Source organism: Chenopodium album, chromosome 20 (genome assembly GCF_948465745.1).
Source record: "Chenopodium album chromosome 20, dcCheAlbu1.1, whole genome shotgun sequence".
In the NCBI taxonomy this organism is placed as follows: Eukaryota; Viridiplantae; Streptophyta; class Magnoliopsida; order Caryophyllales; family Amaranthaceae; genus Chenopodium; species Chenopodium album.
The window spans coordinates 16,811,073-16,955,251 of NC_137853.1; the positions used below are offsets into that span (position 1 = coordinate 16,811,073).

At 37.2% G+C, this 144,179-nt stretch overlaps 3 protein-coding genes and 1 pseudogene across 13 annotated transcripts; 1 reads left to right on the forward strand and 3 right to left on the reverse strand.

Moving 5' to 3' along the window:
* Positions 1–7,222: 7,222 nt before the first annotated feature.
* Positions 7,223–7,321, forward strand: LOC145599900 (small nucleolar RNA R71; annotated as a pseudogene).
* A 32,256-nt stretch (positions 7,322–39,577) lies between these two features.
* On the reverse strand, positions 39,578–45,198 carry LOC145599029 (uncharacterized). Of its 2 annotated transcripts, XM_081655442.1 has the most exons (4): positions 44,893–45,198; positions 42,996–44,172; positions 41,445–41,597; positions 39,578–40,641 (listed from the first exon to the last, which is right to left on the reverse strand). In XM_081655442.1, exons 1-2 carry the CDS (start codon positions 45,100–45,102, stop codon positions 43,132–43,134), a joined length of 1,251 nt encoding a protein of 416 aa, XP_081511568.1. In that variant the 5' UTR covers positions 45,103–45,198; the 3' UTR covers positions 39,578–40,641; positions 41,445–41,597; positions 42,996–43,131. The 2 variants fall into 2 exon arrangements, with proteins under 2 accessions (XP_081511568.1, XP_081511566.1); XM_081655440.1 differs by lacking the exon at positions 41,445–41,597.
* Positions 45,199–56,552: 11,354 nt separating this feature from the next.
* Positions 56,553–65,910, reverse strand: LOC145598527 (peptidyl-prolyl cis-trans isomerase FKBP15-2-like). Of its 6 annotated transcripts, XM_081654898.1 has the most exons (11): positions 65,781–65,910; positions 65,084–65,199; positions 64,111–64,166; positions 63,191–63,253; positions 62,931–63,019; positions 61,811–61,915; positions 60,583–60,781; positions 60,419–60,492; positions 59,826–59,999; positions 57,005–57,108; positions 56,553–56,905 (listed from the first exon to the last, which is right to left on the reverse strand). In XM_081654898.1, the coding sequence occupies exons 2-7, from the start codon at positions 65,126–65,128 to the stop codon at positions 60,756–60,758; spliced, it is 384 nt and encodes a 127-aa protein (XP_081511024.1). In that variant the 5' UTR covers positions 65,129–65,199; positions 65,781–65,910; the 3' UTR covers positions 56,553–56,905; positions 57,005–57,108; positions 59,826–59,999; positions 60,419–60,492; positions 60,583–60,755. The 6 variants fall into 6 exon arrangements, with proteins under 6 accessions (XP_081511024.1, XP_081511023.1, XP_081511027.1 ...); XM_081654897.1 differs by lacking the exon at positions 60,583–60,781; XM_081654901.1 differs by lacking the exons at positions 60,419–60,492; positions 60,583–60,781 and adding an exon at positions 64,838–64,908 and having other exon boundaries at positions 65,084–65,144; positions 65,781–65,858.
* Positions 65,911–68,741: 2,831 nt separating this feature from the next.
* Positions 68,742–105,268, reverse strand: LOC145598324 (vacuolar sorting protein 18-like). Of its 5 annotated transcripts, none has more exons than XM_081654667.1 (24): positions 105,020–105,268; positions 104,708–104,897; positions 104,146–104,358; positions 102,649–102,788; positions 101,088–101,183; positions 92,741–92,808; positions 92,090–92,191; positions 91,707–91,851; positions 88,257–88,400; positions 88,034–88,153; positions 87,824–87,880; positions 86,151–86,210; positions 85,156–85,263; positions 82,586–82,725; positions 81,157–81,235; positions 80,020–80,082; positions 79,587–79,717; positions 78,836–78,941; positions 77,805–77,993; positions 74,729–74,956; positions 74,494–74,649; positions 73,956–74,117; positions 70,151–70,270; positions 68,742–69,206 (listed from the first exon to the last, which is right to left on the reverse strand). In XM_081654667.1, the coding sequence occupies exons 2-24, from the start codon at positions 104,868–104,870 to the stop codon at positions 69,033–69,035; spliced, it is 2,964 nt and encodes a 987-aa protein (XP_081510793.1). In that variant the 5' UTR covers positions 104,871–104,897; positions 105,020–105,268; the 3' UTR covers positions 68,742–69,032. The 5 variants fall into 5 exon arrangements, with proteins under 5 accessions (XP_081510793.1, XP_081510789.1, XP_081510791.1 ...); XM_081654663.1 differs by having other exon boundaries at positions 104,708–104,902; XM_081654665.1 differs by having other exon boundaries at positions 104,708–104,921.
* Between the last annotated feature and the right edge of the window lie 38,911 nt (positions 105,269–144,179).

Genomic DNA, 144,179 nt, shown 5'->3' on the forward strand with positions numbered 1-144,179 from the left:
GCCTTTTGCTAAATTCTGACGGCTTTTTCTATAATGCAATTTATTAGTCCATGCCTTTTATGATTAAGGACGGCTTTTACTCAAACACTTGCCATTATTCACAAAGAAAACTTAATCACAAACTTGCACTCATAAAAACCAAATATCCAACTTATCCACCACAAACTCCATCATACATGATCAATTTGCTTCACAAAAACCAAGAATAGAAAGAAAATGAAACAAAAGGCCAAAGAACTAAAGATGTGGCTTGAAAAGAAGGTAATAGGCTCAAATGGTTGCAAGAAGGCAAATGTAAACCCAAAAATAAAAATGATACAAACTATTCTAAAAATGAAAAATACCACCCCAAAAAATGTGCCTTTGTCCTCCCTAGATAGCTCGGTCTCGGGTTTAAGAATCATACATCAAGCTTTATAGATTCGGTTTGCATAGGCAAGGATCCACGCCGCTCATACAAGTAGGTTGAAGGCTTGAAAAACAATGAACCTCACATGGATGTAGCAAAAACTCACTAGAGGTGTCAAATTGACTATAGGGAGCAACTACCAAGCATGCCACAAACAAGTAGAATCTGGCTTCATGATCCTTCTAGTTCAAACTAACTACCCTAGCATACACATATCCTAGAGTCAACCAAACATAGTCTTAAACCGTGCATACCTTTACTACCTAGGAAGAAAATCATGCAAAAGACAAAGTCCAATGTATAAAGTCCAATTCATAAAGAAATAAGAATGAAAAATAAGCCTCATAATCATACCACAAACAAGAAAGAAAATAAAAGAAAATAAAGGAAAAGAAAAACAAAAGAAAAGAAAAGGAAAGAAAAGGAAAGGAAACATTGAAAAAGGAAAATAGGAGAAAAAGAAGAAAAGGTTTAGAAAGCAAGTTAAACACATATAAATTCCAATCGACAAACAAGTGATCGAATGACATCATCGTCATCGATCCCAAACACATTACAAGTTAACAAGCATTCATCCTTGAACCATTCAACTTCTCCTAAACTAATCCTAGTCTATGCAACCAAAGAAAAATAAAGAGAAAAATTAGAAAGGTCTCACTGGGCTATCCATGCTTAGAAAAATAAACGAGGGCAAAAAGGAACCACCTTCATTGCATTCCAAGACGAAAAGCATCTTCAAGAAGCCAAGTGAGAAAAAGAAAAATAAAAGAAGCTATATAACAAAGAAAAAGGTTAGTAACTTCAAAACAAAGAAAAGAAAATAACAAATAAAAGGAAACTAAAATAAGCAAAAACTATAAACAACTAAGCAAAACAAGAACTAAACTATCAAAGAGTATAAGAAAAAAAAGAAAGAAAATCTAAGAAAACAATAAAACAACTATCAAACTAGAAAACTAAAGTAAACTACAAGATTTGGAATTTAGGGATTTGGATCAAAGGGTTTTGGATCAAAGGGATTTGGATACAAGGGAGCAATCACAACAACAAAATCATAGTCAAATCATCACAACAACAACATGAAACCAAGCATATCGGGCAAACAATCATGCATCAAGAGGAATAAAGATCAAGAAAACGAAGCAAACCAAACAAGAAAAGCATAAAAATCAAACAAGCAAACAAAGTATGCATACAACAACAAGTATTGGCTACCGAGTCAAGAATTAGTTCCCCCAAGCTAGATAAAGATACATCTAAACTTCCCAACAATACAAAGCAAGCACCAAAAACATAAGGGATGGAGGCAAAAAGCACAAAAAGCAAGGGAACTAATGACTAAGCTACTACCATCACCACTACTACCACTAGGCCCGGCCCCATTAGGGTCATTGTTGCCCATGTGGTCATCGAAAGTTGGATGTGGATAAGGCTCCTAACCTCCGGTGAACCCATCGGGCCACCCATAATGCCCCTTAAAGTTATCTTGTTGCCAAGGGGAAAGAGGGGTGAAGTTATCGGGCAAAGCTAGCTCGTAGGGGTGGTTAGGATCCACATAGGGGTAGTTAGGATCACCCATATAGTCGCATCCACCGGGAGCCTTGTAATCGTAATTACCATGCTCATCCGGATAGAAGCGACGCTCGGTATCGGGGACGGAAGGTCCCTGCTAATACGGATGCCCATATGAAAGTATTGGACCTTGCTGGGGCGGAAAGTAAGGATAGTTGACCGGGGGAACAGTGTTCCCGCGGTCAACTTCCGCATCATAAAGTTGTTGTTGTTGTATGAACATACCTTGTAGCATCTCCGAGATAACTCTCATTTGGTTGTAGATTGCCTCGATGTCTTGATCATACATCCCCTCCAAGCGGATTCTCAAGCCGCTCATTTGCTCACTAAGTGCCTCCAAGTCGGCACTAGCATAAGAATGTTGCCCTTGTTGTTGTTGTTTTGGAATTTGTTGTTGTTGTTGACGTTGTTGTCGTTGTTGTTGTTGATTTTGTTGTTCTTCTTCTTCATCATCATCATCCTCCTCATCATCCTCGGAGTCATAGTTGGGGCGGCGATAGGACTTGGGAACGTGCCACACGTTCTCGGTGTTGATCCGGTGCAAGGAGGTCAACCCGGGGTTAGGCAAATAGCACCAATGCTCATTATTCCTCAACCACTCATACTTTCCATCCTCATAGTGCTTAGAGATGAATTGCACTTGACCCAATTGCTTCAAATCAAGGAAAATAGTAGTGCCATCTCTAACTTCCTTGCAATATGGCAAGTAATGGTCAAGGCGAAGGTGAGTCAAGAGCCTAGTAACCATTCCCCCACATGGTATTTCCCCGGTGCTCTGGCCCCTCAATGAAAGGCAATAGGTGGCAAACACATACCCCAAGTTCAAACGGCCACGATACTCGGGACGGGTAGCCAACCACAAAATCTTGAGCTCCAGCTTGCTCATTTTCCCCAACTCTTGCTTGGGAAATACAACATAGCCCGAGAGACGGTGCACTACTCGAAGACAAGGTTGGTACACCATAGAAATCTTGGCGGCACTTGTAAATTACCCCCCGAAATATCATCCATCAAGAATGTTGATCATACTCCGGAATGATATACGACTCTAGATCAAAGATATCACCATGAGGATCAAAATCCAAAGCCGCATTGAATTCCTCCAAGGAGTGGTCAAAGAACTCGTTGAAGATTTGAAATCGCACCCTATATTGCCCACCCACGGGCACAAGATCCAAGGTAGCCAAGAATTCCAAGGTTGGCTCCTTGTAGGTGCAGTTTGAATCATTGATGAAAGTACCCATTCTCAAGTTTAGGAGCAACTCCCGAACTTCCTCATCTATCCCCAAACTAGTCATGTCACATTGGAGATAGTGGAAGGTTGGTTTGAGGGTTCTCTCATCTTTGAGCTTTTGGTAGATGATCTTTTTGTCAGGGTTAAGGTTTTTTCGTTTTGGAAGTGGTGTTGGAGGTCGTTTTTGTGAAGATGAAGATGATGTGCTTGGTCTAGGTTCTTCAATGGAGACATTAGTTTTTCTCTTTTTGGTGAACTTTTTGATTAGGCTAGACATTTTTGTGGCTAGTTTGTTCACCAAATTCAATCAATTCAAGTTCAACACCAAGACTCCAAGAATCATCAAATCAAGAACCAACACTTCCTTCAATATACAAGTTCAATCCAATTCAACCAAAATCACCAAACAACCAAGAAAAACCTTCACCAACAATCCAATACACAATCAATCAACCAAATATCAATGTGGGCACCTTACTACCAAAATAGCCAAATTTCAATCTCAACAAGTTTTAACCAAAAATGATGACAAAGGCTACAAAATCAACAAACAAGACAATGTTATGCAAAATCAATTAACAAACATCACAAAATTTCATCGAAAATCAATATCAATCATCAAAATCCACAAAAACCATACTACCACTATTCATGCTCATACGAAAATTCCAAACATGCATATATATGATAAAATTAATCAAATTGAAGTTATAGAAGATGATTATACCATATAAGAAGCAAGTTTGAACAAGTTTGAGCTACCAATTTCGATCATGCACAAAAGCCCCAAATTATACCCAACTATGGAGGAGAGAGATTAGGTGTTTGTTTGGGTGAATTTGTGTGATTTTTGATGAGTAGAATTGAATTTGAGTAGATTTTAATGAAATTGGAGTGAATTTTGTGAAGAAATTATGAAGATTTGATGGAGAATAGAGAGGGTTTGGTGCGCACAAGTAAGGGTTTGGGGTTGATGAGCAACGTGAGGAGAGAGAGTGGAAAATGAGGGAATGAAGGAAGAAAGAAAGAAGAAGAACAAATAAGGCTCCGGAGCTAGTGTGCGGCCGCACACACCTATTGTGCGCCCGCACCAGGCATGTGTGCGGCCGCACATCTATCTGGTGCGCCCGCACAGCTCCCATACTTCTTCTCTTTTTTTTTTTCTTCTTTGATGCTTGATGGCATCTTGGGTGCGTACATGAATCATGATGGTGATAAACACCAACATAGGCAGTAGCAAAATACATTTTTAGTGAGCTCAAAATTTGAGATTCATGAACCCACCACAAGAACTCACTAGGCATCAACCTCCTTCAACTTTAAAAGCATGAATTTCCTAACTTACCTCACTAAGATTCTTACCCCTTTACCTCAAATTTCGATTAGAATCGAACATAATCATGACAAATACCACAAACACCTTCCATTCAACATGCTTGCTTGGAGAAATCCAATCCCGAAAAGTTCATCCTACAAATCCAAACAAGTAGAAAAGTGAAAGAAAAGAAAAGGAAATAAAAGAGGGAAAACAAGAAAAATTCAAAAATCAAAAGCAAAGGTTAGAAAATCCGGGTTGCCTCCCGAGAAGCGCTTGCTTAAGGTCCTAAGCTCGACCCTTCCTCGAAATCATGTAGGGTCAAAGAACACCACTTTTTTCAAGGTAGTAGAAAGAGCAAAATCTTCTTCATTTTTAAGCAACCTTCCTTCGTTGCTTGATGAAACTTCCGTGAAATACTTCTCAATACCACATTTTCCTTTTCTCAACTTCTTCCTTTTTCTCAACTTCTTTGAATCACGAGCCTTCTTCTTTGGCTTGTTGTTCGATGTAGATGAAGCTTCAACATCCACAATCATAGAAACCTCCCCTTCATCTTGAGGAATAAGCTCAAACCAACTTGGAATCTCAACTTCCTCCTCGTCCATGAGCTTGGGAATCATCATTTTCTCTTCACTAACCTTCATGCTATCAAAACTTGCAAGAACAGCATCAAAATTCTCAAGGGCATCGTTAGTAGAAGAGTCAATCATAAATACATTATCAATAGAACGAGAGGAATTTGCACACATCATTTCTTGCACAAAGACAAAGATTCATGCATTGGTTTCAACTTAAAACTCTCCTCTTGCTTACCACATCTCAAAGTAATGTGGCCTCCTTTCACATCTATCAAAGCTCCCGAGGTGGCTAAGAAAGGTCTCCCTAAGATGATAGGAATGTGTTCATCTTCCTCAATTTCTAACACCACAAAATCTACGGGAAAAACAAACTCCTCAATCTTAAGTAGTGGGACATCCTCAACTTTCCCCTTAGGAATCTTGATAGATCGATCGGCCAATTGAAGGGTTATATTGTATGGTAGAAGCTCACCTAAATTGAGTCTTTTGAAAACCGAATAAGGCATAATACTCACACTAGCTCCTAAATCACAAAGAGCATTCTCAAACATCATTTTCTTGATCTTGCAAGGGATAGAAAAATTCCCCAGATCCTCCATTTTCTCCAGTAGTTCCCCATGGATAAGAGCACTAAAACATTTCCCTCCTTCCACCGAGTTAACCTCATTACAATCCTTCTTCCCTTCTAGAATCTCCTTAAGAAACTTGGAGTACCTAGGCATTTGGGGAATTGACTTGGTAAAAGGGGTGGAAACATGAACTTCTTTAAGCATTTCAAGGAACTTCCTGAATTGCTCATCCATTTTATACCTCAAGAACTTTTGAGGGTAGGGTAGATTGGGAAATCTCTCCTCCTCACACATCTTCTCACCAACTTTCTCTTTCTTTTGCTCCTCTTCACAATAGACATCCTTGGACACACCCCTCTCAACTTCATTCTTCAAAGCACTCCTCTCCTATTCCTCCTCGATAAAACAAGAAACACCCTCACTAAAGACTCTCCCACAACTAGTGGTAACGGAATACACGGGTTTATTTGGTTCAACACCTTGAGAAGGCAAAGAAGAAGGACTAGCATAGTCCTTGAGAGTGTTTGATAATTGGGTTATTTGTGTCTCAAGCATCTTATTGTGAGTCATCATCTCATTGAACTTCTTATCACTAACCGCCATATAAGTGTTAATGATCTTAGTTTGATTGTCAATCAGTTCTTCCAAATTTGTCTTAAAAGATGATGGTTGGGAATAAGAACTTTCACCATTGGATTGAGACTTTGGAGCAAAACCGGGAAGGGGTCCCCTTTTATTGTTATTTAGAAAATTTCCCCTATTTTGGTTGTTGTTCCAACTTCCTCTTCCTTGACTATTGCCATTGTTTTGGTAATGGTTACTAAAACCTTGAGATTGGTTTTGATTGCCATACCCATGGCTTGTGTTTTGATTATTATAACCTTGGTGGTTATAGTTACCTCGGAAACCTTGGTTTCCTTGGTTCCTATATCCTCCATTGTTATAATTATCGAAACCACCTCCTTGAGGGTGAGAATTCCTATTACCAAAGTTCTTAGGTCCTTCAAACCTTTGACCACCATTGGCATTAGACACAGAGTTCACATGTTCACATTCATTATTTTCAACATCATCACATCCATCAACAAAAGCTTGTGAACACATGGAAGAATCATGATCATAAGAACCACATAAATCACAAAACACACAACCACTTGGCATGTTATTAGAAGTAGAAGGAGAAGAGTTACAGATTGTACCTCTCCCTTTGGTTTGGGAGGGAAGACTTAAAGAATTCACGGACACACTCTCAAGCTTTGCTTTGATTGATGTCATCTCTTTCCCTAGATTTGAAATTTGGGATGACAAGTTGTTGATTGCATTGAGGTGATCCACCGAATAGATCGTTGAGCCACTCTTGCTTGTAAACTTTCTCTCTCTCCTTCTTGCCAATCTCTATAGTATCTCACAACATCCTCAATTATGTCTACTACTTCTTCCTCCATCATATTCATTTTAGGACCACCGGCTCCTCCATCTAGGCATGACTTGCCTTGAGCACTCAAACTTCCATAGAAAATTTGGATCACTTGATAAGTAGGAATCCCATGATGTGGACATTCTCTTTGGTACTCCTTGTACCTCTCCCATGCCTCATAGAGACTCTCATTAGGCCTTTGCTTGAATCCTTGGACTAATGCTCTAGCCTCTGCCGTCTTCTTTTGTGGGTAAAAGCGAGACAAGAAAGCTCTAGTAACATCATTCTATGTTCTAAGCGAATTAGGCTTAACCTCTTTATCCAACCACTCTAAGACACGACCACTGAGAGAAAAGGGAAACAACTTTAGTCGAATGAACTCTTGAGAAATGCCGTTCACCTTGATGGTATTGCAATACTTCTCAAACTCCTTGAGGAAATTCAACGGACTCTCACTCTTAGCTCCACTAAATTGCCTCCTCTCTATTAAGGTAATCATGGCCGGTCTTATCTCAAAATCATTCGCCGGTGTTGTAGGCGGAGCAATCCCACTATCGAACCTATAAGCGCCGGGAATACCTAATTCCTTCAAGGCTACCCTTGGATTCTCTCCCATTCCTCCTTCTTGCATCTCTTCTTCAAACTCCTCTTCACTTGAAGAACTATATTACAAAGATCTATTTGCTATTCTTCTCCTTGAGAGTGTTCTCTCAATTTCCGGATCAAAAGGCACAATAGATCGATCACGAGAACTATGCATGCAAAATCTCAAAGAAATTGTTAGAAACACGGCTACAAGTGTAGCCTAAAAGAAAGAAATAAAATCTTCTTGTGTTTTTTTCAAATAAATAGAACAGACTCAACAACAATACACAATCAAGACACCATTCCCGGTGTTTCATGTTTCATGTTTAAAGGGAATATGTAATTGAATATCACGACTAATAAGATAATTTGGACAACCGGTTTAGGTTTCTTTTTAATCTTGTTGTTTAATCAAGTGATCACCAATATTTTAGAATAATGTGTTGCATTAATATTCAACCAATTTAGCATAATAATAGTTTGGAGCAAATTGAATCTTTGTTTGCATGCCTTTGAGATCACAGGAATACTTTTCATAATAAGAATCGAGTATAGGCCAATACGGGCGAATGTGACTCCATGACTCACTTCGTACCATCATCCCCGATCCTCCTTTCGTGGTTCCGAACCATATGGAGTTAGTAATCTCATGGATTATGAATGGGGTGTAACCTTCACGGGTCAATAGTTGTTGCCTTTCGTTGTCCCTTAATCGTGGTTGCCTTTTATGATCCGTGAAAGGTTTATAAGTTCCTTAAAAACTTGTTGGCGGCTCCCTACTTTTCTTGTCCCTAATCGCGTCCCTAATCGTATATGTCAATTCCCACTTCCTATGAGTGCCAAGCATATTCACCACTATACTTTAACGTAGACGCACTTCGAACAACGCCTACAATTACTAGCTCCACTTGCCTTCAACTTTTTACGAGAAACTCCTTTTCCAATTAGACGAACATATCCATTATGGTCTTCTTTCATTACTACATCAAATGGATCCTTTTTAGAATCATCACTTACATGTACTTGGGATGCTTCCAAATGCCTCATTGCTTCCTCTATCATTATAAAAACCAGTAGGAAAATATTCATTTAAGGTTTAGTTGATGAAGAAGGACCTATAAGACATCTTCTGACGATACACAAAAGAAAATTGTGGGTACTTTTGTAATTTTATTCATCAACTAAACCTTAAATGAATATTTTCCTACTGGTTTTTATAATGATAGAGGAAGCAATGAGGCGTTTGGAAGCATCCCAAGTACATGTAAGTGATGATTCTAAAAAGGATCCATTTGATGTAGTAATGAAAGAAGACCATAATGGATATGTTCGTCTAATTGGAAATGGAGTTTCTCGTAAAACGTTGAAGGCAAGTGGAGCTAGTAATTGTAGGCGTCGTTCAAAGTGCGCCTACGTTAAAGCATAGTGGTGAATATGCTTGGCACTCATAGGAAGTGGGAATAGACATATACGATTAGGGACGCGATTAGGGACAAGAAAAGTAGGGAGCCGCCAACAAGTTTTTAAGGAACTTGTAAACCGTTCACGGATCATAAAAGGCAACCACGATTAAGGGACAACGAAAGGCAACAACGATTGACCCGTGAAGGTTACACCCCATTCATAATCCATGAGATTACTAACTCCATATGGTTCGGAACCACGAAAGGAGGATCGGGGATGATGGTACAAAGTGAGTCATGGATTCACATTCGCCCGTATTGGCCTCTACTCGATTCTTATTATGAAAAGTATTCCTGTGATCTCAAAGGCATGCAAACAAAGATTCAATTTGCTCCAAACTATTATTATGCTAAATTGGTTGAATATTAATGCAACACATTATTCTAAAATATTGGTGATCACTTGATTAAACAACAAGATTAAAAAAAAAACTTAAACCGGTTGTCCAAATTATCTTATTAGTCGTGATATTCAGTTACATATTCCCTTTAAACATGAAATATGGTGATCATAAATAATAGAATAAATAAACATTAATATTGGAAGCAATTCAACAATAATAGCGTTAGTTAAATCAAATAATAATAATAATCATGATATTAGCAATATAAAATAATATAAGTAATTAAATTAATTACTCACACTCCGCGCGTTCCTTTAAATTGCTACATCATGAATAAATTGTTAGTAACTTCAATAAAAATAAATCAAATTGAAATTAAATTAAATAAAAAGTAGAGTTGAATTGGTCCAAACCCTCAGTTAATTCTACCTTTCACGCCTTGGTTTAAGTATAGAACTTCGGGTATCGCATGGACTCCTTAGAGTGCTTAAGGGATATAAAATGAGAGAATAGGGTAGCTAGAGTTTAGGCTAGAGCAAGAGAGAGAGGAGATAATATTTTTTGTGTAGGGAGGGAGGATGATTTTTGGTGTAGAACAGAGGAAGAGAGAATGATTTGGTGTAGAAGAGAGGAAGAGAGAATGATTTGATGATCAAGCTTGTTGATGATTGAAAAAGGGGAGATATGACCTCTATTTATAGGGAAAAAAGAGGGGTCGAATCAAGAAAAGATAAGAATTCGAATTGGATAAAACTATTGCGATAGACAACAGTTTTTACGGTTTTTGTTTTTATCATATCTTTTGATCCAGAAATTGGAATAAGATGAATAAGATATAGTTAGAAAGCTATTGAAGTCTAATTTCTAACCCAGTTGGAATCAGATTAAAATATTGTGTAGAATAAAAGATATGGCCGAAATAGTGGGACGATGTCAGTTTTAGATAGAGTTTGGTATTTCGCTCATATCTTTTTCGTTATAGCTCAGAATTAATATTATAATATATCATTGGAACGATAATTTCAAGAGCTATCCAACCATATAAGAATTAGATAAAAACTATGAAGCACGAAAATAATTTCTGACTATCTTTGAACGTCTTTCAATTCGAATCGAATTACTAGAGGAGTTTTATTCTATTTCAAACTCCTTAATCTTATCTTTTCAAAAAGGATAATTAGGATCTTTTAGAAACTTATAGAACCTTCCAATTAATTCTAATTGGATTAGGAGTGGGATTAAATCCTTTGGACCTTCCACATGATCATTGGGTCGTAGGTAAGGTGGGCTTAGGTTCGGTTTGGACTTAGTTTAGTATTTTAGCCATAACTTATTCGTTATAACTCGGATTTGGGCTTATAATATATCGTTGGAAAGCTATTTTAAATCCCCATCCAAATATTCAACAATTGGACCCAGATTATGGACCAAAATAAACTTATCTAAACGTTTTTATAAAAAGGACACGAAATGAATGATTTTAAAGGACACGAAATGAATTATTTTAAAGGACCCGAAATGAATTATTTTGGGTTTAAAGGCACGAAAAGAGAAAATTAAGTTATGATTTGGAGAAATGGGCAAGGAATTGGGTTGGTTTATGAAATGTATCGGGATTGAATATGGATTTAAGCACTCCAAAGATTAAATATTTAACCCGACCAATAATGGCGGTGAAAGGTTATTCATCACTGGGTTTGGTTTTGGGGAGACTTTTTTAGGTGTCTGCAGAAGCCCCCACTTTGACTGAGTTTGTAGAAACGTCAGTTTCAAAAACGATAGTCAAAGTAGTCGATAGGGACGGAGAATGATTTAAGACGTTCTGCGATCCTAAATCACTCTGTATACGCCAATACCTGTAGAAGAATGTTAGTTCCACAGATAAAAGAGTAAAGGGATAAAATGCATATCTGACACCAGTGTATCGGTGACAAATGAATTTGGTAGCTTCCTATGCTTGAAGGAATCCAGCGGATGATACTTTCCATGCTTGAGGAAAGTCGACAGATGATGTTTGGTAGTTTTCTATGCTTGAAGAAACCCACCGGTTGAGATACTTTCCATGCTTGAGGAAAGTCGAGAGATGACAATTTTCCATGCTTGAGGAAAAACTTGTCTGATGATGAAATTGCAAGTCTATGTGTATCGAGAACCTTGCGCCGTGAATCGTCTTCGCTTGGGAGATGATTACTAAAATGATGATGGTTCTATTGTCCCCGAACGTGGGCTGTAGTTGGTTCGCTTGTCCCCGAACATGGGCTGTAGTTGGTTCGCTTGTCCCCGAACGTGGGATGTAATTGGTTCGCTTGTCCCCGAACGTAGGATGTAATTGGTTCGCTTGTCCCCGAACGTGGGCTGTAGATGATCCGCTTGTCCCCGGACGTGGGCTGTAGATGGTCCGCTTGTCCCCGGACGTGGGTTGTAGATGGTCCGCTTGTCCCCGGACGTGGGCTGTGATTGAGACTTGCAAAATAAACTCTGCCAAGGGACTCGTGTAGACTATGATTGACTTGACCAAGTTTGACTTGATACGACTTGACATGAGATGTGTATGACTTATGATTGTGTGTGTATAAGCATGATTAAATGTATGAGCAAACACAAGCAATCAACAATGCAAAAAGCAAAAATTTTCCGTCATTTTCGTCATGAGATGAGTAGAGGGTACCGACTTTCTCCCGAAAAATAAAGACGTGAAAAAATAAAGTTTATTTTCAAACTTCCCTCGAAAAAGAAATTTGAAAAAGTTTTTTTTAACTTCCTCAAAAGAAAATAATAAAAAAGGGGAAGAATTTTTGAACTTCCTCCTTAAGCAAGACGAAATGAATCATATGAATTGAATTGCTTGTCTTGAAAACAGTTTATGCATGATGTATGCTCTTTGGCCAGGAGGCTAAGGACAATTACATCATGTGACACGATAGATGAATGAACATAGGTTATGGAGCTAAGCATCATATATGGTGTAAGAAACGATCTTGAACGTCACTTAGGTCTTGAAGCTAAGCACGTATATAGATGAAGTGATCGATGAGTGTTGCATAATGAATGTTGCTTAGGTCAAGGAGCTAAGCACGATATGCTTTGTATGATTAAAAATCACAGATATATTTATATAACTCAGCACATTATGTGATGCATGAAACAATTAATATTGCTCAGGTCAGGAAGCTAAGCAAGTATACAATTTTTTAATGAATGTTTTCTTGAAACAAGATTTCATGATAAGGGGTTCCTAAGGGAAGGTGAAATGGATATGTATGTGTGAGTGAAGTGTGTGAGAGTGATACTAAGGCTGGTTGCAAAGTCTATGGTGATAGAAATAGATGAGAGAAGAGTCGAGATGGTGACTCTTTTAGGCTGGGTAGGCTAACTGATGTGGGTTCAAGCCCCCAAGTCTAGCTCTATATGGGTAGGGATAAGCATTGGATATTCTTTGACTCGATCATGCATAGATATGAATATGAATGTGGCCGCACCTCAATGTGAGGTTGCCTACGTATCCGTTAGGAATCCGGCCGAACGTAGCTCTAACCGAACTTTGCACAAGTGTATGTACACCTCAAAGAGGTCTTTCAAGGGTTGTAATGTGGTTAAGCTGATGGTTTAAGGAAGAAAGGGGTAAAAGGCTCAAGACCCGAGAGAAACCCCCCGAGATGTGTAATCGTGTATTTGAAAACTTTGCAAGTTTTATTTTTCACATAATTTTTTTGCTTTGAACTTCTTCTTTTTTTTGTTTTTTTTTTGGTCATTTGAATCAATGTAGGCAATCCCGGATCATGCGGTTCATCAATCACTTAGCATTCATGTTTCTCAGGCACGGTACCAAGCACTCGATGAGAGACGCAATTCGAGACGTGTTCATATCAAAGACATTGGAACACTTGCCTTTAGACATTTTTTTTTTATATTACTTATTCTTTTTTTTTATTTGAACTTGCTTTTTGAATAATGTTACACAAATTGCACACCTTCCCATCCCAGGTTATGTGAATGTGGGTTGAAGAAATAAAGGCCAAACGTTAGACGAGGCTCAAAGTGGTTGATGAAGAAATGGATATGTGATTGAAATGGTTTAAGGGGAATGACAGGGTTGCAAAGGTGCCTCAAATCATTGGTGTACCTTGTGTTTAGTTCGGCAATTTTTTTTTCTTTTTTTCTTTTTTTTTTCTTTTTTTTTTTTTTTTTTTTTTTTTTTTTGCGAATGACATGATCGAATGCAAAGGAAAGAAATGCTTATTGATGGAACATGGCATAGAGACATAAGGATAAGGAGAACCTATGCTAGACTTATTAGGGAAAAAGGGTTGGAACGAAAGAAGAAAAAAAACATGAAATCTTGTATGGAAACTTGTCTTGTGCTTCGTCTTCAAAGATGCTTATGAATTACTTGTTACCGCCAAGAGGGACAAGAAATTTGTTATTACTGATGCTTTGATTAGAAGAAAAGAAGGAAGGAATGGCGTTCCCCTTATTCTTCCAACTCTTGCCTAATGATTCTTGAACTCGAGTACTATATACGGAACAAAATGAGCTCACTTAATGCATTGACTCAATACTCGGATTGGAAAGGAAGAGTGTATGAAAAATTTTTCAAAATCAATGTGAAATACTCTACTCATTCCTATTACGACGGAAAACGACGCATGCATGGTCCTAGTATACGATCATAAGCAATATAGTGCATTGCTCGAAGACAAAGTATGTGCAACGACTCAACATGTGTTGTTAGGTGAATTTATAAGACTCGTGGTATGATCGCATGGCTAGACATGAGGACGTTATGAAAAACAAAGGACCCAAGGACCAAATAGCACGGAAGACTAAAAGACAAACTAACTTGATTAATTTTGTTCAATTTTAATGTTTATGCTATTTACTAGGTGAAAACGGTCCATTGGCAATCGTTAGTCATAAATAAGATCAACCATAACCAAAGACAAAGGTTAGCACAATAATCACAAGAAACTAGGAAGACAAGTGGAATTCTAGAAGAGTTAGGACTCATGGGTATAAATAAATAAATAAAAATAAAATTCTATAATCCTATGTTATATGAGTTGACACGGATTAAAGGACTTGGCTAAGACTAGCTTGACACGAAAAGAAAAAATAAAAATAAGAGGTTGCACACTAAAAAAAAAGACACCTAAATTGGACAGGCTGTAGTATATCGGTTATAACTTTTGTTCTGTGACTCTGATTCTGGCGAAACAAACTCCAAATAAAAGATAAAACTCGGGGATACAGATCCATAGGTAGCACGACACGTAACTCTTTCTAGAACTCCGGCTATGACCAAAACAAGTTGGCTCTTATGCAGGATACGGGAATAAAAATCCGGGTTGACTCAAGATAAATTTAAAAAAAATCTATGACTCGACTCTAACAATAAAAAAAGGTTTGATAAGAGAAAAATAAATAAATAAATAAAAAGAGATAAAAAATAAAATAAACATATGCAGACATAAGCACATTGTCACGAATGATGCAATGAAGTTCGCAACCTAAAGTCAAGATCTATGTTCCACTATGGTCAAGCTTATTTGGGTGTCAAAGGGTACCATGGTTAAGAGTTTGGACGCGTTAGCAAGGCAGCCTCCCTTGAGGGTGTATGCCAACGGGCAGCACCGCGAGTTCGTGATGAAATCGAACTCGACTCCATGGTTTGGGTGGATTTAAAAACTCGGATGAACCCTTATTGTCCTGAACGTTTTTGGGTTGATAGAGCTTAAATCCCCCAGGCTAGCCACGTACGTAGAACACGTACTATTGTGGAAAAATAGGTAACCTAATATGCATATGCATATGTGACAATGCCAATTAAATCGCAGGATAACAATTCAAGAATCTTTCAAGTCTCATCCACTCATCTCAATTAAATACCGATCACTCAAATCGATAAATAACCAAGAATCCTCCCCATTGGAGTCGCCAAATTGTAGGCGTCGTTCGAAGTGCGCCTACGTTAAAGCATAGTGGTGAATATGCTTGGCACTCATAGGAAGTGGGAATTGACATATACGATTAGGGACGCGATTAGGGACAAGAAAAGTAGGGAGCCGCCAACAAGTTTTTAAGGAACTTGTAAACCGTTCACGGATCATAAAAGGCAACCACGATTAAGGGACAACGAAAGGCAACAACGATTGACCCGTGAAGGTTACACCTCATTCATAATCCATGAGATTACTAACTCCATATGGTTCGGAACCACGAAAGGAGGATCGGGGATGATGGTACGACGAAGTGAGTCATGGAGTCACATTCGCCCGTATTGGCCTCTACTCGATTCTTATTATGAAAAGTATTCCTGTGATCTCAAAGGCATGCAAACAAAGATTCAATTTGCTCCAAACTATTATTATGCTAAATTGGTTGAATATTAATGCAACACATTATTCTAAAATATTGGTGATCACTTGATTAAACAACAAGATTAAAAAAAAAACTTAAACCGGTTGTCCAAATTATCTTATTAGTCGTGATATTCAGTTACATATTCCCTTTAAACATGAAATATGGTGATCATAAATAATAGAATAAATAAACATTAATATTGGAAGCAATTCAACAATAATAGCGTTAGTTAAATCAAATAATAATAATAATCATGATATTAGCAATATAAAATAATATAAGTAATTAAATTACTTACTCACACTCCGCGCGTTCCTTTAAATTGCTACATCATGAATAAATTGTTAGTAACTTCAATAAAAATAAATCAAATTGAAATTAAATTAAATAAAAAGTAGAGTTGAATTGGTCCAAACCCTCAGTTAATTCTACCTTTCACGCCTTGGTTTAAGTATAGAACTTCGGGTATCGCATGGACTCCTTAGAGTTCTTAAGGGATATAAAATGAGAGAATAGGGTAGCTAGAGTTTAGGCTAGAGCAAGAGAGAGAGGAGATAATATTTTTTGTGTAGGGAGGGAGGATGATTTTTGGTGTAGAAGAGAGGAAGAGAGAATGATTTGGTGTAGAAGAGAGGAAGAGATAATGATTTGATGATCAAGCTTGTTGATGATTGAAAAAGGGGAGATATGACCTCTATTTATAGGGAAAAAAGAGGGGTCGAATCAAGAAAAGATAAGAATTCGAATTGGATAAAACTATTGCGATAGACAACAGTTTTTACGGTTTTTGTTTTTATCATATCTTTTGATCCAGAAATTGGAATAAGATGAATAAGATATAGTTAGAAAGCTATTGAAGTCTAATTTCTAACCCAATTGGAATCAGATTAAAATATTGTGTAGAATAAAAGATATGGCCGAAATAGTGGGACGATGTCAGTTTTAGATAGAGTTTGGTATTTCGCTCATATCTTTTTCGTTATAGCTCAGAATTATAATATATCATTGGAACGATAATTTCAAGAGCTATCCAACCATATAAGAATTAGATAAAAACTATGAAGCACGAAAATAATTTCTGACTATCTTTGAACGTCTTTCAATTCGAATCGAATTACTAGAGGAGTTTTATTCTATTTCAAACTCCTTAATCTTATCTTTTCAAAAAGGATAATTAGGATCTTTTAGAAACTTATAGAACCTTCCAATTAATTCTAATTGGATTAGGAGTGGGATTAAATCCTTTGGACCCTCCACATGATCATTGGGTCGTAGGTAAGGTGGGCTTAGGTTCGGTTTGGACTTAGTTTAGTATTTTAGCCATAACTTATTCGTTATAACTCGGATTTGGGCTTATAATATATCGTTGGAAAGCTATTTTAAATCCCCATCCAAATATTCAACAATTGGACCCAGATTATGGACCAAAATAAACTTATCTAAACGTTTTTATAAAAAGGACACGAAATGAATGATTTTAAAGGACACGAAATGAATTATTTTAAAGGACCCGAAATGAATTATTTTGGGTTTAAAGGCACGAAAAGAGAAAATTAAGTTATGATTTGGAGAAATGGGCAAGGAATTGGGTTGGTTTATGAAATGTATCGGGATTGAATATGGATTTAAGCACTCCAAAGATTAAATATTTAACCCGACCAATAATGGCGGTGAAAGGTTATTCATCACCGGGTTTGGTTTTGGGGAGACTTTTTTAGGTGTCTACAGTAATGAACTGATTTTTCCAACTAAGGTTATGGAGACCATTAAAGCTAGTGTGCAAAAGGATATACTTGCTGAAAAAGAAGAACTAGATAAGGAAAAGGAAACACATGCTGCCAAAGTAGCTGAATTCACTGAGATGCAAAAAATTATGAAGCTCAAAAGGAGAGTCTGGCACATGAAGTGGTATCCTTAGTACTTGCTCAACTTGTATCTACTACTGGTGATGGTGCAAAATCAGGTATGTTCCCTTTTTCATAAAAATATACCCTCCCCCTCCAATCTCTCTGCCCCCCCTCCCTCCAATCCCCATTTCTCTTTCTTTATCTTTTGAGATGTCCTATTGTGGTATGTGAACTTTGTTATTGTTATTGAATCTTGGTATGAAACACCCCTAAATTTTGGGTAGTCCAATTTATAGGGGAAACTCTGCTGAATTTTATACTTGAATTGGTTATTCATCTCTCTTTCTTTATCGTATGAATTGTCATATTCCGATTTGGGAACTTGGTTTTATTGTATTTGAATCTAGATTTGAAACACTCCTATTTTCTGTATTGTCCAATTTATAGAGGAAACTCTGCCGAATTTTCCACTTGAATTATTAATTTTAATTCCTAGCATATTTTCTATCATTGATTTTGTTTTGTTTATGTGTACATAAATTTTTGCAGGATATTTATATATGGAACATTGGAGCATACAACTTTTTGTAAATTGAAGTATCAAGCCCGTTAGTACTAGGCGACAAATTGAAATTAGATTTGATTCACATTTTGGTATATATGCAAGTTTTTGGACATGTCAGAAGCCTTGGTAGAATATATGTATGCAAGTTTTTGTACTTGTAATTAAGAAGGCTTAGTAGGATATATATGTATGCAAGTTTTTGGACATGTAAGAAGCCTTGGTAGTATATGGGTTAATGTAATTGATTGATATATATTACCCATATGATGTATGCACGTTTAAAACATATTAAGCCAATTTATCTATGAATCTTATGTATTAAATTACAAAATACTAGGATTATCTAATTGGGTACAGTTAATTTAATTTGCAAAAAATATAACCGTTGTGCTAGATACTTGAGTTGGTTGCCAAAAGTTCTCGTAACACACTGTTTACAGCAAGAAAACCGTTGGTATAGGTAGTGGCTAATTGTTGCAAATCAAATATAAGAGTTGGCTAAAATTCAAAGATAACCGTTGTTTTAGATAGATAAGCGTTGCATTAGAAAACCATGGCCATAGGAAATTAAAGGCAACGGTTTGACAATTTCGTTGCCATAAATATCAAAAGTATTGCCTAATACCTAAGGCTGCGCCACCCTAATGCGACGGTAGCAAAACCGTTGCCAAAGGCCTACTGCAACAGTTTTTAAATCTATGGCAACCATTTCAGGCTGTTGCCTAAGCCCTTTTTCCTTGTAGTGGCATATTTTTTTTGTCTAAATGCGCATTTTGTTGCAGCATGAAATGTGAATCATTGGATGCGATTGAACGGTCAAGATTCCTTCTCATTCTTCTCATTTTAAGATCCTTCTCATTGGATCCCAACATTTTTATACTTGTTTTGTTAATTGGTGCATACATGTAATCATTTGTCTTTTGTCAATGCATCAAATTCATTAATTATATTGGAGTAAACGATTGAAAAATAGTGCCTTCATTTCTAGGCCATGTTTTAAAATAAGTGCAGATAAGTTCAATTTAGAGTTGATAAGTTCAAATAAAATAAGTTCAAAAAAAATGAATTCAGATAAGTTGTGATAATGGTTAAACAGGGCTACCCAAGTTCAATTTATAACTAAAATAAGATCTGATAAGGGCTAATAAATTCAGATAAGTTCAGACAAGTTCAAATAAGATCAGATAAGTTCAAATAAGATCAGATAAGTTCAGATAATTAAAAATCAGGTGAATAAAATGCACCCTATTTTTTTACAGAGATTACTATTCTTAAGGTCAATTCGAGAATGTTGACGTGTTGATGAAGTAAGAAAGAGATTATTTAATATGAATGGGTTTACTAATCCACCAAGAATTATAAAAGGGATAATTTAAAACACATTGATTGAAAAATTGTAAATTTCATGAGATAAAGGGCATAAATGCATAATAGTTAATGAGATTTGCTTAAAATTGAAGGGTAATGCTATACACAGCCCTTAAGGTAATATAAACCTTAAATTATTTATGAAAATTGTATAAAACTAGGAATTCATCACAAAGCACGCACTAGTGGGAAAATTGCTATTAGCAGCACCCTATCAGCAACTGACGTTATATGTGTTAGTTATTAAAACACTAATTGCAGCTGGCCAAAATAATGTCAGTTACAAATATTATGTCATTAGCAACTGGTGTAGTAATGAGCGCTGCTAATATTTGAATTAAAAAGTAAAAATTAATATTAGCAACTAACGTATTTGATGTTATTAGCTGCTAAAACTATAGCATTTGCAACTGACGTAACAATGCCCGATACTAATAATAATATTATAAAAAAATAAATTATTTTTTTTCGCAACTAACCTTTTAAATCCCACTACGAATACTTGGTCAACTGAATTTGACAAATTAGTTGTAGCTTAGGCAAGTTGCTAAAAGCTTTTTATTTTTTTTTATTATTTTTTTTTTTGAACGGGAGCTGCTAAAAGCTTAAAGTAAGGAACGAAGTTCAAAATTTGACCTAGACGTCTTCTCTCAATCACTCTCATCACAACCCGCTTTCTGTCATTCCCGCTAAACTTCACTTAATCAGCCCTCTTCTATGGTTGCTCCAACTCCAGTCAGCCCTCGCCTCCATTTTCCCTAAACTTTACTCAGCCATAGTGGTTTTTTCCTAATATATATTATCAATTACTACCACTGTAATGGGGTTTTTTAAATTTATGTTGTTGACAAACTCACGAATTAAGGTTCTTATTTTTGTAAATACTAGATTTGTTTGTGGTTGAATCCAAATTTCATTACTTTCAAGTTGATAGACTTTATAATTTGATAACTACAATCTTACACTTCGAATTTTGCCTTTGGATTTGGTAGTGTAGACACCCATTTGTGTCTCCCCAAAACCAAACCCAGTGATGAATACCTTTGGCTTCAAACCATAATCGAATGAAGTGAAAGTGTGAAAAGTCTAGTGTTGCGGTTAGTTTTTATTAAAAATCTTTCTATCTGTTTTCGAAAACCCACTTTGATTTATGAAAACGTCCAATCCAGTTTAGTTTAGTCCATGATAAGGGTCCGATAATAGTGTAGTTGGATGGAGCTTGAAGAGACCTTTCCAACGATATATTATAAGCCCAATTCCGATGAATAATGAGGAATTATGGCCAAAATACTAAATTGGGCCCAAACCGGATTTTACCTACGACCCAATGATCATGTGGAGGGTCAAAAGGTATAATCATATTCCTAAACTAATTAGGATTGATTAGAACCTTCTATGAGTTTCTAAAATATCTTAATTATTCTTTTTTGAAAAGATAAGATCATAGAGTTTGAATTAAATAAAAACTTTCCTTTTATAAAACTTTCCTTTTTTAAATTCCTAATTTTATTCGGATTTAAAGATGTTCAAAGACAATCAGATTTTAATTTCTTGCCTCATAATCTTTATCCAAATTTTATATGGTTAGATAGATATTGAAATTATATTTCAAATGATATATTATAATATTAAATCCGAGCTATAACGAAAAAGATATGAAAGAAATACGAAATTCTATCCAAAACTGACACTCTTCCACTATTTTGGACATATCATTTTATCTACAAAATATTTGAATCTGATTCTAATTGCATTGGAAAGTAGACTTCAAGAGCTTTCAAACGACATATTATATGCCTTATTTGGACTTCTAGATCCAAAGATATGAAAAAAACAAAATTCTCAAAAACTATTGTCTACGAGTTTTATTTCGATTCGAATTCGGATTCTTTTCTATATTTTTCGACTCTCTTTTTCCTATAAATAGCGGTCATATCTCCCATTTTTCAATCATCAATTCTCATCAAGGATTTCTTGATTTTCTCTCTCTTTCTAAACCAATCCTTTTACTAAACACAATACCGCACTCACAAGATCTAGACACACCTAGCCAAGTTCAAAGTTGTCTTCGCCCCAGACGTGAAAGAAAGAGGTATGAGGCTTCGAAGTAAGTAATTATCTTACTCCCTATTTATTTCAATGTTGAAAGCATGCTTAGATTTGATTAATTCCTAATATCATGTTAGGATGTTATTTAATGCTTCTAGAATCATGTTTAGGGTGCCTTTTATTCTTTCTAATAGCATGTTAGTGTCATGTTAGGTTTAAAGCTTTGATCTTTATTGTTTATTGACATACTAGGATTTGTTATTAATAATGTTAGTATCATGCCTAGGATCTTGCTATTATATTCAAGCTTTATTATGCCTTATTATGATTATTATGGTAATTATGATGATTATTGTTATTGTTGTTATTATGTTGCTTGATGTTTTTTATTATTGTTATTGCTTAATCACCCCTTTTATGCATGTTTAAAGGGAATTTGTACTTGAAATCATGCTTAATAAGATAATTAATAATTTGATTTGGGCTAATATGGTTTTAATTCAAGTGATCATCAATAATAGTTTTATTTGTGCATTAATATTCAACCAACATAGATTAAACAGGTTTAGGATTAACCTAATGATTGCATGTTAGTCAGAAAGCGCACATGAATACGAGTAGAATAAGGTAGATGCCTATTTTATAGGGCGAATTCCTTCTTTTGTAGATTGGATTCGTACCCTCATCCCCGAACCCTATTTATTTCAAGACCTTATGGAGTTGACGATCTCATGGATCGATAAGGGGTGTAACCTTCATCTCACGAACGGTTTACAAGTTCCTAAAACTTGTTGGCGACTCTTTTGTTCTCTTTTCTTTCCCTTTGACGCCACCATACTTAATTGTATGATCACAGTGGGGTTCAAGCTTAGGGTTAGTGCTTGAAATATTCCGTACAGTTTTTGGCGCCTCCACTGGGGAGGATTTCTATTTTAATTCCTAAAATTTATTTTGGCAATGATTTAGAATGAGCGGATGAGACTCGAAAAGGTCTAAGTTTTCATGTGCGTAATTTTGATTAACGTTATTATCATATGCATAAAAAAGGTCCTCATTGGATAGACCATCTAAAATGAGTCAAAAACATAAGATTTTTACACGTAGGAAATTTGAGATTTATCTTTCACAACTAGAATTGAAATAATACCGCGAAATTTGGAAAATTCTAAGAACGTAGATACCTGTTGAGGCATGTAGGAACTAGCGCCTAGAAAATAGTGCCTGTCGCCTGTAAAGAGCTTCTGTCGCCTGGCGACAGGGGCTCTTTTGTGGCGATAGTCCCTGTAGTCTGGCGCCAAATTCTTCCAATACCGAGCCAGAACTCTGCCTTCTTGTTTCGACCATTTCTAGCACTGTTGGCTCGATTCGACCCTCTTTGACTAACCCATATCCTTGAACTTTAGAGAACTAGAGCCATGGTTAGGTTACAAACAAATTGCACAATATTGTGACTACTTGACTACTTGTGCATTATTTGTTTGTGCATACTTATTATGTGGCTAAACTAACCGTTTGGTTTGACTTATGTTCGTAAATAAGTCTTAAATAAACTAACCAATGACCGGACTTTGTTTAATTAGTTAATTAATTAATTTGAACTAATAAATATGTCTTAAATCGAGTCATAACTCCTTTAAGTCAACCCGGATTTTTATTCCCGTATACTGCACAAGCGTCAACTTGTTTTGGTCATAGCTGGAGTTCTAGGAAGAACTACGAGTCGTATAACCTATGGATCTGTAGCCCTGAGCTTTATCTTTAATTTGGCGTTGATTTCGTCCCAATCAGAGTCACAGATCAAAAGGTATGACTAAAATACCACAGCCTATCCAGTTTAATGCATATATGTGAGGTCTTAACTTAGTCTTTGCTTGAGTCTAGTCACATAGCCTAGCCACATGGTCATTACACAAGTCTCAACATGACACCTACAATCACTAGTCGTAGCACACACTTTGTAAATATGTCACCATGACCATGTCTTAGGTTCATACATGAGTCGATTTCCGTCATTTGAATTGGGGGGTTCATTCTATTTCTAATTTCCTCCATATTTCTCCATCTACATCATCTTCCACTCTCCACATACTTTCTCCACACATATCATTCCCTTCATTCTTTCATGATCTCTTCCCATCTATGCATGTTGAATCGAGTTTGAGTCATGTGATTGACAATAAAAAGGTAATGATGAGACAAAATACAAGGCAAGCTTGTCTCCAAGATTTCATGCTTTCTTCTTCTTTCTTCAAACCTTTCCTTAGATTTATTTCATAGGGTTTTTTTTTTATTTTGTTCTGCTTTAATAAAATGAGCATTTCTTCCCTTGCATGTGATCATTGCATTGAATAAAAAAATGCCGAATTAAGCACAAGGTATACCCATGATTAGAGGCACCCCTTGTAACCTATCATATTATCTTCACCTTTAAAAATACAATCAATCTTTTGCTACACCACTTTGAGCCTCGTCTAATGATAGACCTTTCTTTTTTCAAACTACATCTACCTAACCTTGGGATAGGGATGGTGTGCAACTTATGCAAGTTCAAAAAACAAAATCTTGAGTAATTCAAAAAAATTAAAGATGGCAAAATATAAAAAAATACAAAAATTGTACAAAAGGGCAAGTGTTCCAATGTCTTTGATATGAAAATATCTTTGATAAGAACACGTCTTAGATTGCGTCTCTTATTGAGTGCTCGGTACCGTGCCTGAGAAACATGAATGTCAAGTGAGTGATAGACCGCATGACCGAGATTGCCCACACTTACAAAAAAGATTAAATAAAAATGCAAAAGCAAAAAAAAAAAAAAAAAAAAAAAAAAAAAAAAAAAAAGAAAAGCAAAAAAATGGAGAAAGCAAAAAATAAGAAAAAGAGAGAGCTAAAAAAAAAAGAGTTAAAAGCCTCAAGCATAAAAATATAAAGATTCAAAAGCAAGGTTGCACACCTTGGGGGCTTATCTAGGGTCTTGAGCCTTTATCCCCTTCTTCTCTAACCTTTAGCCTAACCACTTTACAACCCTTAAAAAGACCTTTTTGAGGTATACACACACTTGTGCGAGGTTCGGCTAGAGCCACGTTCGGCCTGATTCCTAACGGATACGTAGGCAACCTCACATTGAGGTGTGGCCGTAATAAAATGCATTCATATTCACATTCACACACCCACGCTATGATCATGTCAAGAGATCTCCAATGCTCATCCCTATTCACTTAGAGCTAGACTTGGGGGCTTGATCCATACATCATTAGCCTACATAGCCTAAGAGTCATCGTTATCTCACTCTTTTCAAATAATACTTTTCCACACCGTTAGCCTTTGCAGCCTAACTTTATTGTCACTTTCAGACACTGCACAGATACATGACCAATAGATACTTCCTTTAGAAACCCTTTGTCATGAAATCTTAACACAACGTTGAAGCATGCCTTGATATAACAAAATCACTCATCACTCATAATCATCAGGAAGTATGAAGTGCTTAGCCTCTGTGCCTAAGTTACCTAAATACTTTCATAATCGAGTCAACTAAGACAGTTTAGGATGAATTAATCCTTGAACTTTGAGAGATAGTATCAAATGCATATATGTGTTTAAGCTCATTGAACATGCACCATCAAACACTTCGATTTTTTTTTCGAGTCATGTACACATCGAGTCGCGTGAATCAGCACTTTGCACACACGAGTCACATGTAGTGAGTCATCATTAAATCAAGTTTACACTTTGAGTCATGTCAAGCCACATGTGTCAAACGCTTTGAGTCGAGTTATAGCAATGCAATGAGTCGAGAACCACTAAGCCTTAGGTCAACCCTAAGATAACTAAAGAGATAAGCAAAGTCCTATAGTCCAAAATATAAAGGCGAGTACATTCCAGCAAGCAAGAACTCCAGCGCCAGACGACAAAATCTGTCGCTTGGCGACAGAATGAGAACGCGACGACAATATGATCTGGCGTGCGCCAGTGCAGCGACGAGATACGTGGCCCCCATATTAAATTATGCGGACCTCATACAACAATTTCTGGTTCCTTGGTACGCCTATTAGCCACTATAAGCAAATTGACATGATTAATATTCGGATCGATTACAATCGTAGTAAGTGATTGACTGACAAAATTAAAGATCGTCTCACTTAGCTTAACGAGCCTAAGTATTGGCTCATCACAAGCACCAAAGCATCGGTTCAAAAGAAAGCGCATCACTTATACGACAAATGTTCCAAGATTAGATTGTCATCCCCAACTGACAATATTTTCAAATGTGAATTGTCACGTATCTTCTTCAGCGACAATTTTTCCAAGATTGGATTGTCACCTCTGGCAAAGTTTCCAAGTATGGATTGTCGTGCTCCTTCTCTGTTTGGAAAATTTTTCCAAGTTCGGACTGCCATATATTCATCAAAACCTTGGCAATTTTTCCGAGATTGGATTGTCACATACCTAGTTCCCTATGGCAAAAATTCCTAAAAGATTGTCGTAGGCCTCTCTTCATCATAAATTTCGGCAAAGGTTCCTCAACGTGGATTGTCATTCATTTCAGTAGGTGGAAAATTTTCCCGAAGTGGATTGTCGATCAGCTCTTCTTTGCAAATGTTCCAAGACGCGGATTATCAATAGTGGCAATATTTTCCTAAGAGGATTGTCGCATAGCATTGGAAAATTTCCAAGGTGGATTGCTTTCGAGAGTTATGTTCCAAGATGTGGATTGTCGATTGTAGCAAGGTTCTTATGACAGATTGTTACGAAACATTGGCAACTTTTCCCCAAAATTGGATTTTGGCAAATTTTCCGAGATACGGATTGTCGCTTCATCGTGGCAACATTTCCAAGGATGGATTGTTACGTGGCATTGACAACTTTCCCTAAATCGGATTGTTATACATCATTCAAGAGTTGTGTTGACAACCGTTCCTGAAGAAAAGAGGATTGTCATCACCTAAAGTATCGCGGCAGCAGAATTCAAGCATAAGAAGCTCCATTGTTTAGAGACGAGTGAACATCAACAACAGCAAGATGGCGTTCTCTAGCTTGTGGAAGATTGTCACAACAAAAAAAAGGTTACTCCAGAGACGTGTGCTCGACGGTGCAAGATACACGTTTCTTAACTCTTTTATCTGTTTAAACTAACGCTAGTTTGCAGGCCTCTAGGACCAAAGTTCCTAGAGGCTGAGAAATTCTCCTCCTCCTAACACTTGCGATTCTTCACATTTTTTGATAAATTTCCAACAAAATTCCTTATTAACTATTAAAAACAAGCTAATTTAGAAAATTCTTAAAATATCTAGTTAATAGATTTAAGATATCTTTTGCAAATGTTCTAGAAAATGCTTAAGAAATTATCTAGAATAAATATTTAGCCAAATATAAAGTCTTAGATAATTATTAACTAGAATATCCTAGAGTGGAGTAAATTGATGTAGTAGAGCTATGTAGCAGTACTATGTCGGTGGAAGCAAGAATCGACACACACACTACTATAAATACTAGGAGTTGCCATGCAAATGTAAGCAATTTCCCATTCAATAATACTTATAATTTCAACCCACCACTACTTGTACTAACCTATAATCTAACATTTGGTATCATAGCCCAAACTCCCAAAGCCTTCATATAATATCATACACATTATCCCAAACACAACATAATATATAATAACCAATAACAATGTAAGTTTTTCCAATCCAATTTTTGGGGGAGAAAATTATGATTTTTGGAAATCAAAATGAAGACAACGCTAAGATCATATGGGCTATGGAATTAAGCCAACAAAGGCTATAAGGAATATGAAGATGATAGTAGCATAAGTGATGCTCAAAGAAGAGACTTGAGGATAAAAGATGAAGGATGCAAAGGCATTATATCTCATACAAAATGCGGTGAAGGATACAATTTTTCCAAGAATTATGAGGGGTAATACAACAAAGGAGGCATGCGAGATCCTACAACAAGAGTTCCAGGGAGATATCAAGGTGAGAAGTATTAAACTTCAATCTTTATGAAGAGATTTTGAAAATTTAATGATGAAAGATAATGAGTTGGTTAATTAAAGATTATTTTTCAAAAATTGTTGAGGTTGTAAATCAAATGAAATCATATGGAGAAAAAATTCAGATGAAAAGTTGTGAAGAAAATTTTAGTATCCGTGAATGACAAATATGATAATATAGTTACAATAATTGAAGAAACAAAAGATTTACCAATTTAACTATTGAACAACTTATGGGATCTCTAGAGTTCCATGAACAAAGAAAAAATCGTCAAAATAATGATGAAGATATGATGGAGACCGCGCTTGCAACAAAATTTTGTCTTAAACCAGTAAAATTCAAGAGAAATGGGTCTATAAAGAAGGTCGAGGGTGAAGATGAAGAAGATTCACCAATATACAAAGGTACAGAGAATAAATTCTTTTATAAAATTTGTAAGAGGACTAACCATGATAGTGCAGATTGCTACTCCAAAGGGAAAGCACAATGTTAGATATGTGTGGGGAAAAATTACAAGTTCAAGAAAGCTGATGTGGAAATTGCTAATTTTGGCAAGAAAGATAATGAAGAATGCTTGTTTTGAAGCAGAAAATTAGGAGGTTGCTAATAACAACGTTTATTAGCAGCAATATTTGGTGACATGAGCACCAAAATTAGAAGAAAAAAGGAGATAGATCCTAGAGGAAGAATTTGGAAGATACCTGGTGACACGAGCATTAGTTCGAAAGATGGTAACATTTTACGATTCTACGATTCAAATTTACTAAACGACTTAACTCGGTGATAAAATGGCTATCCTAAAAAATCGGCCATAGAATCGTGTAGAATCGGTAGAATCGCGATTTTTCTACGATTCCAACGATTCTGACTTAAGCATTGAATTGGACTCTTAAATGAGTTTTACACCATATTGGGCCAGCCCATATGAGATGCTAAGAATTGGTGTTGAATTCTGATCTTGAATTCTTTGTTTTCCTTTTTCTTTTTTAACAAAAACTTTCTACTACCTCTGTTACATATTAGTTGCAACTTTGGAATATTTTATCTCTCACAAATATTGCCCAAAGTTGCAACTAATATATAACGGAGGTAGTAGATTCTTTCACTCTAATTCTTTACTCTCCAACTTTACTCTTTTTTCCTCCTTTACTCTTTCCACTTTCATTTTTGCTATTTCTTTTTCTCAATTGAATTTTCATCCTTGTCCATTGTTGCTGGCTTGCTGCTCAAATTCTAGGTTCGATTTGCTCATAAGTTCATTAAAGTGCTGCCTCCTTGATTATCAGGTTTGTTTCTTTTTTTTTCGTTCAACTTCAGTATTTCATTCAAATGTATGTATTTTATTTTCGTTAGACTTCATTTGCTTGGCCATAGCTTCAGACCTTTAGTAGTTCGGTAATTTAGTATCTCCATAATAATTAGGACGATAAGTAGATGATTGATTTTTATTTTTTGGGTTGATCATATATTTCTTTTAACTTCCCCTAACTGTTAAAATAAAAAATTTGAGACAAGTAAGTTTGACGGTCGATTATTTTTATTGGAATTTCTGACGCCTAATTTTATTTTTTCTGTTGGTTTTAATTTACTTTCATGAATTTGTAATTTTATACCCTTTATTTAATGTGATATTCTCTTCAATTACTGGCTCAACCTCTGCAAAGAAGAGAAAAAATGTTGTCGGTAGTAGATCAGACCCTGGATGGGAGCATGGTTTCCAGGTTAATAATGATACTAAAAAGGTACGGTGCAAATATTGTTCAGTAGTGCGTTTTGGTGGTATATTTAGATATAAGCATCACCTTGCTGGAACTGGTTGTAATGTGGAAGCTTGCTTGCAAGTCCCTGATGATGTAAAACAAAAATTTAAAGCAATATTACAATCTAATGCTGAGCAGTCCAGTAGAAAAAAGAAAAAATTGAATGATATTGGTGAGGAAGAAGAGTGTATTGGATATCAGTTAGGTCATAATCAATGGGGTAAAATGGATTCTTTTGTTTATAGAAAACCAAGACAACAAACAACACTTAACCAAAAATTTAAGAAGGAAGAAAGAGAAGAGGTTTTTCAACAAATAGGTCGTTTTTTTCTACACTAGTGCCATTCCCTTTAATGCTGTAAATAATCTTGAATTTCCAATCATGGTTGAAAAAATTGCTAAGTATGGGATTGGAGTTAAACCTCCAAGATTCCATGAAATTAGAGTTAAACTTTTAAACAAAGAAGTGACGAATGTTATAAATATGCTTGAGTAGTTTAAGAAACCATGGAAAAAAACAGGTTGCATAGTTATGTCAGATGGGTGGAATGATAGAAAAAGACGATCTATTTGTAAATTTTTGGGTAATAGCCCTAAAGGTTTTGTTTTTTTTCCTCAATCGATACATCAAACATCTCTAAGACAGCTGAAAAGGTCCTTGAGATGTTATATGCTGTTGTAGAACATGTTGGTGAAGAGAATGTGGTGCAAGTAGTCAACGACAATGTTGCGAATTATAAAGCTCCTGGTGAAAAATTGATCGATGGAGATAAAAAGTCAGTTATTTTGGTCACCTTGTGCTGCCCATTGTATTGACTTAATGTTAGAGGATTTAGATAAAAAAAACCAAAGGTTCATAGTGTGACTATTGCAAAGGCTAGGAAGATAACAACATATATATACTCTAGAACCTTAGTCCTCACATGGATGAAAGAGTTTACAAAAGGCAGAGAGCTTATTAGGCCTGGTGTCACTAGATTTGCAACTTCATATCTGACTTTGAGGTGTTTAAATGAACATAAAGGACCATTGTTGGCTTTGTTTGCATCTGATAAGTGGAGATCGAGTAAGTTCGCTACATCAAACGAAGGGAAAAAAATACAAAGAATTGTTTAGGATACTCGAGGGTTTTGGCAAAGCGTTGTAACATGCTTGAAGGATGCCCTGCCACTTGTGAAAGTTTTACGTATGGTTGATTCTGATGAAAAACCGGCGATGGGATTCATCTATGAAGCAATGGCGCAAGCAAAAGATCAAATCAAGGAAAATTTTAAAAATGTGGAAAAAAGTAAGTTTTCTTATTTAGTAATTCATTTTACAAATATTTACAACGAAAATTTCACATTTGCTACCAGGAAAAGCACCCTATTTCACATTTGCTACCTCTTTAATTTTTTATTTTAAATTGCTACCACCTAAATCAGAATTTTTTAAAAATCGCTACCACTTAACGGAATTTGTTAAGGTTCTGTTAAATGGGGCCCAATATTTAATTAAATAATAATTTAATTTATTTTTTTTAAAAAAAAAACTTAAAAATAAAAAATCCCCAGCCACCCCGAAACCACCAAACAGCCACCTTCCCCTCTCCCTTCGCCGGCGAGCCCCTAGACCACCACCACAGACACCACCGTGACCCCTAAACCCGGCAACTCCCCATACCCCACCACGACACCACCCTAACCCCCAAACCCAAACCACCACCACCGAAAGCCCTATACCCAAAACATCACCACCCACAAACCACACCTCCCTTGTCTCACCACCACGCACAACACCACTACGGTAGCAGCAATTCGCGACAGTAGCAAATCGAGGCAGCAGCAAAGCAAATCGAGGCCGTAACAAATCGTGGCAGCAGCGACCAAACGCAACCAACCACCATCACCAAACGCGTCCATTCGCGGCAGCAGTAACGGCAATTGCGACCAATTGCAACAACCATCCTAAAACGGTGGGAAATCAAAGGAAAGAGAGAGTTGTGGGGTCATCTACGGCTTTTAGGGGTGGAAATTGCAGCCAATCGCAACCAACACCACCCTAAAAACGAAAACCTTAAAATATGTCGCGGCGGAAAGGAGCTGGTGGTGGAGTTCGCGGCGAAAAGGGGCTACTGGTGGAGGGACTTCGCGGCTGCCGTGGGTTGTTGGTGGGGTTTGCGGCTGCCGTGGGCTTCTTTGGGCGCCGGCGTTGAAGGGAAATGGAGGTTGAATGGTGGCAATGACGGTGATTGAAGATGGAGTGGTGGCGGTGAGGTGGTTAGGATCCTCTAACGGAAATAGTAACGGCGTCACACAAAAGGTAGTGATATCTAAAATTTTGGTGTTTGTGTGGTAGTAATATAAAATAAAAAATTAAAGGGGTAGCAAATGTGAAATAGGGTGCTTTTTCCTAGTAGTAAATGTGAAATTTTCCTATTTACAATTACAATTTGGTTTGTTCTATACTTCTATACCACTTATGCATCTGTTTTCCCTTTTTTTTTCCGATGTAGCTACCAGCCTATCTTGGATATTGTTAATGAGCGCTGGCTGGATCAAATGCACAGACCATTACAAGCTGCTGCTTATTTTTTAAACCCTTAATTTCAATATAGTCCTAATTTCCAAGCTAATGCAAAAATTAAAATAGGACTATATAGTTGTCTACAAAGAATGGTTCCCGATCCCAATGAAAGAATGATGATTGATTTACAAATGGATGCTTTCAAAAATGCAAGAGGTCTTTTTGGGCTATCTACTGCCATTATGACTAGAACAAAAAAAGCTCCAGGTTGTAATTTGTCAATCATTTTATATTTTAATTCATGAAACTTAATATTTTTCTAACTTACTTATTATATTCAGCTGATTGGTAGCAGTCGTATGGAGATGAATGTCCGGAGCTACAAAGGTTTGCAATAAGAATATTGACTTTAACTTGTAGTTCTTCCGTAATTGGAGTGCATTTGAGATGGTAAAAAGCTCTACAATCTAATGATACATTCATGAATCATATAAACGGGTTTATGTTCTGATTTTTTTATTGATATTTGATAATAACAAGTTCATACAAAGAAGAGAAATCGGTTGCATCAACAAAGAATGAATGATCTTGTTTTTGTGATGTACAATTTGAAGTTAAAGCGTAGACAAGTGACACGAGCAAGCAAATTTGTGATACAACAACCTATAATTTTGGATGAATTCCAATCTGATGATGAATGGATGGAATACTGATATAGAGGAACCTGTTTTTCCGACAGGTGGGAATCCCGATTCTAATAACGTTGGTACCAACAAAATTAACAAAAAGAAAGACAACAAGTTAAGGTTGGTAACATGAGTACTAACACAAAGACAAGAAGAAGAGTCAAGATTAGAAGTTGTCGGTGACAAGAAGAAGAAACAACATCAAAGACCGTCGATGACAAGTGCATCAACAAACACTGAAATAAATTTTTTGAGAAGATGGTTTGAAGTACAAGATTTTTTAGATTAAGGGGGAGTGTTAAAAATAAGCTGATCTAGAAAAATCTCGAAATATCTAGTCAATAGAAGATATCTTATGTAAATATTCTAGAAAATGATTAAGAAAATATCTAGAATAAGTACCTAGCCAAATAGAAAGTCCTAGATAAAATATCACCTAGAATACTCTAGAGTGAAGTAGAAAGATGTATTAGAGCTATGTAGTAGTATGTCGGTGAAAGCAGGATTGACATACACACTACTACAAATACAAGGAGTTGCCATGCAAATGTATGTAATTTCCTATTCAATAATACTCCCTCCGCAAACAGTTATCTGTAACATTTGCCATAAATGGGTGCTTCTATTATCTGCAACAAATTTTTTTATTTCCTTATATAGTAATAATTTAAGTGGTAAAAGACATATGTACCCTTACTTTTTTCTTTGATCATGTTTAACTCTATTTAATTACACACAATTAACACCTAATGATCTACAACACTCTAATTGTTCCCACCAAAAATTAACACCCTCACACTCTCTCACATCAACAACCTTTCATCTCCCAACTGCCTCATTCAATGTTCTTCATTGAATTTCTCTCGATTACGATGCCTCCTTCATCAATTCTGGAGAAATCTCCAGAATTTGAACAAAACCCATCACTTCTCTTTCATTTTCACACTCTCTCTCCTGATCTCTCCCCTTCTCTCTCTCATGCGAAACCCTAACTCCTCAATTTCCTTGCTTCCTCTTCTGAAATGGATCAATATCCAAATCAGTCCCCAACAAAAAACACACCTCCTCGTAGATCTGAAGGATCTACCCTCTACAAGCTTCAACGCGGAACTGGAGAACTAAAACCAGTTCGCCGCTGCACTTCCTACTTTCGGAGATACACTCGAGGCAAGATCAGAGCAAAACTCCGAGAATATGTGTCCAGCGACGAAGAGGAGCAGGAAAAGGAGGCTTCTACGGAGGAGGAGGGGGCAGATCTAGCCGTTGGTGGTGGATCTGGTGGAGAGACGGGTCTCCAGAATGTTGAGGAGGTTGTTGGTGAACCTTCCAACGCTGTAGCTGTGCCTGAAAAGTCTGCTGAGGACTCTGACTGTGTGGAGATTCATGTTGAGCCTCCACCAGTGGAGGTTGTGGTGCTTCCTGACTCTCCTGTTTCCGGGGGGAGGGTCTTACCTGAGTCCCTGAAGTCCACCGCATCTTCCTCCAACTGTGTGGGCAAGAAACGAGTCAGATCTGTCTTCAACCTGGACTACAGCGACTGGGACCCTGCTTATTTGGCCTTCCTTAGGGACAAGTACCCTAATGATTTCCCTCCCAACAACTGATCTGCGCAGCGTAACTATTTCTTAACCCTGATTATGGTTTTGATTGTTCTTGCATATGTTGGTTGCTTTTGAACTTGATTTGTTACGCATATTGAGTCCCTTGGTGTTGGTTTATGTTGTGTTTGTGTTTGAGTATGTGTTGAATTGAGTCCCTTGGTGTTGCTTCTTGCATATGTTTATATTGATTTGATACGCATACTACCTTGTGTTTGTGTTGGATTTGAGTCCCATGCTGTTGGTCAGATGTTGGTTGTTGTGTGATGATGGTGTTTGGTTGCTGGATTCAGATTGGTTGCTATACTGAACTGATGCTATTGTTTTGAGATGTGGGTTTGTTCTATTTTCTTGTGATTCTGGGAATTTGATGTGTGTATGGTTAGTGCCTGTTGAATGACTGTACTTATGGCTAAGGGAATGTCATTTTGATGCATGATGAGGCTGTATTGGTGCCTACCCTGTCCCTGTGCTTATTGATGCATGTTGTTCTTGCAAGTCTGTCCCTAGCCCTTTGAATCTGAGTCCCCTCTGCTGTAGCCTACATGTATGAGTCCCTCAATTATGCATGTGTTCATATTGCAATTCCAAATGATGAAGGGACTCACTTTGAATTGAATGTGTGAGGGGGCTTTGCTCCAACAAGTGTGTTTCACATTTGTTGTTGAGGTATCCTCCTTACATAATTCCAATGACAACAAAGTAATCTATCTGATGGAATATACACAACCTATGCCAATCCAATTTTCATTCATTTCATGACATCATTTTACAGCACAAAAAGATTCAGTCCTTACCCATTCATTACATGACTGCCCTAAAATGTAACAGGATAATTAACAAAATACAGATAACCAAACCAAATTAAGCAAAAACAAAATACAGTTGCTTACATTGTCAAAAAGCATGTTTTGAGCATTTGTTTGGTTATGTGTGGCAGTCATGTCTTAATTGAATGGTCTTCTATGCCCTGTCCCTAATCTGCATCCACTTCAAGCTGAGTATTGTCTTGATTGTTGTGATTAACTTCAATGAAAAGTGTGTTGAGGTAGTCCACTGCTTGTTGAATGAGTCCCCTATCACATTCCAACTGTTCAGGTAGCAACCCCAAGCTGTCCAACCTCTTTTTACCCATATGTGTTGGATTGATTCCTTTTCTAGAATCATCTGCATGACTCCTTGCAATGTGATCCATGTGTACTTGTTGAGGATGGGATCAAACCATTCATAAGCCTCATAGACTTTTTCAATTAACTCCTCAATCTTAGTGGGAAAAGATTGGTATTGTAATGATTGTATGACCTTGAAGAGTCCCAAATCAAGCACATTTAGGTCAGGTGACTGTGCTGGTTGAAATTTCAATTGAATATTGAACCCATCTGAAGTGCATGCTGCTGTGAATTCCTCATCCATAGGAATTTGATGTGGCCTTGCATTGTCCCATTGTATGTTTATGTCTTTTGGCAGACTTGGGTGCCATTGTCTCTAGATTGCTGGTATGACATTGTGCAGCAGCATCTTCCTGATTTCTTCCTTATTCACACTCTCTGTAGCCTTAGTTTCCAATACTCCTGCATCTCTATTCTTGCTTTTTTTCCTGACTCTCCTGTTCATAGATGAAGGGAAAAATACCAAACTTCCCATCATGTAGCATGTTCCCATTGCTGTCATACAATGGTTTGCCTATGACCCCCATGAACATAGCTTTGATTTTGTACCTCTTTGACTGCTGACATCTGTAGGGGTTTTCTTCCTTAGGTAAGAGGTAGAACCTCCTTGTTTCTGGGTTTATGTAGAACCATTTTTCATCAATATGTATGTCCTGTTGCATGTCAACAAAAGTTGGATTCCCAACTGCTGGAATTGGGTGAATGTGTGCTAGTGCCCACTTAATCCTTGCAATTTTGTGATTTGATGTGAGCGCTGGATGGTTTGCTGCAGTATGTGTTCTTAATCTGCCCTTTTTCTTCAGTTTGTGGAGAAATCCATGAGATATTTTTAAAGCAGCTGCATAGCTCCTCTCTGTTGTCCTTTTGTACAAAGGGACAGACTGTAAGAACTCATCTGATATGTCCCTAGGTTTTGGACTTGTTTTGCCCAACTTTCTGCTTCTGACATCAATGACATTCCCTTGAGCTATGATGTCTTTTACAAATTTCCAAACCCTTTGAAATGTGCTTCTGTGTACTCCATATTTTCTTGCAATATTTGACAAAAATCCCCTTGTGAGTTTCCCCCCCCCCCCCATGCATGTTGAGTAAAAAATCATCTACCATTTGCCTTTTAGTTTGGACAGTTAGTTGTTTTCTTCTTGTTGGCTTTGCTGGTGTCAGATTTTGCTGTTCATTGTTGACTGCTTCTTGGTCACTGATTTCTCCTTCACTGTCTCCTTCATCCATGCTTGACTCGCCACTGATATACTCATATGGTCCCTCATTGAGTAGTTGTTCAATATCAAAAATTTCCTGATCTAAATATTCTTTCATGTGTGTGGTCCCCTCTTAATTTTTTTTTTTTGCAGATTGATGATGAAGGTGATGAAGTTTTTTGTGGCTGGAGTTTTTTGGAGAAGACCTCAAAGAAGTGGAACCCTAATGCTGCCCGTAGTTTAGGACTAATCTTAGTTTAGGCAGTGTATATTTTGGACTAATTCTGTTAGGATTTTAGGGGGTTTGTTTTTGAAGAAACTGAATTCTTAATTTTCTAAGCCATGAGGCTTTGGTTCTGAAATTAATGCTCTAACTGTTGGAATGGTGCCCTTTTATATGGCACTTGAATTGCTGAAATGTTGGTGAAAATGTGAATGCATTTGGCAAAAGTTGTGAAAATTTGAAATTTTTAAAAATTTGGGTGGAAAACTAAAATTTTGAAATTTTCACACCAAAAAAATAGAGGGAAAAGCACATTCCCTCTACTTTTGGGTTTCTGATTTCCAGCCAAAAAAAAGAGAGGACCACTTTCTCTCTCCATTTTCCCCCTCAAAAGTACCCACTTGCAAATACCCACCCATGTGATTCCCTTTTCTCTCTCTTCTTTCCCTCCACCACTACACTTAATTAATCCCACCCAAATGTAATTAAACCTCCCTAAAAGTTTTATCTAGGAGTCCGCAAAAAGTACAGTTGTTGCAGATAACTGTTTGCGGAGGGAGTACTTATAATTTTAACCCACCACTACTTCCACTCACCTAATTTCTAACATTAACTCTCGTACATAAATACTCTTTGGACCATACCGCCTGCTACCAAAGAGCCTTGTTTCTAGCCTTCCAGATGAAGTAAACTAAACAAGAAAGAACACCTAAAGCTATCTTTTTCCGAGTAGCGATCTCTTTTATGCTTCTTTTACCAAGTCTTCCAGCGATAACCAAGAGAAACATTTCTTGGATTATGAATGTCTATCATATCAACAACATTAGCATTACAATCTGGACATGAAAAGAAAAGGTGCAAGCAACACTCTCACTAATGCCAAACATTTGAAGTCTTTCTTGAGTGCTTAGGTGTACTATATTTATTTCATTGAATTTCCTCACCACCTTCAATAATTTGTAGAATTGTAGCAAGCAGAAATAGAATATTTCCAGCCTTGGCTACACCAAATGTTTTGAACAAAGCCTGTTTACAGCTCATTATTCATTTTTCACACATTCTTCCACCTCAAGACAGCTTTGGGAGTGTGGTAGCTCCACCAATCAGCATCATGAAGATAGACACTATGCATCCACTTCACTCAAAGAGTGTCACCCTTCATTGCAACCTACCAGACCATTTTACAGGGTCTTGAGTTAGTTTGTTCGTTGATTCTACACCTTTCTTTGTCCCAACTCCATCATAAATTACAGTTTACTCCATTGTGCAAAATCCCACAAGCATTGATCCACGTCAGCCTCTCCCGTATATGCAACAAGCTAATAAATAAAGGAAACAACACACAATGACACTCACCTGCACAATGAACACATGTATCAATATGGCACACATGCTTAAGGACTAGGGAGGTTGCCTCATATGGGATTTGTTTTGCTAGGCATCAGGAAGCACACGACAAGGTCAAATGTGACTATGCATATTGCGATTATCTAAACGTTGCAACTAATACCAAACGGAGGAAGAAGTTTTATTATAAAAGTATCAAAATTTAGAATTTAGTTACGCTACTTTAAAATAAGATAAAAATAAAAACCAATTTTTTTGTTGGGGTACCTTAGAGTTTTATAATTTCCCTTTAAGTTCTCAAAGCTAACAAAAATTGATCTATTTTATTTCTCAACTAACACTGTTAATTACGTTTTGTTTTATATATTTTTTTAATTTTTTGTTTGATTTTGTGACAATATTTGATTTCAATAAAAATTAAAAGGAAAAATTGTGCGAAATAATCCGACCTTTGCCTCATCCGCCCAAAATAATCTCATCTTTCAATTATTTTTTAATAATCCAACCTTTAATGCCAATCTGCTTCAAATGGTCCCAAGTGACATGTCACTGGTTGAATAGGTAAAATATTTTTATTAAGTTTAACTTACACGTGTCACAACATAATTGGTAAAATAAAAAAAAAACTTTTAATTTTTTTTAAGGAAATGATTATTACTCATAATTAACAACTAAAATTAATTAGCATAATAATTAAAACTAACAACTTATATAAAACTAACATTTTTTAAATAATGAAAAAAAAATTAAAATTAAAATTACCACCAGCCCCAGCCACCTCCCGCCCCACCATCAACCTAGACCGGTCGCAAGCCCCATCCACCATCAACCAGATTGGTCGCAAGCCCCATCGCATTTAGACTACCAATCTTATTGCCGAAATAAAGGCTTTGGAAAGGGAGAGGGCCGAAATCGAGGCAAGGGGAAGGGGAGGTGGCCAGAAAAGGGACAGGGGAAGGGAAGAAGCCGATCGGCCGAATACATGGCTGGGGAAGAGGAGGGAGGTCGAGATCGGGACGGGGAAGGATTTTGAGGGTGGTTAGTGGTTCGGGGTGAGGGGAGTACAGTCAGTGGTTCAAGGAGGGGAAGAGCAGTCAACACGGCACGCCGCTCCGGTGCTGGGTCAATCAGAGGTCAGGCTGGTAGGAGTTGGCGGCCGTGGTGGGTGGTTGGGCTAGTGGGGGTGGTTTTTAGCCCAATCAGATGACTACACGTGTTATGTAACTTGCTATAACAAGTTAAATGACCGGTTAGGACTATTTAATGCGGATTGACATTAAAGGTCAAATTATTATAAAATAATCGAAAGTTGGGATTATTTTTTGCGGATGATGCAAAAATCAGATTATTCTGAGCAATTTAATGAGATCGAAATTTAAACCTTATTGAAAAGGCAGTTACACAAAGACGACATTCGTTTGCTAATTGGTGAGCTATTTGAATTTGTTCCCTAACAACTTTCAGGATGTTGCAGCATTGAAAGCACATTCTAAAGTAGAGTGCCATATTACCATGTCTTTGTTGTTGAAGGAGACAGCATGGTAGAATCAATGTAAATTAGGATTCTTGTGTGACTGCAATTCAAGCTCTTAATACTGAGAATCTGAGATACAGGCTAGGGCGTCGAACTCTTCACCTCACCTGCCGAAACTGCAACTGTTTATCCTATTCCATATCTATTGTCCCTTAACGCTTGGAGCCATCCACACATATAGTAAAAGGGGATCCTGTGGTGTTTCCAAAACTAACATCACATATTTTAATCCTATCTTAGCCTGGATTAAATGTCATGATAACTTGAGTGTCCTGATATTGAGTGACCTGATATGACTACGTCACCCTTCAAAGATCCTTTGGTTCCTCGTAATCCATATACTCCACAAAGTTGCTACGGGATATACTTTTGAATCCACTTCTGAAATATTGAAGCCGTAGGGAAGTAATTCCAGGTATACTTAACAAAGGAACATTATAAAAACAAATGTTGAGGATCTCCCACTGCCACTCCACACTAGTTACAATCACGTCCCCTTGTAGACAGACTTGTGAATCCATTTTGTGCTAATTTCCAAAGGAATGTACGCCGTTATGGTGGAATCTCCAAGTGCCAGATCAACTTATAGAAGTCAAACATTTTCTTCCTATGAGGGGTTCCACAGCGGCAGCAGCATCAGCAGAGAAATGCATATCCTGATTGAAAATAATATAGGAAAACCTTTTCGTCATCCCGTCTTAACTCCAAGCTAAGAATAGCTTGAGCACTTTCCCATTCAAAACTCTATCTAATATTTGTAACATTTCAAGACCGTGAATGTTGGTTGATCGATTAAATCCTTTACTTTCCATTTTCTATAGTAACCCAGATTTTGGTCTGAATCAACCATAGGAACCTAGAAATGGACCCATTTGGAGCTACAGGCTAGAACATCTTTCCAAAAACCATTCATCCAAGCAATACTAATACTACTATGTGTGCCATGAAACTGTGAAAAAGAAAAAAAAAATATATTAGTAATGAATAAGAAGATAAAATATACAACTTAACGTACACGAGTCATAGTACTTGTAACAACAAACAAACAAAAAGATATTCCATTATTATTTGCACTTTACTAGACATGATAAATATTAAAGTATTTACAAACAGGAAGTCTATGATGATTATGATTATAATTATGATCAGGTTGATTATCCCAAGAAGAAAAGCTTTCAAAGAATTTGCCTTTGCCACGGTTGCTGCTAATTCCCAGAAATTATTCTGAGATACCATAGTTTGTTATTGGAATGAGCATGGGAATGAGAATATGTAGTTGTTTCTACTATGATATTTCTCCTTCAACTGCCTTTGATAGCTCCATGATCAGATTGTACATTGGTGTACATTTTGGGGATGTACAATAAGTAGTTTTCTGAGTTCGAATCCAGTTGACCAACATGCACCTTAAGTTCTTACTTGCTTGTTTTTACTAGATTTGGTTGAGAAAAAGGTTAATGAGATGGGAACAGGGATGGGGGTGGTGATCGGAGTGGTAAGAAAGATGGGAGCTGTGAAAATTGCAGAAGCAAAATGGAAGAAAAGAATGTTGATACAGAAGGAAAAAGAAAATAAAAGAACAAAAAAGAGAAGAGGGCGTTGGAGTGACTGACAGAAGGCAGTAAAGGAAAAGTGAAGTCAACTTATAGAATAAAGAACACATGTACAAAAGAAAATGATTACTTTATCATATAATTCGCATAACCCCAAACTACAAAGTAACAGACAACAGACCAGCAAAATATATCTAACCTACTAAAAATGTGATGTAGGACTGCAGGTGCAGGGAGGAAGGAAGGTGTGTATTACTAAAAGGCCAGGCTCTCAGTCACAGCAGTAGCTGCAGCATCTCAAACAAAGGACCACCAGAAATCTACCAACCTACTGGGGTATTGAGCTCAAAACCTGAAATGGACAAGAAAATTTCAGGTGTCACCTTGGTTAGGGCATAAAAAGAAAGAACAAGGAGAGGGTAGGGATCTACCTACAGAGCCATTACTACTAGATAAGATGCTCAATCTATGATCTATATTATTATTAAAACTCAAAGGGACAGCATGGTACCGCCATGTGTCACCGTTCCTTCCATATGATTTGGTTCCACATGAGCGCTATGTGTCACATTATGTGTCATCACTCATCACCCTAAAACTATTCATGTGTAACTTTCGTATTTAATTTTCCCATATAATGTAACTCTTTAATAATTGCACAATAATCTAAAATTTAATTTGTAAGATATTAATCAATCACACACTAATGGTTATTGTTTCCTTGGATGCTAATTTTCTAGATTCAATACCAGTCCGGCAATTATACATAGTACAGTAATATTTACATAAGTTTTTATTTTACTATGTAAAGTAAAATGAATAAAAACTAGCACCCGTTAATCTTTAATTTATTATTATATTTTTATTCACTTATAAATATGGTTGAATACACCATCTAAATTTAATTTTGATCAAACTTACAAATTTATAGTGCTCCGGGGTATCTTTCGGGCCAATAACTAGATTATAATTATTTCATAACCACTAGTGACTAGCCATTACCTTACGTATTAGTTTTAACATTAATTTAGCTTAACATATTTCGAGCCTACACGGACAATACAACAACAATTGTTTTCATTTTTCAAAAGTCATGTATGCTGCACAATCTCTTCCTTCAAAACCTTAATTCAGAAATTCATTTTATTTTGCATCTTTAAGAAAAAACAAGTTTTAATAATACACAAGTATGAACATTGAAAAGACCATTAGAAGTTACACCCTTCTGCATTAAGCAGGATTCAAAACCAGCTTGTCATTTTTGTTGAGAGTTTTTGAGATGACAAATAAACAGATATTTAACATAAGATAGGTTTAACAGCAAAGAGCAAAGCAAATCTGCCCAATGGTTTTCCAAGAATCAACTACCTCTCTAACTCTGGCTACTATGGCCACAATTTTGAGGCTGAAAAAAACATAATATATAATTATATCTGTTAGAAGCAAAATTTACTAGAAAACAGCTTAAATTATGCAAATACAATCAGCCCAACAGATTTTGCAGACATGAAGTCATTTAAAGTAAAATTATTTCTGTAAAAAGTTTCTCAATATCTTATCTGCACATAATTTTTTCTACATAAGTATTATACTCTATCAATCTGTTATCTGTCAGCAAGAAATAATATCCATGAAGTCTGCCTGGAGTATGATAATGGTCGGAGTAACAGAAATACATCCAAGAAAAGACAAATGGACAAGAAACATAAAAAGAAATTAGGCAGGTGCATACAAAAAGTTACAAGCTCACCTTTTTCAACATCAATTGCATCCTAATGTTTCTGCAGCTCATCCAACATTCCAACATATCCTTAATGTCAAGCACTAGACCAGGGTTGCGTAACAGAAAAGGTTACTTTGCACTTATGCATACAATTCCATATCCCTCATCTGTTTTTTCTTTTAAAATTCTTTGGACCAACTAGATTTGTCAAGGAAAGATTCATCTCATTCAGAAGCGAAGCTGCAGCATTCATCATCCCCATTTTTTTTAAGTTACAAATTAACGACCTGTATATGTAGATTGAGGGCCGGACTTGCCTACTCTTCATAGCACTAAAAAGTCGCAATGCTTCCTCAACATTACCTGATCGACCAAAGCTCTCAATCAATGCAGTATAAGTTCTCAAATCTGGGAAGAGACCATTCTCATCCACTTCCCTCATATATAATAAACAGAGATCTAATCTTCCCATTTTCTGTAGATGGTTTAACAGAGTATTATATGTGACTATATCTGGAATTATCTTAGCCTCCTTCATGGAAACAAACTCCCGCAGCATGTCATCCACCAGGCCAGCTCGACCTAACAACCCAATAATTGTATTGTAAGTGACCAAGTCCGGCTTGCATTCTAGAACCTTCATATGATCATAAATTTTTAAGGCTTTTTCAATCTGCCTACACTCCGCAAAGGCAAAGATCATTCTGTTTAAAACCAGGGCACCACAATGAGATGTCAGCTGAGATATTTCTCTGACAAAATTGAGTAGCAGGGAGTGATCATCTATGATTGCAAATGCCTTGGCAAGATTGAAATAAGATTTTGAACTCATTCCTTTGGAGGTAACCAACAACTCTTTAAATATTACAATCGAAAGTTCAACATCCCTCCATTCACTAGTAGCAGCCAACAGAATATTATAGGCATCAGGCGCAAGAAAAATATGTTTTTCGTGTAAAAATTGCAACAGTTTAGTAATTGCTGAAATATTACCAGATCTACATAGCCTTTCAATGTCATTATATATTTTCCTATTGCAGATATCAGTATTTTCAATAGTGCAAAGAATATGATTCAGGAGATCATCAGTCCCTTCTAGTTTATCAGGAGAGCTGTTAGTTCCAAGCGGCCTAAGTGGAGCTCTGGAACTGCCAAGGATACGGAAGAATGGCCACATTCGAGTACCGACTGATGCAAAATTTCTCTGAAAAAGGAACATGTTCAATCATCAAATAATTTTCAACTTAATCTTATATATTTGTTAGAAGATGCATACATTGCAATGAACGGCGCATAAGGACAATGAGAACAGACCAACAACTAGGTGCCTTAACTAAGCTTCAATAGACTAACATAACCCCTATATAGTTTAAGTTATTCAAACCTAAGGCTCGTATCTTTGATACATTTGTGAAGAAATTCAACAATGATGCTGTTCTGATACATTCTTATCAGAGATTAAACAAAAAAAAGTAGTAATTCCTCCGTATTAGGCCATAGTTTCATTTTGGTACGTCCCAATATCTTAAAATTACCAATGGTAATTAGCTAACTGTTGTATTTCAAGCCAATATCTTAATTACGACCTTTAATCAAATGTGGCCTATTAAAGTAAGACAGTGGAATAGTCGCAAAGCCAATGGAGCTTTGTGGCACCAATGTTATTTCTGATTACAAGTGCATGACATAAAAATGAAGAAACCACCATACAGTTTATGTTACTCCAAATTTCACATTAAACAAAATTAAACAATCACAAATGACATTCAGAAATTAATTAACAAATTTGATTTGCTAAATGTAATTCAGAACTTTATATGAATGAATAAATAGCAAGAAACAATCAGAAAGGAAAAAAAAAAAAGGCAATAAAATTGAATAGATATAACTGATAACATGATATTGACTGCATTTTCCCACTTACCCCAGATAAATTATTGCCAAAAGCACAAGAATTTGATACGAAATCGTTGTCGTATTTCTTCCAAAACCCATAACTTTTTGCAAGGTGTGATCCACCAATTACAAGTGACAATTTTCCGTCGACATTTGAATTTGCAATTGAAGAAAACAAGAGAAAGGAAATTGTTCCAGTAATCTGGGTTTTTCTAAATGTTCTTGAAGTGAGTAACATGCTAGAAATTTGATGAAATTGGGTTTTTTTTTTATTATTAGTCAAAAAAAACAACGACAATTAGAGATTCGAAAAGGGGTTTAGGGTTTAAGAATGAACAAGCATTCAATGTTTAATGTTCGTTTGTTTAGAGCCTTGAGTTAGGAGCTTCCCCCGGTAAATATGCCATACTAATGAAAATATGATGGCATTTTCGCAATTATTCAAGTACCTTTCAATTATTTAAATATTTTCATGGTTGAAGCTGAGTTGGCAAATAACTTGATAGGCTAAAATCGTATCACCCAATCAAAAGTATTACCAAAAACCACTCGAATTCACAGAGAAACAAGTCTTTCTAATCCTAATTAGTTATTTTAGTATAAATTATTAAGTAACCAAAAGTTGTTGTGATTAAAAGAATATACTACGAAGAATTTGAACAGGGAGAATAAAATAGGAGAAATCAAATATTAAAAGGCCTAGGGCATAGGTTCACTAATAAACAATATTCCAGGGTAAAACATAACAATCAATCATCAATGCATCAATTAATCAGATTATAAAGGGCTTTCACTACGTATTACAATCACATAGTTAATTTACCGGTATTAAATCTCATCTCTCGAATCTCGACCTAACCATTTATAAATTAGTCTGCCTATTAAACTAAGCCTAAACATCAATTCTCATCTCTCGAATCTCGAAGCAATATTGCTAAACTCATACAATTAAACATGGCCAAATCTAATTGCATATCATTAAAACAATCAATATGAAATTAATTAATAAGCATTGACAATCAACAACCATAAATAACCCCTTCATATTATTTATTAGATCCCCATAAACCCTAGAAAGTAAACTATTCTGACATGATTAAAAATAAACTAAACGAAGCAATTAAACAAGTCATAAAGAATTAAAAGAATAAAATTACTGAAATTAATAAAGAATAAATCGTTACCGAATCGACGGAATTACAAAGTGGAGTCAAGAACAAAAGTAAGAGTTGAGAGAAATCTAGAGAGAGAAATAATCTAAGTAGAGTGATAATAAGAAGTAAAGAGTGTGTAAAAGAAGTCTCTAAACTTGTTTAACAAAATTGTATTTATACTAAGCAAGAAAATCCTAAGCTACGTTATATCCGCCCCGGCCGGGCGCGCCTTCGGGCGACGCTCCTTGGCACCGGGCTGTTAACTTTGGGCATCTTTGGACTTCGATTGGGCTCCGATTCTTCGACCTAATCCGGATTTCCTCTTCGGGTCTTGAATACTCGGTCCAAATGCCTCGGAATCTCAAGTATCGAGCCCTTGATCACCGGTTCGATGACTCTAATCGGCTTTGGGCTACGAAGGATGGTCTTGCTCCTCCAATGCTCGTAATCGCTCCACAAAATCCCGGGAAAATGCTCCAAAAGTGCAATTCCCTACAAAAGTCAACCAAAACTACGAAAACACTAGAAAACACCAATTAGTAATAAAAGTGGCTCTAAAAAGCCAAAAACACTACTAATTATGACCAAGGGACGGGGGTAAAATACTATATAAATTAGACACATCATAACTGCGGACATTATTTCATGATTAACAGTCAATTTTTATCCCGTTTTGTCTTCATTTGGGAATCAGAACCTCACCTTGTTGGTGTTGAATCCGGAGAACACGGACAACTCTTGCTCTACTCCTTTTCTACTCCATTCATGTCAAAGTTTGAGCTAGCGAGATACGAATTTGATGTTTGGCGCCCTCAACCCAGATGACGTGAGCGTACTAGATACTTCGTATATAGATTTGGAAATGGACGCATGAAAAGGTCATAATTAGGGAGGATACGACACACTTTCGAAACCCTAGCCGTACATTCCTCAAACGCGGCCCCAAGCTCCACAAAATTGTTTACCGGTATTGTAGTTGCGGCCTCCGCCTCCACCTCATCAACCCTTTATAATCGGTATTGCAATTGGTCTCCTGAACAATTAACTAGTGATATCGCTTCAATTCTTCACCAAGGTACTGCTAGCTACCTCCATTAACAGGAGCTGATGTTGGAAAACGAGGGGGGAATTGTGGAACGTGGTCATAATAATAATGAACGTGGTCGAACATGGCGTTAAGACTTAACGCCGCTACTCTTCGGTTAACTCGCCAATTGTTGTTGACGACTTTGCCCTTACTATAGCTGGCAAAATGACGCGCATCACCCCCATATAAACGCTCCTCGTTAATGTGTCATATTAACGAAGATTTTCTTTAGTACTACTAGAGAGTACTGAACTTTCATAGAAGTTGTAAATGAGGTACTGAACTTTCACTAGAGTACTTAAACAAGTAAACCCTCTAATTGACCTTTTGTAAATGGTTTTTCATTGAATAAAAAAATTTAATATCCGACATAAAAAGAGGAAATTAAATAGGTAAAACTCTCTTTTCTCTTTTCTCTCTCTCTTCTTGCTGATTTGTTCTCATTCTTCTCACGATTTTTCTTAGTCTTACCCTCCTCTTTCTCACTCTTCATCGCACTTGTGACCTTGATAGGTTGCCGTACACCTGTCCAAAAAAAAAAATTCCTAACAAAACCAACTAAGAATGTAGTAGGGTAAGTAGGGTCGAATCTACAGGGAGATGGTATTCAATCTAACCTCTAAGAAATTGGAGAAACTAAATTATGTCACGAAATTGGAATAGAAAAGTAGTCTAAATTAAAATAGAATAAAACAATAGATAAAACGACCTAGGGTTATGGTTCACCATGATTATAGTTTTAAATCTATAAAATATCAATAACAATTCAATCAACCAATTATCTAGAGCAATTGCTAAGCCTACGGTCGGGTCTTAACGCTCTCAATTCAACATATGCAGTACGATCGCTAACACAATCAGAATTGCAAGCCTATAAAAATAAGATCTTTCGATTCAAACTCTTATTAACTTGAATTAATCATACACCCGCCAAACCGAGACCCATCCCTGCCCCAGTGGGGCGGGGATGGGGCGGGTCAAGTAGGTGACCCGCCCCACTGACATCCCTATGGGTGGGTGTTGGTGAAAGTGGTGAGCGGTGATTATTGGTCCGAAAATGGGTTGGTGCTAGTTCAAAAATGGGTGTGTTTCTTTTTCTATGTTTTTTTTTTATTTATTTTCGCTTTGATTTTTGTTTATTTGAGTTTGACTTCATATTTTAGGTTTGATTTTTTTTTTTTGGTTTAATTTCAAATCTTAAGTTTGTTTTAGGTTTGATTTTTTTTTTTCTTTTGAGTTTGATTTTTGTTTGTTTGAATTTAATTTAGAAAGAGTAACCATGTTTTGTAATTTTGAGGTAGATTTATGAGTTTAAATTTGAAAAAAAAGAAAAAAAACACTTCATTTAAACGGTTCTAGGAGGTTGCCACTAGGAAAGTTACCTCCTATCACCAGCATGAGTGGTACCCTTTTTGCTGCTTCCTAAACTTTTTTTACCTAACTTGCAACTTCTTGCAAAGTTTAGTACCCTTTTTTTATGTCAACTCTCGAAGGCTTTATAATAAGTTGACCACTAACTTTTATACTACGACTTTTCAAAAAAATTCATCAAATTTTTAAATAAATTGTTATCAAAATACCTTTACTTAACTTTTTAAATTTAAATTATATTATAGCATTGTATAAAAATATGCTAAGATGTAAATCTAAATTAATTAAATAATGTTTTCCACCCAATTTAATTCAAACCTTCAACTTCTCATCAAGTTCATCAAATTTTCATCTTTTCTAATTAATTCACCAAATCATAAACCCTAAGTCATCAACATCTTCATCCTCTAGTCTTCTTCCTTTTCCCCATACATTTCTCTCTCCTCTTTAAAACAGAATCTATGTCTTCATCGTCTTTCAGGTCTTGTATCTCTCACTCCATTTTCCCACGAAAATGACAATGTTGGAGTGCCTCCAAATTGATACGTTTTTCAATGAGGGCTAGTGGTGCGCTAAATATTTTGTCAAAATCTACCATTTAAATGACCACTTTTGAGAATAACTGCCATATAATTTAATTTTATTTTTTTGGAAAAAAACTACCAAAAAAACCCAAGAACTTTGAGTAGCACTACCATTATGAGTTTTCGGCAAGAATCTCCGATTGAGGATGTCCACTCTATAAATTTTTCCTCCAAAAACTTATATAAAATAACAAAATTATTCCTACATTAACCTTAAATTGAGTAATACAATTTAATTGCCCAAAATCCCCCAATTTTGTAACAAAATTCAATCTTTGAGTCATGAACCCTAATTTAAGATTAAATTGAGAAATTAAATCAACTATAATGCAAAATTAAAGACAATTTACCTATAATTGTGTTCAGCAACTAAATTTCCTTGTTGTCCCTAACTCAAGTGAGCAAAATTTTTTTTCAAAAAAAAAAAATTGAGCGAAATTTAATAAAGTGGGCCCCACCCGCCGAAGATTCTTGCATTGCTAGATGCAAGCTGAGTTGAACTCACTTGAAAAGCAAGAACTTAATGGAAAAATATCCCTTACACTAAAAGGTAGTGGTGTTAAACTAGTTAGATACAAATGGGTATTTGTGAGAAAACGAAATGAGAAAAATGAAATATTTAGATATAAGGCAAGACTATTAGCTAGCCCAAGATTTTTCTCAAATTCTAGGGATTGATTATGGAGAAACATATTCTCTAATAGTTGATGCATCTACATTTAGATTTATGATAAGTTTAACAATCTCAAAAGGACTACATATATGTATGGGTCACTTGATACAAACATTTAGATGGGAGTCCTTGAAAGATTAAGGCTACAAGAAAACACCAAGTCGAGACATTACTTTCCATGAAACTAAAAGGGTCACTTTATGCATTTAAACAGTTTAGGAGGATGTGAACACCTTAAGAGCGAAGGGTTGGAAAAAAAAAATCAAATCAGTCCCAGTGTTTCCATCAAGTGATCATAATTAGGATGCTACTTTTGTAGTTTATGCTTACAATTTGAATATCACTAGAACCCAAATGAACTTGAAAGAAAGGAAAAATACTTGATTAAAGAGTTTGAAATAAAATACCTTGGAAAAACTAAATATTGCATTGGATTGCAAATTGAGCACTTGAGTAATGGTATTTTTTTCCATCAATCAAGCTGTATGAAAGAGTTATGAATCATTTTTTCTTTGACAGAGCATATCCAATTAACTCTGTAATGGTTGTTCGTTCTCTAAATATTTAAAACAACTCATTCAAACCCCAAGAGGAATTGAAGAAATTGTAGTTCTAGAAGTACCATACATAACTTAGTCCAATTGGCACTTTAATGTACTTCACTAATAACACTAGACCATATTTACTCTGGTACCTACAAGGAACACAAAATCTTGGTTTGTTCTCTTAATCAAAACAAGATGTTACCCTCATTGCATATGTCGACGCTAGATACTTATCGGACCCACAAAATACCAAGTCACAAAATGGATATCTGTTCATTTTATGGTGACAATGCAATATCATGAAAATAAACGGCATCAATTCATGAAGAATTAATAGGTCTTTATGAAGCAAGACGAGAATGCGTATGGCTAAAGTCAATGATAGAATATGGAATGAATTTAATAAGAGAAAATTCAACCATCATGTACGAAGACAATACATATATGTATCGCTCAATTGAAGGTTATATTAAGGGAGATAAAACAAAACATCTATTCCCAAAACTATTCTTCACTCATGAACTGCAAAAGGAAGAGAAAATAAATTTCTAGCAAATGCAATCTTGTGAGAATCTCACTAATCTGTTCACCAAATCCCTTCATTTGAAGAAAATTGAACAATTAGTTCATAAAATCGGAGTGCGACATCTTTGTGAACTATGTTGAAATCAGGAGGAGTATTATATCCACTACATTTATTTTTCTTCGATCAACTTTTAAGGTTGTTAATGTGGCTGTATACCAAATCATGTAACATTTTTTCCTAGCTATAATTTTTATCCCATAGGTTTTTACTACCCAGGAAGATTTTTAATGAGGCAACCCATATTCCATTTCATGTGACATTCAAGGGGGAGTGCTAAGAAAAAAAAAATTTAGCTCACATATGGTATTGCTTAGTACAATAATATGCATAAAAGTACAATAATGTGTAATATTTTATTGTAGATTTTTTCCTATGTAATGAGCAACTTCACGCATTAGAATACTTCTACACTCCCCCACCTTCTTTCTTCTGATTAATAACTTTCTATCGATAAATTTTTTTAATATTTTGGTTGTTTATATGTCACTTTTTCTTAGTTCTTAACCCACACTTTTCCATTAGTTTTTACATGAATGTTGAAAATTTCACACTTGCCAATGTACTTTTTCAAAGGAATGGCGTCCTTCGAACAAATGTATTTATTCTGATAAAGGGGTCTGAATGATTTGAAAGCTAATTATTATGTGAAGTCAAGTGATTGGAATGCCTAGCTGGAGGCCACTTTCGATTAGTAATATTAATGCATAATTAATATTACAGCTTAATCTTGACTGAATCCATCTGGTCACACCCAATCGTGTAACCGAACCGAAACGACGAATGGATCCGACGGATTAAATGAGCCATTATAGTATTACGAATATAGACGTCGGATATTGAGCTTAGAGTGTCAAAACTGAGCGTCATAAGTCGAGTCGAATTTAGGAATCAACGAGACGAGAAATCAAGTAAACAACAAGCTAAGTTACATATATAGCCCTAGCCTCGGAATGCCCGAGTCATCGGAGGGCTAGGGAAATATAGCTAGCCAATGTCACTACTACAAGGCAAGGCTCGGTCGCAAGCTCAGCATTCCTAGCATGGCCGAGCATGCCTCACGCGCATCACAAGGCTAGCAGGGCCTTGCAGCTTTCGCAAGCAAGGCACCAGATGCTAGCAAGGCACGCTAGGTCTCGCTAGCAAGAGCAGTGCCCAGCAGCAGCCCGCATGCATGTGTGACATACCTGCTAGGCCCCTCGGACACGCAGCCATGTTGGCAGGCCTAATCGAAGCACCCGGTCGCTAGCTAAGTGTGCCTTGGTGCCCAAGCTCAGGCGCCAGCTGGCGCGTGTTGGTTGTGGCTTGGGGATTGGAGTTCGGTTATTGGGGTTTGCTTTAGGGAGCAAGGGGAGGGCGGTGCCCCCTTGTGGTCCTCACCTGACCTCTTGCTCTCCACTTGTCACTTGTTGTTTGTTTATTCATTTGGCTTTTAATTTGATTTTAGATTTAAATTTTGCCTTTTTACCAACTCTACTCTTTCAAGTTTGAGCTCCTAGTTAGAGCGAAGCACGCTACAAGGGTAATGGTTCTTTCTCTTTCTCTTTCTCTTTGTTAGTCATGTGATGAAGTTTTGATACATTTTTAGTTACTATAATATGTGTGCGGATTTGGGGCGGGTTTCATTTCGTGTGATGTTGGACATCACGAAAGCCAACACCTTTTTATAGATATCACTAAATATATACTTCAACATGTATTATATACAAGTATTAAGTTGGAGAAAATCCAAGTTTATGTTCTTGATAAACTAGTGGTGTGTTGGTAAACTCATGTGGCAAAGTGGAGGTGTATTGGTAAAATCCATGTATAATATGTTACAATAATGGCTTTTGTTTTCACCATTTCACAGAGATTCAAGAAGAGAGATGCATGAATGAAGATGTTGACAAACTCAAAATCTACCACATATGGTTAACCATTCCCTTCATTTATACATTTTAAGGGTTTCTTTGATTTATAGTCGTAGTTTCTCCATTGAAGCACCTTTCTTAGCTTGGTATATCTTCCACTGAAATATTAATCGAATTTCTCCATTGATACGACTTATGAGTTTTCTCTATTTATGGACAAACAATGGCCATGGGAGGGGAGGAGAAAGAAAGAAACAATTACAATTTATCTATTATTGAATTTGATTATGAGCTTTATGAGCTTAGTCCATCGTGAACGAGAGTAGAAGAGGAGAGAGAAAACTCAAAATGTTGTCCATGGGACGAAGAAGAGAGAAAGCTAGGAGGAAGAGGAAGTTAACATTAATAGTGTATTCAAGTAGGGGTGAAAGTTCGGTATTCGAGTTTGGATTTTGACCCAAACCGAATTAATTCGGTTTCAAATTTTTCAAACTGAAATCGAACTGAATTAAATCTTAAACCGAACCAATCCAAACCGAAATTTAATAATCTAATTTGGTTCCGAACCGAAAACCAAATTTTTGAGGTTTTTTCCCTGATTGTTGAAAAACTTAATTTCAAAAAAAAAACCAAATTTATAAATAATAGATCTACAAAAGTATAGTTAAAAAAAGAACACAACTATAATAATTAATAAATTATATGGATTACAACACTAAAATTTACAAGAATATTATAACTTCGGTGAGAGATCATGATAAGCTCGTACTTCCGAATCGACCATAGTCCATGTATATTTCCAATTTTCTTTTCGTTCTAAGCTGCTACTATTATTCTTTACGAAAAGTACCAAAAATTTCCTTTTTCAAATTTAGGTATTGTGGACACCCAATTGTGTCTCCCCAAAACCAAACCTAGTGATGAGTATCTTTCACGTCAAATGATAATCGGATGAAGTGAAAGTGTGAAAGGTCTAGTGTTGCGGTTATTTTTATTAAAAAAAAAAACCTTCTTTATGTTTTTAAAAATTTACTCTATTTATATAACGTCCAGTCCAATTTAATTTAGTCTATGATATGGGTCTCCAATAATAGTGTAGTTGGATGGAGATTGAAAAGACCTTTCCAACGATATATTATAAGCCCAATTCCGATGAATAATGAGGAAGTTATGGCAAAAATACTAAATTGGGCCCGATTTGGTTCTTATATGCTGCCCAATGATCTAGAGGTTGGCCTATTATTAATTATTATTCCTAAAGCAATTAGGATTGATTATAGTCTTCTAGAATTATCTAGAAGGTTCTCTTAAATCCTAATGGAGTTAGGATTGATAATTATATTTTAAGATTTTTACTTCGAATAAAATAAGTGTTTTTATACGATTTTAACTTTAAAACATGGATTTTACAACTTAATCATATTAAGAAGTGGATTCCGCGTGATTTTGTAAAACCGACGCTTGGCGCTGGGGTCCGCCGCTTGGCGCTGGCACTGTCGTCTGGCGACGGGACGTGTTTTATTCTGAATGGAACTCGATCTCTTTTCTATCGGTTTCCGGACTATTTTCTTATAAATTCGGTCCTATACTTCCGTTTTGAAATCACCCAGAATTCTCTAATTCTCTCTTATCTCTCTCTAAGCTAAAGCTTATTCTTTTCTTATTCTTTTTCGAAGCCTACCCTTTTCAAAAACACCATATCGCATTCAAAAGATCTAGACACACCTAGTCAAGTTCGAAGTTGCCTTCGCCCTAGATGTGAAAGGTTAATACTTTTCTGAGGGTTTGGACTCCAAATCCAGTCTAAACGTTTTAAATCTTTCTTTCAATTACTTAATTAATTATTTGGTTTATTACTTTATTGAAGTTTACTGACACGTGTATTTTGTTATTAGAAAGAGATACGAGGCATCAAAGTAAGTAATTTGATTACTTAATTATTCTTTTGATATAGGAATCAGGTTTAGATTATTTTGTTAATTCCTAGTATCATGTTTAGGGTATTAACTAATATTTCTAACATCACGTATGTTCCTAGTATCGTGTTTAGGGTGCTTCCTATTCTTTCTAATATCATGTTAGGGCTAAAGCTTTGATCTTTCATGCTTAGTGACATGCTAGGATTTGTTATTAATCATGTTAGTATCATACCTAGGTTCTTGCTATTATGATTAAGCTTTATTGAGATTATTATTGTAACACCCCCAAAATTCGAGTCTTTTAAAAACAATAAGAGTAACCTTTAACTTTCAAACAGAACCATCGAACCCTGGGAGCGTTACTGCTACACTTATTTTTTGTAGAAAATAAATGCAAAGCAAAATGAATTAATATATAAATAAACTAAGTGGTCTAATTGGTGGAAAATAAAATAGTCATTACATCAAAACTGCAAATTATTTTTGAAAACAATAGTTAAAAGGAAATAATTAAACTCGGAAATAAACTAAATTGTCTTAGCTACGTGATTATTCTAGCGTCTCCTCACACGTAACCGAGTACCCTCTTACCAACCTGGCAAAATAAATCAAAAACAAGAAAAGAGAGAAAACTCCCAAAAATCAGATAAACTGAGTAATTCCAACTCCATCCCGTAAAATAAATAATATTAGTTCAAAAACACTTTATACATAATATAATCTTGTGAACATAATAATAGTCAACCAAGTTCAAATTGTCACATAGCATATTACTTTATTTAAGAAAGGAAAAGAGAACGCCAGTAAGCCGGGACTAGTCTCTGTCAGCAAATATACAATAAACAGAATGTCCCTATAGTGTGCACACCCCTCACTGATACCCAGTGATCAGGAGGAAGACTAACAACAATATACAATAATGTAAACCAACTAGTAGTAACCATAACTACTAGTGGGCAACCTTGTTCTTCACCCTTTCGGGTTTCATTTCTACACAAGTATTGCACAAATCAATTTAATACCACGTATCAATACTTCAATTTCAGTATAATCTGAACATAGTCATCCTACATGAGATATAAACTAACAATCACATATAATCAATCAAACAATTCCCAAGATCTTATTTATTTTCTCAAAACTCATACGATATCAAATAGTCAAATTTTTCGAAAATAGAAAACTAGTAAATAATTTGATTCCATAAGGTCATACGATAGCACACGTCCAGCGTTTATTTTTGTTGCTGTAATTATTGGCTTAATTAGATATAATTAAAGCATGGTCTTAATTTTATTCATTTATACTACGTATTATTTAATAAATATATTTCCTTTTATTGACATGATTGGTGTGATTTTGTAGGCTTTTGATTAATATGCTTAAAGCTTGTTGTAATTATTGCTAAGTTTACGAACTAATACAGCTTAGTTAACATGGTGTTGTCATTTTTAATATTGTTTTATTATTTCATAATAGTGATTTAATATTTTGTGGAGTTAGTATTGTTTAGTCTTAATATCACAAACTAATATTGCTTATAATTATTTAATAAAGATTATCACGTGCGATGGTTATTCTCAAATTTTGGTAAATAAACATGTATTGAAAAAAAGACTTTGAGATTAGGAAAGGAGAGGGGATGGTTTTTTGATAATGGGGTAGAATATCCCCTCCCCTTCTCCCACCTCAAAACTCAGTGAAAATTCAATTTTATCTTGTTTAAAATAAACACCCCTAAAGATTGTATTATTACAAAATAATCAAAATGTTGTATTATTAGAAAAAAATGGAACAAAGGTTGAATTATTTTTAGCAATATTTCAGTATACAAATTGAATCGTGTTTATCACAATCTAATAGAGTTATTATAATTGACATTTGGTTAATAATCATACTGACAAAAGTACCATGCAAACTGCTTTGAAAAAAATGTATTCAGACACATCATAAGTCATAGGAATCGCACAGGGCATTATAAAATTAGAAACCTAATCAAGCATTCTTAAAAGAAGTAAAGGTTACTAATCCTACCTAGTTTACAAATTAATTACATAAACTATTACATATGTGATATGTAATAGTAGTTCTCTAGTTGCAGAATAAATGGCTACAAGTTTTGCCTCTGAATCATCAATATATAGCCATTTGTAGCTAAGTTCTAGAGCAGTTAGCTACATCAACTTTTCTCGTGTCTACTTCTATGCATTCTTGTTCAAGCTCAAGTAACATTTTATCATTATCATAGTTGTTTCTGGCTTGCCAATATCATCTAGATAAAATAGTAGGCATAGAGAACAGAGTTAATCACCGATGATAACAAGATAAAAATAACATCCTAACCTTGAAGAGCAATTAACTTGTATCATACCTGAAGTTCATACAAAAGAGACCCACAAGTAGTTTTTTGCTTCTAAAAGAGGATAATTCTGAACGTAATATTAAGAGATATTTTTAACCACCACATGTATCAACCTGCACAAAAGTAAAGGAACTCCAATTTAGTAATTGTACCAAAACTAAAGTCTAATGTAATGAACCTAGGTGCATAATATACAAGCACCATAATACTATGATTCAGACACTAAATAGTGCAACCAAACCCAACATTAACTACACAAATTCCATAAGAGAAACTACTTCAAAGAGCTCTAAATTTGCTTCAATAAGCTTAAATTACTAAGGCCTGACTACTGATATGAGTCCTGATTTGCCCAATAATGCAATAAGCCTGCACCATGACACCACAACCAATAAAGTAAAACAAATGTACAATAATATAAACTTGAATCTATAAGAGGAATGTAATGCCGTTGATGTATACAAGAAGCTACTCAAACAATGACATCTTTGACAGCATCTATGAACTAATATCAACTATAATTTATCAATCACTTTCTACTTATCTACCGTACCCATCATCATTAGAAATACCCAAGCCAAACCTATCATCACAAATATATATATATATATATATATATATATATATATATATATATATATATATATATATATATATATATATATATATATATATATCAAGCAAATATATATCAAGCAACATATATATATATACTTGTATTAACCAATAAAAAAATTACAAAAAAATAATAATAGAATACTAATTTCAGGTGAGGACGGAAAAACACAAATCTCACAATATTTCTAATCACAAGTAATTTAAAAGAAAGAAATATCATTGTTCTAAGCTTGAAAATGAAAAACATGTTAGTGCACAATTGCACATACACTGACAATTGAATATGCAGATTAGTTTAAAGTCTTATTGATAGAAATAAAAATGTCATGTGACCCTTAGAAAGTTAGAAATCCTTTTAGAACTCTCACTTTCTCTCAGAAATAGTTTCCCCTATAACCAACCTTCCTAACACCAGTCTTAGAAACCAAACTACTCTACATTGTACCATTACCACCGCCTTTTCCTTCTCTCATGCCTTCAAAAAAAAAAAAAAGATACTTTCTACAACAACCTAGCAGCAGCAACCTTAACCTCAATCTAAGCTTTCCTCTCCTCGTTTGTCTTGGTAGCCTCATGAATCTCATTCGGCCTCCTTGGCTCCTTGCTTTCAAATTACCCATCAAAAATTACTTCAAATCTAAAGGCTCATTACTCTCTCTCATATTTGTCCCTCTTTCTTGTCTCATATTCTCTTTCTTATCCCTCCCCCCCCCCCCCCAACCTTATTAATTCCTCTTCTTCCCTCCCTATCACTCTATTTTTACGGTTTGAATGATTTCCCCCAACCTTATTATCCCCTCTTTCTCCCTCCCTAAAACTGTATTTCACTGTTTGAATGATTTTTCCTAACCTTATTGTCCCCTTTCTCTCTCTCCCTATAACTCTATTTTTACGGTTTGAACGATTTTCCCAAAAGCCCCCATTGACCTTCTTTAGTAACTCTTTTGAAGGGTTTTATATTCCTTACCCTAAGCACACTCTTGATATGATCTCTTAAAAGTGATCTTTTTATCTTTTTCCCTCTCCTTTTATAAGCTTGCAAAGTTTACAACATATGAAAGTTCATGCTTGATTCAAGTCATTTGGATAATGCAGATAACACTTTTGAAATGGCTTTACAAAACATAGCAGATATCACTTCATGTTTACCTCTAAAAGCATATGAAAGTTCATGCTAGATTCAACAGTCATGTGGACAATGCATGAATCCCAACAAAATTGATCTAACACTATCAAATGGTGCAAAAATTAATTTACAGCAAATATTAACATAACATGCTACAGTCATTGCCCCAATACTATCAATACCAAACAAAATCACTAATTGATAACTACATTAATCTTATTTAACTTCATTGACCATGCATAGCAAAAAGTCATCATAGTTCAAGTGTGAATCACATCACATAAGATGTTTGAAAGTTCATAAAAGTAGTTTGAAACATTTCCATTAAAGTATACTTGTAGACAGATTCAAACCACGTTGATAAACTAAGTATTACTACTTCCAACTTTATCCATTACACAATTTGAATTAAGCCAATACCATCATGTATATGAGCAAGAAAGTCTTGGTATTTTATATCATATACACGACACCATAAACCATATATTGACAACCATTCCCCTTGAGAAAGAGCAAGAATTTTAAACACCAACATAATATTCTCTTGGAATTTTCATAGCTCCTAAAATTATATACTTTGACCAAATTGGTTGGATAAAATATATACGAAGTATGTGTGAATTTGACAGTTTTTTTTTTTTTTAAAAAAAAACATATCTTGGATGGATGGACGACATGAATAAGGCATATCAAGTTATCAACTGACGTGAACTAAACAAATTTACAGTTGGAGAAAGATTGGCATCAAAATAGGGCTCAAACAACAACACACAATAATTATTAGTACCATACCTTAACTCAACACAAGAAGTATATCAAAATTGAAAGTGTTTCTACGGACAAGTTTCAAGGTAGATTTTACATGGGTTGAGCAAAATGATACTACAGTAGTATGCAACATCCATATCACAGTTGAGCTTAACAATATCAGCCAGCTCAAAAACTAAAGATCACAATGCCTTTAAAAGAAAAATTATTAGAATTACAATGATCAAATTCAGACACTCAATTTCCACACAATTTAAGTGAAATTATTAGCAATATCGATTCAAAAAAACATGAGTAAAGGGGAAACAGAAAGCTAACCAAATCGTTGACAACAAGAGGATATGTCTCAAGAGAATTCCAAAAAACAGGAACAGGGACATCTACTTCCTATCAAAACTTCACCATCCACCTCATCCTTGACAAATTTGTCTCTAATTAGCCTCAACCTTTCTTTTTAGGAATTTTGTTTGGTGAATAGGTATCTTAGCCACCCTAGCAAAGGTAAGAATCAATAAAAAAAATAATTAAAAAAAATAAATTTAAAAATTTTAAAAAATACAAAAAAAATCAGTAGGAACTACACATTATAGCAGCATGATTGGCAATTTAGTAACAAGTAACAACAGATTTGCAAGTTGACCATGGTAAGATATTTAATTTCCAATTGCATTTTACCTTAATATTAGCCAATCTCACTAAGCTCACTCATTTGTACTGATTCAATGGCAATGGTCCTTATCATGTTAGATTTTTAGCATTTTGTCAGTTGCAATTACCTACGTTTATTACACCCTTTGTTATTGTTATTTCTTCCTATCTTTTTTAATTTAAAAGATCATGAAGTAAGTTTAGAAGCACACTAAAGTTTATAAAATAAATATCATTTTTTGAGTAGCAAAGCAAAGGATTACCTCGAATGTTAACCCTAACTTCTAGACTCGTGTGTGTCAAGGATGTACCCGGCTACTTTTGTACACGGATAAAACTGTAGCAGTCGATATTTAAATTAGAGGAACAATTAAAAATTAGTATTTGCTTAAAAAAACAGTTCAATGATGTGATAAGGTAACTATACTTCTCGGGATAAAAAATTGGCTAGTTATCAGGCATCATTTGAGTCTGCAGAGAATAGTTTGCATATTCGACCTCGAAAGTTCAATATCGAGAGCTTTTCCAAATGCCTAGTACAGCGGCCAGAGGAGGTGCGTAAAGCATAGCTTACTGTTGAGGAAGGGAAGACCAGAGTTGCTACAACTCAGTTGTATAAGGGCTAGCTGAAATTCAAGCAACTTTGCTTAAAGGATTTACATGTTATTTGCATATACCTATCCAAAATCCTACAAGTACAACAATCAAATTGATTCAAACTTCACTTATTCATTGACATATATAATTCCCGTTTTGTAAAACACTATCCCCAACCTCAGCTAAACAAGAGATGATAAAACTAATAGCAAATTTTCACCCAAATTTAAACATAGGTCACTAATTGTCAATACTATTGACTATATAAGCAACAAATCTGAACTAACTCAAGCATCACTAACTCTCTCCTATTACAACTATAAATTAGTCATAACACACTAAGCTCATATCTGCCTTAGTTATTTGATTAAATTACGTGCTCTTGGAATTATAATATTTCCTCCTTGTCCCTCCTTTACTCACTTGCCTTTCATAATTATGAGAAAATCAAAAGGATCCTATTAGAGTTAAGTCTCTCTTCCTCGTTCACATTCAAAACGGTCTCTTAAGGTACTTCCCAATTCTCCCTCGTCTCCTCCTAACTCAAGCATCACTACCTCTCTCCTATTATAACTATAAATTAGTCATAACCCCTATTATAACTATAAATTAGTCATAACACACTAAACTCATACCTGCCTTAGTTATTTGTTTAAATTACGTGCTCCTGGAATTATAATATTTCCTCTTTGCCTCTCCTTTACTCACTCGCCTTTCATGGTTATGAGAAGATTAAAAGGATCCTAAAAGAGTTGTCTATCTTCCTCATTTACTTTTAAAATGTTCTCTCAAGGTACTTTCCAATTCTCCCTTAGCTCCTCCTACTCTTTTTCTTACCCCATATTCTCTCCCTCTCACTTTTCCATATTAATGGTGGCAAATTTATTTTATTTACAAGTATAAGTAATACTTGTCTCAAGCCCTTACAAGCTTTTTCTCAAAACTATTACATGAGCTCTTGCTCGTTGTCACTGCACTTCTCATAAGCTATCCTAAACATATCTCTTTCACACCTTGAGTAATTATAACCAATAGTTGAATAATTAAAAGAAGTGTACCTGGAATAGTTGGGGGAGATCCTTGTTCCCCATAACCGAGCTTTGCAGGTATTTTCAATTTCCTCTTCTCGCCCACACACATCCCCAGCAGTCCCTGGTCCCAACCTGCATTAACATAATTGTTAATACCAACTTAATCTTTGGTTCATAAAGAGTCAATATAAAGAACGATATAGCACATGAACACAGAAATAGGCAACAGGTTGACAATAATTTAAAAGTGATAATATTTTAGTTCGAAATTTCTACTGCCTCCTATTCCACAAGCTACAGTGACTGACCTATTTTACTTCTTATGAATAAGATTCAATTAAGCATTCATTAACCAAGAAAAAACAATAGCACAGAGACATAATATACGAAGGACAACCAACACAATATGACAGGAGTATCATGGTGTGGTAGTGTGGTACCATAAGGAATTTACTCCTTACCCATCCCTTTTTTCAAAAAATTGGTAGTGTGCAGACATGTGGATCATCATAACCAGAGAATGAAGAAACAATGAGGTACATGTTTTGACCTGATGCTATTAGCTTCTAGTGCATCTTCTTGTACGGAGTACCTATTTCTAAGTGAATTGCAGATCTAAGAAACAGTCCACAAGAATTATCAGTAGCGCCATATTGATTAGTGCAAATGTGCAAGTGCGTTAAAAGCACACTTCCTTTCATAGTTTACCTTGAATTCCCATTTCAAATAATGGTCACTTGGACTCATGATGTTTCAATTTAGACCACAGGAATACTTTTGAAAGTTGGCAGAAATTAATCTAAATTCTAAAATAACACCCAAGTTAATGCCTTGATGGTGTATTGACTGTATCAGTTTCATACTAATATTATCAACAATTGTATATTAACCACAAGATGTAAGAAGTGAATATTTCATAGAAGATATCAGGGGTATGAACAAAAACTCGGGCTATGTAAATTGTAGAGAGGAAGGCAGGTAGGTGAGCAGGAGCAATATTTTACATATAAACATAATTTAAAACTGTAAAATGGTTCTATCAGTAATAATCATCACATATCTTGGATTACTACAAATCTACAATCACTTTTGTTGTACTAAACAGTTAGAAACAAAACTGACATAAAATTAGCAAGTTTCAGGGTACCTTTGATCACTTGGCCACTACCAAGTTGAAACTCAATGGGGTCACCCCTTTCAAAGCTGGAATCGAAAACAGTCCCGTCTGTCTTGTCCCTGCCAAATGAGGTAACAAACAATAGATAGTGTCAATACACCATTCTTGAAGTTGTTTGTAGCTATCTCTACTTATGTTGTTGTAGTAATCTTCACAGGCTACTTTGAGCAGCAAATTTGATGAACTAATCAAAAATTTACAAATGTATAATAAGCAAGAAGAAGACTAACCCGATAGTGGACCTTGACTTTATCACCTTTGTGAGCCTTGGTCTCACAAGATGCTGGCTTGTACTGTAATAATCAAAGCAGACAGTAAGTTCCTACCCCATATATAAGAGCACATATGCAAGAATCAGAGTATTAGACCATATGGGGCACCAGATCACCAAGGGTTGGTGTATCCGATGCATATGTTGTTCGAGCCTATGAGCAAAAGTTAACAACAACCAATCTTAACAAAACAAAACACATTTGTACTACGACTACTACCTAGTTAAATCCAGCATTTCTAAATATAAATGCTCAAAACATCATCCGAAAACGGAAATAACAGATTAGTATACCAACAAAGCACATTGAACATAGCCTAACAGTCCTACTACTGCAGTAAAATTGAATTTTTTTTTACTGAAAAGAGAGAGAGAAAGACAATGCATACTTTCTGAATCAAAGGTTCAAGACTTGAGCTATTATGATAAACAATATAAAAGGCCAAAACAGCAATAACCCACATCATACAAAAACTTGAAGAAAAAAGGTGCAAAATTTTTAATTAAGCATATGATATTAGTAATCTAAATTCCTAAATGCAGGGAAAAATCCAACTTTGAGCTCCCGGCCTAATTGGCTAAGGTTCTTGCTCTTATCTCTTCTCAACTCCCAAGTAAATCATTCATACACTATCAATTTTAATTATTTATACTCAATAAAAATCAGTTTTATCAATAAAATGGTTATAAATCGTTATAATCAACAAAGATCATTTCATTTCAATCAATTCAATAAGAAGTAACAAACTCAGCATCATATTCCCAATAAAAATCGCAAACCCAACAACAAAATAATTACACCTTCAATTAAAGATCAGAAAATACTATGCATATGAGAATAATATACTCAAAATCAGAAAAACGAAAGAAAGATTATACCTTGACACCGATCTGTAATTCTTTGACATCATCAGACTTTTTAGCATAAGCTGTACCTGTACATTAATGGGGTTTATTGAGAATGTCAGATCTTATTCAATTGTTGTGAATCTAAGAACATACTCGCTCAAGTGAGAATAGATTAATATCCATTTTTTTATGTAAATCTAAAACTATACTACCACTTTTCATTAAGCACATTTATCAAAAATAAACTCCATATCACTTGCTCCCCTTATCGCCTTTTACTTCCCTTCCCCCCTACTGTTTTTATCACTCAAGTCTTTTATGGTTTTGCAAAAAAGTCTTCTAATATTGTTTATTGCTTTCTCATACTATAATTGACCTCCTCCAGTGTCCATAATTCTTGCTCCCATATTTCTCTTGCACCGTCACCATCACATTTTCCCAATCTCTCTAAACCTAAGAAAGAGCTCAAAATAAATCAGTCACTAAACCTAAGAAACAGCTCAAAATCAACTTCATCATTCTTACTCCTCATAAATGAATCTCTGTTATTCAGTTAAATTCTCTCCAACAACCTTAAGGTTCGACAAATTCGATGGCAAATCGGAGAGAGTAAGAGGTCCACTCTCTCTCCTAAACGTATAGTACTACATTCAAACAACAAAAACCACAACAAACCAACAATAGCTTAAACTTTAAATCCGTAAAACACACGCAAAAAAATATTTAAAAAAAAAAGTAAAAATGATTCAAATTAAACCTGAGATTTCAATGCCCAAAACTCAAACTAATGATGAAGCCATGGATCTCAAAACAAAAACCCGATGTATCCTGCCATAAAACCAAAACCCCGTAATCCAACATTTTAAAGAAAGTTATTGCAACTCATGAACTCACCCAATCGGACAAAAAAAAAATGAAAAAACTCAAACCCAAGTGAAATTGAAAATGTACATTAAATTTAAAATATATGATAATAATAATAATAGCAATAGCAGACACTTACCTCAAAGTCGCTTCGATGGAGGAAACCATCTTTGCATCCATTCATTCATGAATCCATTAATCTAAAATCGGAGCAACCATTTTAGCCCCAAAAAATTCAGAACTATAATTTTCGTCCTATAACCCAAAAAAAAAGAAACCAAAGAAATTCAATTAATTGGGATTGACAATCTGAACTCGTCCTAATTTTCGTAATTCAAAGATTGTATAATTCAAGTTTGGGGATAAATTCTTTGATTGTCAGAGCTTTAGTGAGTTTACTGCACAATTTCGATATGTCCATATGAGTTGGACTTCATGTTTCTTTGGGTACTTAATTAATTTGATGGAAGTGCACTTTCTGATAATATACATTAACCGACTACATTATTTAATTCCTAGCAAAAGGATTTTCAATGAATAATTGTCAGAGTATAAGTGCAATTAATTTACAAGGATAAAAATCCCACTACAAGGATGAATTGTTGAGATAAAGTGGCCTAGTATTTTGGTTGCGAGAAATTGAGTTGACTAAACTAAGATAAAGATACTGAACAAATCTAAATATCTACATGTAATATAAAGATGGAGGAAACCATCTTTGCATCCATTCATTCATGAATCCATTAATCTAAAATCGGAGCAACCATTTTAGCCCCAAAAAATTCAGAATTATAATTTTTATATACCCAAAAACAAACCAAATTCAATAACCATACCTCAATTTCAATGGAGGAGAGAAAACTCAGATTATGCTTCAATGGAAAAATCAGATATGAAATGAAAATTAATGGAGTACGCATCTTAATGGAGGAGAAGGGACTGAAAGAGAGGGAGGAGTGAGAAAAGAAAATAAAATGTAAAAGTAGAATGAGTGGAGATGAGGGAAAAGGGGAAAAAGTAATATGCTGACTCATTAAATGAAACCAAATTGCAATGAAATGAGAATTTCAAGCTAGCAAAATTTCATTCAAGGCAATTTTGTCCAATTGTACAGTAAAAATTATGGACTTTAGACTCATATCACTATTCCCCATGATGTTGACCAATTTTTGAAGGTTTCCACTTTTGAATGGGTTAAGATATAGTTACATAAGCACGTAGTTGGCACACATTATTTCAAAATAATTTCTTAACGGGATTCTAAAGATGATGGACATTGAAAATTACCTTGATTGTGCGTAAAAATTCAAGGTAATTAACCTCCGGAATGATCACCTAGTAGCCTCCGTCTACAAATAAACAAATGAATGCCTAAATTAGATAATTGTACGACTAATGGAAAAAAATTGAGAGTAAAATTGATTTGTCACCACCCATAGTCTAATCACCCCAAAAATAGACAACTAGATGAACTAATTGATGAGTTAAACGTGAGATATTATATCATCATCATAATCACCTACCAAACTTTCGAACCCAAGAGCCAGAACATCAAACACAAAGTCTAATTAAGCAGACCAAGGAGAAGATCGGTAAGTAATAAAATAAAGTAGATAGTAATGATCAATTATTAAACCAAACAATGAGGAAAGTGACGAGTTGCTTTCGAAGTCGGTATTTCGGCTTCATTTTTTTTTTTTTTTTTTTTTTTTTTTTTTTGGAAATCGTAATGACAGTAGAGAAATATGAAACATATATTTATAAATCAATCTTGAGAGTCTAGAAGGTTCATGGGATAGGATTAAAATTTAAAAAAATTTTAACTGATGAAATCAGCCTTTATCCACCTTTGCCATTTTTTTTCCAGTATTCAAAATCAGTTTTTGTACATCATCCAAAGTTAATTTTTTTTTTTAATAATAAATCCAAAAATATTAAATAATTAATATATTTAATATATTTAAAATAAATAATAAATTTAAAAGTTTCTGTTAGCAAAGAAAATTTTGGGGTATTACAATTATGATTATGATGATTGTTATGATTATTATTATGTTGCTTGATGTATATTGTTGTTATTGCTTGATCACGCCTTTTATGCAAGTTTAAAAGGAATTTGTACTTGAAATCACGCCTAATAAGATAATTAATAATTTGGTTTAGGCTAATATGATTTTAATTCAAGTGACCGGCAATAATAGATTTGTTTGTGCATTAATAATTATCAAACATAGACTAAACAGGTTTAGGGTTAACCTAATGATTGCATGTTAGTAAGAAAGCGCACATGAATACGAGCAGAATAAAGTAGAGGCCTATTTATAGGGCGAGTTCTTTCTCTTTTAGATTGAATTCGTACCCTCACCCCGAACACCATTCATGGTTTTAGACCTATTGGAGTTGGCGATCTCATGGATCATAAAGAGGTGTAACCTTCACCCTGTGAACGGTTTACATGTTCCTAAAACTTGTTGGCGACTCTTTTGCTCTCGTTTCTTTCCCTTTAGATGCCACTATGCATGCTTAAGTTTATGATCACAGTGGGGTTCAAGTTTGGGATAATGCTTGAAATATTCCTTACAGATATAAATTTTAAAATATTGCAACAGCAAAACAAAAACAATGAATGGGTACCAATAACCCCAGAAAAGTCATTCACAACTAAAACAATTTGGTTGAAATATGAGAAAGGAATGATGATATGAAAGAAAATTATGAAAGAGAATAGCTTGAATGAGAACTCAGAATATTAAATTTGAAAGGACATAAAGACTAGAGAAGAGAGAGAAGGAAGGCATGAAAGAAGGTCGGGTAGGGAGAGAAGCTGAGAAAGAAGGAAGAACGAGAGGAGAGAGTGAAGCGGTGATGAGTGAGAGGGGTGGCAGTTGAAAGGTTTTTAGGATTTAGGGTTTTTATTTTCTATTCATGTATATGGAAGACTAAGGCTGGTGTGCTATAAATTAGGCCTAACTTGTAATTAAATCAAGCCACACATATATCTCAAGCACATTTTGATTTAGTTTTGTTTTCGATTTTGAGAAGCCTAAAGTCGAATCCAAACCGAAAAACATGAAAATTTCAATCCAAACTGCACTAAAATTATAAAAAAAAAAAAAAAAATTCATTAGTTCGATTCGATTTTCAGTTTTTTATCCATTTTACTTTCACCCTTATATTCATTGAACAATAGGTCCAAATTTTCTTTTTCTTTCATTATTTAGTTAAAATTTTTTTTTAATAAGTTGACACATTGAGATAAACATAAAGTGTGTGTCTATGATATCAATAAGGACTGCCTCACAAAATTAATATTTAAAAGATATACTTTATTTTTTTTTACTTGACCCGCTTTGACTTTTATACTATTTACCATCCTTCCTTTGACTATATTTTATGAATTACATGTAAGTAAAAACATATTCATGTGAGATCTTGTTAAATTCGTCTGAATAAGTACTATCATAATATATAACTTTTATGTTAAATTCGTCTGAATAAGTACTATCATAATATATAATTTTTACATGTGAGAAATTAAAGCTATTAGTCGTTAAAGTTTTACATTGAAAAGGAATGTCTAAGACAAGGATTACAAGATCAATTATATTTTTCCCAATAAATCTCAAAATATGGTCAAATAACAAATGAATTATCTTGCAAGTCCTTGAGCCCTTGACAAGACGTTCCCATTTAATTTCCATCCCTTGAAAAAAGCATACATTCACAAAGATAAATTTTTTCTAGACATTCCCGCATAGAGGCTAAATGAAAAAGGTCAAAATTATGGCACTTAATCGAAGATGGAAGTCAAATTTATATACATATTCACAAATCCTCGTATATTAGTATAAACCGTCAAGACACTTAAAGAAGGCAATTTCACTTATACTACTACATTGTCTTCTTGGAGTGACCAAATGAAAGTATACATTTCACACAAATATAACCTTAGAGAGAAGATCAATAAATAACATTTCAAAAATGAAAAAATAAAGCTCAATACCAAGCAAGCATTTAACTTTGAGATTGAAACTTTAAAGCCTGATATTCACATAAACAAAAATTTGTACAAACATCATACATAGTGATTAAACAGACAACGAAATGCTCTTCTGGTTAGTGGGATTAAGCGGTTTTATCTCCCAAGAATTGACCTCATGTTCTTCTTCAGGGAGAATGAATGGCAAAGATATCTCCTGGATCATCAACTCACCACAAAACGGGCATTCGCTTGCAATTTCTTCATCCAATTGGGAGCGAATCTGCCCAAAGATCAATTACACATCAAATGACTGAATTTATAATCTGATAAAGCTCAATCCCGAATGAGTAAACAAAACGAATAACCCTAATATTTCCTTATTTCATAAACATATGAAGTGAAAAGCACAAGGAGACATAGTAGCTAGGATTATCTAGCCAGTAGCCCCAGGTACAAAAAAGAGAGCTAAATAAACTCAGCTCATCTTTCACATTCATGGCTATTTCGTAAAAAGCTTTACTAACCACATGAACAGTTTTGATGATATTTCAACTTCTTTCTAATGGAGCACCATGATCTTTGAACATTCTAGGCTACTTATATAAATTCTTGCTAACCACATAAACATTTTTGTTGCATATTTCAACTTCTTGCTGGAGCAGCATTTCAAATAAAAATACTAGTAATATTGGTAGAATAATAACTTAAGTTACTTAGAGACATGAGAATATGATGGCAAAGGGTAGCAAAATTTTGGTAAGAAACCACAGAAGTGTTACTAATATGAAGCCTGAAGCAGGATACAGTCAAACTATTGGATAGTAACAAAGCCTGGTAGCAGGAAATGCAAGAGGACATTTAGGTAATCCATATAAGTGCATAGAAAATTATACTGGTCAACTTTTTTTATGCATTCTATGCACTCACACATAAAGAAACTCACTAGAGATGGAAAGAAAATCATGAGAAGAAACGGCATCCTCACGATAGAAAGAATATCACAAAAATGCTAAGCATCCCCAAGATCCAATTAAGAATTAATTAAGAACTCCCAATTAAGTCCTCTTCCGAATTTTATTGCCAAAGTTAAACAGGCCTAAGGGCACTTTTAGCTTAAAAGCTAGGATCTGAAAAATCGACAGTTACAATAATGTATTTGAGTGAAGGTTTTAAAAAAAAAATAAAAAAATAATAAAGTAGCATATGTAGAGTGAAGAAATCAACCTTATCTACTTGGTTCATGCTGGCAACAGGTTCATGAACAGTTAGGCTGCCATCAGAATCTCTTCTTGTTTCACCACTCACCAAGGACAATTGCTTTTGTAGATCAAGTATATGCTCTGCCTGCAAATTGTTCCATTCAAGACATGGATATGTTAAATAGAAATAAAAATAACTGAAAAGTGCGGTAAAACAGCTAAACCACGATAAATGTTTGGGTAAACCCTCCAATACATGTTCATAAAGGTTCACATAAAACACTCAACCAGAACCCAAATTTTAACTGGCGAGCAAATGAAAACTCATAACATTCTCCGTTACAAATTTACAATGAGATATTGCCATTGAATTGCATTATGAAAAAGCATCAGCAGCTCAGCACACAGATACTATGTTACTCAAACTTGGCTAGGAATGTCAAACACAGCCATCATAAGAAAATTTTGCATCACTTACGGCAAAAATGTGTCAGAGTGTTGAGTATCATGAGTACTTGATATTTTGTACAAAACTGTTCCAATTGATATCACATACTCCTTCCTTTTAAATATAATCGTTACCACTTTGAATTTTGGTATTATTTACAAACTTCAATGACAATAGTTTGTGGTATATACACAAGGAGAAATAATCATGAGGGGTCTTGATAAATTCATCTGAAATGAATTTTCAAAATATCAACTTTATACTTCCTCCATTTTTAAATGCTCTCAACATAGCTTTGCGGCATGCACTTTGAGGTCAAGATTACATGATGTAAATAACTAAATTAATCAAAACAATTTTTAAGCGTGGTATTCAACCCTTCTGTGAGTGTTAATTGATTTTTTTGAAAAAATCATTCATTTACCTTCACTAATCACCTCCTAAACTGCGTGCTTAAATGTTGTGTTGCAAGTAAAAACAGAGGAAATATAATTTTACATCTAAATAACTAGAGATATTAATGCTCAATGTTTTACATTGACATGCGTGAAATGTTATAGTGTAAATGATATATTGGATAGAGAGAGTATGTGTAAAATAAAGTCAACTAAGAAGAAGTTGAAGAGAGGAAAGGAGATAACAAGAACAAATTGGCTACAAAAGACGGAAGGAAGTCAATATTCAAGATCCAATTCATTTCCAACACTAAGTTATATAAGTAGCGCTGATTATAAGTTAAGATTTCATTTGGATACATATCAATTTACCATGCCACCTCATATCTGTTAAGGGGGCGTTAGGTTTTAAAGAAGGACAGTGGGATAAAATAAAAAGGGATACGAGGGGAAAGGAAAGAAGTCCCAAATCTTTGATGTTTGTGTGAATATAAGGGAAATAGAAACCAAACTAACACAATCATGTTCTTTTATTCCACAACCACCACCACTGATTTCGAAAAAAACTTTGCCACCACCATCCCACACCCTTCAATCTTACCAACACCACCATTACACCATCAAGGGACCATTCCATCCTACCCTCTCTAGCAGCAGTAAACTTCTCTTATAGTCTTTTACTCCATTTTTAAAGTACATCTTTTACTATCTACCTCTCTTACACTAGGAATATTACAGCAATAAGTCTGAAGTGGGTGTTGATAATGGCTGTCTAGGTATTTGTGAGTAGAGGCTTGGCTTTTGAGGTTGTTAAAAGGGTTTTCACATGGATTTTGGAGGCAGTGGCTTGATTTTAATTGATGGTGGGTGCCTTTTTGTTGGATTTTGTTGCTAACGGCTGGTTTTGAGTGGGTCATTTTGAGTGGTGGATAGGTTTTCAAAGTGATAGGGTTGAGATGGGTTTGGTGGTGCTTGGGAGGATTATGTGTGTAGCCAAGGTTGGTAGTGTGAGTGGTTTAATGGTCACCGTTGGTGGTTAGGGCGGGTACATCCGGGTACCCGGTTGATTTCTTAGGAACCGAACCCAGAACCGGTCAAAACCGGTTCCTGAAATTTAGAAATGGAATTAAAACCGTGTTTAACTGGTTTCCAAATTTCTAGAACCGGTCTTCACCGGTTCCGGAAAGGCGGAAACTAGGTATCCGGTTGTTGTTATCTTGATAAATGCTCATATAGAATCGTCAAAAATCTCTTCATACTTGAAGTTTTTGGAGCAAAAACCTAAAGTCGGGTGAATCTAAAGAGGATGGATGCATTAACATTAAAATGACATGAGAAAAATAAAGACCCCTGTTATTCTTCGAACAGAAATTTGCTGCAAAAGTGCTAATGTTCTAAGTTTATGATTATGAAAAAGAAAAAAAAAAAAAAAAAAAAAAAAAAAAAAAAAAAAAAAAAAAAAAAAAAAAAAAAAAAAAAAAAAGGCCAGTTAAAGATCAAGATGGAGTAATGGAAATATCAAAGATTAATTTGAAGATAAAGATGCTGCAAAATAAACAGAATGTTGAGAGTAAAAGATTCTGGGAGATGTTTTAGACAGTGGAGGCATAAGAGACTAAGAGAGAGTGTAGATTCTTGTATTTTTTTAGAGAGATTTTACGGGGTTGGACTTAGAACTAAGTCAGAACTATGCTTTAGTTTTGTTAATAAAATAATTCCAACTTACCCAGTGCCAACCGAGTCCAAAGACTAAGGACCCGAAACCGGAATTGGTTCAAACTGAGTCCTTGTTTATGGAGCCGAAACCGGAATTGGTTCAAACTGAGTCCTTGTTTATGGAGCCGAAAATTCCGGGTCTGAACCCACCGGTTCCAAGCCGGTTCCAATTCCAAAACGGGTACCCTTAGTGAGAAATGGGTGTAGAAGACTTTGAGGGTAAGAAGAGGTTAAGGGTATGAATAAACAGAACTAGCAAATAACAATTAAATATCCAAAAACGCTTCCATAGTAATTTTCCTTCTACTGTGTAGTTTTTCCTCACCTAAGGTACTAATTTTTAGCATCTATCTAAGTTTCTATATTTCTTTTCTATGCCCATGTGATTGATGAGAGGTGATTAACTAAAACAATTAATGCCAGGACTTAGCTTAGGCCTAGCTTTCTTATATAGAATTTGATGCTTAAGAGTTTTATATAGAATTTGATACTTAAGAGTAAGCACTAAGCAAGAAATTCGTTTGACAATGCCAATAATACCCCGTTATTGCCACATTACATTTCCATTGCATATGGAATTCCACAATATCATTATTGACTGAAATATTAACAGAAAGATAATCCAAGGGGAAAGAAGGTCCCGAGGGGGGGTGTTTGGGTGGGTGAGAATCTTATCACAGAATTGACTTTGTAAAGAAAAATGTGGAATCAACAGCCAAGTCAATGCATAACACTCAAATATTATCATGCAAGCGTCCAGGAAATAACATTCTTTTACAAAATTGCCCATTCCAATTGTATGAGCAAAAGATATTTTTCACAATTCCTAATTCTATGTTGTTAATTTTTCCAGCCAAGAAAAAACTGAAATGGCTGTCTCGTAAAAACTCACACCAAAAACTACAACCCCCCCCCCCCCCCCCCCCCCGAGCCTATATTATACTAGCTCAGCACGAATCTCATACAAATTCCAGATTAGCTTCTTATAGAAAAATGTGTAGACCTATGAGCTGCCTATTATATAACGATATATGCCAAGTTCTCGCATCAAACAGCACATTCTATAGCACAAGGAATCACAATGTAATAAACAAACTCCATAAACATGTTTCAGTCCAAAGTCTTCATTTAATAACAGCTACTGCTGGGTTCTATGGGATTAGAGAGATATGAAATAGTAACAATTTCAACTTAACGGTTCAATCACATGCATATTAAGATTATTAACTATATCCACAATATGGAAAATAATTATTGTAAAACATACTTACTTTTTCAGGATCAGTGCACCGAGTGATATGAGCAATCAGGCATTGTGCATGAAAAGAATGACCACATGGAAAAACATAGAAAGGAGCCATAGGCCCAAGAGACGCATAGCCCCTTGAAATACCAAAATCTGCAGCTGTATTTAAGATTCTTCGTTGGCAAACCTAAAACCAAACAAGGTACACATGTATATATTTTTTAGTTAGCAGATGATTTCATAAATTTTCAAGCAGCAAAAACAATAACTATTAAAATGAAATCTAATGTATTCAATAATTTAACAGGTCAAAGATGCACACAAGGACAGATCAGCATCAATATGCAATTTTCACAACCTATTCAAACTGGTAAGAAAATTAACATGGTAAGCAAACCCATCCACCTCTCCTCCCCCCCCCCCCCCCCCCCCCAAACCAGAAAAAAAAATTAAAAAAAAAAAAAATCACCACCTTCATGACACACATTCACCCTTTTGGAAGGGGGCTGTACGGATATATAGTGCTTCTTAGAATATATTCAAATTATCAGAAAGAGATATACCCCACATTCCTCATCACGCTCAATGATTGCATATCTTTGAGCAAGGGCACCGATATCATTTCTAATGTTATCTGCTCCTTGTGTTGCATCATTCATCTCCTCCTTTAGTAGTTCAATTTGTTTATTGTAATCTTCCAGTGATGAGCAAATCGCCTCCTGCAGAACAATAGAGATTCATTTACTGGGTAAAAAAAATTGATCAATGACAGTATAATCAAGAAGCTCAATTGAATACCCTGAAATCATCGATTAAAGCAAAGTCTGGAAAAAAAGGTAATATATCCTCTATCTTCAGGAGGCCATCTGTTTCCTTGAGGAAAGCGATTGCTTTTCGGATATTCTCCCTCTTAGCCCCCTTTTCTTGCCCAACAACATGCTTTGCAATCATGAGCCAGAGTTTCTTCCTTAATTCTTCATCATCTTCAACCTTGTCAGCTTCAGCCATTGCAAGCTCTGGGTCAACCTTCAATACAAAACAATAACAGATTCATGAATATATTAACTCAGTTTTTGTAATAGCTTGGAGGGGCTATGTTTGCTGCTAACTGATATAGGAAATTTCAAACCCATTACTAGATCATGGCTAGCCCCCATCAGTCTTGTAAACTTCAATAAAATAGTAAATTAAATAGAATGAAAAAAAAAATCACAGAATTAATCAGTCATAAAGTTAGAAACCATTCTGTAATGGACTGATTTTCCAGGTTTATATTTCTGATTTAATAATAAAGTAGAAAAAGATTAAAGCTTGAATTTTGATTGATAATGGCAAAAGGTTTACAAAATGATAGGTTTAATAGCTTGAGGCTATCACTCTCAAAATAGCTTGATGCTATCACTATCTAACAATGGCTTGAGGCCATAACTCTCTAGGTTTTCCAACTTAAAATCTGCCTACCTTTTTCTTCCCCTTCCTCTATTTCTACTATGGATTATTAACCTAGTAAACTAATATTACTAGAATACCCATACTACCCCTCCTTAGGTTTGTCTATTACAGCATCCCATGTAAAAGGAGGCCTTTTTAATCCCTCAAATTGGTGGAATTTAGATTGAAAGAAATTATTAACTACAATCCAGTCAATTCATTCCGAATTCCTTAAATTAACGACCAAAATGCAAGCAATTCTTCAAATTAAACAAAAGAAGGAAAATGTGACTTCTCTTGTTTTTGTTTTCATTCATCTTTAAAAACCAAGCACACGATAAGAGCCCCTCATTCCACACCTTCCTACCAAAATGATAAAGTTCATTAATAGTCCAGTAGATCAGCCAGCTTACTTAATTTGACCTCTTCTGATGCAAGAATAATATATAAATAATTAGGGTACCAGACTACCAACAACAAAAAAATAGACATGAAAAATAAGGAATAGAAAAGAAATGCTCCACAATTAGAATTCTAGCAATTATTTCTAAAAATGGGAACTGTAACACATCCGGTTTAGGTTGAGCGCAAATCAAGAACCCTCTTTCACATAAATTGTCTCTCTCTTACCAGTGCTCCTAGATTCAAGGATTTGGGCTTCTTACTATATCTATTAGAAAACAATGTAGGCAAGTGAATGAACTGATACAGAGTTTAAGTGGCACTGTTGGTAGTCGCCAAAACAATCAAGGCAAGGGAAACATCAGAAAGAACAAAAATCAGAGCAATACTATAGTCCACCTAAAATCAATTCCATGGTCATTACATGGGGTTGTTCCTGCCACAATGTAACATGTTCACAGAAATTTAACCTTTTAAAAAGAGTCCCTTTTCAATCATGCAATCAAAGCCTTAATCCCATAAGTGGGTACTAACTTTAATGAGGACATAATATTGAGTAATGAGGGTTTATAAATTAACCAATGTCAAGCACACTAATTTTGGGACAACCTGGAATATATAGATGAGAGACTGAAAAATGTTGGCAGTTGCTAAATATGATTAATGGACAGAATTAAAGCATTCTTCAAAGTAACAGAAACCATTGGAGTTTATAATGCAATGGTGAAAAGTGCAAACACGAGCAAAGATTTACTTGCACTGCAGCGACAAAGAAGTAACCATAACAGAAGTTTTGTCTTACATAATGGGAACTCGCAAGACAATTTTACGAAGACTATATACTTAAATTGAAACATATTGACATAGATTGAAATCAAGCACAAAAGATTTTTAAAAATAATTCATGTCATTGTAGCATAGGGGTCTTTTAGGTTTAAAAAGCCAGGAGAAACTACAGGCATTGGCTTTGTATTGAGGGGCACATTACAGAAGGAACCTGAGCCATCTTATACACTGATGCGAGATAAAGTCGTGAGATTTTATTAGAGGAGAGGAGAAAGAATTAAGACCATAGGTTTCCAGAACACATAGAACGAGAGAAGAATGAAAATTTTGAGAGAGAGAGAGAGAGAGAGAGAAATGTTCCAGAACAGCATAATCGGTGGTCACAGGCAGATCTGGTGCCAGACACTACCCGGAATCAATAAAATAACTTGAGACTAAAAAGAATAACTAGAGACTTGACAAGTTCCATTGCTAACTCGATTTGCAAATTCAGGATTCTTAAAAAACTGAGGGTTTTAATTTATGTTTGAAGTTGATAAATGTTGCCTTCTTTGTTTAATTTGAACTCAGATATACTCTACCACACACAACTCCACCGAAAGTGCCATGATGCACACATCTTGGCTTACGTTTTGGACTGCACCAAGCACTTTTAATGCGATTTTCACTTCGTCCTGACTCACCTTGTAAAAACTAAGTTTAAGCAGCTGTAAAATGGTTCTATTTTGAGGAATGGACTGCAGGGTAAAATGTAAATCCAAACCGAAGTCATTTTAATAGAAAAAAGAGACAAAAGTCGAGAAACTAACAAGGCTACGATTCACAAATTTTCATCATTCGTCATTATTTATTGGATTCTAGGTTTTCTGGTGTTCAATTCACTTTCCATCTTTAATTCGATTTTTTGAATTCACCTTTTACTATCAGCCTCTCTTACTCCAGGAATATTACCTTTTTACTCATACTCTCTTTATTTTCTTCTACCCATCCACCTTTTTACTCCAGGATATTAAATTTTGAATGAGAGAAGGGTAAAAACTCCTGTGACCAAAAAAGAAATATATGCAATCATATACTGTTCTGAAAATGTTAACTTAATAAGATAACAGAGATAGCAGAGACGAGGATGCTGCATCATACATGTGGAAGCAGTAGAACAGATTAAATCAATGCAGAAGCCATACAAGTTGATTTTGAGTGTTACCTATAGAAGAAAAGAAACAGTATTCAGGTAGCACAAGAAAGATGATATTACCTGTAAAGCAAGAGCAACAGCTTCTTCGTGCATGGACATCATACTGTATATATGAACACAGGCACGCATCCTCTTCTCCTTAAGGCAAAGCCTTAAAGCATATTTAGGATCATAGAAGAATTCTGGACTGTTTTCCCTTACTTTGCTGAACTTGGATTGCAGAAAACGTAGGAGAGCACTATCATCCTCCTGAATTTAAATGTCAACAAGCTAATATTAACACTTCTAAAGACATCCTTCTCCACAACTATAATAACTAAATCCATTTTGCTCAGATCCATGATACTACATGAGTATATATGTCAAGATCATTTTCCATATCTTCTTTTATTAGTGGGGGACTGGGAGGAGAGTGTTTTTCATGTTAAACAGGAAAAAAGAACAGAAAGAGTAGCCCAATGCATGAAAAACAATGTCAACTGGCAAAAATCTGTACTCAATGCTTTGCACAATAAATGATCACAACAGTATCAAGAATCAAACACATAGGAGATTACCAAGGCAAAACCCTTTGAAATACATCTTTATCAAAGATGACTTTTAAAAATAAAATTATAAGGATTCACATTGTGAGCAGTGTTTTTCTGATTTAACAAACATCCAAAATAACTGAGTTTGTAGAAGCCTTATATTCAAATAAATCAGCAAGAACCTGTGGGCCTATGACAATTGGCAAGCAATCAAATACTAATGCAACGTTTAAAACTTTGATTTCAAGCTCCTCGATTTCTACCTTTATGTATACATCAGAGTTCAGAATACTTAATGTGTCCCACTAATTAATGACAAGTAAAGAAAGTTGTTTTATGTTAAATAGTAATTAAATAAGAGTTGATGTACACTATTTATTCATTTTACTGTGATTTGTCAAAAAACATTAGTATGAGCTCTGACCATTCTCCATTTGATTTAAGACAGACAAGTACCATGGCACACTGAATGAGTCACTCATGTGTCCTTGATCATAAGCATCTAAATGTAAAGGAACCAAGGTATCAATACAATTCTCAGACAAGTAAAAGTATAGGAACCTGTTTAGCATACAAAGAAAGCAGCAGGTTGTGAATTCCAGGATCCTCATTATTCAAGCTATGAACACAATACTCCAAATATCTGATCACTTGATGCGTCTCATTCCTGCAAGAAGTTCAGCATAAGAAAATACAACTTTGTGCAAATTGAGATGTTTCAAATGATTGTCTGTTAGACATGAATACATTCAAACCTCTGGCTAATTCATAAACAATAAAAGGATCTAACATTTCCAAAGGCAAAGTTAGAATCAAGAATTTTCCACAATTTAAGTGTCTAATAGTACGATAATCGGAAAAAAAAAAAAGAAAAAAAAATTCTTGTACATTCATTTTTTTTTCTTTTTTTTTTTTTTTTTTTTTTTGGAAATCTTCTATTCTTCTTTGATAGGAAAATCAAATGAAATTCAAACTATCCATACAGGCAATACTATGAATCAGGAGTTTTACAGTATGTGGAATACTAGTCTTTAAATATGTGATGTTGTGACCAGCTTCTTTTATGAAAAGTGATTATAGACAATACATCATGATGACCGCGATGGATGAATGAGAATAATTAAAAAAGCACATTTCAACAAAAACCTGTTATGTGATTTACCGGTTATTGTACAGCTAAGCAGCCTATGTTTGGTGGTCACAAAAGCAATGGTATCCACTATATAAGTGGCATACATCATATAACTCATAGCACCCTAACAGCACTCTTAACACTACAATACTCAAGATTGGAGCACCAAGTTAACTTTACTTTGCATGTGGTTCACTTGAATAACGCATCATTGCAGGAATCAACTTCCTTGGATTAAGGTCCTTTCTTATCATCCATGATTCAACAGTTTCATAAGCATCGAGCATGATGAGGTCAGGAGCAAATTTGTACTGCAAAATACCACCAAATGTCTTTTAGAATAAGGTAGGCAGGATAAAGTTGTAGATGTCATGATAGCAATTTATTTTATTTCTTATACCATGTGTGAGGGAAAAAAAAAAAAAAGACCCATTCCTCAATACCCCTTATATGTTTTTGCTCTGTGATCAATTATGGTCTATTGTTAGTGGTGGTCTTAGGGGAAGGGGGAAATATCACGTGTGGACAGATGTTTCTTTCAAAAAACATGTTTATCAAAGAACAATGATTGAGCAACATACTCATAAATGAATGCAGATAAATTGACATTTACCTGCAAATGAATGGGAACACCAGGTTTTTCAAGAACTTCCAAAGCTTTCTTTGCCTCTCCTTGCTAGAGATGAAACAACAAAAAAGAACAGACAGGAAAATCCTGTTAAAAAGAAAAAAAAAAAAGAAAAAAAAATAATTTAAAGGTTTTATATCTATAATAGGCTATTGATTTGGGTTCAAACTCCTAAAAACACAATCAGCTTACAGGTCCACTTATGATTAATAATACAATTTACAGGTCAAACACCTAATGATTAATAATACAAATTAGAGGTCAAACACCAAGACCCATAACTTAAACATCTAAGAGATCTTTTCTCCAGCTCCAAGCTACTACAAAAGTTGAATAAACATGAGGGATCCCATCAATGCTAGTCCACAGCTTAAAAAGTTTCAAGAGTTATGACAAGGGGCTTATCCACAGTTTTTAGAAAGAAAAAGTAACTTGTTTTACGTAATATATCTTAAAGATGAGACATACTGCGACAAACATAATCAGCATTTCTGCTTGAAAAATAATAGAAATGCAGTTTCAATGTCTCAAAATAGTTCATCCAGATACAGGCTTATATATGCCTAAGCCCTTACCATGTCTTCAAAAGAGCTGCATGACAAGACTAATAATAATTGTTCATTAACTGATAGCATTAAATGATATTGTATCAATACTAAAGTGTAATCAGACTTCACTCTTGCAAATTTGCAATCCAAGGTTGACAACTGATTATATCAGCCAATACAGAAGAAGGTATGAGAAATATCTCATGTTATTAGTTTGAAATTTGACAATTGATTTTCCCCTAGTTTTAGTGATGATGCAAGTAGTGCTTGTGATGATATAATTGAAAGCTGAGTAAGCTTTTTGACTTTCACTGAACATCAGATCAGATTTGATATACTTTTTGACAATCAAACTTTTACAAGATTAGAACCATAAGCTAATAATTGCTTGCAGGTGCAACTACTGAATCATAATTCAAAATACATGAAGCTGAAAGAAATAGCCACCAATCTGTCCCAAATCCAAGCAAAAGAAATCATCTAGAATAAAATATTCTACTTCAAATGAGAGCCGGGTGGAAATAATAATATTATGTACACTAAAACAGACATTAAGTAATTGAAAGAAAACCACCTGAATATAATGGTGAATAACAATTTCATACTGCCCCTTCAAACTAGCGAAGTACACCAATTCATCAACCCTACCACAGCTGAGTGAGAAGTTTATAGTTAATAATATAAGCAAAATGCGGTAATGCAAAATAAACAATTAAGTGCATCTATGAATCGATCACCAAACAGATTAAAAAGAATCACCTCTTCTAGCAAATGGTGGTCGATTAGGTAACAAATAAAACAGTAAACACAAGTACTGAAAATAAAATTTGGACTCCTTGTGTATTATAGAAATAAAACAACAGAGATCAAATAAACATTCCAAACAGGGATTTTTTTCCACAATAATATGCCAACAAGCTAGAAACTATCTAAGCCATCTAGATTTACCAAGTATATTACTCAGTCATACTATGATATATTTGGTTATATCATGCTAAAAGTACACTTATTAAACTAAAAAGGCTTAAACTCATTAACATGAATTTTTCGATACTATTCACACTGTGAGCCGCGAGTCATTCTATTCACTCGTCACAAGCCATTTCTGCTACAACACAACTGTGCCGCAATCATGATGAATTCATGATTTTATTCTTCTATGGTAGGAGGCAAGGAATCATTAATTTTTACATTGTTCAAGGGCCATTTTTTTCCCAAAAAAATTACATATTGTTGAAGTTAATTTGGTTGTTCCCTCTACTACGCTCATTTACAAATACAATATGCAAAATTCTCTAGGTAGAAGAGCATAACACTATGTGACAGAATTACATTTTACTCCCTTCGCTTTTTTCAAGCGACTTTCCTTAAGCCTCATTTTTTTTAGTGGTGCACATTGCCTTTTTAGAAACTCTCTACCATTTTAAATCATATTTCTCTCTCCTTTGGTCCCCACTATAACATTCTAAAATATTTCTCCAACCTCTACATTCATTATTTCTTCTCTCATTTCACGTCCTAATATTAAATTCTCCAACAAAACTACTTACCTATGCACCCCCTATATTTTTTTTTTTTTTTTTTTTTTTTTGCACCAAATGTGGGTGACATTATTCGAAAGAAATGATAGGATCAGTGGTCAGTAATCTTCTTTGGTTACTTGGGAGCAAAGTTGTATGTTGCTTTCCATTTTTACGGGTTCCCCCTCTTTGTAACATTTCATTTGTTGTTGAAAGAAGTAAGTTCCTTTTGGTCTTCTAAATTTGCACTATAGATAGGTAGAGAGTGTGTACCTTACACATGAGCAAAAAAAAGTAAGTCTATTCTAGTTCACGTCATATTGCTACACATCAAAACAAAAAAATAAATGAGCAAGACAACTGCATTAAAAAAATAAAAATAAATAAAAAAAAAAAAATAAAAAAAAATTCCGAACTTCACATATAAAGAATAAGATTACACAGTAAATTCCTCAACTTTATATACAAGTAAAAAAACTTTACCTCTCTAATAACTTCAATGTGGTTGCTTCATCCAATACATCCTTAGAATCACTTAGAAAAGCACGGAATTCTTTGATAAGGGAGCGATACTCAGAATTATGATCACCTGAAGTATCATCTTCCAATAAAAGCCGATTGATCTATAGAACAACAAATTGCATAAGATAACTGATATATAAATATAACAAACTTATAGGAATTGTTCTGGCCACTCAGCACTGACTACTTCTAACCATGGGATGATAATTACAAATTACCCAAGATAAAAAACTTTTCTACACATCATAGGAAACAAATAAGGAGTCCTTGAGATAATATGTCAAAATTCAAACCTTCTAATGTTACGGATATATGTTGCTTCAAAGTTTGTCCAGAAAAATACAAACACTACCCATCAGAACAGAGGCATAAGGTTCTCCATTTATTATTGATTATAAAAGGCATACAAAATTTCTATTTCACTCAGATACCTAACAAATTTGATCGATATGTTTTTGCATTGTGGTTAACTTTATGGTTATTTGATTTTGTGATTTAGAGAGATAACAAAAATGTTGGGAGTTTAAACTTTATTGGATTTGATCAGTTTTCACTTTTCACTACTACCTTTGTTTCATAATGTTCTTAACATTTACTTTTTGCACAAGAATTAAAGCAAAGGAGAGTGAGTGAGATGAACTGTGTAGATAATGTGGGGGTAAGGGGGGTCAAGTAGTAAAAGAAATTTGCCAAAAATGGAATGAGGTAGATATGTTAAGAACTTTATGAGACAGACTAAAATGAAATATGTTAAAACATTATGAACGGAGGCAGTACATCTGTAAATGATTTTGAGGGATCGGTGAAATAAATTAAGTGGGGTTAGCAGCCTAAGCACTTTCCTCAATTAAAATAAATTCACCCTTATTCTCTTCCCTTTTTTTCACTCCCTTATAGGAAGTTGTGTTCATTAGAAAACCATCCCAATTTGTTAAAACTCCATCTGGTTCCTACTTTCCTAATATATAAACATAGCAACAGACAAGCAGGCACCTAAATTTGATCCCTCTAACTGTCACTGTGAATGTCTAAACTTGGGGTCTTGCCTACCAATGAAATTATAGAAAATAAATGCCTTAGAAGGAAATGAAATGGAATGAAATCTTTCATCAAAGCTAACATAAGATAATCAACATGAGAATATTGAGATTTCCAAACGAAAAAGTGCTAGACCACCGGTGAACTTTTGTATATCTTATCACATTTTGCAGTTTTTGCTCCTTTAATGGTATGTAAATAATGAGTCAAGAGTATGTAAGCGATAATTATCCCTACGCCTCTTCCCTTCAATTTCTGGCTCTCTTCATCCTCCTCCACATCCTCACAATTGACAGGACAAGGGGGGTAATTCCCTTTCAGGAAAAAAAGCTTGCTAAAGAAAGTCAACATTTAAATCCAATACTTCACACCCAACTGTTTTCTGAATTGGATGCACAAATACACCCTTTTTGCATAAACTCCTCATGACCCCACCAGCCCAAATTACCCATTTCAAACCCCACCCACTCTCCCATACCAATCTTTGAAAAGTGGGTGGCTTTCATCATCATTGAAAACCCATCATTATCTAACTATCTCCCAAAAAAGCCAAATCCCAAGTAGCCCTTTGAAATCTTACTTGCTCCTTCGGTCCTTCCACTGGAATATTCCACCTCCTGCCATGAAATCTACAGTATGGCATGCTACAACAAAAACATGTCATGCTAAATGACAGTCTTTTTAGTATTGATAATAAAGAGATTAAAATCGCTCAAACATATTTATACTAGGCAGAGGGCTATTCCAAATTACTGTTCAGCAAGAATGACAAACAGAAAATCAATATGGAACAAGGGCATTGATCAATGAGGTTGTCTGCGTTATCAAAGGCAACATACAGTACATATAATCTCTGTGAAAAATGTAATATAGATTAATATACGCACACATACAAAAGTATATACCAAAAAGGCATCACAAGCAAGGACATTGAAGAACAAAAGCAATATAAAATTTCTATATGGTGCCAACTTAAGGTGAAAAGATGGACAAAATTTTTTAAATTTACATGGGGCCTTTTCAGTATTGACTACTTTCATGTCCCTTGAACATAAATGGCTGCTTGGAAAAGTTGAATTACTCTCCTGTCTACACTTTGGAGCCAATTACAACTTTAACAATGCCAATAGAAAAGATTACGAGTAGTACTGAAATCCGAAGGCAGTTGTGAAATTCAAGACATAGAAAAGAGACATCTTGCACCAAAATTTATCTGATGGTCACTATACAGAAGTTGGAAAAGTTTTAATAGTCTTTGAAGAGTCTAGTCAACGAGATATAGCTAGTTTCAAAAGGAGTACCAAAGGAAGGCTACTCCACGAATAGTTTTCAAGATTTCTTGAACACCATTCAGATATACAAGAATACAAGTTACCATGTAGAAAAGTTCGAAGTATTCCTGGCACTATGTGGAATGTTTAAATTTTAACAAAACCTGTTTAGAAAGGTTATAAAAAATAATAATAAGGCTGCCAAGGGAAGACAACACAAACCTTGTCCAAGTATAATTCAGTGGCCCATGTGGAAATCATTGTTATTTGGCATTTATCATCTTTTGAAAGACTGTCAACTTTCCACAACAAAAATGTCCTTAAAGCATCCTGCAATGCAGAAAATTTTGAAAATTCATACTCATAATTCATAATTTCATATGCATAAGATGATACGTTGTAAGTTATGAAATAGTAAAGGATGGTCACTTTTAAATATCACTTAAATCCAAAGTCATCGATGCCATCCCAAATAGGACATTTCTTTACTTTGAGAATATTTTGTCACAGGCCATGTCACATATTTTCAAACGTCATTCATATAAACCAATAATAAGATACTTTCATCGTGTTTTTAATGTGGACTGCAAACATGGAAACTGGAAACTATACCATCAGCTATAAAAAGACAATGTACTTTTTTTTTTTTTGGGATTAAAAAACAACTCATGCGTACATTACAGAAAACAATATACAATGTAAGAGGATGAGTTGTCCCCAAAATAAAGATGTTGAATAAGTAAATCTATTGCACAGTAAATCACAAAATAGAACAGTTCCCAACAAAATGATTGCATTCCATTCAAACACCACAGAACTGCCATTAAGCATCTTCTTCTCCTTGCCCCCCTCATTACAACCAAAACGATCCCACAGAAGCTCCAATACAGTACACGGTAAGTCCCAAGACTCCACACTCTCAGTAAAAACCCTGCTTTTAAGATTACACAGCGACCTCAAAATGAAGGAAGGCATGCATGCATGACTAAATAATATCTCTGCACATCATGAACATATACACAATTGCTTTTGAGGCATAAGTAAACTACGTTACCCAGATCCTGCTAAAAATGTCAGAATTGGCCCATACATGTACATGTCCTGGTGTGAGACGAGACCATTTTGTGAAATTTTAGCTTAAAATGGAGTGTTTAAGTATTATATATCAGCTGGTAGGTCCAAATGTGCAATTGTAACTGTAAGAAGGCAAAATTCACCTGTTCATTTGCACTAATGAACTTCAAAGTGATTTCTTCAAACGAGAGTATATAATTGATCTGCAAAAAAATTATCCTGTTAAAATCACCATACTAATTGATGACACAATTTAAATAGCTAATTATTAACATAATGAAGCCCAGAAACAGTCTTACCCCAAAGATTTTGAGCTCATCACTGATGATAGATAATTGAATACGTTCATTTCAACTAGCTTTAAATTGCAACGAGATAATATCAACACCCCTGCACCTCACCCTACCCCACTCCCCCACCCCAACCCACCCGACCACCCACCCACCAGCAACTCTAAATTGGTTTTTATCAAAATGTTGTCACTAACATCAAATGATCAACTACGCATGATTCCAAAATTTACTGTAGTAAACTACGTTTGTTTACACATAATAGACGCCTAAAATGTAGGTGAGACTACTAGTAAGAGTTTTGTTATACCAATAATTAGGTATATTATAATCAAAACCCTGACAAGAATAGATACACAACCAACAGTATTACAACTGTAAAATACTTAAGGACAGCTAGACTGATTGCGAAACTGATTATCGCGTCTTAGATGAATTGTCGGTAGATTATGGAATATATTTCATAAAAAGGAAAAAGTAGCATAGAAGCATACACTCCATTACTCCAATATGCATGGCAATAAAGAAGCTTGACGAAAAATTACTGATGATCCATTTTCTATAAAAAAAAAATCTTAATATGGGCCTTTTCGTCAATTTAAGCCATCATCAGTTTAGCTGTGGATCGGATAGATTCAGGCCTTATTTAGTTCACCTTATTTCAAAAACTTATTTCTTATTGTATTCGCTCAGACCAAAAAAGACCATATCAGATTAATATAAATAACATTTAAATGAGGTTGTGCCTCAAGTGACATACTACATCCCAACTAACTAGATTTTCGCAACAAAATTATGTGCCATTTCCTCATTGACATCTCAATCTTATGTGCAACAGCAACAAACTTCCAGAAAAAACGCAGTGACGAAAGACCATTAATGGTCACTGCTTAACAACTCACTCCACCTCCCCCGCCCCAAAAAAAAAAAAAAATGGATGAGAGTAAAGATGCTCCAAAGAAAGCTACAAAATCATATCTAACGATCTATTGTGTTTAAGGGTTTTTAAGAGAGCATAAAGGATGAACAGGCCAAAAGCGGCAACAACTTCCAGGTTTCATCTTATGAACAATAACCTTAAAACCCTAAATGACACCTAATTAAATCTTTTTAAGAACTCTCTTTTTAAGGTTTAAAAATCTTAAAAATTACTTGTTAGATTTAAATCACTTCTAAGCATGCCAGTTGGCGTATCAGACATTAACATCAACTTACCTCATAACCTAAGGTACATGTAAAAACTAAACTTGATCACCAAGTAATTCACATGCCTAAACAAGCCTTGATGAGAACATGGCAAAGAAATATTACAGTAAAAACAATTAAGCAATCCATACCCTACACTGCCAATGGCAGAATCACTTGGAGGTGGTCATTTTTTTCTTTCAATGTAAAATCGATGCAATCTCACCCCAGCTATATTCATTTTCTGCTAAATGGTTAGTATTGTTCTGCCTAATCAAGGTTGAAAACAATATGACTTTTCTGAAGTTCACTGAATTATCAGAAATGAAATTACGAAAAACCTTTGCAAAGAAAGATGCAGCTCTCAGAAAGTCCTTGGTGGAGAAAGCAGCTTCAGCCTGCAGAATAAGATAGACTTAACTAAGATACATGGAAAACAAAATGTAGTAATTAGTGATGATGACTACAACTATTATCCACACTGAGTCACCAATCCATGCACACATGCGAGATAATGACTAGTATATCCCAATGAAAGCTAACCGGGTCACCTGTGCTAGATAGACTTGATCTCTCTGCAATGCAACCCGACAATTCGCCAAAGCTGCTGCATATTCCTTCATGTCCAAATAAACTTTCCACATATCTCGGCCTTCATCATTTACAGAAACCTAAGAAACATATACTTGTTTAATTGATCAAGATTTAGCGTATATATGAACAGAGAACGAAAATCAATGGTCAAGCGTAGATGAATGTTTCCATTGAAGTTACCTGAAAGATAGAGTTTTGGTCATATGCATAAAACAGACCAGCAGAAGCATCACTACAAAGACCTAGAATGCCCTTTGATGATGACTCGGATGTTAGATGAAAGTGAAGTTCCTCAATGATCTGTTCACTAATTCGGTTCACAACCTGCCAGAAAAAAGAAAGAAAAAAAATATTCATTAATACAATGAATAACCATGAAAACCCAAGATTTATAACTTTCCCAAGTTATCCTATGGTCCTCAACATTGCAACAGCATCCAACAAAGTCTTAGTCCCAATAAGATTTGGGGTCAGCTAACATGAATCATCATAAGGAACCGTCCAATATGGTAAAAGGGACATTGAAAAAAGAAAACCAACAACAAATTATGACTCTTCTGGATGCAATGAAACACCACATCGTAAACCATAGGCTAGCTCCTGCCTTGAGCAGGCTAAGGTGGTAGGTTAGAGTAAATGTCCACATTATTACCAGCACACTTAATTAGAAGGAATTAAAAAATTCATTACCTCATATTATTGCAAATGAATTTTATTTTTAGTTAAAAGGAAAAACTGATTGTAATAATCCCACCTTTGCCCGGTTCATCGATAATAATCCCACCTATTGATTACTATTTAATAATCCCACCTTTGGGGGGTCATCTCCTTCTAATGGTCCCTAACGTGTTAGCAACCGGTATAATAGGTGAATCTGCCACGTGTCACTTTATGATTCGTCCAAATATGTTTTTTTTATTTAAATTTTTTTTTAATATATTCAATTTTTTTTTATTATTTTCTTCCTCTTTCTTTTTCCCCTTCCCCTCCATTGATTTCAGCCACCTCCCACACGCAACCAAGTCCCATGCGCAGCCACCTCTCCTTGAAACAGGCACCCTCACGGCCTCACCCACAACCAGCCACCCCCACCCATGGACCAGCCATCCCCATCCACGAAAAAACCCCACCCACGGCTGGCCACTCCCACCCATAGATCAGCCGCCCAACCCACAAAACACCCCACCCATGCCCTACCACGACCGACAACCCTATGCACGAAATCCCTACCCTCGAAAACCTCACCTGAGAAAGTGAAAAACTCGTCCTTTCCCCTCCAGCAAAACACCCAACATTACGCATTCTCCCATTTCCTCTATTGTTGCTACTATTACCTTGTGGTAGGATGAGAGAGAAAGTGAGGTGGGAAAGCCATGAAAGGGAAAGGGAGGAGAGAGAATGCGCTGACTTGTGATGAAATTGGAGGATGAGGGAGAATAGGAGAAAGAAAGAAATAAGGATAAAAAAATACCCATTCTTCAAGTTACCGGTCATAAAGGACCAATAAGAGAAGATGACCCCCAAAGGTGGGATTATAAAATAAAAATCAATAGGGGGATTATAATTTGCGAACCGGCTAAAGGTGGGATCATTAGAATCAATTTTTCCTATTTAAAAAGAAAAATTCATTACCTCAAATTATTGCAAATGAGTTTTATTTTCATTCAAAAAGGAAAAAAATTAAAAATAAAATAAAGGTAATATGGCCTTTGTTTTAAATAGCCTACATTGCTTTTCTTTGGAAATTTATAAAACATGCAAGTCACAACGAACTACTAATGGGAAGTCATAAGTCATAATTACAATACATATTATCCCCTTTATTACTTTTTATGTTCCTATTTTCACTACTCATATGTGCCAATGCACATCATTAACTACTAATATCTCTAATTTCATATGAGCATAACAATATTTGAGATTCCTAAAGCACTCATTGATATGAATCGAACTAGAGGTCCCACAAGACAATTTTTTTTTTCTTGCATGTAAGAAAATTTTTACAAGATTCCAATTGTTGCAAGATTTCAAACAACAATATCAAAAAGAAACAAATTAAGTATTAATTACCCGTTTGTCCACTTCTAAATTTAATCAAATCCCTCTTCTTTAATATCCTTAAAAACCCTCTCTCTTAAAACAAATTGAGTATTAATTATACGTCTCTCACAAATCATCCCTTACCTCAAAATCAGGTCACCATGACCATTACCCACCACTCCCCTCCACATTGAAACTAGTCACCCTACCCAATTACCAACAAACTCAATAAAACACCACCCTTCCTTCCCAACTACCACCCTAACCACCATAAATCAGCACTTAATCTTATGTTATTCGAAGTCTTCATTTCACCCCAAATCATCCCTTACCTCAAAATCAGGTCACCATGACCATTACCCACCACTCCCCTCCACATTGAAACTAGTCACCTTACCCAATTACCAACAAACTCAATAAAACACCACCCTTCCTTCCCAACTACCACCCTAACCACCATAAATCAGCACTTAATCTTATGCTATTCGAAGTCTTCATTTCACCCCAAATACCCGTGTCAGATCCACGACACATTAATAGGACACTCTAACCCTTCGTTTCTGACCAAAAAATAAAAATAAAAAATAAAAAAAGTAAAATAAAATAAATTAATATAAAATAAATAAAATATAATAATAATAATAATAATAATAATAATAATATAAAATAAAATAAAAAACAGTCAGGTCGGATACACGTGTTAAGCAAGGGTTTAAGTCCAAGTAACATAGACTTAACCCACTGAAACCACACCCCACTGAAAAGTGGAAACCACCCTTACCTTCACCCTCATTCCTATCACACTCCCCCTAACCATTAGACCCATAACTAACCAACAATTTCACCCCCATGACCTCACGGCCACCACTACTGTCGCCAACAAGACTCAAAATCATACCCTGAACTCCTCTTTCTTTATTATCTGAACTACTTTTCTCTATCTATCTATCTAGACCTGAATAGGAGCAAAGTGGTTGCGCGGGGTCAAGGAGGAGGTTTGACATATGTGGAGGAGAAGGGAGAGAGCGTTAAAGGTGTACAATTTCAAGAAAGTGTCCGTTGATGGCAATGGCTTCTTAAAATGCGTGTAGAAGACTATGTATAGTAATTTGCAACAAGAAAATACAAATTATCATTTATCAATTTATTTTGTCATCCTCTAAGATAATACAACCCTTCATCAAAATCTAAATAACTCCATCTTATGGTATAGTAATCTCATGACATCCTAAAGATGTTTCACACCTCACAATTTTAAAAAAGCTAAAGAATGTAAGTCTTAGATAACTTGGAATTATTACAAGACCGAATCTACAACAATCACCATATTTGGGTTTATTCTAATTTATTTAAAAGCCTCCAAGGTGGCCGTAATACATGAAGCAGGGAAAAAGTTCGAATCATTCATATTAATTTTTTTTTTCATATATTTAAATATTATATTAAAATAACAGTAATAAAGACAAAAGTTTGAGAGATTGTTTATGCAATCCACTCTAACACAAAGATGAAAAAATATAAAAAGTGACTCTCGCATGAAAGCACAAATATTTCTAGACTGTAAATCGTCACCAATAGGCATTAACCTACCTTAACTTTATTACCAACAAGAAGCAAGAAATGGTATTCTGAGATTGCCAAAGAACTAGGTTTAACTGTTTCAGCACCATCAAATAACTTAGAATAATCCAGCAGTGCCTTATTCTCCACAAAATTTTCATCTCCATCCTGTGAACTAACCACAATGTTCATATATTAGTCTTTACAATCCATATCACAACAACTAATGTCTATCTGGAAATTTTAACTTTATGAGCTATATCACCACAACTTATGTCTGGCAATGAAATACATAGAACCAAACAAGAATAGTCTCAGCTCTCAGGATGAGACAAAATATGCAAACTTTTGGAGAGTTATATACTAGACAGAATATGAGTCAGACATAAATAAATTATATGTTTGAGAGTTACCTATGGCTTGCTCCAAAGTTCAGGTCACCATGGTAGATTCCTGCTCCCGAGAGCCAAGCAAAATGAATTGCTCTTTTCTGCTTTATAAAAAAATGCAGCTCACTGCAAAATAAACCAGTCACAATCAATTATATCAAAGATGCTTATCTTTAAGAGTAGGATTGATTAATCAAAACATGCCTGCACAAATTCTAATAAAAATTATATTTTATATATATTGCAAGGGGATCATTTTCAGCACTGCCAATAAACAAGCTGTTCTCTACAAAAATTAAAAATAAACAGAAAATAGTCGATGACCAAAAGACAAATCAGCACAAGAAGCACAAGACAGAACAAATGGCAATGAGTCCAGAAGCACATTATCTTATAACCCATGAACGCACATGTGTGAGATAAAAAATAAAAAAATATGTGCAAAAACAAAAGGTAGTAGGATTCTAGCAAAATAATGTAGCCCCAAGCCCATTGCATCTTAGTGCCCTTTACTACATGCATCAATCTATCTCTTCGAAGTACCTTGCCTAGGCCATTTAAGCACCTTGGCCTTCAATTACAAACACTAAGCAGGGATATGTAAGACATTGAAGTGTGAAATTACCATAGTGAACAAATTTCAATAGGTTATTATTTTTTGTAAATAGAGCTTACCTACTGAGATTTTCACCTGGAAGTTCCATGAAACGCACTGCTCGATCTTGGTAACCCAAGAAGACACTCTGCAAATAAAATGTGAAATCACAAAGGAATAAAGCAACACGGCAAGAAAGAAACCACATCAAAGAACCAGAATATATGGCACAAATAGATGAGAAGGGTAGAGAAACACTAATGCAGCCCCCTAATTAAGAAAGAAGTATAGTCAAGGACAAAACTATTAAGATAAAAGATTATAAATTTTTTACGCTCCACATTCTAGAATTTATTCCCCTAAACACAAACAGGGTGAAGAAGATATTTGAATGCTAAAAATATATACATAACTTCTAAGATTAAAAAGTTATTTAGGGTCTAGCGTGTCAAAGAAAAGAAGCATACAAATCTCAAAGCCGAGAAGTATATGGGGTAGAGGGCCACTAAAGATTGAGTAAGAAAATTGTTTGAGGAAGTTAGCATGAAAACGAAAGCACCAAACATACTAACGGATCAACTAGTAGAGAGGTACTAAAGAATGGGTAAGAAAATTGTTCCACTCCTTTTCCATTATAAATGTTTGGATCACTAACATATCCATCTCAATTTTGATGAATTAGATTCATCCCTAAAACATGAAAGGGGTGTTGACTGGTATAGCTTTAGAATCAGGAAGAACCAGAGATAATAGTGTGAAATTTGATTTTGACTCCCATGTGTATTAGGAGATTTCTTAAATGATTTTATTTTCCTTTAATTTGATGCCTTTAGTATAGGCAAGAGCCAATACCACTTAGGTGGTGGTTAGTTCGAATAACTATGAGACAATTAGAGAACAATGAGGATAAGATGAAGGATTTACACATGGTTTTCATTCATTTGGTAAAGGCCTTTAATAAGGTACCAAGAGAAATACTTTGGTGGGCTTTAACAAGAATGGCATTTGATGTACATATATTGACATCATTAACCATGCATGAGGAGTACATCATTAACCATACATGAGGAGTACGTAGCCTTTTCTTTTTGCAATAGTCATGGATAAATTGATAAGTTCAATAAAAGATGATGTACCATGGTTCATGATGCTTGCATGTGTTGATTGAAGAGACAAAAAGTGTGGAAAGTAAGTTGGAATTGTGGAGACACACTAATCTTGAGGCTTTAGGCTGAGCAAAAGTAAGACAAAATATTTGGAATGTGAGTTTAGCAAGGTTGAAAACTGGGAGACACCTTAGGTGAAAGAATTGTCATGACCAATATCCCTGATCTATTATTCAAAAGGATGGGGAATTGAACATAGATCTAGCTAATAGAATAAAAGCAAGTTGGTCAAAGTGAAGAGGGCTGCAAGAATTTTATGTGATCCTCACATGCCCCATATGTTGAACGGAAAATTCTACATCGGTAATTAGGACTACATTATTATAAGGTACAAGATATAGGGTTTTAAAGCATTGACACTGTAGACACCAAAATTTTGTTAATTTTTAGGTGTCAAATTTATTTTAATAAGGAGATAATAACAAAAAATATACGATAATATCTTCAAGATCCCATAGAATATACTATAGCTATATTATATTCTAACCTAGGGCTCCCTATATAAATTACACAATGGAAATGTGTCAAATCCACTCCCTATTTGAGTGAAGCTAAAAGCCTACCAAGTTAATATAAGAATGTTTCTCTAATTAGTAAAGGAAAACATTCTTCTAACTATATTAGGCTTATTCTTAATGGCATTTAAGACATCTCTAGTCCTTTAGAAGGAAGTACCAAGAATCTCCCAAAACTGGTGCACCATGGTACGACGCCACTATCCAAGGTGGTTTTCCAACCCTTTTTTTTACATGCTGAAAGTCCCTCCATTATTGGATTACATGAGAAAACAAAACACTGTTTTAATGAGCAGATAATACCCTTGGGTACACCCACAAACCGGTACATAATGGCAATTCAATGTCAAGGGAGGTGAAATAAGTTAATATCAAAAACCCACATTACTTTGGGCATGAGTAGGATGTTGGTATTAGGGGGTTAAAGTTGTCCCCATTGGTGTTTGAAATGCGTGTCTGACATGCTGAGGCACAAGGCGTTAGGAGCCATGCGCCTTTTGTGGTCTAGGCGAGGCGATTTTGGTGACGTGCACCTAGGCGCACCCCTGCATAAAGATTTTTTTTCATAAATTTTTATTGTTTATTATATGCGCCTTACTTCAATAAGGCGCACCAAGGCGGAGGGAACTCTGAAACACCTTGGTACGCCTTGAGCCTTTTTATACATTGATCCCCATCAAGGATATTAGGGTGTTAATAATTTAAAAAGGTTACCCACCCACTCCATCCATTATACTTTTTTAAAAAATATGCAATTAATAGACTAATAATTATACTAATTGACCGAAAACATTAAGTTACCTAAGAAACATAATATGCATTATTTAATACCCCCGATCACATAACTTTTTAAATAGCCCAAGTCTAAGTAAACTTGCAAAACCCAACCCATACCCAAATTGATACGGACTGACGCTGTGCGGGGAGAACCATCCTCCACCCATTGGAAATTTGTAACGAACCAATCAAGGCCGCCTATTGTGCATACTTACCACAGGAGAAAGCAGCCAATTCAGGAGGGCACAAGCAACACAATCAAACCAAGCACACCGCAAGACAAACAACAACAACAGCTAGTAGCAGGGGACAAGTAATCAGAACAGAGAATCGCTTTTCAGAGTTTCATTTTGGCTCCAAGGCAAGAAGACAAAATTAGTTGTTATTAGTAATTAAAGCTTGTCACATGTAGTGTGTAACAAGATAGTTAAATAGCTAGAGAAGGGGAAGGGAACATTCATTCAGAAAAGTATTTGTAATAGCCTAGTAGTATTCTTAGTGTTGTAGAGAACTCCTCAAGCCTTTGGCTAGTAATCAAATCTTCTGTCTTCTGCCTATTTCTTCTTGTTTTTCCTTGAATTACTTTGTGAGGAGCGCTCTTCGTTGCATTTGGTATCAGAGCAGGAATGCCGGCGTCAGGAACAAACACCCACACCCAGAGAATCGAGGCCTTGGAAGGGCACTTGATAGATGTGGTGGCCAAGGTGGGTGATGGAGAAAATTCCATTCAGGCCATTCTTTCCAAAACAATCATGGAAAGTATGGAGGCTCTCCAAAAGACGCTGGCGGAGCAATTTACCAAGCAGCAGGATACCGAGGCTAGGCGTTTGAAGTTGCGGTTCAATCAGCTCCGGGACGATAACGTCCAGCAGGTGGCCTTGGTGAGGCATGACCAGGAGCGATTCTTCGAGGAAGTTCGCGGAGTGGTGGATACCATTCGTGACAAGACAAGAACACCGGCGGCAATGGAGGATGAGGCTGAAGCATCCGGGGCCGGAAACATCCCTAGAGGGGTTTTTGGGGCGGAGAACGGCGGAGGCCAGAGGAGAGAACCACCCATTCAGCCGTTTAGGGGGCACGAGCAAGGGGAAAATTTCAGAAGTAGGGGGAATTGGAAGTTCAGGAAATTGGATATGCCCATTTTATCCGGCGAGGACCCTGATGGGTGGCTGTTGAAGGCGGAGCAATATATTCAGTACTACCGGCTATCGGAGCAGGAACAACTCCAAGCTGCTATGGTGTCAATGGAGGGAGACGGACTGAGGTGGTACCAATGGGAGAACCGTCGGCGGCCGCTACGGGGGTGGGAAGATCTGAAACACCGCATACTCACGCAATTCCGACCGACCAACGTGGGGTCTCTGCACGAGCAGTGGTTGGCGGTGGAGCACACCTCAACCATGGCGGAGTACCGGAGAGAGTTCATAGAGAAGGCCGCACCACTTACGGATGTGCCGGAGAGTCTGATGAAAGGTCACTTCGTGAACCGTCTGAGGAAGGATATTCGAGCCGAGGTACGGATGTTAAATCCGTTCACCTTAGAGCAGGCTATGGATTTGGCGACTAGGGTGGAGGAAAGAAATCGGGTTCAAGGTTTCAAGAAGTCCAATGGGGTATTTTCTAAGCCCAGCCCATATTCGTTTTTTAACAAGAGCCCAGCTAGCACAATTCTTGGAGGTAGTGGGCCGGCCAACCTACTCCTTCTCACTCTAGCCCATCAGTAAGTAAGGCCCCCCCAAAGCTCAGTTGGGTCAATTGGATCTACGGGCTCAACTTCAAATAGAATCACTCCTAGTTACTCAAAGTTTTCTGGAGGTGTAAGGAGGTTAACAGAAAGAGAGATCCAAGACAAAAAGGCTAGAGGCATTTGCTTCAAGTGTGATGGTAAGTGGGACTTCAATCATGTGTGTCGTGCCAAGGAGTTTAGTGTGCTGTTGGTAGAAGAGGAAGAGGAGATAGAGGAAGGGCACGAGTTTGCCACCATTGAGAATCCTCACGTGGAAGAAGTCGAAGTGCCCACGTCCATCTCAATGCATTCACTAGTAGGAATTACCAACCCGAAGACAATGAAGTTGACCGGAGAGATTAAGGGCGAGAAGGTAGTAGTGATGATAGACCCGGGAGCTACTCACAATTTTATTTCGTTACAAACGTTGAGAAGTTGGGAATGGAGGTTGAAGGGAGTGGAGTGTTTGGAGTGTCCTTAGGAAATGGTGAAACCGTTAAGGGGCAAGGCACATGTAAGGGGGTGCACCTCAAGTTGAGTGACAATGTAGAGATAGTCGAGAGTTTTTTGCCACTACAATTGGGGAATGCGGAGATCATACTTGGTGTGCAATGGCTTGAAAAATTGGGTACGGTTCTCACAAATTGGAAGACTCAAGAGATGAGTTTCACCTTGAATGGACAAACCACAACTATTAGGGGGGATCCTTCTTTAGCCCGCACCGGAGTCACTCTCAAGGCCATGGTTAAGACCTTGCGCAAGGAAGGAGGTGGTTTTTTGGTGGAGTGTAGCCACTTGGAAGGCGTGAGCAGTGAGGTTGGAGAGGAAATTCCAGATTTTTTGAAGGCCGAAATTGAGCAGTTTGCTGAAATTTTTGAGACTCCAAAGGGCTTGCCTCCGAGCCGAGAGCGTGATCATGCAATTGTCCTTAAAGATGGTAGTAACCCGGTGAGCATTCGGCCCTATCGATATCCTCAATTTCAAAAGGATGAGATAGAGAAGTTAATTGGAGAAATGTTGACCGCCGGAATTATCAAACCATCTACTAGTCCTTTCTCGAGCCCGGTGCTTTTGGTCAAGAAAAAGGATGGTTCGTGGAGGTTTTGTGTTGATTATAGAACCCTCAACAAAGAGACCGTGCCGGACAAATACCCAATCCCGGTTATTGATGAACTTCTTGATGAGCTCCATGGGGCACAAGTGTTTTCCAAGCTTGATCTCAAAGCCGGATATCACCAAATTTTGGTGAAACCCGAAGACACCCACAAGACGACTTTTCGCACACACGAGGGTCACTATGAATTTTTGGTGATGTCGTTTGGTCTCACTAATGCTCCGGCGACCTTCCAATCACTCATGAATGAGGTATTTCGCCCTTACTTGAGAAAATTCGTACTTGTCTTTTTTGATGACATTCTTGTTTATAGTCCTAGCAAGGAAGATCATGTTGAACATCTTAGAATTGTTTTAGCTACATTGAAAGAACACACGTTGTATGCTAATAAGAAGAAGTGTGAATTTGGGAAAGGTGAAGTTGCTTACTTAGGCCATATTATTTCTAAGCATGGGGTGGCAGTAGATCAAGATAAAGTGAAGTCCATGCTTACTTGGCCCATACCCAAAACCTTGAGAGAGTTGAGAGGGTTCTTGGGCCTAACGGGCTATTATAGAAAGTTTATTTGTCAATATGCTCATATAGCCCACCCACTCACAGACCAACTTAAAAAAGATAATTTCAAGTGGTCAGAGGAGGCTACTCACGCATTCACAAAGCTAAGCATGCCATGGCAGAGGCTCCTGTTTTGGCAATGCCCGATTTCCACAAGGAATTCATCGTGGAAACCGACGCCTCGAGGTTTGGCCTCGGCGCCGTCTTGATGCAAGAGGGACGACCAATTGCGTTTTACAGCAAGGTTTTGGGGTCATCGAGCCGGGGAAAATCGGTGTATGAGAAGGAATTAATGGCGGTGTGTCTTGCGGTACAAAAATGGAAACATTATTTGTTGGGTCGTCGATTTATAGTGAGAAGTGATCAGCAAAGTTTGAGATTTATCACCCAACAACATGAGGTTGCAATGGATCATCAAAAATGGATCCGCAAGCTAATTGGGTTTGATTTTGATTTACAATACAAACCCGGCACCGCAAATCGGGTTGCGGATGCCCTCTCGTGGTGGTGATGAGGTAGAGTTTCGAGCCAGTACACAGGGAGTGAATTGGGCTTCCTTGGAGTCCGAAATTGAAAATGATGCTCTGCTTAAATCGATTAGGGTCGGAATTGAGGAAGGAACAGGGGCAGCGGGTTATTGTATTGAAGGAGGGAGGCTATTGTACAAAGGAAGGGTGGTGATTCCGAGAAATTCCAGCATCAAAGCCACCTTGATGCGGGCTTACCACGATTCGGTGGAAGGTGGGCATGCAGGGGAGACAAAGACTTTTCTTCGAATGGCAGGGGAATGGTTTTGGCAAGGTATGAGGCGGGATGTCGCGGAGTATGTGAAGGCTTGTGATGTCTGCCAAAGAAACAAACATTCGCAACAAAATCCGGCAGGGTTATTACAGCCGCTGCCAATTCCGGTGGAGGTATGGGAGGACATAACCATGGATTTTATAGAGGGACTTCCGCGGTCGAAGGGTGTTGATACAATTTTGGTGGTGGTAGATCGGCTATCTAAGTATGCTCATTTTATTGGGTTGCGCCACCCCTTTTCAGCATTGACGGTGGCCGAAGCTTTTGTGAAAGAGGTGGTTTGGTTACATGGGTTTCCGGGGAGTATCGTGTCCGACAGTTGAGCTCATTTTGGAGAGAGTTGTTTCGGTTGCAGGGCACGGATTTGAAGAGAAGCACCTCCTATCACCCCCAAACCGATGGTCAATCGGAGGTGGTCAATAAAGGCCTCGAGACTTACCTTCGGTGCTTTGTGGGTGATCATCCTAAGGCATGGGCTAAGTGGCTTCCGTGGGCTGAATTCTCTTATAACACGGCCATTCACTCTTCAACCTTGATGTCTCCTTTTCGGGTGTTGTATGGTAGAGATCCCCCAAAGCTTATCAAGGTGAGCACGAGTGGGTCTCATGTGGGCTCGTTGGATGAATTCTTGAAGGAGCGTGACTTAATGCTTGATGAGCTTAAGTTAAATTGGGCTCAATTTAAGATGAAGAAATATGCGGATGTGAAGAGAAGGGAAGAAGAATTTCAGTTGGGTGATTTTGTGTTTCTAAAGCTAAGGCCTTACAGACAGCGCTCGTTGGCCAAGAAGCCTTTTGAGAAGCTTGTTGCACGCTTCTATGGGCCTTTCGAAGTCGTTCAACGCGTGGGTAAGGTGGCATATAAGCTAGCATTGCCTGTGTCGCATCCACCCTGTTTTCCATGTGTCACAACTTAAACGCGCAATTGGCAGCAACCCGAGCTCTCCCACTATCCCTGATCAGATCACACCCGAGTTGGAATTGGAAGTCGAGCCTGAGAGTATCCTTGATAGTAGGCTGCTACAAGGAAAGTCAGTCGTGCAAGAAGTGCTAGTGAAGTGGCGTGGACTACGTGACTTTGAGGCCACTTGGGAGGAGGCTAATTCGATCATTGATTGCTTTCCCGACTTCCACCTTGAGGACAAGGTGGTGCTTTGGGGGGGGAGTATTGTAACGAGCCGCCTATTGTGCATACTTACCACAGGAGAAAGCAGCCAATTCAGGAGGGCACAAGCAACACAATCAAACCAAGCACACCGCAAGACAAACAACAACATCTAGTAGCAGGGGACAACTAATCAGAACAGAGAATCGCTTTTCAGAGTTTCATTTTGGCTCCAAGGCAAGAAGACAAAATTAGTTGTTATTAGTAATTAAAGCTTGTCACATGTAGTGTGTAACAAGATAGTTAAATAGCTAGAGAAGGGGAAGGAAACATTCATTCAGAAAAGTATTTGTAATAGCCTAGTAGTATTCTTAGTGTTGTAGAGAACTCCTCAAGCCTTTGGCTAGTAATGAAATCTTCTGTCTTCTGCCTATTTCTTCTTGTTTTTCCTTGAATTACTTTGTGTGGAGCGCTCTTCGTTGCAAAATTTGGAATCCATAATTGCAAAGGACCAATCACTTGAGAAATGTTAGAAGTTTAGGAGAGGGAAGAGTGAAAAAGGAGAGAACAAATATACAAAGAAAGGATGGAAAACAAAAAATTCGAAAGAGACAAATGTCTTCCCTAGGAAATTGAAAGGTAGATTGCAGTAATGTCTTTAAACCCTACCTCCAATGACCCAATTCCTGTAAACGAATAAAGCCGCCTTGGAGTTACAGCCATCACATAATACCTAGTACCTGTGCTAATGCTAGCTGTTTCCATCTGCACAAAGTCAAATCACAAAATCAAATCAGAAATTTCCAAATACAAGTCTAGCTTTGAGCGTTGAAAGTTTTAGAACTTTGAATTTTGGAACAAAAGTAAATCAGCATATCCAGCCTGCCCTTGCTCAATTCATCTTAGAAATTAAGGAAACTTTGGTTCATTTATGCTTTTCTACAAATAAATTTTATACAGTAGCTCTGTAAAGATAAGTTCCCATTTTAATACATGTCCACTAAATCTAATATGAGCATAGCTTAAGAAAGAAGACCAAGTTAGCATTGAAACTCAAAAAATCAGCATGCCATGGGTAAAGGTGGAATCTACAACCATGGAATTAAATCTTTGACCACATCACCTTATCGCAACCACATTGTAAAGGATTTTGAGCTTACTGTGACCAAAATGTTAGGCCACAACAGCCCCATACCACCCGCATTGCTCGCGAAAGTGGTTCCTTTATTGTACAGCAATAACGCCGAGATCTAACACCATATCTGCAAGACTGCAACCCTCACATGATGGTAATCTTGGTCGTTCTAAAGAAAATGAAGGAGGTGTGGCAGCAGGAAGTGCAGATGATGTGTCACTCTAAGTTATTTTGGAGGCAAAGACACAAGCAGTGGCCCTAGTGATGATTCCAAATATTTTGTGTGCGGTTACCGACAAAAATTGGTGTGGCTTTGTGGTCGATAAATCATGGGGTGGAGCTGGGTTTAGGCAGGTAAACCAATTAGAAAAGTATTTAGAAGTAGTTGGGTACGGAAGGATGTGGATCTAGAGATCTAGTAATCTAATATGGCCAACACTGGGAAGCTTGCCACAAAAATTTACAGAATTGGAGTGTGGGAGATCTTTTATGGAGTTATCCTTGATTCAGGAAAGAGTCCAGAAGGTTATACAAAGGGAAAATTTGTATATGATCAACAAGTTGGCAATAACTTGGCATTGACAAGGAGGCCAGGAACACCACCTCTTTATCCTCTTTAAACCTAACATTATTGAATGAATTATACTGAATTTCTAGTTTGTCAATGGGATTATCCAGACAATCAAAGGCAAATCGCTTTAGTGCTGCTTTTATAACATTGCTTAAACAACCATATATAATTTTTTCTCCAAATTTCCATCTTCTTTGTTCTTCCTCAGATTTATGTATATGATAATTATAAATTTCAATAATTAAGTTATTTTTCATTAGACATTTCACAGCCATGTAATTTTTCAAACACCAAGTCACCAACCCTCCTCTTCAAAGTTGACTATTGTGTGTCTTTGGCCTAGAAGCTCTAGATAGCAAAACATGCGAGTTATTGGTAAAAGCCCACTTAAAAGTTCTTAAATGTGTTGAATGCAACAAAATCCCCTTAAATAGTAATTCATGGGTCTGAGGTGGTAAGGTCCAAAAAACATATGAAATACTCAGCAAGTATAGCAACAAAAAAAGAGACAGAAGATGTATAACCTGCAATCCCATAAAAGCTTCAGGAAGTTCTGAAAGTTCATACAGAAGTTTAATGTACTTTTCTCTTTTATCCTTCTCATCCACAGCCATCTCATGAAGCTGACCATTATTAGTACCAAGAATGATTTCCTTTGTGGAAGCTACATTCAAATTAAGAGAAATGAAATTAGAATTGATGTATTCAAAATACCATATAAAGAAGGAACCACATCTGAACCAACACACCCTTACCCAAAAAGTAACAAGCATAAAAATATTGCATAAATAAAAGATTTCTAGAAAGTAACATATAATAAAGTATAAGGAACTGACCGAAATGAACTTTGATAAAGTAGAATAATATTTATTCAAGTTAACTTGTACATGAAGGCATAGTACTAGCATGAAACCCATATTAATAAGAGGTATTTCCCTTGTGAATAGCTTGCTTGATTGAAAAACACAAATCACTAGTTGACTTACTCATATGAGTTAGACTATATGGTTCACAAAACTTTTTCTCTTATCAAATTTTTAGTCTTGGTTATTTCAGTTCATGCACACCAAGGGAGGGAGGAACAGAATGGGAAACAAAAGAGAGATACTTTGGCTAGAAATTTTTGGTACAATGAGAAAAGAAATCAATCGTTTTATAACCAATTTTCAATAGTCTTTTGCTACAACATAATAATTGTATTTAAATGCTCAAGGACCTAAACTTTTCATACAATTATTCTAAGGTAGCAAAAGATGATTTATATGCTTTTTTGCAACAAAAATTTCCTGCACGACCTATTAAAACCAAGTGATTGACGCACACTATTCAAAAGGGCTTCTATCTTAGCTAATACAAGCTTTCTTAGTGGTTTGGAAGACTCTGTAGCTAAGGAATGGTCCTTTTATAGGTATGAAATTAAAGGGTGACCAGATTTCAAAAGCAGCATTGGTAAGCTTAAAAAGCTAGCATCTTGATGCCTACACAAGCCTATATATGCATATTTAAGTGAATGTTCAATCCAGCTAACCATCATGTGTTGCATGAGGTAGCTGGTAAGGCTCTCCTAGCATTGAGTATAGAACCCCAATATATTACTAGAACAAATTAGCTATTGGCTAAGATGGCAACATTTATGCGGAGAGAACCAAGTGAATTAACTAAGCAATCTGCACTCTATATCACGGCATATATGCATTGATGAAATGTTGATATCATAAGAGCCTTAGATTTAATTTAGAATGTTTGCAGTCATTTACAGGAGCAATAACAGTTGCAAACTATTAGAACTGATTTTTCAAACCATATATTTTACACATATCAATTTCCATGTTGTATGAAAGACTCCAACTAAATCTACTTCAAGCTAACTCTCAAATGATATATCAGATATTATCATCAAATGATTTAACAGAATACACACATTGAGGGCACAAGAAAGCCAATCAAACAGCAAAAAATTCCCTTATTCAAACAAGGGAAATATTTGTACCAAAAAAAAAAAAAAAAAAAAAAAGAACTACCTTCTGTAATGTGTTGTCGGTTCCAAGCAACAGCATTAACAACAAGGCCTTTTAGTTTACTCAAGGCACGAGGTTTGCTCCATTTCGCATGAATGTAGAATGTTTCAGCACCTCCATCACCAACAATTGTCGCAATGCAGTGGCTCCCGCCAGGATCCACAAAAACACTGTGGATTGACTGATCCCCAGTTCGACCACCACAGAGATCAATACCTAATTTACAGCTAATATAAGAACTCCAAGTAGACTACTTATGCCTTTAATTAAATAAAATGCATTCAATTACAATAACATGAACAATTCCATCATCAACTAATCGTCTAATTCTACAAGTCAGTCAATCAATCAATCAAAGTCTTAATAGGGTCAGCTACACGAACCAAAAGTGATAATTCCACAAATATTGCATCTAAATTATACTAAGTACGTAATATACACAATCATTATTCCTCTTTGGCAACTAACACTAGCACATTTTCAAAATTACATGAACTAATTAAAAATTGATTGAAATTAAAAGACGTTATTATATAAATTGGTAAAAAGAAGTAAGAAAACAAACCATAGGAATCTCCGAGTCCAAAATCATGTCGGATGATCCAGCCTTTGCTAGTACCCCACATGGTGACATCATTACCAGCAGACATACAAGTAACAACTCCATGGCCTTTAGCAGCATACCTTTCAAGCAAATCTACCGTAAATACTTTGCTCCCTGAATCCATTTTTTAACATGGATTTTCCTCAATTCCCTGAACTAAAATACTGACATTAAACTGCTGCATTTAACATTTAGCGAAGAATGATCAAAATTGGTGAAGAATCAAGCAAAAATTGGGCAAAATCCAGTGTATTTGGATGTTTTTTATCTTACTTTTTGCAACAATAACAGAAGAAATCGCTTGATTTCCAGATTTGAGCAAAAAACGCAGGTTTATTGGAGAAGGAAGGGTGTTTGTTGCATCGTTGCCTTGGTTTTGATGGTTGGGTCTTCGTTCACTTGCAGGCAACCTGATGCTCGTCGCAGTGGAGAAATGGTAAGAGCCGATTGAGTATGGGAGGGAATGAGTTGGAGGAGACGAATGAAAATGAGTTGCCGAGTTGGAGGTTCGTGCAAAAAAAACAATACCAGACATGGGGCATTGAAGTAATGGAAACGAAGTCGCAAAAGTTGACACGAACCGAACACGCAAAAAACGGGTTAGTGTTGAGGGTTTTTGACCCATTTAATTAAACGGGTCGACACAACTAGTTAAACGGGTCGGGTTAGTGTTGAAAATTGTAACACGACTCAACCCGCTTAACAGGCAGTTCGTGTTCAGGTCCCACGATTAAAATCCTTATATTCTACTATGACCCAAAAATTTAATAATGGCCCAAAAAACAAAAACAAAAAAAAAAAAAAAAAAAAAAAACCTAATATAATCTAGTGTCTTACTTTTGAGGAAATACATGTTGATGAGGCTGATTTACAGCTTGCGCAAATCAGGAGTCAATTTCATCTTTTCAGTCATATTAGTAAGGGTAGTCTTGTCATCTTGTGCAAGCGATGGTATTCAATGCCGTCATCTTCCGTCATGAGGAATCATTCATAGAATTTCATTACTTTCCCCAATTCGAACCCTAATTTGAAAGCCAAACCCAGAAACCATTTCTTCCTCAATGGCACCACCGCCTATGGCAGTTCAAAATGCCGCCGCAAATGAAAGGCTTTCCATAAAGAGTTGATATGGCCCTAATTTACACTTTATTCTAGTAGGGTGTCTTTTTGTTTTGCCGCGAAGTGGCCATTGTTGGGGAAGAAAAGGAGGTCGATGGGAAGAAGAAGAGGACGACAAGAAGAATAGGAGGACGACAAGAAGAATAGGACAAAGAGGAAGGCTTTGTGGGTTTCTTCGGCGGAAGGCGTAATGGTGATGGCTATGGTGGCTGCGATGGGTTTCGGATGGTGGTCAATGTGATGGTGACTATGGCGGTGCTGCCGGTGGAAGATTGGAGAACATGTTTAAAAAATAAAAATTAAAATAAAAGAAATTTTAAAACCAAAACAGACATTAGTAATTGTAATGTCTTCAAAACCAGATAGTTATTATAAAATTAATTTATTTGGCAAGGGGGGCCCACAAAAGCAACTGATTGATGAAAATGCAGGCTGATTGCCTTGGGCGCCCTCCTTACTTTCTTCCGCCGTCATGCTTTCATTCTTTCACTCTCACGCAAAGAGCAGTAGTGGTAACTTTTTTCTAACCTCAATTCTCTCATGATTCCCATATTCCCACCTCAATATCTTTAATTACTCTTTTTCTTTTCAATTATTTCATATTTATTTTATCTTTAATTAGTTTTTTACCATTCAGTTATTCATTATTATTGGATTGCCTAATCTATTTTATTACTTTTGATTGCTTTTTTTTTTTTGTTCTTTTATAGATCACTCAAATACTCTATTCAAATTCAAAGCTTAAATTGTTTGAAATTTTGGGTCAATTTTGCTTTAATTGTATTTTACTAAATAAGTTATTTACTAAACAGGTCAGGTCAAGTTTTTTTATACAAACACGACCCATTAAACTAAACGGGTTACACGTGTTAAATTTGTGATACCCGTTTATTAAAGGGTCGTGTTCGTGTTCAGCCTTCCTGACCCGTTTAATAAACGGGTTGTGTTAGTGTTATGGGGTCTCCAACCCATTTATATATAACCCGAACACGAATACAACACGACACGACCCGTTTGCCAGGTCTAATTGGAGTTTTTCCAGAACCCGTGAAAGTATTGGGGACATGGGCCAAAGTTTATGTAAGTCGAGTACCCGCTGACTCGTTAGGGTTTTTTTTAAGGTATGTTCGGCAGTAGCTTTTGAGCCATTTGTTAGTAGATTTTACACTTTTTTTTTTTTTTTTTTTTTTTTTTTTTTTTGAGGAAGTTAGCTTTTAGACTTAGGGGTTGTTTGGTTGCACAAAGTAAATGGGGGAAGTGAAAAATCAAGGGAACTTAAAAATCGATGAGTTGTTTGGTTGACAATAAAAAGAGTAACTGTGGGAATTGCAAATTCATGAGAATTGTGACTTCCCACAAAAAAGGGAAGTTAATTACCTGTAGACACCAAATTTTGATCCTACCTTTGTAATTATCACTATTAATTATCTTTTATTATTATAGTTATCGTTTTTGCAAATAATTATTACTATTTTGCTAAATTTTTTTATAAACATAATGACGTTTGTTTTATTATTTAAAACGAAGAAAACGAGTAATAATAATGATTTTCATTTATAATTTCCAAAATACATGTTACAATTCGTACTTCTAAACTACTAAATTACAAAATATTGAAGTACAGCTAACACTACATGTATTATTACCCTGCTCCACCTAAGTTAATTTCAGGCTTTACTTATGGATTAACAAGTAAATTAATACAGCCATTAGGAGGACCATTAGCCCCACAATGTACATGAAGTACACCCTTTATCCTCATGTCTTCCTCAAAGGTGAAGACAGGTTGATCTTCTTGGTTTTCTTGAAACATGGTGGCCGAGTTTAATGGTGGTTTTTGTTTGATTTTTTCGGGTAAGGAGGAAGATGGAAGAAGATAATAATTAAGTGGTGTGTGGAGATTTTGGATAAGGGTAATTTCTTTTTATAGTAAAAAGTAGGTATTTTAGACCGTATTTTCATACGTATATGTATAATAATCGTATAGTATAAAGTATAAGTATATTCGTATGTTCACTTAGACTGTTATAGTATTTTTTATTTAATTTTATCTAGTGCTTTTTTTGCAATTTGTGCAAAACCTTATTATTTGACTAGCTTACTGACAGGCTAAAGTCGTATCACCTAATCAAAAGTATTACCTAAGTCCTCTAACTAATGCAGATAGGGAAGTAGGGTCGAATCCACAGGGAAACAAGTCTTTCTATTCCTAATCAATTATTATAATCTAAATTTAAGGAACCAAAATATTGTTGTAAGAAGGAAATATACTACGGAGATCAAGTTTAAGGAGAAGATTAATAATAAGAAGGCCTAGGGACACAGACTCACAGGTTCACCAATAATTAATATTCCGGGATAAAACATAACAAATAATAATTAACATTACACAAATAACATGATTAACAGGCTATCACAATTTATTAATCAATATAGATCTAATAGGCTCTCGCAATTTACTAGATCTAAGTTCCTATTGAAAATAGTCTTTAATATCAAATTAACATCTGATCGATTCATAAATTCAATAAATTAAAATCACATCTGCTCGATTCATAATCCAATTGCAAGGATTAAAACTAGTCAATAAGAAATTATCATGCAATATCAATAATCAAAAATAACAAATTATCCCTTCATATTAATTATTGTTCCCCATAAACCCTAGAATTAAACTACTCGGACATAATTAAATCTAAACTAAACAAAGCAATAAAAGTACTCATGATAGAGTAAAAAAATATAATTGCTGAAATTAATAAAGAACAAATCGTTACCAAAGTTAACGGAATTAAGGAGTTGAGTCAAGAACAAGAGTAAGTTGTAAAGAGAGAAAACTAAAGAGAGAAATAAACTAAGTAGAGAGAGAAAGTCTAAGAGAAGAGGTAAAACAAAATAAAACTTCTAAATTGTACTTATACCAAACCTCTAATTACTCCTAATTAGCAAATAAAACTCTCCAGAAACACGCGTCTGATCAGGCAAGGGCCGCCCGATCGGGCGCGCCTTTTTCTTCGTGTGCTAAATCAAAAAGGCCGCCTGATCGTGCTAATGCTCACACGATCGAGCGCGCCCTTTTGATCGCACCAAGCTCCCACAGCCACGCCTGATCGTGCTAGAGCTCGCCCGATCGGGCCCGGCCATTCCAATGAGCTTTAAACTTCGATTGGGCCTTATTTCTTAGTCCAATCCGGATATCCACTTAGGGTCTTCAATACTCGGTCCAACGCTCGTATTCCACAAGTCGAGCCCTTAATCACTAGCTTGATGACTCTAACCGGCCTTGGGCTACAAACAACGGTCGTGCTCCTCCAATGTCCGTAGTTGCTCCATGAAAACCCGTGAAAATGCTCCAAAAGTGCAATTCCTTATAAAACTCAACCAAAATTACGAAAACACCAATTAGTAATTAAAGTGGTTATAAAGAGCCAAAAACACTACTAATTATGACCAATGGACAGGGTAAAATACTATATAAATTAGACACATCAAACTCCCCCAAGCCAAACCTTTTCTTGTCCCTAAGCAAACAGCTCATCAATGAACATATAAAACATGCCTCACCCTAAGGAGTCAAAATCAAGCACGAACGATTCAAGGCAAATCTAATAAACAAGCTTCAACATCAATCAATCTCATTCATCCAATCACTCATCCTCCCCAACAATTGTCAAATAGAGCAAACCACATGAGCATATAGAATTCAAGACTAGTACTCACACACATAACTCTCATTTATGTGGCGAGTAAAAGGTGTACTCGATCGCTCTGCATCCCAACCCCTTTATGTGAACAATGCCCTCCCAAACTCACAACACTCGTGTGTTTAAAAAGACATACACTCAACCTATTAGTCGACTCGAAATATGTCAAGTCATAACTTGCATTGATAAGCAACACTTTCACATCTACACAACTCTATGCACAAGGTCGTAAGGTTTTTAAAGCTTGTAACGTAAGACTAGGGTAAAGGGTAGGAAATATTTGGGAAAAATGTGAGAGAAAAGCTATGCTTAAAGGGAGCCAAATCCTAATAATCCCATGATCAAAAATAAATGATGATCATACATCTCCAACATACTCAACTCCAACAAGAATTCACCAAATACATCTCCACTCATAATAAACAATCCCAACACTTACAATTTCACTCATAAAAATATAATAATTTAGAACTTGTGAATCACAAACTCTAAACTATCAAACATGAATGTTTCATTGAAACTCAAATTTTTTTCCTTTCTTTTGATCAAACTTCACTTAGAACATTTGAACAAATAACAATTTTTTTCTTTTTGCTCTTCATTTTCTTTTGAAGTTCACTCTTTTTTTCACTTTTTTTTCATTCTTTTTTTCGAACTTCCTTTTTTTTTTTTTTCCTCTTATCAACATCATGCTTTATTTTTTTTCAAGAGATTCAACTTTCATGATCATCAAAAATAAACCACAATCAAGAACAATATAACTTCTCAAAACCCACCCAAATCGTGCAAATAATAAGCACACTACAAACTCCCTCACCTCACTCACTAATAGCTCCCCCAAGCCAAGCTTGGGACTACTAACCAATGGGGAAAATGTGGCTTGTAATCAACAAAAAGTCAAGGCAACAACATGGGTAGCAAGAAGGGAACAAATGCATCTAAATCATCTGAAGGCTACCTAAAAGAATGAACGCCTTCGTCCTCCTCATGTGCATAATAATGAATCATATAAACATTACTCATAGTTGCAAACCAATACTCAAATTCATTGACATACCAGGAACTAACACACATTCCTAACCAAATCAACTAGTCAAGCACTATATTCACAAGTAGTTGAACAAAATTGACGCATGTTAAGGCATCCAAGCAATTAAACTTCAAATCATGACCAACAAATCCACAATGCTCATCATCATATACCAAGAATCAGAACAATATTTTTTCAAGTATGAGGCACAAGGAAGCATGATTCATAATTCATTAGAACGTATTTTTTTGTATTTTTTTTGTATTTTTTTTTTTGTATTTTTCATATAGGAAAGCAATAAAAACTACACTAGAAAACAAATAAATCTATACTAGAAAGCAATAAATAGAAAAAAGAGAGAGAGAGTTACCGTATGTACAAGATCATCTCCCCCAAGCCAAATCAAGTAATGTCCTCATTGACTTGATGGAGTGTAGCTAGGAGTAGCTACTCCTCATCATCATCCTCATCCATCCTAGAGTAGCCACCTCCATGGCTTGAGCCGGTACCTCCATTGCTCGAACCAACGCCACCATAACCCGAACCACCTGCAAAGTAGTTAGGGTCTACATTCCCCCCCAAGCCCACCAAAAGGAGCATCGGCCCCATAACCATGGACCAAAGAATAGTCCACATAACTACCAAAAGCACCGGGGGTCGAATATCCTTCTTAAGGATATTGAAACCAATCGGGAACAAGAGCCTCGGGGGCAATAGCCCCTCGACGTACATAATCATCATACACGGGGTATAAACCCCTCCCTAGGTTTCGCTCCACATACCCAACCCGTTTATTTAGAGAACCTACTCTAGTGTCAAGGTTTCGCACTAAACCCTCTACTCTTCCTTGTCCCCTCTTAATCCTATGTAGTTGGCTCCTAAAGCCGAGAAGTCATATGGGGCATTAGGATCAATGTTATAGTCAACGGAAGAAGTAGGGATGTCATGTGTGTAGGGTTGGGGTGGTGGTTGTGGTTGGAATTGAGGTTGTGGGTGGGGTGGTGATTGGTGAGCCGCTTGAGCCTCCCTTTGGTTACCTAACTCAAATGCATAGGAAGGCTTACCCTTCTCAAACTTAGTCAAGGTGGGGTTAGGTAACGTAAAGGCTTGGTCCCTCCTACCTGATTCTCGGTGAATTATCCACCAAGTCTCGCCACCCATAGGTTGGATCCAATTAAGGCCCTTTAGGTATGGAAGGTCCATAAGGGTAGAGCCTTCTACTCTCCTATGGTCGGTACGAGTGAAACCTAAAAGCTTGACCGCTATTTGGGTGACCAACCCACTAAAATAGATTGGTTGCCTAGACCTACCACTTTCGGCCGCATTGGCCGCCCGTTTAAAGTGTTGAGCTATCCTATGTAGGATGTTCAATTTCTCACTACTAAGGATCATATAGGAAGCTAACAACTCTAACTCATATCTCCTCACGTTTGCCGGTTCATGCCTCCCGAAGATGGTGAGGCCAACAAACCGTTGCCAAAATTTTGGCACGGGATGTTGTATCCAAGTTCCCTTGGCATGTTGGAGGTTAAGTTCCCCCTCCCCCGTGAGGGCTTGATAGACCACTGCAATATGGTCTTGGGATTGTTCAATAAGTCTATCGGATTTTAACTCAAACAATTTACCAAAGTCCTTCGAGGACATTATCACATCATTGTTAAGTAATCGGAATTGAACATGAGTAATAATAGCATTAGATTTAATCACATTAAAACTAGAAATAAATTCCAAAGTCAAATAATCATATGTATCATAATGCATTTGAAAGAAACCACTCATTCCAATACCCTTAAACAATTTTTACGGGCTTATCAATTCCTAATCTAGATAATGTAGGATGATGCATAAAACGGGTAGAAATTACCTGCCTCTGAATGAGGTTAAGCATCCTAGCCCTTTGTTTGGTGGAGGTGATCACCACCTCGCTCCACCTCGGAATTTGGAGTTCCGGGTCAACCATAGGTGGTTGTTGTTGCCTAGAACCCTCACCCCTTTGTGTCCTAGATCTTTTTGAAACCACTGGAGATGAATTGACAAACTTTGAAGCTTTCTCTCTCTTGGGGTTTACAAAAAATTTGAGAGAAATTGGTAGAAATTATATGGAGAATGTAGAGGAAGGTGAGAGGATGAAGAATATGTAAAAAAATTTGAGTTTGGATGGGAGAATTTGAGGAGATCTTGAAGAGAAGGTGAGTTTGGAGGTTTGAAAATGGAGGTTAGAAAGAGAAAGTGTGTTTGGAGCAGATGAAGTAAGGAGGAAATGAAAAGAAAAGAAGAGAAAGGGGGGTTTAGTAACACGACCAAATATAGGCGCGCCCGATCGTGTGAATTTCTTGATTTCGAAAACTGCGCCTGCGAACTAATTTTCTTCCATCTTCTCGCCCGATCGGGCGAGCTTCTCCTGACATATCTTTTCTTCTTCACTCGATTTCTCCAAAATTGCGCCCAATCGGGCGAAATTCCCTTGTTTCTAGCCTTACTTGCGCGCCCGATCGGGCAACCCCTATCGGGCAAGCCTTGCCTAATCGGGCGAAATAAGACCCAAAATTTACTTCACTCCCTTAACATTAACTAGAGGAGGTAATTGCTCAATCACAGAAATCTTAGCTTTATCTACATGTATATCCTTATCAGATACAATATGAGCAAGAACTACTCACTCTGTTACCATAAAGTGACATTTCTCCCAATTTAGGACCAAATTGCATTCTTCGCATCTTTTCAAAAATTTTAACGAGATTGCTAAGCATGCATCAAATGAAGAACCATACACACTAGAATCATCTATAAAGCCTTCCATAATAGACTCTATGAAATCAGAAAAAAGGTTCATCATGCAACGTTGAAAGGTAGCGGGGGCATTACATAAACCAAAGGGCATCTTACGATATGCAAAAGTACTATAAGGGTATGCAAATGTGGTCTTTTCATGATCTTTAGGGTGAATTGGAATTTGGAATAATCCCGAATACCTATCCAAATAACAAAAGAACTTATGATTAGCTAACCTCTTAAACATTTGATCAATAAAGGGAAGGGGGAAGTGGTTCTTTTTAGTGGCGATATTTAATCTACGATAATCAATGCACATACGCCACCCTATAACAGTTCTAGTGGGAATCAAATCATTTTTCTCATTTTTAATCACAGTCACCCACCCTTTTTAGGAACCACCTATACAGGACTTACCCACTTAGAGTCGGAAATAGGATAGATAATACCTGCATCAAGTAATTTCATAACCTCTTTCTTAACTACTTCCTGCATATTAAGATTCAACCTCCTCTGGGGTTGAATGCAGGGCTTGTAATTGTCCTCTAGATGTATCCGGTGCATACAAAAATCAGGGCTAATACCCTTGAGATCATCAATACTGTACCCTATTGCCCTTTTGTGGGTTCTGAGAACCTCTAGAAGTTGGGAAGTTTGGGGGTCATCAAGTGCAGTATTAATGATCACAGGGTATAATTTCTGCTCATCAAGAAAAACATATTTTAAATGAGAAGGGAGAGGTTTTAGTTCAGGTTTCTATACCTCTGCAGGTTTTGATTCCTGAACCAAATTTACTACCTTCATACTCTCTTCAAGATTGAATTACTCGATTGTAAGAGCTTTCTCTATGGCATCCACCTCCTCGCTCCATATACTCACATCACCTGCAGATAAATTTCCACAAAGTATTTCCTCCAAGGGATCCCTTGCAAGAACCTGTGGTAAGCTATCTTCACAAATATCATCTATTATATCAATAACATCAATTAAGCAACAATTTTCCTCAAGCATAGGTCCTTTTAAAACCTTCTCTAAATTAAATGTGATGTTATCGCTCCAACAGAAAGGGTTAGTTTACCATTTTTTACATCAATAATGGCTCCTGCAGTATGGAGAAAAGGCCTACCTAATATAATGGGAATCTGTGTATCCTCAGCCATGTCTAAAACAACAAAATCAATAGGGATAAAAAATTTACCAACTCTGACAGGGACATCCTCTAAAATACCTAAAGAGTACTTAACAGAACGATCTGCCATTTGCAAAGTTATATTAGTAACTTTTAAATCACCCATATTAAGTTTAGAACATACAGACGATGGCATAACATTAACACTAGCGCCCAAATCACACAATACTTTATCAATGAAGACATTACCAATATGACAAGGGATAGAAAAACTACCGGGTTCCTTTAACTTAGGAGGGCATTTATTTTGCAATAAAGCACTACATTCCTCTCTACTAGCTATTCCTTTTTCACAATTTCATCACCAAAAAATATATGTAACGTGATACCTAAAGACTAAGTTAGTTGATTTTATTTACACGCATTAATCATGTAGGAATTACATTGCAAAAGTCGTTATTCTTATTTAATAAATATTCGTGAAAGAACAATAAATAAACAAGATTCGCCTTGTCTTAAGTGATAAAACAACAATTAATTTTTCAAATTCTAGTCTTGATTAACGAAAGAGTACTATGTGAATTAATTAATTAAAATTTTGTTTAAATGGATCAAACAACACTAATTAATCAATTAAAGTTATTTAAACAATAAAAGAAAAGTGATTTATCTAAGTGCTCAGGAAACTAACCGCTCTTCTTTTATGTTAAATCTCTGTCTTATGCGTTTATGGACTTTTTTACTTCTTCGTACCTTCAAGAGCTTCAATGGATGGATTAGGGTTGAAGAGTAGTTGGGAATAAAGAAGGAAAAGTAGTATGATAGTAAGAGGGTTTGACAGAGATCACGGATTTCAGAATTTAGGGTTTAGAATTCTGATTTTTTTAGTCTGTTTAGTGCTGAAGACCCCTATTGATAGGCGTAGGAATCTAGGTTTAGGGTTTTAGAGTCGTGGCGTCAGGTGGCGTGCGCAACTCTTTGAGTCGCGCTTGGTGCCGCGTGCATCTCAATGAGTCACGCGTGCCAGGCGCGCGCAACTTATTGAGTTACGCTGGTTTGCGGTTTAACTTATACGAAAACGCGTTTTTAAAACTTCCATAACTTTTGATTGTAGAGTCGGATTAAGGCGTGTGAGATATCATTGGAAAGATATGAATTTATACTTTCTAATTCAGTTGGAATTAGGGTAAAAAAATGTTATTGAACAAAAGTTATGGTCGTTGGAGTGCAGGGGTATCGGTTTTAGGGCCCGGTTTAGTGTTTTGATCATAACTTCTTCGTTTTGAATCAGAATTGGGATTATAATATACCATTGGAAAGATCTTTGAAATGGCTATCCATAGGTGTAGACCATGCATGGGAATTTAATGTTTGGTTTATCATTTTGGCTCGGTTTTCAACAATGTAGGTTCCATTAGATCCAATCATTACATTTGACGCATTTGGGTTCGTTATTATTCAAGTTTAAACATGTATGAACACGATTTAGGCCTACTTATTAATTGGACAAGGCTCTAAGATAAATTGGTCTCAAATATGGGTTTTAACTTACTCAACAATGTTTTTCGTAGTCCATAAACATTTCAACTTTGATCTAGCATGAAGATCGGGTTTTTGTAACATAATCGCACTTCCTTCCGGGACATGAGGCCAAAAGTAGGTGTCTACAATATTGCGTTGTAGTTGTTGCCTAAAACGGATGTATCTGGAGACGAATGACCCATTTTTTGGCCACATACGTTTCAACCTGGTCATCATCCTCATGGTCTGTAAAGACCTCCGGCTGATGACCTTGTTGAGGATTGTTGGGATTAGGAATTGGTACATACTCTTAAACCATCTTTGAGGTACTCTCCCCACAGACGGCGCCAAATGTTTTGGGTGTTTTTGTCCCTCGGAAGCGTTACGTCTAGAAGACTGGTCCAGCGCGGTCTGTACCAGCAAATCCACGAAGATTCCGGGTGGTAGGAGCTCCGCCTCCGACGATCAAGTTAGTACACGTATGAGAATATGAAAAAGGTGCAAAAAATAAGGTGGGATCTTCTCGGATTTCGTGATCAGGTGTTCTTTGATGTGAGAGAATGTGGGGTTGTAATAAATTATTGAACGTGTCCCCAAATTAGGGAAAATCTCCCTATTTATAGGGTCATTGCGATACGTGCCCATAATTAGGTCATTTTGACCTAACCTTGGTGGGCTGCGCCGCATTGCGGCTTTCTCGGGATTTGAGCCCTTGAAGACAGCCATTTCTCCCATTTTCTTGGAGTGTCGCGTGTTAGGCAGAGATTGGCCCGTTTTGGACTAATCCTTGTGATTTGGGTAAAAATACCCTAGGCCAGTTGGCCCAATTAGAGTCCGCCACGTGTCATTGGAAGGGGCGCCACCTTGGACCTCCCAGAGAACGACACGTGGCAGACAGATAAAAGGACCTGGGATTGGCGGCTTTCAGGCCCAAATCCCGAGGTCTGCAAAAAGCTGCGTGAATATTCCCTAGGGCACGAAACCCTAGAGAATGCACACTTTTTGAGGAGCCTATAAATAGGAGATGACCTCCTCATTTATGGCTACACACGCACATACGTACACTTTAACCTTTACACGCCTTACTGCTCAACCTTACATTCAACCTGCCTTCTTCGGAGGACAGGCGGCATGCGGCTATCAGCCCATGGATTGGCAGCTTAGGCTGCAGCACCTTGGAGACCAACCCTCTGCTTTCTCTAAGGAAATAACCGACGCCGAACAGCCGGCCAAGGTTAAAAACGTGTTGGTCGGTACCTATGATGGGACCACCGACCCTAAAGACCACCTGCTAGCATACACCCACCTCATGTATTTACAAGGGTTGGATGATGCCGCATGGTGTCGCTGCTTTCCAGCCACCCTGAAGGGCATAGCCCAGCAGTGGTTCGGCAATCTGCCGGCTGGTTGTATCAATAGCTTCAAGACGCTTGCGTTCTTGTTTGCTTCCAACTTCTCTATGAACATCCCTGCCAAGAAGACAAGCCTTGATCTTGGCAATGTGCAGCAGGGAGATAGAGAAGGCTTGCGTTCCTACGTCAGGCGGTTCAATCTGGTGTGAATCCAAATCCATGGGCTGTCTGATGAGGTCGCCTTCATAGACTTCTTCAAGGGTCTGAAGGACAGTTCTACTTTCAAGTACGAACTCGTCCGTAAACAAATCTTTACCCTGCAGGGAGCACTGCGAGAGGCGGAAGCCTATATACAGGCGACCGAGCACTGCTCCTCCAACAGGCAATCGGACTCTAAGAGGTCCGACCGACAGAAGGAGAGTCGGCCTGCTCAGCCGGCTCCTAAGCCAGAAGAGAGCAAAAAGAAAAAGCAAGTCTGGGCCGTTGATAACTCTGATCAGCCGGCCTAGAAAAAGAAGAAAGAGTGGAAACCGTACGTACCAAGGTACGAGTTCCACAAGGACTGCTGCTCCATCTTGATGGAAATAAAGGACCGACTGACTCTTGAGAAGCCGACTCCAATGAGAGGTTCCGTTGAAAATCGGAACAAAAATAAACATTGCCATTTCCATGAAGATATCGGCCATGACACCAACGACTGTTTCAGCTTCAAACGACAGCTTGACCGTCTGGCCGACAAAGGACAGCTGAAGTCCTATGTGAAGTCCAAAGTGACTTCCAAGGCGAATCAGGCGCAGTCCAAAAAGAAGGCTCCCCAGCCGACTGTTAGTACCGAAACCGATGAAGATCCGGTATATACAATAGCAGGCGGATTTGCCGGGGGTGGCCCGACAATTCGGGGCACCAAGGATCATCTGAAAAAGATGATCCATTCTGTTGAAGTGGGAGAGGCGGCAAGCACATCCGCCTTCCCCGAGGTCATCATCACCAAAAAGGACAGAGGCAAAGTCCGTCGGCCGCATGATGACCCTGTGGTCATTGAATGTAAAGTGGCCAACCAACTGGTTGGTCGAATCTTGATCGACATAAGCAGCTCCTCTGACCTCATCAGCCTCAAATTCTTGTCCAATCTCAAGTACAAGCCAGACAGCATGATGGAGGTCTCCCACACCCTTGTAGGGTTTGGGGGAGGACTTGTGCACCTAGTCGGACGGATAGACTTGCCCATCCGCCTGGGGCAAAAAGGAAACGGTCGTCATATGACCATCCGTTTCCTCGTGGTTGAAGAGCTCACTGCCTACAACCTCATCTTTGGCCGACCCACTCTGAACGAGTGCAAGGCCGTCATCATTCCTGCCCTCATGCTTGTCAAGTATGAGAGAGATGATGGCACAGTTGGTTCCCTGAATGGGGACCAAAGGACGGCTCGGGAGTGTTACCTCTCGGATGTCAAGCTCGCGGTCGTAGCAACCGTCCGGGGCAAACAAACAGTCGACCTTGATGACATCAGGGAAGACCAGGCGGCCCCACCAGCCGAGAAAAAGAGAAAAGTTGATCAACTGGTGGCGGTCAAAAAAGAGAAGCAATAGCAATCACTGATCGGGAAGCGGTCAGACGACCTCCGTCCCCAGCCGACTGGTGAACACATTGATATCCCTCTGGACGACACTCGGCCAGAGCGGACTGTTAAAGTGGGGACGGTTGCATTTGCCAAGCTAGGTGACAGCCTACACCAGCTTCTGAAAGAATTCAAAGACATCTTTGCCTTTGAAGTGGAAGAGATGCCTGGCATCAGCCCGGAACTCGGTGTCCACAAACTCGCCGTGGATCCCAAAAAGAAGCCCATTCGGCAAAAGAAGAGAAATCACGGCGAAGAAAGAAGTCAGGCGGCAGCAGCCAAAGTTAAAAAGCTGCTAGACGCCAAGTTCATCCGGCCATGCAATTTCCCAAAATGGGTAGCTAACGTTGTGTTAGTAAAAAAGCCGAATGGAACTTGGCGGATGTGTGTTGACTACACCGACCTTAACAGAGCATGTCCGAAGGATAGTTATCCATTGCCAAAGATCGACAGTATGGTCGATTCAACAGCCGGATATGCCCTGATGAGTTTTATGGACGCCTATTCAGGCTTTCATCAGATCCCCCTGTGGAAAAAAGATCAAGAAAAGACTGCATTCGTCACTGATCAGGGGTTGTTCTGTTATACTGTGATGCCGTTTGGTTTGAAGAATGCGCCTGCAACTTTCCAGCGAATGATTAATACGGTCTTCATTAATCAAATTGGGAGGAATGTAGAAGCATACATTGATGACATGATTGTCAAATCCAAACAACAAGCGGGTCACCTTGCTGATCTCCGAGAAACATTCGCCACACTCAGGCGGCACAAGGTCATGCTAAATCCAAAAAAAGTGTGTCTTTGGTGTTGAGTCTGGGAAGTTTCTCGGATTCCTGATTGACCAAAGGGGGATAGAGGCCAACCCTGAGAAAATACAGGCGGTCATTGACATGCAGTCGTCCCGCACTGTGAAAGAAGTACAAAAGCTTACAGGTTGTCTGGCGGCCTTAGGGAGATTCCTCAGTCGGTCAGGCGATAAGTGCCTCTACTTCTTCCAGGCAATCAGGAAGAAGACTAATTTTGAATGGGGAGAAGACGCAGAGGCGGCCTTCCAAAAGTTAAAGACTCATTTGCACTCTTTGCCGAGGCTTGTTAGCCCTCTGCCCAAAGAGATGCTCTTCATGTACTTGGCCGTCTCCGATCATGCCCTCAGCGCTGTTCTCTTAGCTGAAAGAGATGACACTCAGCCCCCGATCTATTTCATCAGCCGTGTTCTCAGGAACGCTGAGCTTCGGTACCCCATGGTTGAAAATTTTGGTCTCGCTCTATACATGGCCATCAAGAAATTGAAACCCTACTTCTTGGCACATGCGGTAGTGGTCTATACTGACCAGCCGATCAAGTGGCCACTGACAACCTTGGAGTCTTCTGGACGAATGCTCAAATGGGCGATTGAAATGCAAGGATTGGAAATCACTTACGAACCCAGGAAAGCAATAAAGGGGCAAGCATTCGCCGACTTTATTGTGGAAATGACAAGGCCGGTTGCTCCGGATGATACTAGTCAGGTTTGGAAAGTGTATGTGGACGGGAGCTCCACTGCGAACGGCTGTGGTGCAGGAATTATCTGTCAGTCTCCTGAAGGGGACAAATATGAATATGCATTACGGTTCAAGTTCCAGGTCTCTAATAATGAGGCCGAGTATGAAGCCCTACTTGCTGGCATTCAGTACTGTAAGGCAGCAGGGGCAAAGAAAATTGACGCCTGCTCGGACTCACAACTGGTCGTACTCCAAGTCAATGGGAAGTACGAGGCCACTCATCCGGCCATGATAAAATACTTGCAGGCGGTCAAAGCTGAAGTTAGGACACTTGAAGAATTCACTCTAAGTCAAGTGCCCAGGTCTTCAAACAATCAGGCGGATGCCTTGTCCAAACTGGCAACATCCGCCTCTTGTGAAACGCCTTGGTCAGTCTTTTGGGAGGTCATGGAAAAAAGAAGTATATCTGAGGAAGACCCCATTGGAGTTCTTGACCGAAGCTCAACCTGGATGGACAACATCCGGGCCTATCTTGCAGACGGCACGCTCCCTGACTCACCACAGGAGGCGGCTGTTCTGAAAAAGCGAGCGGCTAACTTCGAGTTGCGACAAGGAGAACTCTTCAGGGCTGGTTTTTTGAAGCCCCTGTTGAAGTGTGTTACCCCTGAGAAGGGTAAGGAAGTCCTCGAAGAGTTGCATTCGGGATTCTGCGCCTCCCATATAGGGGGCAGATCCCTCGCTGCCAAGGCCAGGCGGCTTTACTTCTGGCCAACTCTGGAGTCGGATGCAATGGAAATAGTGAAAAAATGTGACAAGTGTCAAAAATTTGGCAAACTCATCCATCGTCCGGCTACAGACCTGACGGCCATCCACAGCCGAATACCCTTTGCCAAATGGGGCATGGACATTCTGGGGCCATATACAGCTGCACCAGGTGGCAAACGCTACATATTGGTGGCTGTGGATTACTTTACCAAGTGGGTAGAGGCGGAGGCGGTCAAAAACATCAAAACAAAAAATGTCATTTCCTTCATCTGGAGGAACATAATCACTCGTTTCGGGGTGCCCATGTCCATGGTTTTTGACAAGGGGTCTCTAGCTTCTTTGCATCAGTCGGCCGGCCTCAAGCAAACGGCCAGTTCGAAGCCTTCAACAAGTTAATCTCAGATGGGATTAAAAAGAAAATTGAACTGGCTGGTGGCCTTTGGGCGGATGAATTACCACACGTCCTCTGGTCCATCAGAACGACTGCTAAAGGGGCGATTGGGGAAACCCCATTCCTCATGGTGTATGGAGCGGAAGCTGTCCTGCCCATTGAACACTATGAGCCGACTCTTCGAATCATGTTGTATGATGAAGAGGCGAACTGGGAAGCCATGCGCCTAGCATTGGACTCACTACCAGAGCGCAGGGACAATGCTGCCCTGCGCCATGAGATATACCGTCTGAGAATGACTCAGGCTTACAACAAAAGAGTACACAAGCGTCCTCTCAAGGTGGGGGACTTTGTGCTACTTAAAATGGAAGCAGTCGGTAGGGCGAATGAGCAGGGAAAGCTAACCCCAAATTGGTAAGGCCCCTACCGAATCTATGAGGAAGTAAGAGACGACACCTACCGCCTGGAAGAACCAGACGACAGTAAGCTGCCTAGAACTTGGAATGTAGACAACTTGAAAAAGTACTACTTCTAAGTACGAATGTAAATGCTTCAATTTTGTTATCTCAAGTTTTGTTAATGAGAATATGCCTTCATTTTCCAACTTGTCTTTTTATTTAAATTTTTTTGCTTCGCCTGTACCAAATACAGATGGCCAATATGTTTGGAAAGCGTCTGTCCCAACAACAGACGCCCCAATCCCTCTAAAGGAGCCGATTGTTTTAGAACAGTCGTTCCTACGAAATTCATTAAGTTTATACCAACACTTGACGAATATTTACTTAATCACTTATGAGGCCTATGGCCGGATGTTAAAAAACAAAAAGAGACCGAATGGTCACAGTCTGCTCCAACATGAGTATGACCGTCTGCTCCAACATGAGTCAGATAACCGGCGACGTCCATTCGGGCGAATTCGTCGAGGAGAAGCATCTCCCATTTGGGTGGAACATTGCTCTACGAATATATCAAGCGGCTCTACCGAATGCTAAGGCAGCATTCGCAGTCGTTTGTTTTAATCGAAAGTGAAATCTAAAAGACCTGAATTTTTTATCTGTTCTAGCACAGTTCAGAAATGGTCAATGTTTCATAAGTAGAGGCTAAGCAAGGCATAAAGCCGGATACGCCTGTTATTGCTCAAGGGCAAAGCAGGCGGAATATTTGATTAATATACGAGTTAAGTTAACTACTTAGCACTTAATTGAGGCTATTGGCCGGATGACGCCTGATCCTTACCTATGGGGCAAGACAGGCGGACAATTATTTTAAAGAAAATTGGTTAAGTTACAAACTTAGCGTTTTACCTCAAAGAGGCCTATGGCCGGATGCGCCTGTTTTTGCTTATGGGGCAGAACAGGCGGGGGTTTTCCTTAGCAAATTAGCTAAGTTGGAAATTTGAGTTTAGTTCGAGCCAATGGCCGAATAAACACTTATATTTGCCAATTCTGGATGGACGTCTGCCGCGTGGTTTGGGGCAATCACCATAGTGATTGATTGACTTAGAAACTATGAATACTCTTCTACGTATCAACAATTTCTAAGTCAATCAATCCAATAAATCAAAACCACTCGACATCCGTCCAGGGGCAAGAACATTCGCATGGTATACAGGTTATAATACTTAGCCAAAAACATGCAAAAAATTCGAAAAATTCAAAGGACTAAATATGGATAACTTCAGCCAAATGGCCGAATGATTCAAATTAAAAAAGACCAATCGCCACCAGACGATTGGTTAAGATTGTTATCTGGAAAAGCCAGAGAGATTGTCAAATTACCCGACCCCTCGGTCGGTAAAAATACAAATACTCGGCACGCAGGCCGGAAAAACAAAGTACTTGGCCATTCGGCCGCAGAAACAGAAAATAAAAAGCTTAAGTGATCAGGGGAGAGTTTCTTCATTAGCAGCCGGCCTGTCGTCCTTCGGCTGTTCTTCATCATTTTTCTCTCGCTCCTCCGCCTGATCTTCCTCCTCATCAGAGGACGACTCCCCAGAAGAGTCGGACCCCGAGCCCTCCTCGGCCTCGGCTTCAGCCCTAGTAGCATTCTCCATCTCCTCGAGGAGGCGATTGTCGAATGCTTTGCTGACTTCATCAAACTTGGATTTCCAAGTCTGATAATCCGAGCCTGGCTGCACAGCCGCCCAAGTGTCCCGCATGATGGAGTCATAATCACTCATCATCTGCTTAACAAGATCTCCTCTCTCTTGCTCAGCAACGGAATCATACTTAGATTTCAGCTGGTGCTCCTGGTTTGCGAGGCGCTTCTCCAGGCGGCCCACCCTCTTCTTGGCTCTCTCGGCCTCTTCCTTGGCATCTTGAAGAGGCTCGAGCTCCCCCTCAAGAGATTTGATCTCTTTCTTAAGGTTGGTGATGTGTAGGCGGGCCGAGTCCAGGTCCTTCTTCACCTGTAGATTGGCTTCCGACTGCGAATACATCATATCAAGCGTCATAAATTCATTCTGAGCAATATCAAACTGAGCTCTATCCAAGGCGGACTCGGCCTGAGCCTTAGCGGCTTTTACCTCTTTGGATTTGTCCTTGAAGGGTTGCCTGAGCCCTTGGACGCGCAGCATGGCCTGCAAAAAGAAGCTGAATGGTTAAAACCAGGCGGATAAAGACTTGAGAAAAAAAAAAAAAAAAAAACGAATGAAAAATTGCTTAAGTTTAAACTTATACCTCGCAGAGGTTCCCTAGAATGCCATCTAAGTCTAGGGTGCCGACTCCTTTGACGGATGCTTTGTCATCAGCATCAATCGCCCTCGGCATGGATTTGGCCATTTGAACTATAGTCGGCCTCTGCACAGGGACTGAAAAGAGAAGAAAGTTAGAAAAATATTCGAGTATGGCTAATTTGGAGTTTAAGAAAGACGAATAGTCTTTACTGTCGTCCTCTTCTTCTTCCTCCTTTTCCCCCAAAAACCTCTTCTCACCAGCAGAAGAGGAGGGATTTTCCCCCAGAAACCTCTCCTTACAGGAAGAAGAGGGAGGTTTCTCCCCCAGAAACCTCTTCTCACCTGCTGAGCCGACAGCAGTAGAAGGTTTCTTGAAGCCACCCTTCGATGTCCTTTGGACATCCGGCCTGCTGATCTCCCTATCAGCTTCGTGAGCAGAGGCGTCTGGGCCTCTTTTGGGCTTATGAGCCACGTGCTTCCAGCCACCCTTGCCGGATGCGCTCACATCACCCGCCCTAGTCTTTTGGAGCTTAGGGTCGGATGGTTTTGATGGGGACTTGGTGAAGGTACCCTACATCAACACAAGACAAAAACAAGTCAGAAAACATTCGGACAAATTCAACATTGATCAGAAAATGCTAAGTATGGAATCCTCAGCCTTGGGGTACCGACTGGTCGCTGCTCATCCACCTTAGTGCTGGTGGTGGCCTCCAACCTGTTAAGGACGTTTGATCTGTATCTGGCAGCAGACACAGCCGGCTTCCTGGAGGCCGAGAGCTTCTCCCTTGCTTTGTCTGCAAAAAAGAACAAGAGTTAGAATCATCTAACAAGTATAAAAAAGCAAAATGAAATTACATATTAAACAGACGGTCGACTACCTCTCGGCATCTCAGTACTTAGCCCACAAGCGGCCAAGAACGTCCCCCCTCGAACCATTTGTACAAGGGGAGATAGCATTGAGGGGTGACTTCCTTGTCCCCCTTAGCATTCGTCTTCACGGACACGGTGAACAAACCCGCGTCCATGATCTCCTCATTTGCTCGCCTAGGAAGAGGCGGCAGTGCGCTCCTGCCTGCTAGGAGAGGTGGATCCTTGTTCCACCTATTAAACTTTTAGTTCAGGCGGCTGTCGGCGGTTTTGACTATGTAGAACTTAGTTCTCCAGTCCATCCACTTGTTTTCCTTGCCAACAACCATCATGTACCCCTCGCAAGTAGTCAAGGTGTACCAGCCCTCACCGCCCCTAGCAGGCGCCCTGCTAAGATAATGCATGTAGGCGAACGCTTCAAAGCTCGCCTCCACCTGTAGCATCTCGCAGGCGGCAACGTACCCCAGAATGTTGATCCAGGAGTTGGGTACAAGTTGCCAGATACCAAGTTGGTATCCATCCAAGATCCTCTCCACGGTCGGATGGAGAGGGAAGTGCAGGCCAGCCTGGAAGGCCGCCTCATAGCAACCGAATGCTCGGTCTTCATAGCTGGCCATACTCGGCCAAGTGATAGTGTCGTCCTTGTTAGGGACGCACAGAGTATAGCCATGGCCCAGGACGACCTTGCGCTTAAAACTTGCAAGGCCGTTTGCCATGGTGTTCCGCCTGCTTGGCGGATCATGATGATAGTAGGGGGCTTTCTCCAAGTGCCTGGAAGCACTCGGCTCAGCCCAAGATTCCCCCCTCTCAACTGCCAAGGACTCCTTGGCAGTATCAATTCTAGTTCTTGCCTCCTCTGAAGAAATGGAGGCATTATCTAAAGAAGATGACGAGGCCGACTCGTCATCAGAGCTCTCATCAGAGCTAGGGGACCGCCGACTGGTGCCAGCGGGGTCTTCCCCTAGACTCTCTTCCGGTGCCTGTCCAGAAGGCCCGGGTGCATAAGTTTCATCCGCCTCCTCCAGTATTCCATCACTGGGAGTTCCACTTGAAGTGGGCGAATGGTAGTAGGTGGGGGTAGGAGGAAGATAAGAAGGGCTATCAGGGTGTTCCGACACCTCACTTCGAGGCACCCTCATTGAGCCGTCTGAATAAAAGGTCGACCCATCCGAATGGTAGAAAGATCCATCGGAGTTAGATTTTCTTGCTGTTCTTTTTGTTCTGGCCATAGTGTCCTGCACAGACACGGAAACGGTCGGATTCAGAGAAGTTCGCAAAGCACAGTCGTTGGCCAAGCAGTCGGCACTGCTAGTTCTAGATTCAGCCGTCCCCGGTGACCGGCTGATCACTATCCTATGCTGTGCCGCATGCGATTGGGACACCATTTTTTCGAAAACAATGAAAAAATGAAAAGTAAAAGAAGAAAACAGGCGTTACCTTTAGAAGAAGGGTGAGAGACGCTTGGTTGGCTGAAGAACGGTCGGACAGCTGGCCGAGTGTCGGATGCTTGAAAGATGAGAAACACTTAGAGAATTTTGAGATTCTTAAAGTCAAAAAGTCCAAGATTCTCCAAAGATTCGCAAAGGTGTAAAATCTCAGGGGGGTGAAAACTTTCTATTTATAGAAGGGTTAAAAACCCTAATTTTCCCTCCACAGTAACTTTTTTGAAATCCGACCAATCGGATGATGACACCTGTCACCGGTAACACGTGGCAAGCGCGTGTCACCTGTGAGAGGCAAATGATTTGGGTAAAAATACCCTAGGCCAGTTGGCCCAATCAGAGTCCGCCACGTGTCACTGGAAGGGGCGCCACCTTAGACCTCCCAGAGAACGACACGTGGCAGACAGATAAAAGGACCTGGGATTGGCGGCTTTTAGGCCCAAATCCCGAGGTCTGCAAAAAGCTGCGTGAATATTCCCTAGGGCACGAAACCCTAGAGAATGCACACTTTTCTAGGAGCCTATAAATAGGAGATGACCTCCTCATTTATGGCTACACACGCACATACGTACACTTTAACCTTTACACGCCTTACGAGGAATATTCAGTGATTACTAATCATTGTCAGAACTGTTACTCTCAAGAGAACAGTACACCCGAGCTCGGAATTCGAGCAGATAACCCTTTCATTCCGCACCTTATTCTTCGGACCTTTACTAACTTAGGCTTCGGAGGCGGACCACCGACCACTCGGTGCTCCGTTGTTTTGCAGGTACAGGCGTCCAAGTGAGCATCCAGTCTTAGTGTTGTAACTCTCCCAAGGGACTCAAAAAACCCAGAAACACCTTGTGTGACACGTGTCGCCCTCTTATTAGACAAAGTAGCATGGGTAAAATTACCCTAAACACATCTGACTCTCTTTCTCTCTCTAACTTTTTTCTCTCTCTCGTCTTAATACTCTTAGTATTACTTTCTCTCTTGTTTCTCTCTCTCCAACTCTTGGTTTAATTCCATCCTTTATGACCCTTAACTTTGATAACGATTTCTTCTCTTTTAATTTTAGTAATTCAATCTCTTTCTTTGATCATGTCTTCTTTAAATTCTTTGATTAGTTTTTATTTAAATATGTGTGAGTAGTTTAGTTTTAGGGTTTTGGGGGATCCATAATTAATATGAAGGGATAATTTGTTATTATTGATTATTAATATTGCAATTAGATCATAAATTGAGCAGATGTGATTGATTGTAAAAGTATAGCAATATTGAATTGATGAATCGGTCAGATGTTAATTTGATATTAAAGGTTATTTTCAATAGGAACTTAGATCTAGTAAATTGCGAGAGCCTGTTAGATATATGTTGATTAATAAATACGAGAGCTTGTTAATCATGTTATATGTGTAGTGTTAACTATTGATTATTAGATTTTATTCCGGAATATTAATTATTGGTGAACCTGTGACCTTAGGCTTCTTAATATTGATTTCTCCCTATTCTTAACCTCCGTAGTTTAAATCCTTTTCACAACAACAAATTGGTTACTTAATAATTTATATTATATTAATTAATTAGGAATAGAAATACTTGTTTCCCCGTGGATTCGACCCTACTTCCCTATCTGCATAAGTTAGAGGACTTAGGTAATACTTTTGATTAGGTGATATAACTTTATCCTTTCACTTAGCATAAGACTTTAGCTTTTTAGCAACTAAGCTTGGCAACAGATTATTTAAACGTTGCTAAATAGCAACTATTATAATTTTTTTCATTGCCTAATTAAAAGAAAATTTTATGTTTTAGTTTTTTAACAATAAATGGCTACATGTTTTTGACTTGTTGCTGTTTAAAACAAATTGTCTTATTAGTTGTTACTAGATGGCATCATATTTTTCTCTTGTTGCCATATAGTAACAAAATATACTACCTCCGTTAACAATTATTTGCAACAAAGGGGTATTATTTGCAAAATATTCCTTTGTTGCAAATAATAGTTAACGGAGGTAGTAGCAACAAATATTTTATTTGTATTGATTTAGAAACAAATAAAGGCAATGAATGAATTTTTAAATTGTTGTCATTAGAAACAAGTCATCTAAGCTACTGTTGCTAGATGATAACATATTTTTTTATTTGTTGCCATTGGAGACAAGTTGTGTTACATTTTGTTGTTAATTTATTTGTAAGCCACTTTTTGCTATTAAGTATAAAATAAATTGAAGACACTCTTCTCTTTATTTGTTGCTATAATGACATAAATAGAGACGGATTTCAATTTCGCCTCTAATTTAGAGACGGATTTTTGATTTCCTCCCTAATTTAGAGACAAATTTTTCAATTTTGTCTCTAATATTTCTTTCACTTATTATAAATTATATACATAGAAGTAAATAAATAGTACTTAGTATAGTTGGTAAGAGTTTCACAATGTGACTTTGAGGTCACAAGTTCAACTCATACCAACTGTGATTCTTGAGACTGGGGGTCAAAGAGCCTTACATGCAAAGTCGAGCCGAGTTGACCCAAGTGAGGTTTCGGATTGGTAAAGGCCGGGATCGAGTTGAACTGAATAACTAATAGGGATTGGGTTAAATAGCAACCATCATGGAAACTATATTTAAATGGATGCAATATTGCAACAAAATTGTTTTGCAAGTAATAGCCAAAATCCCATGGCAACAAGCCTTTTAGCAACAATAAATTTTTGTTTCCAACCCGTTACTAAAGAGAGTTGGCAACAAATTTTTGGGAATAGAAACAAATTTTAGTTGATGCTATATTGACTTAATTTTGGGTAGCTACCTTATACCAAGTCTAGGTGTAGTAGAGTTTACGAATTTTGTTGATGAGATTTGAGCACTTAACGACATGCTTAGGCCACCCATCAAATGGCACCGATGCCGGAGAATGGCGTAGTTATTTGTTATAGTTGTTTAGTCTATTCCATTTATTTGAGATTGTATGCATAGGGCACAAAGTCGCATTCTAGTGCCATTTGATCCCGAAATTGAAAGGACCATCACAAGGATAAGGGCTTCCAATCTATCCTTAAGCTCAATCCCTCAAAGTGTAGAAGAACATCAAGAAGAAGAAGAAGAACGAGAAAGTATGGATGCTAATCCAAGAGTTGCATTGAAGGTTGGGAACTCTAGGTGCTTATAGGTTTAAAAGCGGAATTGCTCCCCTTACAACTCTGACAAATGATTTTGAGATTAGACTGTTAAACGGCCTCTTAAGACCGTTTACCCGCAGCATTGCCTGCATTCGGCAAAAGGAAAAATGTTAAATACAAGCGACATGAAAAGTATGGAGATAGAAAATTTGGAAGCTTGTTATACCTCTGCAAGGAGGGAAAGGATGACATCGAAGTTGAGGGTGTTGACTCCTTTGACCGACTCTATGTCCTCAACAGGGATAGCCCTCAACATGGACTTGGCAATGTTCTGGAGATCCCGCCTCAGGGTAGCATCCGCACATTCAACACTCTATAGGAGGCATAGATCCGGCCAATAGACTGGGTGTCTTCAGAGTTACTTGACGACTGGTGATTGAACTTAACCCTACAGGGATAAGGCAATGGATTGAATGCGCTAATACCTTCCATCTCCTCTAGCCTCTCTTTAGGCAGCTTGTCGCCGCCTGGAGCCCGCTTGCTCCCCCCCTCCCACTGCTGAGCTGCCAGCAGTATTGAGTGGACCTTTGCCACTCTTCGACGCTTTGATAGCGTTTGGCTTCCTCAAGCCTTCAAGGCTTGATGGGGATTTTCCTTCAGTAGAAGGGTAAGGGTCGTTTCCCGCCTTCTTTTGGGGTTTGTTGAATATGTTTCCTAGAGTACCCAAAAGTCTTCACATCCCTGGCCGACTGCTTGTGCAGGTTTGGATCCGGTTTAGTGGGGATACGCTTGCTTGAATCTCCCTCCGCATAAAAAAAACTATAAGTGGATGAAGAAAAGAAAAATTAATACACAAAAATTACAAGTATGAAAGAAGAGATCTTACCTTGGGGGGTATGTCCGCCTCTTGGTCGGAAGACTTCCTCTTGCCCAACACTTGCGTCCGATAGTGAGCAGCGCTGGAAGAGGACTTCTTGTTGGCCGAGAGCTTCTCCATAGCTTTATCTGCGAAAAGAAGAGATTTAGATTAGTGATTGACAGAAAAACATCAAGTTTGGCTAAATAATTTAAATCAATCAGCCAACTACCTCTCAGCCTCTCAGTACTTAAGCTGTAGGCGGACAAGTAATTCTCATTAGACAGCCACTCATGACGAGGATGTAACTTTGGGGAATGACCTTTTTCTCCCCAGTCTCATTATTCGACCCGACGGCCACTCTGAAGAGGCCGCGGTCGAAAATTTGCTCTTTAGCCCGCCCGGGAACATGCAGTAGTTCAGCTCCACTTGAAAAGAAGAGGAGGGATCCGGTTCCACCGTTTATATTTTTTGTTCTTCAGACGGTCAGGGGAGATGATGATATAAAAATTTTTCCTCTAGTCCTTCCACTTGGACTCCTTCCCCACCGTCATCATAAATCCCTTGTGGCTTGACAAAGTATACTATCCTAACTCGCTTGCCTTAGGAGCCCGGCCAAGGTAGTGCATGTGGGCGAATGATTCAACCGTTACTCCAAAATATTCTTGCGATATTGAAAATTGAATTATCATTCTCGTTGCTAAGATAGATTGATCTAAAATATGGAGAAAACGATTGGTATTCCCATAAGCAATTGAAGTTTTATGGAAGAGGAGAAATTAATTGAATTGATTGATTAAAATTTGGTAAAGAGTGAAAACTTAATATCAAATTTTAAAGAGAATAAGAATTAGATAATTAAATAGGGAAGGTTGAATCTAGAGAGATGAATTGGACATATAATTGGCGTGAGAAACGAAGATGAAGGGATAGATGATTAAAAGGATGAGAGAAAAAGTAATCAATCGAAATGGTAATTAAAACCTAAAAGTCACGCCAAAAAAAAATTAATAAAAAAGTGGGCCATTAGATTTATAGACCTTCATTTTCGGGACCATGTGCAAGGGCACACCTAGCAATGAAAACTAAACATAAGTTGTCATGCATTATATGAATTTTTTTTTAAGGTTCTTAAAAAGAGATTAGTTTATACATATGAGATAACAAATTAAATTAAAATTAAAAAACAAATGTAGTGACAATATGTGGAAATTAGTACATAACTCTTATGTATCACACCAAACAAAATATCATGTACATAATTTAAATTAAATAAGAAGAATTTTGATACAACCCTTTGATGCAAAAGTACTCTAAAAGTTTATACTAGGAACCACAATAATGAAGAAGGTGGGGAACCAAATTATGATGATGATGCCAACGAGCATCATTAGAGATAATACTATCATAGTTGTCTTTCTTCCCCACCTAACACATAAGTTGTGCGCTGTACAAATCGCAACTATTTGTATATATGGTATTCCGCTAATGATAGCTGGAGGCCCGTGTTGAAAAAAGTGCAATATTCGTCAATCTTTTTGTGCATTATTTGATTAAAAAAAATTGTACAAAACCTTTTTATGAACCCCTCGATTCCTATCACATTTTCAGCATAAAAATTGAGGGCTTGATGACATTATATTGACTAACAAATTTAACTAACATATTCCTTCTATTATTTTAAGAAATAAAAATAGATCAATTGACCTTATTTTTTTTACAAGTTGTGTCACAAATATTTAAAAGATAAAGAAATAATAATTTAACATAGAATAATTTAATACGCGGAGATAACACGCAAATTTAAAAGAAGTTATCCATTTAAAGAACATATAGTTATATATTTCAAATATGTGCAATATATTATATGTGCAATATTTGTGCAACATATAAAGTACATACATACATTTCTTTTAGTTTTGTAAGCTATTACAAAAATATAGTTATGTTTCTTTAATAATATATAATAATACATTTATTTACATTTTTTTCTAAGCGCTTATATTTATTGAATCAAATCACTTATAAAAAATGCTAGCTCCGTCACTGTCTATCATTACTTTCTCTAGTTATATACTTGTATTTAATATTAACAAGTTAATTCTAAATAGTGACATAGGAATTTTCGGATTATAACAATTTTATATGCTTATAATCCTACATGTCAAATAAATAAAGTCTGTTTGTATTTTTTAATATTTATATATAAATCACTGGTCATTTCCATTATTAGAGCATTAACTGGACACATTTCTTTTGTTAGTTAAAGTAGAAAAGTTCTTTATTTAATTAGAACCCTAGGATCTACATTAGTAAACCTTTTTGTATCTAACTATCAATCATGGAGTTATAGGGCATCTAATGGCGTTGGATAGGTAATAGTTCGAATTTTTGTGCATCATTTTTTTTATTCACTGAGAATCTAGTTGCTTTAGTAGATTAGACAACTTCTTCTAACAAACTAATAACCATAAAGTCGTCCACCACTAATTATCACCATCTTTATTTTCACTTTGCCTATATTTACCGCTATTGGTATAATTTAGTTTTCAGATCCTTTATTGTTTCAATCAAACAACATCCATAACCAAGCTCCATATTTGCCTCCAATAATCATATAAACCATTTAAATAGTCATCGGTCTCCTAAGTTTAGGTGTAGTTAAGGTATGAAGGAGAAAAGGTTATCGTTATTATCCAACTCATCGAGAATGATTTTAGAGGCAAGTTTAGTTATAGGTTTTCAAAAATTTTCATTTATAAGTTACATAAATAGTTTATACTCTTCTATTAATGTACATACCATATATCTATTACCTTTATAATATCAAATATGTAATATCTTTAATAACTATTAGATTAAATTAAATTAAATTATTTTATACTAAACTTAAAAAGTCAAAAATGATAGTAACTCTTTATAAGAATAAGAATAATTAAGTGTAATACACATGAAAATCCCTTCCTTTATAATTCACTTTTACCCTTAAAATAAATCATATTTGAGGAGATAACCAAAGCACTACTGCCACTATGATAGCGGTTAAGGCATGCAATTTAACAAAATTACAACTATTTTACAAAACATTAAATCAAAACCAACATAAATAATAATTCAAACCTTAAACAAATCTTACAAATTGGAACCAATCATAGCCCATCAAAATTAAGAAAACCAAAAGTATTTTAACCAAGTAATGTTAGTAGCAAACCAACAATAATATAATTCAATAACTTTAATAAGATAAGCAAATAAAACAAATAGCTGTAGGGAATATTTCAAACACTCAACTTTGAGCCCCATCGTGATCATGCATTTAAGCATGGTGGCGTCCAAAGGGAAAGGAGCTAGAGCAAGAGTTGCCAACAAGTTTTAGGACTTGTAAGCTGTTCATGGGTGTGAATAGTGGTCCAGAACCATGACAGGATATTTAGGGTTGATGGTACGAATCCAACTTAAAAGAGATTGAACCTGCCAGGCCTCTACATTATTCTTATAATATTCATGTGCGCTTTCCGATCAACATACAATCATTAAATTAGCCCTAAACCTGATTAGTTTATGTTGGTTGATTGTTAATGCACAAATTAATTTATTATTAGTGATCACTTGACTTAAAATCATAGTAAGCCTACACCAAATTATTAATTATCTTATTGGGCGTGATTTCAAGTACAAATTCCCTTCAATCCTGCAGAAAATGTGTGATTAAGCAATGACAATAATATCAAGTAACATAATAATATTGACACAACAATCATCATCATAATAATATCATCAAAGAATAATAATATTAGCAAGATCCTATGCATGATACTAACATGATTAACAACAAATACTAGCATGTCACTAAACGATAAAAACCAAAGCTTTATCCTAAACATGATACCAGAATGCAATAAAAGCAACCTAACATGATACTAGGAATTAATTAAATAATCTAAGCATGATTTCTAAAGGAATAATTAAGTCATCGAATTACTCACTTTGAAGCCTCGTACCTCTTTCTATCAAAATAATACACAAGTTAGTGAACTTTAATAAAATATTAAAAACAATTAAAATAATATTAATTGAATTATGAATTTGGGACCAAACCGTCAGAATTATCAACCTTTCACGTCGAGGTATAAGGCAACTTCAAGCTTGGCTAGGTGTATTAGTGTCTCGCAAAGGATGTATGGTGTTTGTGTGTAGGGGAGTGTTTAGGCTAAAGCTAAGAAAGAGAGAGAGGAAGTTTTTAGCTTACAGAGAGCATTAGATGATTGTTGGTGATTGTGGGTGAATGGAAACGCAAAAAATTGTCTCATATTTATAGAGAAAAACGACCGAAAAGATCAGAAAACAATATGAATTCAACCCGGAATAAAACAGGTTTCATCACGGCACGATAGGTTTATCGCGACACGATGACTTTATCTCATCACGATAAACCCATCGCGACGCGATGGATTTGTCGCGGCGATATAAATTTCGTATGATAAGATTCGCATGGAATCCGACTTCCAATTAGATTGGATTAGTCAAATATTCGTACTTATCTTTATTAAATCAGAATTAAATTTATTAAAAACACTTGTTTTATCCATCATAGAATTCTTAATTATTTTCCTTTTCAAAATAAGATAAATTAGAACCTTCAAGAATATAATAATCAATTCTAATCCCTTTAGAACTTAAAATATTCTTCTAGATATTTCTAGAAGATTAAGATAAATCCTAATGGTTTTAAAAATATAATTAAATTTATTGGGTTCGCATATAAAGCTCGATTTAGGCCCAGTTTAGTATTTGGGCCATTACTTCCTCGTTATAACTCGGAATTGGACCTATAATATATCATTAGAAAGCCCTTTTCGAGCCCAATCCAACTACACAATTATTGGACCCTAATAATGGACCAAAATAAACTGGTTTGGATGTTTTCATAAACTAGAATAGGTCCCGTGCCATGCACGGTTATTTTAATTACTCCATATTTTCTTTAAATAAATTAATAATTTATATAATAAAAATTAAAATTTGCTAATAATTGCTATTGGAAACGCTCAATTAAAGAGGCAAATAATGATCTTGTACAAATAATAAGATAGATATAAGGTTAATTATTGATGTAGCGTTAGAACGGTCGCTCATTCCACACTCAATCAAACACATTTATTAACAAACACCTTACAAACCAAGCATAATGACAAGTAAGAGTTCGGTCCACAAGGAACGGGATATGGTTGCTAAAGATCTTAACACTTAAGCTAATTCGAAGTCAATAGTGAATAGCGGTTCGTCAAGTAGACAAACAAACTATGGTTCTAAATCAATGGATTAAAGACACTAGGGAATGGAATCCACTCAACCAAGACAATTAGGCAAACGGGAGTAAAATAGACAAGCTATAGCAAGGACTATATGTAAAATCAACCTCATGCAATAACAAAACAACTCACACTACTAAACTTAGATTCCTCATTAGTCTAGCAATAGATGATACATAATCAAATTACAATAAGTAATGACATACTCAATTTACACTTCCATGTCAAATTAGGCATATCATGCTATCAAGGTCCTAAGTCAAGGGTAGCTAATCCTATCATGAAGAACTAACAAGCAATCTCATATAATCAATTTAATTGCAATACAAACATCAATGTTTCTCCCATATTTGCATAACTAACCCAAAAGGTTGAGCTTCACCCAACCCCTAGCAAGAAGACTACTCACAACTCATATTTATCAACATGCAATCAACAATTAGGGTTCTAACTACTTCAATAATTGGGGAAAAGTGGTTAACGATTGAAATAACTATCATCCAATAACAAATTACCAAGAACTTAAGAAGATTTAAATAACATGCAAAAGCAAATGAAATCAGAAATTAAGTAGAAAAAAGTTGGAGAAATTACTAATTGAAGCTTGAAATTGAATAACAATGGAGGAACTTGTCTTCTACAATGATTGAGATTGAGAATTCCAAACTAATAATTGAAATCTAACTAATGATTTGAGAGTATTTATGTTTCTACAACTACAAACTAAGAGGAAGCTCTGAAAAACTTGGATGCTGCTCAATTGAGCAAAAGGGGGTATTTATAAAAAAGACGGAGAAAACAAGAGTCGGGTACGGCTACAGGGGCGCACGGACGTGCCAGGAGTGGCACGGACGTGCAGCCTTAGCGGCACGGACGTGCCACCCTAAGCACGGCCGTGCAGAATCGGGCAGTAGCTCCAACTTAGGCCAAGTGAGATGCACGGCCGTGCATCTTCTGGCACGGACGTGCTGGCTGACTTGCACGGACGTGCTTAAGCCTTGCACGTCCGTGCCAAATCAGGCAGTGTCTTGACTTGGCTGGGACACTCCTTCACGGTCGTGCAGGACATGGCACGGCCGTGCAGGGTCTTCTAAGCCCTTTTCTTCACATTCTCTTCAGTTTTGCTCCTTTGTCACGGCTTCTAACCTCGGTTTGTTATCCATATGCTTCAAATCATCGGTTTTTGGACCTGAAAACTCAACAAAAACACTAAAAACCCGTGAAGCAAGGGATACACAAAAATTGAATGAAAATAGGATAGAAGTGAACCAAAATGCTAATATATCAAGTAAACAAGGTTCAAAAATCACCCTAAAATCGTATCAAATAACAAGTTATCAAATCCCCCCAAGCTAAGTTTTTGCTAATCCTCGAGCAAAACAAACATGTCAAATCAAGAAGGAAGATTACTTGCTAATGATCAAACCAAGGAGAGAAAACACAAACACAAATCCGCATGGCAAGAACCATAAACACTTTTAGCACAAGTGAAAGCTATTTAAACCCCTAAGTCGCCTAAGAGGACGAGTTTTTATCTCGTGAGGGTTTCCCTTGAACTTAACCCACAACTCACACAAACCACACCAACTAACATAGCACATTGTTGCTCTCAAAGTGGTCAAAACACACAAAACCATTATTTTTATTGCCCAAGTCAACTCATCGGGATACAAAATACAAGCAAGACAAGTGAGCAACTTTCAAGAATTACCATTCATACAAATGTGCACATGAGTTGGGGGTAGAGAGGCGAACTAAGCAAGGTTGCACTAGGATACTTCGTTATACCTCTTACTAGTTCATTAGAGCACGTCTAGATATTCCAAAGTTGCAAAGCCCTCTTTCGGTTATAAAATGGCAAAATGCAAGTCCACCTCCCAAAATGCACTCCCAAGCCCTTTCAACTACGCTCTAATTCGGGAATTTACACAAGAAAAATCAAAATAGATAGTGAGTGGGAGGCATCCACAAATTGACCTCTAGAATAGAAAAAGTGAAAACTTTGAGAATTTTGGGGGAGTTTTTGACTTCTCCAACCTTTTTCTATTTTTTTTTTTTCATTCATTGCCCTTGCCTCTTTTAACTTTGAGCGGCTCTTTCTTTTATTCGAAACATGTGGCTTATTATGCCACTTATTACACAAGATATACATAGAACTAATTCCCTAGTAGAGTTTCGTTTCGGGGAGGAAGGGAGACACACCAAGGGCACAAGGGACCGCAATTTGATTCAAACATATCCTACTTTGGGCAAATTAGACAATATCCTATGCTAGACGTGCAATTGAGCATTCATCGGTTTTCATTTCATATACACTAGCGCAATCAAGATTAATAAGCCTCTAAATGACCCCAACTCTTGCACACACCCTTCTAAAAGAACTTTTACTCATCACTCAAGAGTCAAGCAAGCAAATCATATAAGCATCGTCATTTGAGTCTCATCCAAGGGCTAATTTTTCGGTTTTTTTTTTTTTTTTTTTTTTTTTGGAGATAGCGAGTTAGGAGAACTAAGCTAAGCATAAAAAAAAAATAGAACACAACTATAAAACTAAATGAAGAGAGGAGAGAAGAAAAGTATTCACACATTAAGAGATTTGGATTTAGGGCGTTGGATTTCAAAGGGAGCAAATTTGGATGTTAAGGGGTTTGGATGTTAGGGGAAAGAACAAACAACATGCAAGGTAATCACCAATCAAGCACAAACAAGAACCAATCAACAAAACCAAAGAGAAAGACTCCCCCCAAGCTATCATAAACATTGTCCCCAATGTTAAAACAATTAAAGCACAAGAAAGGGGAAAAAGAGACTAACTCATTGGTTCGGTCCTCCTTGGGAGCTTGAGCCCCCGGGGTACCAATGTCGGTAGACATTTCGGAACTCACCCAATTCCGACCGAAGTCCTTCAAATCTTGTCCTCATGTTGTCGTAGGAGGACCTCATATCTTCGTGAGACTTTCTCATAGTCTCGAACTCGGTGGTCATCCGGTTGAACCCTTGGTTCATCAAATGCATTTGCTGCTCGAAGGTGAGGGGTGGGTTGCCCTCACCCATGCCTTGACCTTGGTACCCTTGTTGGTACCCTTGTTGGTGATCGTATTGTTGTTGTTGTTGGAATTGTTGTTATGGAGGTTGTTGTGGAGGTTGCTGCTGCTCTCCTTGCTCTTACTCCTCTTCATCGTCTTCATCGCCGGGAGCCCAATCGTGGTCTCTCTCAAAGATCCAGTTGGTCTCGTCGTAGATGAAGGTCCGCTCCGCGTCGGGGAGGTAGGCGTAGGACCGGCCACTCACGTGCCACAGGTAGGGGTGTGGCCCCTCGACGTCCTCCACCCACCTCATTGTCCTTAGCGACTGCATATCGATCCGCGTCGCTCCTGGGAAAACCTGTTGATCTGCAAAATCAAGATTAAGAGCAGCAGCAATAATAGTGATCATACCACCTATGGTGATGTTACCGGACCCGGTGGCAACATCCTCTAGGTGGTCTACAAACCAGGACCCTACATCTAGGGCCGAACTACCCATACTCAAGTGCCATAGGAAGTGAAGCTCCCTAGTGGACACTACCCCCGAACTGTCACCTCTAGCGAACGTTGTGTTCGCTATGGTGCGCTGTGACAACCTAAATGCGGGGTGGATAATGGTCGTGGCCTTATCGGTCCTGGGGTTGTAGTTAAAGAGGCCGGTGATCTTCCTCCAAAACTCACCTGCGTTATAGCTACGGGGTGGCCTATCCTTTGCCCCAATGGTTCCGTTCGTAGGCCACCCGAACGCTTGGTTCACCCTATTGATGGTCATGGTATGGGGGTGTTCATGAGTTGGAAAGTGATACGGCGGGGGTTCCTAGTTTTGTCCCGTTGGACTTGGAGGGTGGAGAGGAATTCAAGAGTTAATCTCTTTTAGGTCAAGGCATGTAAGTCTAGCCAACTACCTAGGCCACATCCCTCGAATAACATTCTAATGTCCTCCCCCACCCCTAGGGACTCGGCTACCTCCTCGCTGTAGAACTTGGTCGGCCTAATTCTCCTCCTACTATTTCTTAGAAAGTTGTTTGCAAAAGTTTCGTCGTTGAAAATTATTCCCATTGTATCCACTTGTGGTGGACCAACGGGAGGAGGAGGAGAAGGGTTGCAGTACCTAGCGTCCGTGTTTCTAGGTCGATTTCTTCTAGACATGGTCGGATTTATGCAATGCAATCAAACAAACCACAACCAAATAATCAACACAATAAACACACAATAGGCACTAGGTCCACTAAACACAACCAAAGCTCAAACAAGGCCAATAATTACAACACAATCAAGCCAAGCTCTAAGTCTCCCACCTAAGACAATTGAATCACCAAGCAACAAACACTAATCCAACAACACAACCACAACAATTTAATATCAAAATTTTTGCACTAGAATCAACCAATCCAACACAACAATTTATTCAAACAAGCATGCTTTGTCATGTACAAGAATCAATTCCTCACCCTCACTTACAAAAATTCAATTCTCAAAACACACCAAGATTCATTCAAACACAATAATGCTTGACATTTATCAATTATCAATCACTCATAACCAATTTCAACAAACTTTCACAAGAAATTTCATGCAAAAATCCAAGAATTCAAGCATAAAAATAGTTAAAGGGAGGAACGATTATACCGAGCTTATCGTGGGTGTAAAACCCGCAAATGAACCTTTCTAACCTTCCCTTTGCTTCCTTGAACTTACTCCTTCAACCAATTGCTCCACATTTATCTCCCAAAGAAAACCCCCAAATCAATTTTCAAGGTTAGGGTTTGAGTAGTTTGGGTGATTTTTGGGGTTAAATGTGATAGAAGGAGGTAGTAATTTGTGAAATAGGTGAAAAGGAGTGAAGATTTTTGTGAAAAGAGTTGAATTTGGGTGAAAATTTGGGTGAGAATGAGGATTCGAGTGGGTTTTGAAAGAGGAGAAGAGGAGTTTTTAGAGAGAGAAAGAGGGGAAAAACGTGAGAAGAGGAGTGAAAGTGAATTTTTTTTTTTTTTTTAGGTCTAAACCGTGTTTACAGCAGCTGAAACAGGGTACGCACGGACGTGCCAAATTTGGCACGGACGTGCGTATTCTGGAAGTAGCGAGAAAGTTACTGCCTGATTTGGCACGGACGTGCTGGGTTATGCACGTCCGTACTGAATTGTACGCACGGACGTGCTGATTTTGGCACGTCCGTGCCTAACTTCGAAGCAATCCTTGGAGCTACTGCCCGATTCTGCACAGACGTGCGATGTTCTACTTTATTCTTTTTTGTTTTATATATATATATAATAGTAAGGCATAATAATAATAATAAAATTATTATTATCACCATTATTATTATTAATAAAATTGTCTACTACTTCATTTTCACAAAAACCTTTCTTACTTCTCTTTTCATCAACACCTACAAAAGACATTGAGAGAAAAGTTAGTAATAGTAAAGTGATGGAAATTAAGTAATAGCTTATTGAGAGAGAGAGTTGAGAAACTCGGGTTGCCTCCCGGAAGCGCTCTTTTAACGTCACTAGCTTGACGACCTCCACACTCAGGAGATAAGATTACATTGAGTTGATTCTAAAACACCCACATGAGCACCCTCGTAGTAAAGCTTGAGGCGATGCCCATTCACCTTGAAAGATCTCTTGCCGTCCATATCCCAAACTTCCACGGCTCCATGAGGAAACACTTCCTTGACGACAAAAGGCCCACTCCACCTTGATAAAAGTTTCCCGGGAAACAATTTCATCCTAGAGTTGTAGAGGAGTACCTTATCGCCCTTTTGAAATGCTTTCTTTTTAATGTTCCGGTCGTGGCAATCCTTAGTGCGATTCTTATAGTTACTAGCACACTCATAGGCTTCCAACCTTAGCTCTTCAAGCTCAAGCAAATCAAGCCATCTTTGCTCTCCCGCGCTAGCCAAGTCGAAATTAATCTTCTTGATCGCCCATTGGGTTCGGTGCTCAAGCTCCACCGATAGATGACAAGATTTTTCATACACTAGCCGGTTAGAGTTGTGCCTATTGGGGTCTTGTACGCCGTTCTATATGCCCATAGAGCGTCATCAAGCTTTTTCGACCAATCCTTCCTATTCTTAGCAACCGTCTTCTCGAGGATTAGCTTTATTTGACGGTTAGACACTTCCGCTTGTCCACTTGTTTGTGGATGATAGGTAAGGCCGAATCTTTGGTGGACCCCGTGCTTTCTTAGCATCTTTTGAAAAGCACTATGAACAAAATGTGAACCATTGTCACTCACCACCGCCCTTGGAATACCGAATCTTGGAAATATGACTTTTTTGAACATCTTCATGACAACCTTGTGGTCATTAGTTGGGGAGGTAATGGCTTCCACCCATTTTGATACATAGTCGACCGCCACAAGGATGTATTGATTTCCATGAGAATTTGGGAATGGCCCCATGAAATCCATACCCCATACATCAAATACCTCAAGCTCAAGAATCGGTTGTTGGGGCATCTCATTGTGCTTGGATATGTTGCCGGTTCGTTGACACCGGTCACAAGTCTTCACAAATCCCCAAGCGTCCTTGAAAATGTGAGGCCACCACAAACCGCTATGCAAGATTTTCAATGCAGTTTTGTTGGCTCCCATATGCCCTCCACATGGATCGGAATGGCACATCTTGAGCACTTCTTGCACTTGTTCATCCGGGACACACCTACGGAGCAAACCATCTACTCCTCGTTTGTAAAGAATGGGATCATCCCATACATAATGTCTTGCTTCTCTTTTTAGCTTCTTCCTTTGATTCTTGGAGAAATCGGGTGGGCATTCTCCACAAGCCAAGTAGTTCACCAAGTCGGCAAACCAAGGAAGCTCCTTTTCATTCAAGATGTAAAGCACATCATCTCTCAATTCATCACATATAGGGATTTCATCATCGCTAGCTTGCACATTCTCTAGTCGGGAAAGATGGTCCGCCACCACATTCTCGGCCCCCTTTTATCACGGATTTCAACATCAAATTGTTGGAGAGATAGGACCCACCGAAGAAGACGTGGCTTGGATTCTTTCTTTGCAATAAGGTACCTAATGGCTGCGTGATCGGTATAAACAATAGTTTTGGAACCAATGAGGTAGTTCCAAAACTTCTCAAAAGCATGAACCACGGCAAGAAACTCTTTCTCCGTTGTGGTGTAGTTCCGTTGAGCTTCATTCAAGGTCTTAGACATGTAGTAAATCACGTGAAGCTTCTTCTCTACCCTTTGCCCCAATACTCCTCCAATCGCAACATCACTTGCATCGCACATAAGTTCAAATGGCAAATCCCATCTAGGCCCTTGCACAATTGGAGTTGAGATTAAAGCCTCCTTCGATTTGTTGAAAGCTTGGAGACACTTTTCATCAAAAATAAAGATGGCATCCTTTTGAAGAAGAGCATTTAGGGGTCTAGCAATTTGTGAGAAATCCTTGATGAATCTTCTATAGAACCCGGCATGCCCCAAAAATGACCTTACTCCTCTCACATTGATTGGTGGCGGTAGCTTCTCTATCACTTCGACTTTGGCCTTGTCGACCTCAATCCCCTTGCTTGAAATCTTGTGACCAAGGACAATTCCCTCTTCCATCATAAAGTGGCATTTTTCCCAATTCAAAACCAAATTGACCTTCTCACATCTTGCCAAGCACTTGCCCAAGTTGGACAAACAATCCTCGAATGAAAGGCCCCCTACCGAGAAGTCATCCATGAAAACTTCCATTTCGGCTTCAAGCATGTCCCCAAAAATACTCATCATGCATCTTTGGAAGGTTGCCGGTGCGTTGCAAAGCCCGAAGGGCATCCTCCTATATGCAAAAGTTCCATAGGGACAAGTAAAAGTTGTTTTCTCTTGGTCATCCGGGTTTATAGGGATTTGAAAGAAACCCGAATAACCATCAAGAAAGCAATAATACTTGTGCTTGGTTAGTCTTTCAAGCATTTGGTCGATAAAAGGGAGAGGAAAATGATCCTTGTTGGTGGATGCATTTAGACGTCTATAGTCTATGCACATCCTCCAACCGGTCACCGTTCTAGTTGAAATGAGATCACCATTCTCATTTTCAACTACGGTCATTCCTCCCTTTTTAGGGACCACATGAACGGGGGAAACCCATCTAGAACTCGAAATGGGGAAGATGATGCCGGCATCAAGGAGTTTGGTGATTTCTTTCTTCACCACCTCCCCCATTTGAGGATTGAGTTTCCTTTGCCTCTCAATGGAAGGCTTAGCACCCTCCTCAAGTGTTATGTGGTGCATACATAAAGCGGGACTAATACCTTTG

Bases quoted from the DNA above. Each gene is read 5' to 3' on its own strand.
- LOC145599029 (XM_081655440.1), bottom strand. From the start codon at position 45,102: ATGTTACTCACTTCAAGAACATTTAGAAAAACCCAGATTACTGGAACA. The intron at 44,173-44,892 runs GTAAGTGGGAAA...TTCCTTTTTCAG, and splicing joins TTGGCAATAATTTATCTGGG to AGAAATTTTGCATCAGTCGG.
- LOC145598527 (XM_081654895.1), bottom strand. From the start codon at position 65,128: ATGAATGGATGCAAAGATGGTTTCCTCCATCGAAGCGACTTTGAG. The intron at 63,254-64,110 runs GTATAATCTTTC...TGATTATTACAG, and splicing joins AATTACAGATCGGTGTCAAG to TACAAGCCAGCATCTTGTGA. The intron at 60,000-61,810 runs GTACACTTCTTT...TACCTTTGCTAG, and splicing joins ATCTCCCCCAACTATTCCAG to GGTGGCTAAGATACCTATTC.
- LOC145598324 (XM_081654667.1), bottom strand. From the start codon at position 104,870: ATGGATTCAGGGAGCAAAGTATTTACGGTAGATTTGCTTGAAAGGTAT. The intron at 92,809-101,087 runs GTAGGGTTTAAA...TTTTATTTGCAG, and splicing joins CAGGAATTGGGTCATTGGAG to AGTGTCTTCTTGGGTTACCA. The intron at 87,881-88,033 runs GTGACCCGGTTA...CTTATTCTGCAG, and splicing joins ATCAAGTCTATCTAGCACAG to GCTGAAGCTGCTTTCTCCAC.